General features: G+C 43.7%; 6 protein-coding genes, 1 non-coding gene and 1 pseudogene across 11 annotated transcripts; 3 read left to right on the forward strand and 5 right to left on the reverse strand.

Moving 5' to 3' along the window:
• Positions 1 to 8650: 8650 nt before the first annotated feature.
• On the reverse strand, positions 8651 to 12288 carry LOC123723796 (pepsin A-like; annotated as a pseudogene). Its single transcript, XR_006760722.1, has 9 exons — positions 12218 to 12288; positions 11037 to 11186; positions 10665 to 10782; positions 10445 to 10563; positions 10105 to 10301; positions 9692 to 9808; positions 9400 to 9541; positions 9082 to 9180; positions 8651 to 8970 (listed from the first exon to the last, which is right to left on the reverse strand). The product of XR_006760722.1 is annotated as a pepsin A-like (transcript).
• A 5958-nt stretch (positions 12289 to 18246) lies between these two features.
• Positions 18247 to 22065, reverse strand: LOC106598987 (pepsin A). Its single transcript, XM_045702370.1, has 9 exons — positions 21963 to 22065; positions 20726 to 20876; positions 20354 to 20471; positions 20140 to 20258; positions 19803 to 19999; positions 19397 to 19513; positions 19105 to 19246; positions 18789 to 18887; positions 18247 to 18566 (listed from the first exon to the last, which is right to left on the reverse strand). The coding sequence occupies exons 1-9, from the start codon at positions 22016 to 22018 to the stop codon at positions 18429 to 18431; spliced, it is 1137 nt and encodes a 378-aa protein (XP_045558326.1). The 5' UTR covers positions 22019 to 22065; the 3' UTR covers positions 18247 to 18428.
• Positions 22066 to 25992: 3927 nt separating this feature from the next.
• On the reverse strand, positions 25993 to 29614 carry LOC106578899 (pepsin A). Its single transcript, XM_014158142.2, has 9 exons — positions 29512 to 29614; positions 28397 to 28547; positions 28025 to 28142; positions 27809 to 27927; positions 27469 to 27665; positions 27059 to 27175; positions 26767 to 26908; positions 26451 to 26549; positions 25993 to 26312 (listed from the first exon to the last, which is right to left on the reverse strand). The coding sequence occupies exons 1-9, from the start codon at positions 29565 to 29567 to the stop codon at positions 26175 to 26177; spliced, it is 1137 nt and encodes a 378-aa protein (XP_014013617.2). The 5' UTR covers positions 29568 to 29614; the 3' UTR covers positions 25993 to 26174.
• Positions 29615 to 33951: 4337 nt separating this feature from the next.
• Positions 33952 to 39786, reverse strand: LOC106578904 (pepsin A-like). The gene is made up of 7 exons (XM_045701925.1): positions 39781 to 39786; positions 35638 to 35755; positions 35422 to 35540; positions 35081 to 35278; positions 34809 to 34883; positions 34493 to 34591; positions 33952 to 34357 (listed from the first exon to the last, which is right to left on the reverse strand). The coding sequence occupies exons 1-7, from the start codon at positions 39784 to 39786 to the stop codon at positions 34220 to 34222; spliced, it is 753 nt and encodes a 250-aa protein (XP_045557881.1). The 3' UTR covers positions 33952 to 34219.
• Positions 39787 to 42938: 3152 nt separating this feature from the next.
• trnaa-agc (transfer RNA alanine (anticodon AGC)) lies at positions 42939 to 43011 on the reverse strand. The gene has a single exon. It is a non-coding gene; the product is annotated as a tRNA-Ala (tRNA).
• Positions 43012 to 43465: 454 nt separating this feature from the next.
• On the forward strand, positions 43466 to 55708 carry galk1 (galactokinase 1). 3 transcript variants are annotated; one of them, XM_014158139.2, is made up of 9 exons: positions 43466 to 43891; positions 48325 to 48514; positions 48885 to 49004; positions 49087 to 49222; positions 49356 to 49537; positions 49619 to 49769; positions 49895 to 50057; positions 50815 to 51255; positions 51478 to 52489. In XM_014158139.2, exons 1-9 carry the CDS (start codon positions 43727 to 43729, stop codon positions 51952 to 51954), a joined length of 2025 nt encoding a protein of 674 aa, XP_014013614.1. In that variant the 5' UTR covers positions 43466 to 43726; the 3' UTR covers positions 51955 to 52489. The 3 variants fall into 3 exon arrangements, with proteins under 3 accessions (XP_014013614.1, XP_014013615.1, XP_014013616.1); XM_014158140.2 differs by lacking the exon at positions 50815 to 51255 and having other exon boundaries at positions 43468 to 43891; XM_014158141.2 differs by lacking the exons at positions 50815 to 51255; positions 51478 to 52489 and adding an exon at positions 55274 to 55708 and having other exon boundaries at positions 43472 to 43891.
• Positions 55709 to 55836: 128 nt separating this feature from the next.
• LOC106578897 (LLGL scribble cell polarity complex component 2) lies at positions 55837 to 87593 on the forward strand. Of its 2 annotated transcripts, XM_014158137.2 has the most exons (27): positions 55837 to 56146; positions 70355 to 70473; positions 71035 to 71132; positions 71688 to 71769; positions 73181 to 73296; positions 75798 to 75956; positions 76349 to 76511; positions 76593 to 76725; positions 76854 to 76908; positions 77019 to 77173; positions 77251 to 77462; positions 78718 to 78785; positions 78956 to 79109; positions 80292 to 80396; positions 80757 to 80852; positions 81008 to 81204; positions 81304 to 81451; positions 81575 to 81722; positions 81876 to 81992; positions 82109 to 82275; positions 82412 to 82676; positions 82757 to 82907; positions 83042 to 83070; positions 83307 to 83354; positions 83636 to 83678; positions 84183 to 84244; positions 85996 to 87593. In XM_014158137.2, the coding sequence occupies exons 2-27, from the start codon at positions 70399 to 70401 to the stop codon at positions 85998 to 86000; spliced, it is 3051 nt and encodes a 1016-aa protein (XP_014013612.1). In that variant the 5' UTR covers positions 55837 to 56146; positions 70355 to 70398; the 3' UTR covers positions 86001 to 87593. The 2 variants fall into 2 exon arrangements, with proteins under 2 accessions (XP_014013612.1, XP_045558327.1); XM_045702371.1 differs by lacking the exon at positions 55837 to 56146 and adding an exon at positions 60157 to 60676 and having other exon boundaries at positions 71035 to 71769.
• A 13304-nt stretch (positions 87594 to 100897) lies between these two features.
• myo15b (myosin XVB) lies at positions 100898 to 124102 on the forward strand. Its single transcript, XM_014158133.2, is given in 38 exon segments — positions 100898 to 101045; positions 103786 to 103860; positions 104193 to 104250; positions 104465 to 104685; positions 104867 to 105102; positions 105415 to 105584; positions 107309 to 107555; positions 107677 to 107842; positions 107968 to 108031; positions 109323 to 109355; positions 109488 to 109669; positions 110109 to 110354; positions 110536 to 110614; positions 110738 to 110889; positions 110891 to 111075; positions 111179 to 111269; positions 111406 to 111634; positions 113030 to 113136; positions 113242 to 113301; positions 113400 to 113475; positions 114639 to 114757; positions 114856 to 114974; positions 115124 to 115265; positions 116547 to 116658; positions 116737 to 117028; positions 117418 to 117554; positions 117642 to 117718; positions 117831 to 117907; positions 118006 to 118136; positions 118289 to 118383; positions 118462 to 118539; positions 118632 to 118728; positions 119568 to 119716; positions 119846 to 119970; positions 122266 to 122399; positions 122595 to 122728; positions 122946 to 123086; positions 123364 to 124102. Coding segments are annotated over 37 exon segments (4851 nt in total). The 5' UTR covers positions 100898 to 101045; positions 103786 to 103857; the 3' UTR covers positions 123451 to 124102.
• Positions 124103 to 129890: the final 5788 nt, after the last annotated feature.

Below are 129890 nucleotides of genomic sequence, written 5' to 3' on the forward strand. Positions count from 1 at the left end.
TTCATGCCCTGCCTCCAAATTGCAACAAGCGGTTCTGTGAAAATGTTATTTTATTTAACCAGAAGCCACTGCTAGATTACTGGATTGGGCTGCGCTCAGAGTTTCCTGCCTTGGCAAATCGCGCTTTTAAGACACTGTTGCCATTTGCAACCACGTACCTATGTGAGAGTGGATTCTCGGCCCTCACTAGCATGAAAACGAAATACAGGCACAGACTGTGTGTGGAAAATGATTTAAGACTGAGACTCTCTCCAATACAACCCAACATTGCAGAGTTATGTGCATACTTTCAAGCACACCCTTCTCATTAACCTGTGGTGAGTTATTCACAATTATATATGTAAGATAGTTAAATAAAGAGCAAAATTATTGGTTATTATATTATTATTTGTGCCTTGGTCCTATAAGAGCTCTTTGTCACTTCCCACGAGCCGGGTTGTGACAAAAAACTCACACTCATTCTTATGTTTAATAAATGTATTGTATAGTATGTGTGTGGCAAGCTTAAAATGATGTCAAAAACAACATTGAGAGTGCGCTGACCCTGGTGCTGGAGGGGGTAGGCAGCTGGAGGTTGAATGTTTGAAGGGGTACGGGACTATAAAATGTTGGGGAACCACTGATCTAGTGTATATTTAAATCATTGGCTGTGCGGCTTGTCACCTGTCAGGAGAGTGGTACTTAGCAGAGAGCTGGGCAAAGCGGCATTTTTTATTTTTTTCATGACGACCGTGTGCTTGAGAGTCTTAACATCCATAATCCAATGTGCCTTGTCATTGTCAAAGGACTGGCTGGCTCAGTGGAGTGGTTGCCTACTTTTGCTTGACACAGCAAGTCCAACTCTCCAACCAACTCTGCCAGTTTTGGCACAGAGTTTGGGGCCATAGAGTAGTCACATTTATTTATGTATTTATTTCACCTTTATTTATCCAGGTAGGCAAGTTGAGAACAAGATCTCATTTACAATTGCGACCTGGCCAAGATAAAGCAAAGCCGTTTGACACATATAACAACACAGAGTTACACATGGAGTAAAACAAACCTACAGTCAATAATATAGTAGAAAAAAAAGTATATTTTCAAAGTGAACAAATGAGATGAGAAAAGGGAGGTAAAGGCAGAAAAGGCCATGGTGGCGAAGTAAATACAATATAGCAAGTAAAAAACACTGGAATGGTAGATTTGCAGTGGAAGAAAGTGCAAAGTAGAAATAGAAATAATGGGGTGCAAAGGAGCAAAATAAATAAATAAATAAATACAGTAGGAGAAGAGGTAGTGGTTTCGGCTAAATTATAGATGGGCTATGTACAGGTGCAGTAATCTGTGAGCTGCTCTGACAGCTGGTGCTTAAAGCTAGTGAGGGAGATGAGTGTTTCCAGTTTTAGAGATTTTTGTAGTTCGTTCCAGTCATTGGCAGCAGAGAACTGGAAGGAGAGGTGGCCGAAGGAGGAATTGGCTTTGGGGGTGACCAGAGAGATATACCTGCTGGAGCGCGTGCTACGGGTGGGTGCTGCTATGGTGACCAGCGAGCTGAGATAAGGGGGAACTTTACCTAGCAGGGTTGTTACGTGTGACACGTTTTTCTTGCTCCCCATTTTCCCATGTTAGTTTGTTTGTGTCCTAGGCATTACAGGTGTACTGAGTTGCGGCTGACGATGGTGGGCGTGGCTTCGGTCGGGAGTCCTGGCAGCTGTAGCTGATTGACGAGAAGATATCTGTTTGCCGTGTGAGAAGAGAGAGAGAGAGAGAGAGAGAGAGAGGGGACACGTGTTTTTTGTTTGGCTAGTTGAGGATTTGATGATTTGTTGTTTTAATTTATCTTTGTTTGTGTTTCAGCCTGTCCTCTTGAGGTACTCCACCCTAACTAAGTCCTGGAGAAGGGAAAATGTAGATCTGCCCATGGGTGTACATTCCCACGGAGATAACCCATTGTTTTATACACTAGATTAGCCGGGTGGGTGTCACCCTTGTATTTTCTTGGAATCAGGTAGGACAGTGGGTTAGGGTTTAGAGTGTGTTAGGAAGGATTATATGTGTAGAAGAGGAGGGACCTTTTGTTTATTTTTATTAATTGGACCCCAAACATTCCCTTCTCTTACGTTCCCTGGTTGTTGTTTTTTTTGTTTTCTTACTGATTCTTTACGGGTGTTTTATATTGTTTGTTTATTTGCTTGTTTAATTGCTTAACTAAACATCCCCCGAGTGCTAACCTTGAGTTCTGGTTGTGGTCTGGTTATTTCCGCTCATTACACCCCACATTTCTTCCCCATCCATCTGGTTTACCTTGTGTGCGTAAGCACAGGCATTTACGTCTCCTCCTCAGGCGAGCTACACCCGAGGGGAGAACGTAAGAAGGGTCTTTTAGATGACCTGGAGCCAGTGGGTTTGGCGACAAGTATGAAGCAAGGGCCAGCCAACGAGAGTGTACAGGTCACAGTGGTGGGTAGTATATGGGGCTTTGGTGACAAAACGGATGGCACTGTGATAGACTGCATCCAATTTATTGAGTAGGGTATTGGAGGCTATTTTGTAAATGACGTCGCCGAAGTCGAGGATCGGTAGGGTGGTCAGTTTTACGAGGGTATGTTTGGCAGCATGCGTGAATGATACTTTGTTGCGAAATAGGAAGCCAATTCTAGATTTAACTTTGGATTGGAGATGTTTGTTGTGAGTCTGGAAGGAGAGTTTACAGTCTAACCAGACACCTAGGTATTTGTTGTTGTCCACATATTCTAAGTCAGAACCGCCCAGAGAGGCAGCTGCAGGCAGCGATCGGTTGAAGAGCATGCATTTAGTTTTACTTGTAATTTAGAGCAGTTGGAGGCCACGGAAGGAGAGTTGTATGCATTGAAGCTCGTCTGGAGGGTAGTTAACACAGTGTCCAAAGAAGGGCCAGAAGTATACAGAATGGTGTCGTCTGCGTAGAGGTGGATCAGCGACTCACCAGCAGCAAGAGTGACATCATTGATGTATACAGAGAAAAGAGTCGGCCCAAGAATTGAACCCTGTGGCACCCCCATAGAGACTGCCAGAGGCCCAGACAACAGGCCCTCCGGTTTGACACACTGAACTCTATCAGAGAAATAGTTGGTGAACCAGGCGAGGCAATCATTTGAGAAACCAAGGCTATTGAGTCTGTCGATGAGGATGTGGTGATTGACAGAGTTGAAAGCCTTGGCCAGGTCAATGAATACGGCTGCACAGCATTGTTTCTTATCGATGGCGGTTAAGATATCGTTTAGGACCTTGAGCGTGGCTGAGGTGCACCCATGACCAGCTCTGAAACCAGATTGCATACCGGAGAAGGTGCGGTGGGATTCGAAATGGTCGGTAATCTGTTTGTTGACTTGGATTTCGAAGACTTTAGAAAGGCAGGGTAGGATAGATATAGGTCTGTAGCAGTTTGGGTCAAGAGTGTCCCCCCCTTTGAAGAGGGGGATGACCGCAGCTGCTTTCCAATCTTTGGGAATCTCAGACGACACGAGAGGTTGAACAGGCTAGTAATAGGGGTTGCAACAATTTCGGCAGATCATTTTAGAAAGAAAGGGTCCAGATTGTCTAGCCCGGCTGATTTGTAGGGGTCCAGATTTTGCAGCTCTTTCAGAACATCAGCTGACTGGATTTGTGAGAAGGAGAAATGGGGAAGGCTTGGGCGAGTTGCTGACGAGGGTGCAGTGCTGTTGACCGGGGTAGGTGTAGCCAGGTGGAAAGAATGGCCAGCCGTAGAAAAATGCTTATTGAAATTCTCAATTATAGTGGATTTATCGGTGGTGACAGTTTCCTATCCTCAGTGCAGTGGGCAGCTGGGAGGAGGTGCTCTTATTCTCCAAGGACTTTACAGTGTCCCAGAACTTTTTTGAGTTTGTGTTGCAGGAAATACATTTCTGCTTGAAAAAGCTAGCCTTTGCTTTTCTAACTGCCTGTGTATATTGGTTTCTAACTTCCCTGAAAAGTTGCATATCACGGGGGCTGTTCGATGCTAATGCAGAACGCCACAGGATGTTTTTGTGTTGGTTAACTTCTCTAGGGCCAGTGGGACAATTTCGTCCCACCTACGTAACAGCCAGTGGAATCCCGTGGCGCGTTATTCAAATACCTTAGAAATGCTATTACTTCAATTTCTCAAACATATGACTATTTTACACCATTTTAAAGACAAGACTCTCGTTAATCTAACCACATTGTCCGATTTCAAAAAGGCTTTACAACGAAAGCAAAACATTAGATTATGTCAGCAGAGTACCCAGCCAGAAATAATCAGACACCCATTTTTCAAGCTAGCATATAATGTCACATAAACCCAAATCACAGCTAAATGCAGCACTAACCTTTGATGATCTTCATCAGATGACAATCTTAGGACATTATGTTATACAATACATGCATGTTTTGTTCAATCAAGTTCATATTTATATCAAAAAACAGCTTTTTACATTAGCATGTGACGTTCAGAACTAGCACACCCCCCGCAAACTTCCGGTGAATTTACAAAATTATTCACAATAAACGTACACAAAAAACATAACAATTATTTTAAGAATTATAGATACAGAACTCCTCTATGCACTCGCAATGTTCGATTTTAAAATAGCTTTTCGGTGAAAGCGCATTTTGCAATATTCTAAGTAGATAGCCCGGCATCACATGGCTAGCTATTTAGACACCCACCAAGTTTAGCCCTCACCAAAGTCAGATTTACTATAAGAAAAATGTTATTACCTTTGCTGTTCTTCGTCAGAATGCACTCCCAGGACTTCTACTTCAATAACAAATATTGGTTTGGTTCAAAATAATCCATAGTTATATCCAAAGTTATATCGTGCGTTCAAGACACTATCCGAAAGGGTAAAGAAGGGTGACGCGCCCGACGCGTTTCGTGCCAAAAAAATTCTAAATATTCCATTACCGTACTTCGAAGCATGTCAACCGCTGTTTAACCTCTCTAGGCTAGGCGGGACGAATTCGTCCCACCTACGTAACAGCCACTGCTATCCTGTGGCGCGATTTTCAAAACCTTAAAAATCCTATTACTTCAATTTCTCAAACATATGACTATTTTACAGCCATTTAAAGACAAGACTCTCGTTAATCTAACCACACTGTCCGATTTCAAAAAGGCTTTACAACGAAAGCAAAACATTAGATTATGTCAGCAGAGTACCAAGCCAGAAATAATCAGACACCCATTTTTCAAGCCAGCATATAATGTCACCAAAACCCAGAAGACAGCTAAATGCAGCACTCACCTTTGATGATCTTCATCAGATGACAACCCTAGGACATTATGTTATACAATACATGCATGTTTTGTTCAATCAAGTTCATATTTATATCAAAAACCAGCTTTTTACATTAGCATGTGACGTTCAGAACTAGCATACCCCCCGCAAACTTCCGGGGAATTCGCTAACATTTTACTAAATTACTCACGATAAACGTTCACAAAAAGCATAACAATTATTTTAAGAATTATAGATACAGACCTCCTCTATGCACTCGATATGTCCGATTTTAAAATAGCTTTTTGGTGAAAGCACATTTTGCAATATTCTAAGTACATAGCCCAGGCATCACGGGCTCGCTATTTAGACACCCGGCAAGTTTAGCACTCACCATAATCATATTTACTATTATAAAAGTTTCATTACCTTTTGTTGTCTTCGTCAGAATACACACCCAGGACTGCTACTTCAATAACAAATGTTGGTTTGGTCCAAAATAATCCATCGTTATATCCGAATAGCGGCGTTTTGTTCGTGCGTTCCAGACACTATCCGAAATAGTAAAGAAGTGTCACGCGCATGGCGCAATTCGTGACAATAAAATTCTAAGTATTCCATTACCGTACTTCGAAGCATGTCAACCGCTGTTTAAAATCAATTTTTACGACATTTTTCTCGTAGAAAAGCGATAATATTCCGACAGGGAATCTCCTTTTCGGCAAACAGAGGAAAAAATCCCAAAGGCGGGGGCGGTCGGGGTCACGCGCATAAGCTAGTGTCTCTTGATCGGCCACTTGAGAAAGGATATAATGTGTTTCAGCCTGGGGCTGGAATGACGACATTCTGTTTTTTCCCGGGCTCTGAGCGCCTATGGACGACGTGGGAAGTGTCACGTTAGAGCAGAGATCCTTAGTAAATGATAGAGATGGAAAAGAAGTTCAACAAATGGTCAGACAGGCCACTTCCTGTAAAGGAATCTCTCAGGTTTTGACCTGCCATTTGAGTTCTGTTATACTCACAGACACCATTCAAACAGTTTTAGAAAATTTAGGGTGTTTTCTATCCATATGTAATAAGTATATGCATATTCTAGTTACTGGGTAGGAGTGGTAACCAGATTAAATCGGGTATGTTTTTTATCCAGCCGTGTCAATGCTGCCCCCTAGCCCTAACAGGTTAAAATATTTTTTTATGCCATTTTCCTCGTAAAAAAGCGATAATATTCCGACCGGGAAAGCGTGTTTTAGTACAAAGAGAGAGAAAATAAAAACATGGTGTCGCCCCATGCACGCGCCTCAGTCTGATGGTCCTCTGATAGAGCACTTACCAAAGGCGCTAATTTTTTTCAGCCTGGGGCTGGAATTACATCATACAGCTTTTTCCCGGGTTCTGAGAGCCTATGGGAGCCGTAGGAAGTGTCACGTTACAGCAAAGATCCTAAGTTTTCAATAAACAGAGCCAAGAAGCCCAAGGAATGGTCAGAGAGGGTACTTCCTGTACAGAATCTTCTCAGGTTTTTGCCTGCCATATGAGTTCTGTTATACTCACAGACACCATTCAAACAGTTTTAGAAACTTTAGGGTGTTTTCTATCCAAAGCCAATAATTATATGCATATTCTAGTTTCTGGGCAGTAGTAATAACCAGATTAAATCGGGTACGTTTTTTATCCGGCCGTGTAAATACTGCCCCCTAGCCCTAACAGGTTAAGGGCAGTCAGGTCTGGAGAGAACAAAGGGCTATATCTGTTCCAGGTTCTAAATTTCTTGAATGGGGCATGCTTATTTAAGATGGTGAGGAAGGCATTTAAAAAAAATAACCAGGCATCCTATACTGAAAGGATGAGGTCAATATCCTTCCAGGATACCCGGGCCAGGTCGATTAGAAAGGCCTGCTCGCTGAAGTGTTTCAGGGAGCGTTTGACAGTGATGAGTGGAGGTCGTTTGACCGCTGACCCATTACGGATGCAGGCAATGAGGCAGTGATCGCTGAGATCTTGGTTGAAAACAGCAGAGGTCAAATTGGTTAGGATGATATCTATGAGGGTGCCCGTGTTTACGGCTTTGGGGTGGTACCTGGTAGGTTCATTGATACTTTGTGTGAGATTGAGGGCATCAAGCTTAGATTGTAGGGTGGCTGGGGTCTTAAGCATGTCCCAGTTTAGGTCACCTAGCAGCACGAGCGCTGAAGATAGATGGGGGCAATCAGTTCACATATGGTGTCCAGAGCACAGCTGGGGGCTGAGGGTGGTCTATAGCAGGCGGAAATGGTGAGAGACTTGTTTTTAGAGAGGTGGATTTTTAAAAGTAGAAGTTCTAATTGTTTGCGTACAGACCTAGATAGTAGGACAGAACTCTGCAGGCTATCTCTGCAGTAGATTGCAACACCGCCCCCTTTGCTCGTTCTATCTTGTCTGAAAATGTTGTAGTTAGGAATGGAGATTTCAGAGTTTTTGGTGGTCTTCCTAAGCCAGGATTCAGACACGGCTAGGACATCCAGGTTGGCAGAGTGTGCTAAAGCAGTGAATAAAACAAACTTAGGGAGGAGGCTTCTAATGTTAACATGCATGAATCCAAGGCTATTACAGTTACAGAAGTCATCAAAAGAGAGCGCCTGGGGAATAGGAGTGGAGCAAGGCACTGCAGGGCCTGGATTCACCTCTACATCGCCAGAGGAACAGAGGAGGAGTAGGATACGGGTACGGCTAAAAGCTATGAGAATTGGTCGTCAAGGACGTAGAGAGTAAAAGAGTAAAGAGAGCAGGTTTCTGGGGGCGATGAAATAGCTTCAAGGTATAATGTACAGACAAAGGTATGGTAGGATGTGAATACAGTGGAGGTAAACCTAGGCATTGAGTGATGATGAGAGAGATATTGTCTCTAGAAACATAATTGAAACCAGGTGATGTCATCACATGTGTGGGTGGTGGAACTGAGAGGTTGGATAAGGTATAATGAGCAGGGCTAGAGGCTCTACAGTGAAATAAGCCAATAAAAACTAACCAGAACAGCAATGGACAAGGCATATTGACATTAAGGAGAGGCATGCTTAGCCAAGTGATCAAAAGGGTCCAGTGAGTAGTGAGGTCGGTTGCGATTCAGACAGCTAGCCGGGCCATGGGTAGCAAGTTGGCAGAAGATTGTCAGTTTTTAGGCACCTCGTGCGTTTCCGTCGGTAGATTAGCGGGGTTCCGTGTGGTAGAGGGGACCAATCCAATTGGCAAAAATAGTTATAGTTATAGTTGCCCAAGAAAATTGGCCGATAGACCTATTCAGATAGCAGCCGATAAGACAGCATGATTGGCCACATGGTGGCACTACAGGAAAGGAAGTGAATAGATGCATAGACAACGTTTTCATGTTTTCAGATTGATTATGCAGTGCGTGCTTTATTCATAATCATAGCACGAATGAACCATCAGACAACTCATCACGCTAAGACTGCGTTTTATTATTTTGGATGAACTAATAACAGTTATAGACATAGAGCAGTATCACTTCCTATCACAAACTACTCAAATTAGCTTTAGAATAGATATGATTGCACTGGAGAGATACGCTCATTTTGTTGTTCATATGGCGTTACGGGATCCATTGTTGATCTGTGTTTGATTATCTAGCCAGGGCCAGACCCACCATGTTCTGGGCTCTGCTGAAGATGGAATAGTACTGTCGGATGAAGATGTCACCCAGAATCCACAGGTCAGAGTTACTAGACTGGAGACCGGTGCGGCAGCCATAGTAGGTGGACTGTATGGGTGGCAGAGAGAGAGAGAACTAGTCAAAACAATGTTACGGTCACTTCATGGCTACGTAAGATCTACACACACCACACACACACACACACACATGCACACACACCTGGCGGACGTAGGTGGAGGCTGGGAGAGTGAAGGCCTGTCCGTGGATGTGGAAGACCATCGCTGGCATGTTGTTGATGTTGTTACAGTTCACCACATTCTGAAAAGAGAGAGACACAAATAGAGGGAGGAGAGAGAGGTATGAGAGGAGAGAGAGAGACGATGATTTGAACAGCGTTTGCTTAGTGAGGTAGACTGTGTGACTTCTTTTCTGGATCTTGTTGAGTTATGTCAGTACTGGTGATGGGAACAAATCATTTACACAACATTATGCCTGGTTCTTAGTGACACATCACCAAAACAATATTATATGACTTACGTCTCCGTTGGCGGAGTAGGCTCCCACAGCACGGGCCATGCTGGAGATGTCGGCCTGAGGTCCCACAATATTAGAAGTGCCGGTGTCCACGATAGCCTGGCAGCCACCATTACAGGCCACAATCTGGCCGTTCACAGTCACACTGCAATGGACACACAGATATACACAGATCAGAAGGAGATGGCTGCTTGAGAACTGTTCTTAACCACTTCATCTACCAGTTTCATAGGATTATATAACCCATTAATAACCATTTATAAGCCTATAAAACGTTCTGTAACTGCAACAGTACCTGTCGACGGTGATCTGCCAGTACATCTGAGAGGACAGGGGGATCCATGCGATCTGGCCGTAGTAGTGGTTGGGGTCAATGCCTCCGAAGGTCACCATGCTACCTACCTCAGAGTTTCTGAAGATGGACGACACCAGAAAGAGAGAGGGAGAGAGAGTGTGGGAGTGTGAGGGGGAGAGAGATAGAGGGGGAGAGAGGGGGGAGAGAGAGAGAGAGGGGGGGAGAGAGAAAGAGGGGACAGAGAGAGAGAGAGAGAGAGAGAGAGAGAGGGTGCGTCAGTTCATTGTTCCATGTCTGCCAAGCCATGATGGTATGTGGGAGCCATGTGGCTCTGGTCAAAAGTAGTGCACTATATAGGGATTACGGTTCCATTTCAGACACAGCCCTGGTTGACCTCCACTCTGACCACTCACCGAGTCAGGTAGACAGAGAACATGTCCTGGTTGACGAGATGCTGGGTCATCATGTTGTCAAAGACTGGTGTGGCCTGAGAGGCTGCCAGGCGGGGGTAAGCCAGACCCAGGATACCATCAGCCTTCATATGAGCCATGAAGGGAGCCTCCGATTGACTCAGCCCAAAGATCTGGTTCTTCACAGGGATCCCACCCACCTACAGAGGACCAGGAGGAGTAGGAAGTGGAGGAGAAGAAGAGGGGAGAGGAAGAAGGAAGAAGAGGAGAATATTTGAGATAGTTCTGAAATCTACACAATGATTCCAGTCCTCATGTTGTTGTGTTGAATTCTGTTCCTTACCACAACGGTGTCGAAGCCCTCGAAGCCAGTCATACTGCCAGTGCCGTATTGGATGGACAGGCTCTTTCCAGCATTCTTGAAGGTAGAGGACAAACCGGGGTTGAACTTGTTGTGGTTGGCTGGAAAGAGGGGAGACACGATTAGTCTGGGAGTGTTTGTGTGTGTGTGTGTGTGTGTTTGTGCGTGTCTGTGTGTGTTTGTGCGTGTGTGCGTTACAAACCACAAGCTGCGCTGCTGCAGTAGATGGAGGGGATCCACAGGTTGGATGAGCCAGTGTCAAAGATGACAGTGAAGGACTGAGGTGGAGTTCCAATGGAGATCACTCCAAAGTAAGCCAACTAGAGAAGATCAAATAATGAAATAATTATTTGTATTAATAAATACCTCCCCCTACCCTATGATATTATAAGAATTAGCTGAATTACACCAGAATACCTATAGGTCATCAGTAATCGAATTGTTGATTTCAAACTAAAGTTCTCCTGGTGGATCAATAATTCATTTAGGAAGAAGACGCCAAAAGATGTGTTTCTGCCTTCTCTGCTGCCTTACATAGTGGAAAGTGTTAAGTGCTATCCATTCTCATGCTTACATCAGCGTCGTTGGTCATCTGCTCGCTGGAGACAGAGAGGCTCTGGTCGTCAAACCTGGTGGGGTTGAAAGGGAACTTCCTCTGTACTCATCCCACAGACCCTGCTCCTCCAGGCTCTCCCTGGCACTCTTCCCCTTGATCAGCGGCACCCTGTTGAGGAGGACAAAGTCTGGTTAGGCAAGTAGCTCAGTTCCAGCAAGTTTCTGGTCAAAGGTCCAAGACTTTCTGGTCAAACCATTGCAATAACCTTTATGGCAGCATAGGCTAAACAACTGTGTGTGACTATTCAAATCATTCACTCATTTTGGGGTATTATTCCTTTCACTGCCTTCTGATCTGTTGTGTAATGTAAATATAGGAGTATAGCAGGAGTATAGCAGGAGTATAGCAGGAGTATAGCAGGGGTATAGCAGGAGTATAGCAGGAGTATAGCAGGAGTATAGCAGGAGAATAGTATGAGTATAGCAGGAGAAGAGTAGGAGTATAGCAGGAGTATAGCACGAGTATAGGGGTATAGCAGGGGTATAGCAGGAGTATAGCAGGAGAATAGCAGGAGAATAGTAGGAGTATAGCAGGAGTGTAGCAGGAGTATAGCAGGAGTATAGCAGAGGTATAGCAGGAGTATAGCAGGAGTAGAGTTGGGGTATAGCAGGAGTGTAGCAAGAGTGTAGCAGGAGAATAGTAGGAGTATAGCAGGAGTATAGCGGGAGTATAGCAGGAGTATAGCAGGAATATAGCGGGAGAATAGCAGGAGTATAGTAGGAGTATTGCAGGGGTATGGCAGGAGAATAGCAGGAGAATAGTAGAAGTATAGCAGGAGTATAGCTTGAGTATAGCGGGAGTATAGTAGGAGTATAGCGGGAGTATAGCAGGAGAATAGTAGGAGTATAGCAGGCGAATAGTGGGTTTATTGAAAGAGTATAGCAGGAGAATAGCAGATGAATAGTAGCAGAACAGCAGGAGAATAGCGGGACCATAGCAGGAGTACAGCAGGAGTATAGCGGGAGTGTAGCAGGAGTATAGCAGGAGAATAGCAGAAGAATAGTAGTAGTATAGTAGCAGTATAGCAGGAGTATAGCGGGACCATAGCAGGAGTACAGCAGGAGTATAGCGGGAGTACAGCAGGAGTATAGCAGGAGTATTGCAGGAGTTATAGCAGGAGTATAGTAGGATTAACGTACTGGATGATGCATTCGGAGAGAGCCACCATGGCACACAGAACGATAGCCCACTTCATGATGCGATGGCTTGTCTGCTCAGCTGTCCCCTGTAGAACTCGTTCACCTGTGCAAAGAAGCAATTCGTCAATCAACCCATCAAACGCAATGTATCGCAGTTCTTTTGCTCAGCGCAAACCAAGCAAAGTAGAGACCTTGAAAGGAACCAGACTCACCTGTAGATGCCTGTGGATGAGTGATCTGAGACGTGTGTGTGTTGCCTTATATATAGACGGTCCACAGTTCTACCTCTGCATTCCTTTATCGCTACGATAAGAGCGTTTCCACCTGCCATGATAAGTACTGGTGAAATAATGGACGACCTCGAGACAATGTCAATCTAACGATTACCTCGGTAGTCCACAGTATGTTGGTTCCAATGGCTACATTACAGTAATATGTGTATACTGTTGAAAAGTGCCCGTTCTAATCATATAATGGCTAACCTGCCAGACTTCTCTCTAGGAGATGAGATGACTAGTGTTGACTCAGTGATATAAAGTAAAGGTCCCCACTTGCAAATACCCTCCTATCAGCACACTTTTCCCTCACACGGTTTACTTTTGGATTAGGCAGCCTTATTAAGATTACTGTATCTCTGTTAGAATACGATGCCTATCAGCCAGGGATTATTTCATTAACTAACATTGCACATTTATGAGAACATTCACAATGTTAACAAATATCTTGGTGATTATTTAAAGATAAATGTCACTATATGTTTCAAATAGCAAATATAAAGGACATTCAACACAAAACACAACGTTACTTCTGGGCCAAGTGGCCGTATGTCTTCATTGATCAGCAAGAAAAATATATATGCCATGGTCCTTTGAGATTAAAAAAATTATCCTCTATTTAAATCTTTTTTTATACAATAGATACACAAGAAGTAAAAGGTAAACAACCCCAGCCCCCCGAATATGTACAGTTGAAGTCAGAAGTTTACATGCACCTTAGCCAAATACATTTAACCTCAGTTTTTCACAATTCCTGACGTTTAATCCTAGTAAAAATTCCCTGTTTTAGGTCAGTTAGCATCACCACTTTATTTTAAGAATGTGAAATGTCAGAATAATAGTTGAGAGAATTATTTATTTCAGCTTTTATTTATTTCATCACATTCCCACTGGGTCAGAAGTTTACATACACTCAATTAGTATTTGGTAGCAAACGTTTCGGGTAGCCTTCCACAAGCTTCCCACAATAAGTTGGGTGAATTTTGGCCCATTCCTCCTGACAGAGCTGGTGTAACTGAGTTAGGTTTGTAGTTATCCTTGCTCGCACAAGCTTTTTCAGTTCTGCCCACAAATCTTCCATAGGATTGAGGTCAGGGCTTTGTGAAGGCCACTCCAATACCTTGACTTTGTTGTCCTTATTGCCACAACTTTGAAAGTAATTTGCCACAACTTTGGAAGTTTGCTTGGGGTCATTGTCCATTTGGAAGACCCATTTGCGACCAAGCTTCAACTTCCTGACTGATGTCTTGATATGTTGCTTCAAAAACTGATTGGATTTGCAACAAGTCGTCAACGTAAGGGAATTTTGTCTTTTTGTCACCCAACTTTTAACCTAAATCCAATGGGATGGTGAATTATTTTGTTGATTTCACGTTTTATTCACATTAGTTGACAACAGAACCAAATGTAAATAAAAACTAGACGTTGAACTGACGTCTGTCCCCAGTGGGAAGTCTTTTATCTCTAAACTGCAGAACACCGTAAAGCAGGGTTATTCAACCGGAGAGGTACTGCATGGGTCCTGAGAAAATATGTAAAACAAAACCCCAAAAAGTCAAACAAATACTAAATATATTTGTATGTTTTACGAATATCGCTAGCAACAACAGAATAAATATGTTGGATTTACCTACAGTAGAAAATATGACAATATATTATTTCTATTGATGTCAACTTTATTTCTCAACTCCTAACATTGAGTCAATTACACACATTGGAGTCAATTACACTCATTGGAGTCAATTACACTCATTGGAGTCAATTACACTCATTGGAGTCAATTACACACATTGGAGTCAATTACACACATAGGAGTCAATTACACTAATTGGCGCCAATTAAACAAATTGGAGTCAATTACACACATTGGAGCCAATTAAACTAATTGGAGTCAATTACACACATTGGAGCCAATTACACACATTGGATCCAATTACACTCATTGAAGCCAATTACACTTATTGGAGGCAATTACAGGCACTGGAGTCTTTGACATAGGCTTTGAAAAAGCACCTGTGTATGAATGGGGACAGTACCATTAGTAATTCCTAGAAATTAGACTTTAAGGATGCTTATTTTAATGTTAGCTCACATAATATAATTTTAAAGTTACAATTAGACTTTAAGGATGTTTATTTTAAGGCCCCTGAACTCTCGTGTATTTTCTGCACTATGCAACGTTTTTACAACATACAGAAATATGCTGCTTATCAAGGGGCAAAGTATTGACACATTTCTTTTTAATTGAGAGACGAGCTTAAGTTTTCTTTACTGACCATCATTTTCACTTGTCTGACCGCTTGCTTCTCTGTGACGTTCTGACCAGTAAAGGGGTTATTTGTTATTGTTGTTTGGTCAGGACGTGGCAGGGTTTTTTTTTATGTGGTTCGGGGTTTGTTGGGTTATGTTATTATGAAACAAACAACCCTCTTACGAGTGTTTCGGGGTTTGTCGGGCTATGTTCTATGTTAGTATATTTCTATGTTTATCTAGTATGTCTAGTTCTATGTTTAGTTAATGGGGTTGACCTTCAATTGGAAGCAGCTGCTCCTAGTTGCTTCTAATTGAAGGTCCTATTTAAGAGATGTGTTTTTCTGTGGGATTTTGTGGGTAGTTGTCTCCTGTTTTGTGTCTGTACACCTGACAGGACTGTTTAGTGTCGTTTATTGTTTTTGTATACGTGATTTGTTTGTTTTCCTTCTTCAACATTAAAAAGAAAATGAGTATACACGTTCCCGCTGCGTTTTGGTCTGATCTTTACGACACCCGTTACAGAACTACCCACCACCAAAGGACCAAGCAGCGGAGGAAGGAGCAGCAGGTTGACTACAGGGAGTCGTGGACATGGGAGGAAATTCTGGACGGGGCTGGACCATGGCACCAGGCTGTTGAATACCGTCGCCCACCGGAGGAGATAGAGGCAGCCAAGGCAGAGCGCGCCGTTATGAGGCTTTATACGCACCGATTGGGAAGCACAAGAGGCACCCCCAAGAAATTGTTTTGGGGGGGCATACGGGTAGTTTGGCTGGGCCAAGGGTTAGCCCTAAGCCAACTCCCCGTGCTTATTATGGGGGGCTTATGGAGTGGAGAGCGCCGGAGTATGCGGAAGTGCGCACGATCTCGCCCATGCGCATGCACAGTCCGGTGTGAGCAATCCCAGCCCCTCGCAAGTGCCGTGCTAGAGTGGGCATCCAGCCTGGAAGGAGGATGCCTGCGCAGCACATCTGGCCACCTGAGCACCTCCTAGGGTAAGGCTACCCTACGCCTGCTCTACACACGGCAACCATCAGGCCTCTGCACAGCCCAGTTCGCCCTGTGCCAGCACTCCACTTGTACAGGGCTACTATTACCATCCACCCAGGACGGGTTGTGCAGGAGGTGCGCTCCAGACCTCCAGTGCTTAACCATGGCCCGGTGAATCCTGTTCCCGCTCCTCGCACTAGCCTTGGGGTGCGTGTCTCCAGTCTGGTACCTCCACTACCAGCCCCATGCACCAGGCGTCCAGTGTGTCAGCCCAGTCCAGCTCGTCCTGCTCCTGCTCCTTGCACTAGCCCTGTGGTGCGTGTCCCTAGTCTGGCACGTCCTAAGACAGCCCCACGCATCAGGCCTTCAGTGTGCAGTCCCCGTCCAGAGCTTCCGACGACAGTGCCTCGTCCAGAGCTTCTGGCAACAGTGCCTCGTCCAGAGTTTCCGGCAACAGTGCCCCGTCCAGAGTGTCCGGCGACAGTGCCCCGTCCAGAGCTTCCGGCGACAGTGCCCCGTAGAGAGACGGCCCACAGTCCAGAGCCGAGAGAGACGGCCCACAGTCCGGAGCCGAGAGAGACGGCCCACAGTCCGGAGCCGAGAGAGACGGCCCACAGTCCGGAGCCGAGAGAGTCGCCCTACAGTCCGGAATCGGCGCAGCCAGAGTTGCACTACAGTCCGGAATCGGCGCAGCCAGAGTCGCCCTTCAACCCGAGGTCTCTAGCGACGCGCATCAGCCCGAGGTCTCCAGCGACGCACATCAGACCGAGGTCTTCAGCGATGGGCCATAGCCCAGAGACTTCGGGAGGGGAAACATTTAATAAGTATTTAGCGGGGGTGGACAGGTTAGGTTGGGGAGTAAGGCCGGAGCCTGAGCCACCTCCATAGTAGGTGGGTTGAAGAGGGGGCGTGTAGCACTAGAACCGTCGGTGACGGTGGCCACCCTCCCTTCCCTCCCTTTAGTTGGGGATTATTTTTTTGTTTATGTTTAGAATTATTGGATTAGGTTTTGCTTCGTTGTTTTAGGTGCAACCGGGGTCTGCACCTTTGGGGGGGGGGGAACTGTCACGCTCTGACCAGTAAAGGGGTTATTTGTAGTTTGGTCAGGACGTGGCAGGGGGTGTTTTTCTATGTGGTTCGGGATTTGTTGGGTTATGTTATTATGTAAGCTGGGTGAAAGTTTAGAGTGTTTCGGGGTTTGTTGGGCTATGTTCTATGTTAGTATATTTCTATGTTTATCTAGTATGTCTAGTTAATGGGGTTGACCTTCAATTGGAAGCAGCTGCTCCTAGTTGCTTCTAATTGAAGGTCCTATTTAAGAGATGTGTTTTTCTGTGGGATTTTGTGGGTAGTTGTCTCCTGTTTTGTGTCTGTACACCTGACAGGACTGTTTAGTGTCGTTTATTGTTTTTGTATACGTGATTTGTTTGTTTTCCTTCTTCAACATTAAAAAGAAGATGAGTATACACGTTCCCGCTGCGTTTTGGTCTGATCCTCAAGACACCCGTTACATTCTCTGTCTGCATTAACAAGGACAACACACAGGTCTTTCCATCATTGTATGATTTTTTGTGTGCAAATTAACTCAAGCTTACGGACAATGTCAAATGTGATATAGAGAAGCACCTGAGTGAGTTGGGTGCGCAATTACACAGGTACTTTCCCAAAACGGATGACACAAACCACTGGATTCGTTATGCCTTTCAGGCCCTGCCTCCAAATTGCAACAAGCGGTTCTGTGAATATTTTATTTAACCAGAAGCCACTGCTAGATTACTGGATTGGGCTGCGCTCAGAGTTTCCTGCCTTGGCAAATCGCGCTTTTAAGACACTGATGCCCTTTGCAACCACGTACCTATGTGAGAGTGGATTCTCGGCCCTCACTAGCATGAAAACTAAATACAGGCACAGACTGTGTGTGGAAAATAATTTAAGACTGAGACTCTCTCCAATAGAACCCAACATTGCAGAGTTATGTGCATACTTTCAAGCACACCCTTCTCGTTAACCTGTGGTGAGTTATTCACAATTTTATATGTAAGATGGTTTAATAAAGAGCAAAAGTATTGATTCTTATATTATTATTTGTGCCTTGGTCCTATAAAAGCTCTTTGTCACTTCCCACGAGTCGGGTTGTGATTAAAACTCACACTCATTCTCATGTTTAATAAATGTATCGTATAGTGTGTGTGTGGCAGGCTTAAAATGATGGCGAGTCTTAACCTCCATAATCCAATGTGCCTTGTCATTGTCAAAGGACTGGCTGGCTCAGTGGAGTGGTTGCCTACTTTTCTTGACACAGCAAGTCCAACTCTCCATCCAACTCTGCCAGTTTTGGCACAGAGTTTGGGGCCATAGAGCAGTCACATGATTGGCCACGTGGTGGCACTACAGGAAAGGAAGTGAATAGATGCATGGACATAGTTTTTATGTTTTCAGATTGATTATGCAGTGCGTGCTTTATTCATAATCATAGCACGAATGAACCAAAAAAGACCATCAGACCACTCATCACGCTAAGACTCCGTTTTATTATTTTGGATGAACTAATAACAATTATAGACATAGAGCTGTATCACTTCCTATCACAAACTACACAAATTAGCTTTAGAATATATACGATTGCACTGGAGAGATACGCTCATTTTGTTGTTCATATGGCGTTACGGGATCCATTGTTGATCTGTGTTTGATTATCTAGCCAGGGCCAGACCCACCATGTTCTGGGCTCTGCTGAAGATGGAATAGTACTGTCGGATGAAGATGTCACCCAGAATCCACAGGTCAGAGTTACTAGACTGGAGACCGGTGCGGCAGCCATAGTAGGTGGACTGTACGGGTGGCAGAGAGAGAGAGAACTAGTCAAAACAATGTTACAGTCACTTCATGGCTACGTAAGATCTACACACACACACACACACACACACACACACACACACACACACACACACACACACACACACACACACACACACACACACACACACACACACACACACACACAGACACACACACACACACAGACACAGACACACACACACACACACACACACCTGGCGGACATAGGTGGAGGCTGGGAGAGTGAAGGCCTGTCCGTGGATGTGGAAGACCATCGCTGGCATGTTGTTGATGTTGTTACAGTTCACCACATTCTGAAAAGAGAGAGAGACAAATAGAGGGAGGAGAGAGAGATATGAGAGGAGAGAGAGACGATGAATTAAACAGCGTTTGCTTTGTGAGGTAGACTGTGTGACTTCTTTTCTGGATCTTGTTGAGTTATGTCAGTAGTGGTGATGGGAACAAATCATTTACACAACATTATGCCTGGTTCTTCGTGACACATCACCAAAACAATATTATATGACTTACGTCTCCGTTGGCGGAGTAGGCTCCCACAGCACGGGCCATGCTGGAGATGTCGGCCTGAGGTCCCACAATATTAGAGGTGCCGGTGTCCACGATAGCCTGGCAGCCGCCGTTACAGGCCACAATCTGGCCGTTCACAGTCACACTGCAATGGACACACATATATACACTGATCAGGAGGAGATGGCTGCTTGAGAACTGCACTTAACCACTTCATCTACCAGTTTCATAGGATTATATAACCCATTAATAACCATTTATAACTCTATAAAACGTTCTGTAACTGCAACAGTACCTGTCGACGGTGATCTGCCAGTACATCTGAGAGGACAGGGGGATCCATGCGATCTGGCCGTAGTAGTGGTTGGGGTCAACGCCTCCGAAGGTCACCATGCTACCTACCGCAGAGTTACTGAAGATGGAAGACAACAGGGAGAGAGAGTGGAGGAGTGTGAGGGGGAGAGAGAGAGGGGGAGAGAGAGAGGGGGGATAAGAGAGAGAGAGAGAGAGAACGGAGAGAGAGAGAGAGAGAGAGAGCGAGAGAGAGAGAGAGAGAGGTTGCGTCAGTTCATAGTTCCATGTCTGCCAAGCCATGACGGTATGTGGGAGCCATGTGGCTCTGGTCAAAAGTAGTGCACTGTATAGGGATTCGGGTTCTATTTCAGACACAGCCCTGGTTGACCTCCACTCTGACCACTCACCGAGTCAGGTAGACAGAGAACATGTCCTGGTTGACGAGATGCTGGGTCATCATGTTGTCAAAGACTGGTGTGGCCTGAGAGGCTGCCAGGCGGGGGTAAGCCAGACCCAGGATACCATCAGCCTTCATATGAGCCATGAAGGGAGCCTCCGATTGACTCAGCCCAAAGATCTGGTTCTTCACAGGGATCCCACCCACCTACAGAGGACCAGGATGAGTAGGAAGTGGAGGAGAAGAGGGGAGAGGAAGAAGGAAGAAGAGGAGAATATTTGAGATAGTTCTGAAATCTACACAATGATTCCAGTCCTCATGTTGTTGTGTTGAATTCTGTTCCTTACCACAACGGTGTCGAAGCCCTCGAAGCCAGTCATACTGCCAGTGCCGTATTGGATGGACAGGCTCTTTCCAGCATTCTTGAAGGTAGAGGACAAACCGGGGTTGAACTTGTTGTGGTTGGCTGGAAAGAGGGGAGACACGATTAGTCTGGGAGTGTTTGTGTGTGTGTGTGTTTGTGCGTGTCTGTGTGTGTTTGTGCGTGTGTGCGTTACAAACCACAAGCTGCGCTGCTGCAGTAGATGGAGGGAATCCACAGGTTGGATGAGCCAGTGTCAAAGATGACAGTGAAGGACTGAGGTGGAGTTCCAATGGAGATCACTCCAAAGTAAGCCAACTAGAGAAGATCAAATAATGAAATAATTATTTGTATTAATAAATCCCTCCCCCTACCCTATGATATTATAAGAATTAGCTGAATTACACCAGAATACCTATAGGTCATCAGTAATCGAATTGTTGATTTCAAACTAAAGTTCTCCTGGTGGATCAATAATTCATTTAGGAAGAAGACGCCAAAAGATGTGTTTCTGCCTTCTCTGCTGCCTTACATAGTGGAAAGTGTTAAGTGCTATCCATTCTCATGCTTACATCAGCGTCGTTGGTCATCTGCTCGCTGGAGACAGAGAGGCTCTGGTCGTCAAACCTGGTGGGGTTGAAAGGGAACTTCCCTCTGTACTCATCCCACAGACCCTGCTCCTCCAGGCTCTCCCTGGCACTCTTCCCCTTGATCAGCGGCACCCTGTTGAGGAGGACAAAGTCTGGTTAGGCAAGTAGCTCAGTTCCAGCAAGTTTCTGGTCAAAGGTCCAAGACTTTCTGGTCAAACCATTGCAATAAACTTTATGGCAGCATAGGCTAAACAACTGTGTGTGACTATTCAAATCATTCACTCATTTTGGGGTATTATTCCTTTCACTGCCTTCTGATCTGTTGTGTAATGTAAATATAGGAGTATAGCAGGAGTATAGCAGGAGTATAGCAAGAGTATAGCAGGGGTATAGCAGGAGAATAGCAGGAGTATAGCAGGAGGATAGCAGGGGTATAGTAGGAGTATAGCAGGAGAATAGTAGGAGTATAGCAGGAGTATAGCAGGAGTATAGCAGGAGTATAGCAGGAGAATAGTATGAGTACAGCAGGAGAAGAGTAGGAGTATAGCAGGAGTATAGCACGAGTATAGGGGTATAGCAGGGGTATAGCAGGAGTATAGCAGGAGAATAGTAGGAGTATAGCAGGAGTGTAGCAGGAGTATAGCAGGAGTATAGCAGAGGTATAGCAGGAGTATAGCAGGAGTAGAGTTGGGGTATAGCAGGAGTGTAGCAAGAGTGTAGCAGGAGAATAGTAGGAGTATAGCAGGAGTATAGCGGGAGTATAGCAGGAGTATAGCAGGAATATAGCGGGAGAATAGCAGGAGTATAGTAGGAGTATTGCAGGGGTATGGCAGGAGAATAGCAGGAGAATAGTAGAAGTATAGCAGGAGTATAGCTTGAGTATAGCGGGAGTATAGTAGGAGTATAGCGGGAGTATAGCAGGAGAATAGTAGGAGTATAGCAGGCGAATAGTGGGTTTATTGAAAGAGTATAGCAGGAGAATAGCAGAAGAATAGTAGCAGAACAGCAGGAGTATAGCGGGACCATAGCAGGAGTACAGCAGGAGTATAGCAGGAGTATAGCAGGAGAATAGCAGAAGAATAGTAGTAGTATAGTAGCAGTATAGCAGGAGTATAGCGGGACCATAGCAGGAGTACAGCAGGAGTATAGCGGGAGTACAGCAGGAGTATAGCAGGAGTATTGCAGGAGTTATAGCAGGAGTATAGTAGGATTAACGTACTGGATGATGCATTCGGAGAGAGCCACCATGGCACACAGAACGATAGCCCACTTCATGATGTGATGGCTTGTCTGCTCAGCTGTCCCCTGTAGAACTCGTTCACCTGTGCAAAGAAGCAATTCGTCAATCAACCCATCAAACGCAATGTATCGCAGTTCTTTTGCTCAGCGCAAACCAAGCAAAGTAGAGACCTTGAAAGGAACCAGACTCACCTGTAGATGCCTGTGGATGAGTGATCTGAGACGTGTGTGTGTTGCCTTATATATAGACGGTCCACAGTTCTACCTCTGCATTCCTTTATCGCTACGATAAGAGCGTTTCCACCTGCCATGATAAGTACTGGTGAAATAATGGACGACCTCGAGACAATGTCAATCTAACGATTACCTCGGTAGTCCACAGTATGTTGGTTCCAATGGCTACATTACAGTAATATGTGTATACTGTTGAAAAGTGCCCGTTCTAATCATATAATGGCTAACCTGCCAGACTTCTCTCTAGGAGATGAGATGACTAGTGTTGACTCAGTGATATAAAGTAAAGGTCCCCACTTGCAAATACCCTCCTATCAGCACACTTTTCCCTCACACGGTTTACTTTTGGATTAGGCAGCCTTATTAAGATTACTGTATCTCTGTTAGAATACGATGCCTATCAGCCAGGGATTATTTCATTAACTAACATTGCACATTTATGAGAACATTCACAATGTTAACAAATATCTTGGTGATTATTTAAAGATAAATGTCACTATATGTTTCAAATAGCAAATATAAAGGACATTCAACACAAAACACAACGTTACTTCTGGGCCAAGTGGCCGTATGTCTTCATTGATCAGCAAGAAAAATATATATGCCATGGTCCTTTGAGATTAAAAAAATTATCCTCTATTTAAATCTTTTTTTATACAATAGATACACAAGAAGTAAAAGGTAAACAACCCCAGCCCCCCGAATATGTACAGTTGAAGTCAGAAGTTTACATGCACCTTAGCCAAATACATTTAACCTCAGTTTTTCACAATTCCTGACGTTTAATCCTAGTAAAAATTCCCTGTTTTAGGTCAGTTAGCATCACCACTTTATTTTAAGAATGTGAAATGTCAGAATAATAGTTGAGAGAATAATTTATTTCAGCTTTTATTTATTTCATCACATTCCCTGTGGGTCAGAAGTTTACATACACTCAATTAGTATTTGGTAGCAAACGCTTCGGGTAGCCTTCCACAAGCTTCCCACAATAAATTGGGTGAATTTTGGCCCATTCCTCCTGACAGAGCTGGTGTAACTGAGTTAGGTTTGTAGTTATCCTTGCTCGCACAAGCTTTTTCAGTTCTGCCCACAAATCTTCCAGAGGATTGAGGTCAGGGCTTTGTGAAGGCCACTCCAATACCTTGACTTTGTTGTCCTTATTGCCACAACTTTGAAAGGAATATGCCACAACTTTGGAAGTTTGCTTGGGGTCATTGTCCATTTGGAAGACCCATTTGCGACCAAGCTTCAACTTCCTGACTGATGTCTTGATATGTTGCTTCAAAAACTGATTGGATTTGCAACAAGTCGTCAACGTAAGGGAATTTTGTCTTTTTGTCACCCAACTTTTAACCTAAATCCAACGGTTGATTTCACGTTTTATTCACATTAGTTGACAACAGAACCAAATGTAAATAAAAACTAGACGTTGAACTGACGTCTGTCCCCAGTGGGAAGTCTTTTATCTCTAAACTGCAGAACACCGTAAAGCAGGGTTATTCAACCGGAGAGGTACTGCATGGGTCCTGAGAAAATATGTAAAACAAAACCCCAAAAAGTCAAACAAATACTAAATATATTTGTATGTTTTACGAATATCGCTAGCAACAACAGAATAAATATGTTGGATTTACCTACAGTAGAAAATATGACAATATATTATTTCTATTGATGTCAACTTTATTTCTCAACTCCTAACATTGAGTCAATTACACACATTGGAGTCAATTACACTCATTGGAGTCAATTACACTCATTGGAGTCAATTACACTCATTGGAGTCAATTACACACATTGGAGTCAATTACACACATAGGACTCAATTACACTAATTGGCGCCAATTAAAGAAATTGGAGTCAATTACACACATCGGAGCCAATTAAACTAATTGGAGTCAATTACTCAAATTGGAGCCAATTACACACATTGGATCCAATTACACTCATTGAAGCCAATTACACTCATTGGAGCCAATTACAGGCACTGGAGTGTTTGACATAGGCTTTGAAAAAGCACCTGTGTATGAATGGGGACAGTACCATTAGTAATTCCTAGAAATTAGACTTTAAGGATGCTTATTTTAATGTTAGCTCACATAATATAATTTTAAAGTTACAATTAGACTTTAAGGATGTTTATTTTAAGGCCCCTGAACTCTCGTGTATTTTCTGCACTATGCAACGTTTTTACAACATACAGAAATGTGCTGCTTATCAAGGGGCAAAGTATTCACACATTATTTTTAATTCAGAGACCAGCTTAAGTTTTCTTTACTAACCATCATTTTCACTTGTCTGACCGCTTGCTTCTCTGTGACGTTCTGACCAGTAAACGGGTTGTTTGTTATTGTTGTTTGGTCAGGACGTGGCAGGGTTTTTTTTTATGTGGTTCAGGGTTTGTTGGGTTATGTTATTATGAAACAAACACCCCTCTTACGAGTGTTTCGGGGTTTGTTGGGCTATGTTCTATGTTAGTATATTCTATGTTTATCTAGTATGTCTAGTTCTATGTTTAGTTAATGGGGTTGACCTTCAATTGGAAGCAGCTGCTCCTAGTTGCTTCTAATTGAAGGTCCTATTTAAGAGAGGTGTTTTTCTGTGGGATTTTGTGGGTAGTTGTCTCCTGTTTTGTGTCTGTACACCTGACAGGACTGTTTAGTGTCGTTTATTGTTTTTGTATACGTGATTTGTTTGTTTTCCTTCTTCAACATTAAAAAGAAGATGAGTATACACGTTCCCGCTGCGTTTTGGTCTGATCCTCAAGACACCCGTTACATTCTCTGTCTGCATTAACAAAGACAACACACAGGTCTTTCCATCATTGTATGATTTTTTGTGTGCAAATTAACTCAAGCTTACGGACAATGTCAAATGTGATATAGAGAAGCACTTGAGTTAGTTGGGTGCGCAATTACACAGGTACTTTCCCAAAACGGATGACACAAACCACTGGATTCGTTATGCCTTTCAGGCCCTGCCTCCAAATTGCAACAAGCGGTTCTGTGAATATTTTATTTAACCAGAAACCACTGCCAGATAACTGGATTGGGCTGCACTCAGAGTTTCCTGCCTTGGCAAATCGCGCTTTTAAGACACTGATGCCCTTTGCAACCATGTACCTATGTGAGTGTGGATTCTCGGGCCTCACTAGCATGAAAACTAAATACAGGCACAGACTGTGTGTGGAAAATGATTTAAGACTGGGACTCTCTCCAATACAACCCAACATTGCAGAGTAATGTGCATCCTTTAAAGCACACCCTTCTCATTAACCTGTGGTGAGTTATTCACAATTTTATATGTAAGATGGTTTAATAAAGAGCAAAAGTATTGATTATTATATTATTATTTGTGCCTTGATCCTATAAAAGCTCTTTGTCACTTCCCACGACCCGGGTTGTGATAAAAACTCACACTCATTCCTATGTTTAATAAATGTATCGTATAGTGTGTGTGTGGCAGGCTTAAAATGATGGCGAGTCTTAACCTCCATAATCCAATGTGCCTTGTCATTGTCAAAGGACTGGCTGGCTCAGTGGAGTGGTTGCCTACTTTTGCTTGACACAGCAAGTCCAACTCTCCATCCAACTCTGCCAGTTTTGGCACAGAGTTTGGGGCCATAGAGTAGTCACATGATTGGCCACGTGGTGGCATTACAGGAAAGGAAGTGAATAGATGCATGGACATAGTTTTTATGTTTTCAGATTGATTATGCAGTGCGTGCTTTATTCATAATCATAGCACGAATGAACCAAAAAAGACCATCAGACCACTCATCACGCTAAGACTCCGTTTTATTATTTTGGATGAACTAATAACAATTATAGACATAGAGCTGTATCACTTCCTATCACAAACTACACAAATTAGCTTTAGAATAGATATGATTGCACTGGAGAGATACGCTCATTTTGTTGTTCATATGGCGTTACGGGATCCATTGTTGATCTGTGTTTGATTATCTAGCCAGGGCCAGACCCACCATGTTCTGGGCTCTGCTGAAGATGGAATAATACTGTCGGATGAAGATGTCACCCAGAATCCACAGGTCAGAGTTACTAGACTGGAGACCGGTGCGGCAGCCATAGTAGGTGGACTGTATGGGTGGCAGAGAGAGAGAGAACTAGTCAAAACAATGTTACGGTCACTTCATGGCTACGTAAGATCTACACACACCATACACACACACACACACACACACACACACACACACACACACACACACACACACACCCTGGCGGACGTAGGTGGAGGCTGGGAGAGTGAAGGCCTGTCCGTGGATGTGGAAGACCATCGCTGGCATGTTGTTGATGTTGTTACAGTTCACCACATTCTGAAAAGAGAGAGAGACAAATAGAGGGAGGAGAGAGAGATATGAGAGGAGAGAGAGACGATGAATTAAACAGCGTTTGCTTTGTGAGGTAGACTGTGTGACTTCTTTTCTGGATCTTGTTGAGTTATGTCAGTAGTGGTGATGGGAACAAATCATTTACACAACATTATGCCTGGTTCTTAGTGACACATCACCAAAACAATATTATATGACTTACGTCTCCGTTGGCGGAGTAGGCTCCCACAGCACGGGCCATGCTGGAGATGTCGGCCTGAGGTCCCACAATATTAGAGGTGCCGGTGTCCACGATAGCCTGGCAGCCGCCGTTACAGGCCACAATCTGGCCGTTCACAGTCACACTGCAATGGACACACATATATACACAGATCAGGAGGAGATGGCTGCTTGAGAACTGCACTTAACCACTTAATCTACCAGTTTCATAGGATTATATAACCCATTAATAACCATTTATAACTCTATAAAACGTTCTGTAACTGCAACAGTACCTGTCGACCGTGATCTGCCAGTACATCTGAGAGGACAGGGGGATCCATGCGATCTGGCCGTAATAGTGGTTGGGGTCAACGCCTCCGAAGGTCACCATGCTACCTACCGCAGAGTTACTGAAGATGGACGACAACAGGGAGAGAGAGTGGAGGAGTGTGAGGGGGAGAGAGAGAGGGGTGAGAGAGAGAGGGGGGAGAGAGAGGGGGGGGGAGAGAGAGAGAAAGGAGAGAGAGAGAGAGAGAGAGAGAGAGAGAGCGAGAGAGAGGTTGCGTCAGTTCATTGTTCCATGTCTGCCAAGCCATGATGGTATGTGGGAGCCATGTGGCTCTGGTCAAAAGTAGTGCACTGTATAGAGATTAGGGTTCTATTTCAGACACAGCCCTGGTTGACCTCCACTCTGACCACTCACCGAGTCAGGTAGACAGAGAACATGTCCTGGTTGACGAGATGCTGGGTCATCATGTTGTCAAAGACTGGTGTGGCCTGAGAGGCTGCCAGGCGGGGGTAAGCCAGACCCAGGATACCATCAGCCTTCATATGAGCCATGAAGGGAGCCTCCGATTGACTCAGCCCAAAGATCTGGTTCTTCACAGGGATCCCACCCACCTACAGAGGACCAGGAGGAGTAGGAAGTGGAGGAGAAGAAGAGGGGAGAGGAAGAAGGAAGAAGAGGAGAATATTTGAGATAGTTCTGAAATCTACACAATGATTCCAGTCCTCATGTGGTTGTGTTGAATTCTGTTCCTTACCACAACGGTGTCGAAGCCCTCGAAGCCAGTCATACTGCCAGTGCCGTATTGGATGGACAGGCTCTTTCCAGCATTCTTGAAGGTAGAGGACAAACCGGGGTTGAACTTGTTGTGGTTGGCTGGAAAGAGGGGAGACACGATTAGTCTGGGAGTGTTTGTGTGTGTGTGTGTGTTTGTGCGTGTCTGTGTGTGTTTGTGCGTGTGTGCGTTACAAACCACAAGCTGCGCTGCTGCAGTAGATGGAGGGGATCCACAGGTTGGATGAGCCAGTGTCAAAGATGACAGTGAAGGACTGAGGTGGAGTTCCAATGGAGATCACTCCAAAGTAAGCCAACTAGAGAAGATCAAATAATGAAATAATTATTTGTATTAATAAATACCTCCCCCTACCCTATGATATTATAAGAATTAGCTGAATTACACCAGAATACCTATAGGTCATCAGTAATCGAATTGTTGATTTCAAACTAAAGTTCTCCTGGTGGATCAATAATTCATTTAGGAAGAAGACGCCAAAAGATGTGTTTCTGCCTTCTCTGCTGCCTTACATAGTGGAAAGTGTTAAGTGCTATCCATTCTCATGCTTACATCAGCGTCGTTGGTCATCTGCTCGCTGGAGACAGAGAGGCTCTGGTCGTCAAACCTGGTGGGGTTGAAAGGGAACTTCCCTCTGTACTCATCCCACAGACCCTGCTCCTCCAGGCTCTCCCTGGCACTCTTCCCCTTGATCAGCGGCACCCTGTTGAGGAGGACAAAGTCTGGTTAGGCAAGTAGCTCAGTTCCAGCAAGTTTCTGGTCAAAGGTCCAAGACTTTCTGGTCAAACCATTGCAATAAACTTTATGGCAGCATAGGCTAAACAACTGTGTGTGACTATTCAAATCATTCACTCATTTTGGGGTATTATTCCTTTCACTGCCTTCTGATCTGTTGTGTAATGTAAATATAGGAGTATAGCAGGAGTATAGCAGGAGTATAGCAGGAGTATAGCAGGGGTATAGCAGGAGAATAGCAGGAGTATAGCAGGAGGATAGCAGGGGTATAGTAGGAGTATAGCAGGAGAATAGTAGGAGTATAGCAGGAGTATAGCAGGAGTATAGCAGGAGTATAGCAGGAGAATAGTATGAGTATAGCAGGAGAAGAGTAGGAGTATAGCAGGAGTATAGCACGAGTATAGGGTTATAGCAGGGGTATAGCAGGAGTATAGCAGGAGAATAGCAGGAGAATAGTAGGAGTATAGCAGGAGTGTAGCAAGAGTATAGCAGGAGTATAGCAGAGGTATAGTAGGAGTATAGCAGGAGTAGAGTTGGGGTATAGCAGGAGTGTAGCAAGAGTGTAGCAGGAGAATAGAAGGAGTATAGCAGGAGTATAGCAGGAGTATAGCAGGAATATAGCGGGAGAATAGCGGGAGTATAGTAGGAGTATTGCAGGGGTATAGCAGGAGAATAGCAGGAGAATAGTAGAAGTATAGCAGGAGTATAGTAGGAGTATAGCGGGAGTATAGCAGGAGAATAGTAGGAGTATAGCAGGAGAATAGTGGGTTTATTGAAAGAGTATAGCAGGAGAATAGCAGAAGAATAGTAGCAGTATAGCAGGAGTATAGCAGGACCATAGCAGGAGTACAGCAGGAGTATAGCGGGAGTATAGCAGGAGTATAGCAGGAGTATTGCAGGAGTATAGCAGGAGTATAGTAGGATTAACGTACTGGATGATGCATTCGGAGAGTGCCACCATGGCACACAGAACGATAGCCCACTTCATGATGCGATGGCTGGTCTGCTCAGCTGTCCCCTGTAGAACTCGTTCACCTGTGCAAAGAAGCAATTCGTCAATCAACCCATCAAACGCAATGTATCGCAGTTCTTTTGCTCAGCGCAAACCAAGCAAAGTAGAGACCTTGAAAGGAACCAGACTCACCTGTAGATGCCTGTGGATGAGTGATCTGAGACGTGTGTGTGTTGCCTTATATATAGACGGTCCACAGTTCTACCTCTGCATTCCTTTATCGCTACGATAAGAGCGTTTCCACCTGCCATGATAAGTACTGGTGAAATAATGGACGACCTCGAGACAATGTCAATCTAACGATTACCTCGGTAGTCCACAGTATGTTGGTTCCAATGGCTACATTACAGTAATATGTGTATACTGTTGAAAAGTGCCAGTTCTAATCATATAATGGCTAACCTGCCAGACTTCTCTCTAGGAGATGAGATGTCTTGTGTTGACTCAGTGATATAAAGTAAAGGTCCCCACTTGCAAATACCCTCCAATCAGCACACTTTTCCCTCACACGGTTTACTTTTGGATTAGGCAGCCTTATTAAGATTACTGTATCTCTGTTAGAATACGATGCCTATCAGCAAGGGATTATTTCATTAACTAACATGGCACATTTATGAGAACATTCACAATGTTAACAAATATCTTGGTGATTATTTAAAGATAAATGTCACTATATGTTTCAAATAGAAAATATATAGGACATTCAACACAAAACACAACGTTACTTCTGGGCCAAGTGGCCGTATGTCTTCATTGATCAGCAAGAAAAATATATATGCCATGGTCCTTTGAGATGAAAGAAATTATCCTCCATTTAAATATTGTTTTATACAATAGATACACAAGAAGTAAAAGGTAAACAACCCCAGCCCCCCGAATATGTACAGTTGAAGTCAGAAGTTTACATGCACCTTAGCCAAATACATTTAAACTCAGTTTTTCACTATTCCTGACATTTAATCCTAGTAAAAATTCCCTGTATTAGGTCAGTTAGGATCACCACTTTATTTTAAGAATGTGAAATGTCAGAATAATAGTTGAGATAATTATTTATTTCAGCTTTTATTTATTTCATCACATTCCCTGTGGGTCAGAAGTTTACATACACTCAATTAGTATTTGGTAGCAAACGCTTCGGGTAGCCTTCCACAAGCTTCCCACAATAAATTGGGTGAATTTTGGCCCATTCCTCCTGACAGAGCTGGTGTAACTGAGTTAGGTTTGTAGTTATCCTTGCTCGCACAAGCTTTTTCAGTTCTGCCCACATATTTTCCATAGGATTGAGGTCAGGGCTTTGTGAAGGCCACTCCAATACCTTGACTTTGTTGTCCTTATTGCCGCAACTTTGAAAGTATTTTGGTCATTGTCCATTTGGAAGACCCATTTGCGACCAAGCTTCAACTTCCTGTCTGATGTCTTGAGATATTGCTTCAAAAACTGATTGGATTTGCAACAAGTCATCAACGTAAGGGAATTTTGTATTTTTGTCACCCAACTTTTAACCTAAATCCAACGGTTGATTTCACGTTTTATTCACATTAGTTGACAACAGAACCAAATGTAAATAAAAACTAGACGTTGAACTGACGTCTGTCCCCAGTGGGAAGTCTTTTATCTCTAAACTGCAGAACACCGTAAAGCAGGGTTATTCAACCGGAGAGGTACTGCATGGGTCCTGAGAAAATATGTAAAACAAAACCCCAAAAAGTCAAACAAATAGTAAATATATTTGTATGTTTCACGAATATCGCTAGCAACAACAGAATAAATATGTTGGATTTACCTACAGTAGAAAATATGAGAATATCTTCTTTCTATTGATGTCAACTTTATTTCTCAACTCCTAACATTGAGTCAATTACACACATTGGAGTCAATTACACTCATTGGAGTCAATTACACTCATTGGAGTCAATTACACTCATTGGAGTCAATTACACACATTGGATCCAATTAAACGAATTGGAGTCAATTACACTCATTGGAGCCAATTACAGTCAATAGAGTCAATTACACTCATTGATGTCAATTACACTCATTGGCACCAATTGCGCTCATTGGAGTCAATTACAGGCATTGGAGTCAATTACACTCATTGGCACCAATTAAACTAATTGGAGCCAATTAAACTAATTTGAGACAATTACACACATTGGATCCAATTAAACGAATTGGAGTAAATTACACTCATTGGAGCCAATTACAGTCAATAGAGTCAATTACACTCATTGATGTCAATTACACTCATTGGCACCAATTGCGCTCATTGGAGTCAATTACAGGCATTGGAGTCAATTACACTCATTGGAGCCAATTAAACTAATTGGAGCCAATTAAAGTCACTGGAGAATTTGACATAGGCTTTGTGTCATAATACGTTTATGTAGGTGGCAGGGAAGTCAGGTGCAGGAGAAACCAAAGTGGTTCAAAATGGAGTATTTATTAAAGAAAACAAACTCCCAAAACCAACGTACTAAATATTCCAGGTAAAAATAACCCGTCGCACACCGATACATAAACAACACGTACATAACATAACAAACAATCACCGACAGAGAAATGAAGGGAAACAGAAGGTTAAATACACAACATGTAATTACTGGGATAAGAAACAAGTGTGTAAGGACACCAGACAAAACCAATGGAAAATGAAAAACGGATCAATGGTGGCTAGAAGACCAGTGACATCGATTGCCGAGCACCACCCGAATAAGGAGGGGCATCGACTTCGGCAGAAGTCGTGACACTTTCAAAAAGCACCTGTGTATGAATGGGGACAGTACCATTAGTACTTCCTAGAAATTAGACTTTAAGGATGCTTATTTTAATGTTAGCTCACATAATATCATTTTAAAGTTACAATTAGACTTTAAGGATGTTTATTTTAAGGCCCCTGAACGCTCGTGTATTTTCTGCGCTATGCAACGCTTTTACAACATACAAAAGTCTGCAGGTTATCAAGGGGCAAAGTATTGACAAATTTCTTTTAAATTGAGAGATGATCTTAAGTTTTCTTTACTGACCATAATTTTCACTTGTCTGACCGCTTGCATGATGATGAGTTTCTCACACAACTGGCCTATCTGGGTGATGTTTTTTCTCACCTGAATGATCTGAATCTAGGATTACAGGGACTCTCCGCAACTATATCCAATGTGCGGAACAAAATTGAGGCTATGATTAAGAAGTTGGAGCTCTTCTCTGTCTGCATAAACAAGGACAACACACAGGTCTTTCCATCATTGTATGATTTTTTTGTGTGCATATTAACTCAAGCTTATGGACAATGTCAAATGTGATATAGCGAAGCACCAGAGTGAGTTGGGTGCGCAATTACGCAGGTACTTTCCAAAAAACGGATGACACAAACCACTGGATTCGTTATGCCTTTCATGCCCTGCCTCCAAATTGCAACAAGCAGTTCTGTGAAAATGTTACTTTATTTAACCAGATGCCACTGCTAGATTACTGGATTGGGCTGCGCTAAGAGTTTCCTGCCTTGGCAAATCGCGCTTTTAAGATACTGATGCACTTTGCAACCACTTTGCAAGTCCACTCTCACTGATGCCCTGTGAGAGTGGATTCTCGGCCCTCACTAGCATGAAAACTAAATACAGGCACAGACTGTGTGTGGAAAATGATTTAAGACTGAGACTCTCTCCAATACAACCCAACATTGCAGAGTTATGTGCATCCTTTCAAGCACACCCGTCTCATTAACCTGTGGTGAGTTATTCACAATTTTATACGTAAGATGGTTTAATAAAGAGCAAAATTATTGATTATTATATTATTAATTGTGCCTTGGTCCTATAAGAGCTCTTTGTCACTTCCCACGAGCCGGGTTGTGATAAAAAACTCACACTCATTCTTATGTTTAATAAATGTATCGTATAGTGTGTGTGTGGCAGGCTTAAAATGATGTCAACAACATTGAGAGTGCGCTGACCCTGGTGCTGGAGGGGGTAGGCAGCTGGAGGTTGAATGTTTGAAGGGGTACGGGACTATAAAGAGTTGGGGAACCACTGATCTAGTGTATATTTAAATCATTGGCTGTGCGGCTTGTCACCTCTCAGGAGAGTGGTACTTAGCAGAGAGCTGGGCAAAGCGGCATTTTTTATTTTTTTCATGACGACCATGTGCTTGAGAGTCTTAACCTCCATAATCCAATGTGCCTTGTCATTGTCAAAGGACTGGCTGGCTCAGTGAAGTGGTTGCCTACTTTTGCTTGACACAGCAAGTCCAACTCTCCAACCAACTCTGCCAGTTTTGGCACAGAGTTTGGGGCCATAGAGTAGTCACATGATTGGCCACATGGTGGCACTACAGGAAATGAAGTGAATAGATGCATGGACATAGGTTTTATGTTTTCAGATTGATTATGCAGTGCGTGCTTTATTCATAATCATAGCACGAATGAACCAAAAAAGACCATCAGACCACTCATCACGCTAAGACTCCATTTTATTATTTTGGATGAACTAGTAACAGTTATAGACATAGAGCAGTATCACTTCCTATCACAAACTACACAAATTAGCTTTAGAATATATACGATTGCACTGGAGAGATACGCTCATTTTGTTGTTCATATGGCGTTACGGGATCCATTGTTGATCTGTGTTTGATTATCTAGCCAGGGCCAGACCCACCATGTTCTGGGCTCTGCTGAAGATGGAATAATACTGTCGGATGAAGATGTCACCCAGAATCCACAGGTCAGAGTTACTAGAATGGAGACCGGTGCGGCAGCCATAGTAGGTGGACTGTATGGGTGGCAGAGAGAGAGAGAACTAGTCAAAACAATGTTACAGTCACTTCATGGCTACGTAAGATCTACACACACCACAGACACACACACACACACACACACACACACACACACACACACACACACACACCTGGCGGACGTAGGTGGAGGCTGGGAGAGTGAAGGCCTGTCCGTGGATGTGGAAGACCATCGCTGGCATGTTGTTGATGTTGTTACAGTTCACCACATTCTGAAAAGAGAGAGAGACAAATAGAGGGAGGAGAGAGAGATATGAGAGGAGAGAGAGACGATGAATTAAACAGCGTTTGCTTTGTGAGGTAGACTGTATGACTTCTTTTCTGGATCTTGTTGAGTTATGTCAGTAGTGGTAATGGGAACAAATCATTTACAAAACATTATGCCTGGTTCTTCGTGACACATCACCAAAACAATATTATATGACTTACGTCTCCGTTGGCGGAGTAGGCTCCCACAGCACGGGCCATGCTGGAGATGTTACTGAAGATGGACGACAACACAGACAGAGAGACAGAGAGAGAGACAGAGAGAGAGACAGAGAGAGAGACAGAGAGAGGTTGCATCAGTTCATAGTTCCATGTCCGCCAAGTCATGATGGTATTTGGGAGCCATGTGGCTCTGGTCAAAAGTAGTGCACTATATAGGGATTAGGGTTCCATTTCAGACACAGCCCTTGTTGACCTCCACTCTGACCACTCACCGAGTCAGGTAGACAGAGAACAACATGATGACCCAGAGAATGCTGGGTCATCATGTTATCAAAGACTGGTGTGGCCTGAGAGGCTGCCAGGCGGGGGTAAGCCAGACCCAGGATACCATCAGCCTTCATATGAGCCATGAAGGGAGCCTCCGACTGACTCAGCCCAAAGATCTGGTTCTTCACAGGGATCCCACCCACCTACAGAGGACCAGGAGGAGTAGGAAGTGGAGGAGAAGAAGAGGGGAGAGGAAGAAGGAAGAAGAGGATAATATTTGAGATAGTACTGAAATCTACACAATGTTTCCAGTCCTCATGTTGTTGTGTTGAATTCTGTTCCTTACCACAACGGTGTCGAAGCCCTCGAAGCCAGTCATACTGCCAGTGCCGTATTGGATGGACAGGCTCTTTCCAGCATTCTTGAAGGTAGAGGACAAACCGGGGTTGAACTTGTTGTGGTTGGCTGGAAAGAGGGGAGACACGATTAGTCTGGGAGTGTTTGTGTGTGTGTGTGTGTTTGTGCGTGTCTGTGTGTGTTTGTGCGTGTGTGCGTTACAAACCACAAGCTGCGCTGCTGCAGTAGATGGAGGGGATCCACAGGTTGGATGAGCCAGTGTCAAAGATGACAGTGAAGGACTGAGGTGGAGTTCCAATGGAGATCACTCCAAAGTAAGCCAACTAGAGAAGATCAAATAATGAAATAATTATTTGTATTAATAAATACCTCCCCCTACCCTATTGTCGTGTCTTTGGGGTACCATTAAACTGAAGACATGTTTATCAATTAACTCCCTGTAATTATTATCACCCGATCAAACTGATTAATCGTTTAATTGTAATTAACTAGGAGATCGGGGCACCAAGGAGAATATTCAGATTACAAAGTTATAATTTTCCTAATATAACTTTCCTATATTATAATATAGGCCGATTATCTTCTGATTTAAATGGTGTATTTTACCTCGCGTTCAGTCTCATTCCAAACGTCGTAAATTGTTGTATCTGCACGAACCCAGTCTTTACTAAAATCATCCATACATCAATTGTCTTAAAATCATTTATTTACTACACTAAGTAATTAACAGAAAACATACAAACAGTAATTATCGTCACAAATGATTGGTATAGTAATGTGCCCTAATGGCTAACAGGCATGGCTGGTCTGTTAGACAATGGGTCATAAACGGTCAGCTGAGAAGTTACACAGAGTTCATTAATATTAACAATTGACAATTGAAGGCTCACTCATTCGGGAACAATTGCAATCAATATATATTTACGCTCATGTGTCGTCGGGATCCTTGTTCGAGCGTCGTTCTGATGGAGAGTTCTCTCTCTCTCTCTCTCTCGGTTAGAATGGATCTTTCAAAGCGACATTCATTAATGTCGTTATAGAATGGATGTTTCGTTGGTCTTCGCATTCGATGATATAATTTACTTAGCTGCAGACTAATAATTAATATCAAAGACTTGTTCTTATTCTGTCGGTCTCGATAGTCTAAAAGTTAACCACGTGGTGTAGTTCACTTTCAGTAGAGGAATTGGATGGTAAAACCTATTGGCCATGGAGTGGAGGCCTGGTCTGGAGAAATGTAGCTCAGGGTATAGTTTTATAGTGACCCTTGAACAGGCTTGTCAAATGACGCCTGGTCCTGTCTGTGTCCCTTGGGGCGTGCCGATGGCTGAGTGAAGCTTGGTACAGAAATCCAATTCTATCACATTAACATCAGTACATAGCATCTCAATGTATTACAAATAGCTTTATCCTTATTAATACATTTTATACAACCATTATGATGCAAGTCTCAAGCTGAGGCTATTATATAAACAGTTTTATGGTAATATGGCTATATTGTCTCTTCTGAGTATCACAAAATTGTACCAAGCGGACCAGTTCGTAGCTGGATTCTTCACCAATCTTCCATACCTTCTCCAGAACACAAATGTCGCTTGGCTCCCCAATTCTGTGAGTTGGAAGAATTTCCTGTGTCTCTCTATGGGCCATGTGGCCAGAGACTCTCCTGGAATTTTACCACTCCTTCACACAGGGACTGGGTGGGGGAAGGTAGGTTGGGGGATGGTGCAAAAGGGGAGGGGGTCAACTGTCCTCCCTGTACCAAAAGAGGCCAACGTCATGACACTATGATATTATAGGAATTTGCTGAATTACACCAGAATACCTATAGGTCATCAGTAATCAAATTGTTTATTTCAAACTAAAGTTCTCCTGGTGGATCAATAATTAATTTAGGAAGAAGACGCCAAAATACATGTTTCTGCCTTCTCTGCTGCCTGACATAGTGGAAAGTGTTAAGTGCTATCCATTCTCATGCTTACATCAGCATCGTTGGTAAACAAGCACAATCTCCCACAATATCCCATGACAAACAAACTCCTAATTATAGGACTTTCAATCAGAGGCAACGATAACCAACTGCCTCCAATTGAAGGTCCAACTCCAATTAACTAAACATAGAACTACAATAGATTAGACAGAACATAGAAATACACTAACATAGAACAGACTAACAAACCCCGGACCACATAAACCAAACACCCCTCTACCTAAATACATAGCCCGAACCACATAAAACAAACACCCCCTGCCACGTCCTGACCAAACTACAATAACAAATAACCCCTATTACTGGTCAGGACATGACAGCAAGACTGTTTGTCGTCCATTTATCGGTTTCTTGTTTTGTTTATTAAGTGTTCACATTAAAAGTTAAATATGAGCACTCAACCTGCTGCGCCTTGGTCCATCCATTACGACGACCGTTAGTTATAATTGTCATAAGTTTTGTTACGGGTGTGTACTGGAGGCGAAGTCAGGTGCAGGAGAGCAGAGTGTAGTTAACAGGGACACTTTTAATTCCAGTCCAAACGAAAGCACAGAAGTACATAACAACGTGCCCAAAACATGGAACAATAAACAAAAGTCTGGCGCGTAACAATACACACATAACATCAAAACAATTTCACACAAAGACATGGAGGGAAACAGAGGACTAAATACATTCAGTGTGATTAGGGAATGAAAACAAATCGAAATATGTTTTGATGACAGCTTTGCAAACTCTTGGCATTCTCTCAACCAGCTTCATGAGGTAGTCACCTGGAATGCATTTCAATTAACAAGTGTGCCTTGTTAAAAGATAATTTGTGGAATTTCTTTCCTTCTTAATGCGTTTGAGCCAATCAGTTGTATTGTGACAAGGTAGGGGTGGTATACAGAAGATAGCCCTATTTGGTAAAAGACCAAGTCCATATTATGGCAAGAACAGCTCAAATAAGCAAAGAGAAACGACAGTCCATCATTACTGAAAGACATGAAGGTCAGTCAATACGGAAAATGTCAAGAACTTTTAAAGTTTCTTCAAGTGCAATCGCAAAACTATCAAGCGCTATGATGAAACTGGCTCTCATAAGGACCACCACAGGAAAGGAAGACCCAGAGTTACCTCTGCTGCAGAGGATAAGTTCATTAGAGTTAACTGCACCTCAGGTTGCAGCCCAAATAAACGCTTCAAAGTGTTCACAGACACTTCTCAACATCAACTGTTCAGAGGAGACTGCATGAATCAGGCCTTCATGGTTGAATTGCTGCAAAGAAACCACTACTAAAGGACACTAATAAGAAAAAGAGGCTTGCTTGGGTCAAGAAACACGAGCAATGGACATTAGACCGGTGGAAATCTGTCCGTTGATCTGATTAGTCCAAATTTGAGATTTTTGGTTCCAACCGCCGTGTCTTTGTGAGACGCAGAGTAGGTGAACGGATGATCTCTGTGTGTGTGGTTCCCACCATGAAGCATTGAGAAGGAGGTGTGATGGTGTGTGGGTGCTTTGCTGATGACACTGTCAGTGATTTATTTAGAATTCAAGGCACACTTAACCAGCATGGCTACCACAGCATTCTCCAGCGATACGCCATCCCATCTGGTGTGGGACTATCATCTGCACTTAGTGGGACTATCATTTGTTTTTCAACAGATCAATGATCCAACACACCTCTAGGCTGTGTAAGGGCTATTTTACCAAGAAGAAGAGTGATGGAGTGCTGCATCAGATGACCTGGCCCCCACAATCACCCGACCTCAACCCAAATGACATGGTTTGGGATGAGTTCAACCGCAGAGTGAAGGACAAGCAGCCAACAAGTGCTCAGCATATGTGGGAACTCCTTCAAGACTGTTGGAAAAGCATTCCAGGTGAAGCTGGTTGCGAGAATGCCAAGAGGGTGCAAAGCTGTCATCAAGGCTAAGGGTGGCTACTATTTGTTGAACACTTTTTTAGTTACTACATGATTCCATATGTGTAATTTCATGTTTTGATGTCTTCACTATTTTTCTACAATGTAGAAAATAGTACAAATAAAGAAAAAGCCTTGATTGATTAGGTGTGTCCATTTCTAACACAGAAGCACTAGTAAATAGGTAAAAAATCCCATCATACATAAGTTGAATTTCAAACGCAGAAGCGCTAATAAATAGGTAAACAACAGTGGGAAAACTTGTATCTTGAAGTATAGTACACACTTCATAGCTTAGTGGAACCTTAAAGGTTCATACACTATATACCCATAGTAGTAGGCACTTTTCTGTCAGTCTCTCTCTCTCCATTTCTCTCTCTCTCTCTCAATCTCTGTCTGTCTCAGGGCCCTCTGAAATCCAGGTTTGCCCTGCACCTCGCTCCAGGGCCTTCATGTTGATCTCTTCCACCTCCACTAGAAGCCTGGGGGGGCCTCTGAGCTGTATCAGCCGAGTGAGAGCTCCCTGAGTGTCTGCCTCGATGTCTAGGAAACTGGCTGGCTCCAGGACACCTGGAAGGCCTGGTGCCCAGGCCCAGGCCAGAGCTCCTGTGGGTGGGCTTTGTTGCCTCGGAGAGGTGGGTGTCTCTGGGTGGGTGTGGGTGAGGCTGGAGAAAGGCAGACTCGGAGTAGGAGCTGCAAATGCGAGGGAGGGAGGGATTGATTGATGGAGGGAGGGCAGGAGAGAGGGGTAATTGGGTTAAAAGAATGAGGAGATGAAGGGAGTTAGATGATAAATGTCAAGAATATAACCAGAAATATAAACAGTACAGCATATGTTCATTGCAGGAAATATGTTAGGAGCATATAGTCAGGGCAAGATACTGTATGTCTAGAACTTAGGTCTGGAGTGTACTGGTCAGGCAGGTCTTACGTGTGGGATTGAGAAGTGTTCCCTGGGAGTAGCAGCCACTGTCTGATTTTGAAGGACTGTTGGACACTGCTGTGTCTGATGTTGAGGCCTCAGCAGGTCCTCCTCTGAAACACCATGAGAGACAACAGAGCTGTTTAAGGTGTTTTCACACACACACCAGACAGGGTTAGGACATTGGCTTGCAGGTTGTGACTGTGGCTGTAGCTGGGGTCTGGAGGCAGGTCAGACAGGGATTGGGATGGACCCACACGTGCAGCGGAGAAGGGGAGGGAGTTGAGGGAAGGGGGGTTGGGGTGAGGAGGGTGAGGCAGGTAGAACAGGAGGTCTGACTGAGGGTCCTACACCACCGCATGCTGCACGTACTACGACCCAGGACACACACACACACAAATAGGTATTGTCGTGTTACCTATTTGAAATAGTACTACCTAAAGCCTCAATCTTCTGCTTTCCTTGTGTTCCAGTAGGCAAGTGAATATGAGACTATGAAGTCTGGCAATGTGAGACTACAGTATTTACCTGTGTTGTCGGTCTCCAGACGAAACAGGTCCAGACCACAGCGTTGGAACGTTCCCTCACCTTCCCTCTGCGGGTGGCGCAAGCTGTTTTTAGTCACCCCGCTCAGACTGCTCTTGCTTCTGCTCCCCTTCACTCCCACTCAGGGCTGTAAAGTGTGTGTGTGTGTGTGTGTGTGTGTGTGTGTGTGTGTGTGTGTGTGTGTGTGTGTGTGTGTGTGTGTGTGTGTGTGTGTGTGTGTGTGTCTTTAGCATTCTAGACCTCATTGCAATGGTGAGAGACATCTCCATAGCAACGGGACCTAATTTCAGCACTTCTCCACCCTTCCCTCTCCTTTTCTCCATTTCCTTGAATATATATTATTTTATTTATTTAGTGCAATAACTCTTCTTCCGACTTTAAATCATACATCTTTGAAGGGTTGGTCATGAACCAATTGTTTATTAAAAAAAAAATACACTTGATATTGGCCTGAATGATCAACACTGGTTGAAATTGCACAGGCTCTACAGTTGGCACCATTTTCTTGTTTTTTTATTCAAGGATAACCAGGGGCACACTCCAACACAGACAAACAAAGCATGTGTGTTTAGTGAGTCCGCCAGATCAGAGGCAATTGGGATGACCAGGGATGTTCTCTTGATACGAGCGTGAATTGGACTGTTTTCCTGTCATTGTAGCCATTCATAACGTAACGAGTACTTTTGAGTGTCAGGGAAAATGTATGAAGTAAAAAGTACATAAGTGTCTTTAGGAATGTAGTGAAGTAAAAATTGTAGTGAAGTAAAAATATAAATAGTAAAGTACAGATACCCCCAAAAACAACTTAAGTAGTACTTTAAAGTATGTTTACTTAAGTACTTTACACCACTGCTTGAACTCTATTTGAGGGATGCGACACCATTATATCACATTAAATTCCGTCATTTGGTGTTATATGTTGACGGTTGTGTCTCAGGCACCACTACATAATCTCCCATAAGTGTTCAATTGGGTTGAGATCTGGTGACTGAGATACAAGCACACACACACTCTTTAAACCCCCTGTGCTCCTTTGAGACCTCTCTTTCAAAGTCACTGAGATCGCTTCTTCTAGCAATTGTAGCCAAAATAATGGGCAACTGGGCAGTTTTATGCATGACCCTAAGCATGGTGTTGTTATGTTTTAATTACTTAATTAAGGAACCACACCTATGTGGAAGCACCTGCTTTCAATATTTATTTAATTGATTTATTTAACCTTTATTTAACTAGGCAAGTCAGCTAACAAATTCTTATTTACAATGACGGCTTACCAAAAGGCAAAAGGCCTCCTGCGGGGCCGGCCTGGGTTTAAAAAATATATAATAAATACAATATAAATATAGGACAAAACACACATCAAAACAAGAGAGACAACACAACACTACATAAAGAGAGACCTAAGACAAGAGAGACCTAAGACAACATAGCAAGGCAGCAACACATGACAACACAGCATGGTAGCAACACAACATAAACAACATGGTAGCAACACAACATGGTAGCAGCACAAAACATGGTACAAACATTATTGGGCACAGACAACAGCACAAAGGTCAAGAAGGTAGAGACAACAATACATCACACAAAGCAGCCACAACTGTCAGTAAGTGTCCATGATTGAGTATTTGAATGAAGAGATTGAGATTTAAAAAACTGTCCAGTTTGAGTGTTTATTGCAGCTCGTTCCAGTCGCTAGCTGCAGCGAACTGAAAAGAGGAGGACCAGGGATGTGTGTACTTTGGGGACCTTTAACAGAATGTGACTGGCAGAACGGGTGTTGTATGTGGAGGATGAGGGCTGCAGTAGATATCTCATATAGGGGGGAGTGAGGCCTAAGAGGGTTTAATAAATAAGTATCAACCAGTGGGTCTTGTGACGGGTATACAGAGATCACCAATTTACAGGGGAGTATAGAGTGCAGTGACAATATACTTTGTATCCCTCATTTACTCAAGTGTTTCCTTTATTTTGACAGTTATCTCTAGTTGGATGAGAACATACAGCCCTCTACTGAAAGAGATCGAGGGAAGGCATGGAAACGTGTTGAACATGCATTGTATTGGATAATAAATATTCACTTCACAAATACTAGACATCGTTGCCTTTAATATCTCGGGAGTTGCTGCGAAAAATAGTGGAGGATGCGGGCATCGATCCCGCTACCTCTCGCATGCTAAGCGAGCGCTCTACCATTTGAGCTAATCCCCCAGCTGATATCACAAAGGAAGTTTTGGGTACTAGACCCACACCATTGCAAAAGTTTGCAGTACTGTGCTAGTTAGTTATCAATGGCTAGATTTCATCCACTAGTTGAAAGATTTTTAAGCGAAAAGTATAACATTAGCACAAAAAGATATAAGCATTCTACCTAAAAAGAGATGGTTGTAGAGAGAACAACATAAAGTAGCATTACGTGAGACCAATGACTTCGACATGATGATTATTCATTACAATATTTGCACACAAAAAAAATATTTTCCATGCGCTATTTGTCACATAATCTATTTCACCGACAAAAAATCCACCCTTGTCCAATGTATTTTGGATTGTAGACTTTTACTAGTCATTTCAATGAAACGTTGTCTATTTCCTTGTACATTAGTTTTAGGGAAGGGACGCAGCTGACAGTGTCATGTGACCTTTCTAAGCCAATCGTAGGGAAAAAACAAACCAGCCCAATTCAGGAAGTGAGTCAGCTGACACATGTCATATTATCACAATCATATTGTAACGTTAATCCAACTCCAAGAAAGATTTATTCGTTTTTTTTTACTTGTAATACACTATTATTTATCGTGATTCAAACGGTATCTCAAACTTAGAACCTCACGTAAGATTTTAATGGTTGAAGTTTACAAAGTGCTGCGGCTGGATTTTGGACTCTGAGTTCGTGATTTGTCTCCTCTACTCGTCTGCTCCATTCATGGCTAGTCCAGTCCCGAGTGTGTCCGAGTTGGTTGCCGAGGCTCGACGTGTGTACGAGCAGAGCTTCGGGGGAGATGGTCCACAGGTGGCAGTGTGTGCCCCAGGCAGGGTCAACCTGATAGGGGAGCACATCGACTACAACCAAGGATTCGTCCTCCCTATGGTAATAATGTTATGAAAGTTGTGTTTATGATATCAATGGTTGTTTATTTAGGACTGAAAAGGGTCACTTTTATAGTCCAGTCCACACTGGGTGCACAGATTCATGAAATCCCTGCCGTTTGCATTGACAGCTGAAGTACAGTACCAGTCAAAAGTTTGGATACACCTAATCATTCATGGGTTTTTCTTTATTTTCTTCATTTTTTATTTTATTATTTTACATTGTAGACTATTAGTGAACACGTCAAAACAATGAAATAACACATAGGGAATCATATAGTAACCAAAAAAGTGTTAAACAAATCAAAATATATTTTATATTTGAGATTCTTCAAAGTAGCCTCCCTTTGTCTTGATGAAACTCTTGGCAGTCTCTCAACCAGCTTCATGAGGAATGCTTTTCCAACAGTCTTGAAGGAGTTCCCACATATGCTGAGCACTTTTTGGATGCATCGTCCCAAACCATCTCAAATGGGTTGAGGTCAGGTGATTGTGGAGTTCAGGTCATCTGATGCAGCACTCAATCACTCTCCTTGGTCAAATAGCTCTTACACAGCCTGGAGGTGTGTTTTGTGTCATTGTCCTGTTGAAAAACAAATGATAGTTTGTGCTGGGCAGGCAGGCTCAAGCGCAAACCAGATGGGATGGCATATCGCTGCAGAATGCTGTGGTAGCCATGCTGGTTAAGTGTGCCTTGAATTCTAAATAAATCACAGTGTCACCAGCAAAGCACCCCCAAATCATCACACCACCTCCTCCATGCATCACGGTGGTAACAACACATGAGATCATCCGTCTACCTACTCTCACAAAGACACTGTGGTTGGAACCAACCATCTCAAATTTGGACTCATCAGACCCAAGGACAGATTTCAACCGATTTAATGTCCATTGCTCGTGTTTCTTGGCCCAATCAAGTCTCTTCTTTGGTGTCCTATAGTAGTGGTTTCTTTGCATCAATTCGACCATGAAGGCCTGATTCATGCAGTCTCCTCTAAACAGTTTTGAGATGTTACTTGAACTCTGAAGCATTTATTTAGGTTGCAATCTGAGGTGCAGTTAACTCTAATGAACTTATCCTCTGCAGCAGAGGTAACTCCTGGTCTTTCTTTCCTGTGGTGGTCCTCATGAGAACCAGTTTCATCATAGCACTTGATGGTTTTTGCGACTGCACTTGAAGAAACTTTAAAAGATCTTGAAATGTTCCGGATTGACTGACCTTCATGTCTTTCAGTAATGATGGACTGTCGTTTCTCTTTGCTTATTTGAGCTGTTCTTGCCATAATATGGACTTGGTTTTTTACCAAAGGGGTATCTTCTGTATACCACCCCTACCTTGTCACAATACAACTGATTGGCTCAAACGCATTAAGACGGAAAGACATTTCACAAATTAACATTTAACAAGGCACACGTGTTAATTGACATTCATTCCAGGTGACTACCTCATGAAGGTGGTTGAGAGAATGCCAAGAGTTTGCAAAGCGGTCAAGGCAAAGGGTGGCTACTTTGAAGAATCTCAAATATAAAATATATTTTCATTAGTTTAGCACTTTTTTGGTTACTACATGATTCCATAATATGTGTTATTTCATAGTTTTGATGTCTTCACTATTATTCTACAATGTAGAAAAATGTAAAAATAAAGAAAAACCTTTAAATGAGGTGGTGTGTCCAAACTTTTGACTGGTAGTGTATGTGGTTATTATTTGATTAGTACAGGGTCATTGTATGTAGGTGAGGAGACATTGGAGATGTACATTACATGGCTGTACAGATCCCCAGCCCAGAAGCAAAGGAGACATTGGAGATGTACACTACCATTCAGAAGTTTGGGGTCACTAAGAAATGTCCTTGTTTTTAAAAGTAATGCACATTTATCCATTAAAATAACATCAAATTGATCAGAAATACAGTGTAGACATTGTTAATGTTGTAAATGACTATTGTAGCTGGAAACGGCAGATTTTTTTTTTAATGGAATATCTACATAGGCGTACAGAGGCCCATTATCAGCAACCAACATTCTTGTGTTCCAATGGCACGTTGTGTTAGCTAATTTATGTTTTATCATTTTAAAAGGCTAATTGATCATTAGAAACCCTTTTGCAATTATGTTAGCACAGCTGAAAACTTTTGTCCTGATTAAAGAAGCAATAAAACTGGCCTTTTTTAAACTAGTTGAGTATCTGGAGCATCAGCATTTGTGGGTTCGATTACAGGCTCAAAAATGGCCAGAAACAAAGAACTCTTCTGAAACGTGTCAGTCTATTCTTGTTCTGAGAAATGTAGGCTATTCCATGTGAGAAATTGCCAAGAAACTGAAGATCTCATACAACACTGTGTACTACTTCACAGAACAGCGCAAACTGGCTCTAACCAAAATAGAAAGAGGAGTGTGAGGCCCCGGTGCACAACTGAGCAAGAGGACAAGTACAGTGGGGAGAACAAGTATTTCATACACTGCCGATTTTGCAGGTTTTCCTACTTACAAAGCATGTAGAGGTCTGTAATTTATATCATAGGTACACTTCAACTGTGAGAGACGGAATCTAAAACAAAAATCCAGAAAATCACATTGTATGATTTAAGTAATTAATTTGCATTTTATTGCATGACATAAGTATTTGATACATCAGAAAAGCAGAACTTAATATTTGGTACAGAAACCTTTGTTTGCAATTACAGAGATCATACGTTTCCTGTAGTTCTTGACCAGATTTGCACACACTGCAGCAGGGATTTTGGCCCACTCCTCCATACAGACCTTCTCCAGATCCTTCAGGTTTCGGGGCTGTCGCTGGGCAATACGGACTTTCAGCTCCCTCCAAAGATTTTCTATTGGGTTCAGGTCTGGAGACTGGCTAGGACACTCCAGGACCTTGCGATGCTTCTTACGGAGCCACTCCTTAGTTGCCCTGGCTGTGTGTTTCGGGTCGTTGTCATGCTGGAAGACCCAGCCATGACCCATCTTCAATGCTCTTATTGAGGGAAGGAGGTTGTTGGCCAAGATCTCGCGATACATGGCCCCATCCATCCTCCCCTCAATACAGTGCAGTCGTCCTGTCCCCTTTGCAGAAAAGCATCCCCAAAGAATGATGTTTCCACCTCCATGCTTCACGGTTGGGATGGTGTTCTTGGGGTTGTACTCATCCTTCTACTTCCTCCAAACACAGTGAGTGGAGTTTAGACCAAAAAGCTATATTTTTGTCTCATCAGACCACATGACCTTCTCCCATTCCTCCTCTGGATCATCCAGATGGTCATTGGCAAACTTCAGACGGGCCTGGACATGCACTGGCTTGAGCAGGGGGACCTTGCGTGCGCTGCAGGATTTTAATCCATGACGGCGTAGTGTGTTACTAATGGTTTTCTTTGAGACTGTGGTCCCAGCTCTCTTCAGGTCATTGACCAGGTCTTGCCGTGTAGTCCTGGGCTGATCCCTCACCTTCCTCATGATCATTGATGCCCCACGAGGTGAGATCTTGCATGGAGCCCCAGACTGAGGGTGATTGACCGTCATCTTTAACTTCTTCCATTTTCTAAGAATTGTGCCAACAGTTGTTGCCTTCTCACCAAGCTGCTTGCCTATTGTCCTGTAGCCCATCCCAGCCTTGTGCAGGTCTACAATTTTATCCCTGATGTCCTTACACAGCTCTCTGGTCTTGGCCATTGTGGAGAGGTTGGAGTCTGTTTGATTGAGTGTGTGGACAGGTGTATTTTATACAGGTAACGAGTTCAAACAGGTGCAGCTAATACAGGTAATGAGTGGAGAACAGGAGGGCTTCTTAAAGATAAACTAACAGGTCTGTGAGAGCCGGAATTATTACTGGTTGGTAGGTGATCAAATACTTATGTCATGCAATAAAATGCAAATGAATTACTTAAAAATCATACAATGTGATTTTCTGGATTTTTGTTTTAGATTCCGTCTCTCACAGTTGAAGTGTACCTATGATAAAAATTGCAGACCTCTACATGGTTTGTAAGTAGGAAAACATGCAAAATCGACAGTGTATCAAATACTTGTTCTCCCCACTGTACATTAGAGTGTCTAGTTTGAGAAACAGATGCCTCACAAGTCCTCAACTGGCAGCTTCTTTAAATAGTACCTGCAAAACACCAGTCTCAACGTCAACAGAGAAGAGGCAACTCCGGAATGCTGGCCTTCTAGGCAGAGTTCCTCTGTCCAGTGTCTGTGTTCTTTCGCCCATCTTAATCTTTTATTTTTATTGGCCAGTCTGAGATATGACTTTTTCTTTGCAACTCTGCCTAGAAGGCCAGCATCTCAGAGTCGCCTCTTCACTGTTGACGTTGAGACGGGTGTTTTGCGGGTACTATTTAATGAACATGGTTTTACAGATCCCCAGCCCAGAAGCACTCATCAGTCAGTCACATATCTCCAATGCGGTATCTCTTTCATCCTTGTGCCAGGCTCTGCCCATGGTGACGGTGGTGGTTGGCAGTAGGACCTCTGGCCAGAGTGCCTCCATCATTACTGCTGCTAAAGATGTGGAGGAGCCCAGGAGAGTGGACTTTGACTTGCCCAATGACAAAGCTCTTCTGTCTCCTGGGAAACCCAGCTGGGCCAATTATGTCAAAGGAGTGGTGCAGCACTACAGAGGTGAATGGAAAACAATATCATGAGTCCTGTTGAAATGTGATGTGATGTGTCACTCTCTGTCTCTTTCTCTCACCCCCTTTCTCTCACTCTCCTCTCTCTCGCTCTCTGTCTCCCCCCTATATATATATTATAAAATCTCGCTGTCTCCCCCTCTCTATATCTCTCACTCTGTCTCCTCCTTCTCTCTGTCTCCCCCTCGTATATATCTCTCACTGTCTCTCCCTCTCTCTGTATCTCTCACTCTCTCCCCCCTCTTTCTCTTGCTCTCTCTCTCTCACTCTGTCTCCCCCCTCTCTCTATGTTTCCCCTCTCTATATCTCTATCTCTCTGCCTCTCTCTGTCCGCTCTCTCTCCCCATCCCTCCCTTCAGCTCCTCCAGTCCCAGGGTTCAGGGCAGTGATAGCCAGTAGTGTCCCTCTAGGAGGAGGTCTGTCCAGCTCAGCCTCTCTAGAGGTAGCCATGTACACATTCCTACAGCAGCTCAAGCCAGGTGAGTGGACTATATTTGGGTGACATCCAATAGTCTGTGAGTGAAGCTACATGTCATAATGCCATCCCACTACCCTCCTCAGATGACGGGGACAAGGTGGCGAAGGCGGTGGCGTGCCAGAAGGCAGAACACACCCATGCAGGTGTGCCCTGCGGCATCATGGACCAGTTTGTCTCTGTGCTGGGCAGGGAGGCTCATGCTCTACTCATAGACTGCAGGTAACAGGCCTGGTTATAGGCTCAAGTGTTATGGCTAATGCTAAAGTCTATAGGCTCATGGTAAAGTAACGCTGTACTTAAAAGGGTTGTTACTGTCTTTTTACTGTGTAATACGCTGCTGTTGTCCGCTCAGGTCTCTGGAGGCCACTCCTGTCCCTCTGTCAGACCCAGGCCTTGTCATCCTCATCAGTAACTCGAACGTGAAACATTCTCTGACGGGCAGCGAGTACCCTAGCAGACGACGACAGTGTGAGGAGGCAGCTGCCATCTTGGAAAAGGCCAGCCTGAGAGATGCCACACTGAAGGACCTGGAGGGTAAGAACGAGAGGATGTTCTAGTCTAATACAGTCAATCATTGTGTTCTGACATTTCTTGTGATTTCCCCCATTGTTCCAGATGCTAAGAGCCGATTGGACGATGAGACCTATCGAAGGGCTCGTCATGTAATTGAGGAGATAGAGCGGACGGCCCAGGCAGCAGAGGCCCTGAAGAAAGGGGCCTACAAAGAGTTTGGCAAACTCATGGTGGAAAGCCACAACTCACTCAGGTGAATAGAGAACACCCTCAAAGAAATCCTCAACGCAGTCAATGTATTAATGTCCTGAATACTTTTTTTATTAATGAAAACCATGATAGAAATGCATCCCTCGGTAATGTGTTCCCTACTGTCAGGGACTTGTATGAAGTGAGCTGCAAGGAGCTGGATGAGCTGGTGTCTGCAGCCGTGGAGGTGGAGGGTGTGTTTGGCAGCAGGATGACAGGGGGAGGGTTTGGAGGATGTACCGTCACACTACTGCAGGCTGAAGCCATAGACAGGACCATGCAGAACATGCAGGTGAGGAAGAACACACACACACAGCAGGTGAATTGTTAGATACTACTGCACTGTTGGAGCTAGGAACACAAGCATTTCGCTACACCCGCAATAACATCTGCTAAATATGAGTATGTGACCAATAAAATTTGATTTGAGACACACACACACTGTGTGAAAGGGACTTGGTGACAAGCTTGCGTAAACTAATCACTGTGGATAAAAGCGCTTTTAGAATCTCTTCTGTCACTTTAAGACAGAGAGAGAGAGAGAGAGAGAAGGCAGGAGAATAAAAACTAGCAGAGTCCCTTTATTAGCATTCGAGTCCGGTCGCCTCGCTGTCCTTCTCTCCCGTCTCCCACTGCCAGCAGCTCTGAAACAAACAGCCTTATGCAACTAGCCAGGCCTCAGCTCACTGACAGGAATCCTAAACAGCACAAGACGATGAAGAAACAAAACTACTGATAGATAAATCTACCTGCGCAGAACACCGGCTTTTTACAGATCCAGCTTCCAGACACACTGAGACTATTTTTTCGGATCTTTTTGTCTTCTCATCATTCTTGGGTCTTTTTGTGACTCGCTCATATCCCGGATACAGATTCGCCCTTCCACCTCTGAAACGAAAGTGTCTTCAGGATACAAAAGACACTTGAAACTTCTAACTTTGTTTGAACAGCACTGCATTCCATAGAAAGAGACAAAAACAGGAGTGTTCCACAAGAGTTCCACCACTTCCAATCCAGAGTGTTCTAATCTAGTGTTCTAACCTGAGCAGAGGTCGTCTCAGTGCCTGAGGATGCTAAACCTAAACTCCCCGGACAGCAACACTAACAGCAACAGTAACTCCCTGTCGGATCCCGTGTCTCTCAACGTTGGCGGTGAGATCTACACCACGACTCTGGACACACTGACACGCTACCAAGACTCCATGCTGGGGGCTATGTTCACCGGACAGATCTCCACGCTCCGGGACAAACGGGGAAACGTGTTCATCGACCGCGATGGGAAAGTTTTCCGCTATATCCTGAACTTCCTGCGTTCCAGCTCCCTGGACCTGCCGGAGGGGTTCTCTGAGATGAGGCTGCTGAGGAGGGAGGCAGATTTCTTCCAGATACGCCCCCTACTGGATGAGATACGGCGGCGTGTCGAGGCCGGACCGCTCAGCCTGAGAGACGCACCCAGAGGAGCCATGCTGCTGGTGGATGTGGACTGCCAGGTGTGTGTGTGTGTGTGTGTGTGTGTGTGTGTGTGTGTGTGTGTGTGTGTGTGTGTGTGTGTGTGTGTGTGTGTGTGTGTGTGTGTGTGTATTTTTTTGCGTGTTTGCTAGCGTTGTAGTCTAAGCATGCGTGTGTGCATATGGGTTGGTTAATGTGGAACGTGGGTGTGCCTCCACATTCCACATTAGCACTTTAGCATCAACCTGTCGTTCTCATTCCAGGTGCGTGTGCTACACTTCAACCTACGCCGTGCTCCCGAGAACTATGAACTCCGCACATGCTCAGTGCGCATCCTCACCGCCGAAATCTTCTGTACCTGGCGTGCCTTTCTGGTTCTCCTCTGTGAGCGTTTCTCCTACCGTACCACCCAGGGTCCTACCTCCCCCCTCCCCAGTGACCAGCGCCACAACCGGCTCAAACTGGAGTGGGTTCCCCGGCCAGACGAACTTCCCCAGGACCAGTATGAGAAACAGCAGTACCGAGGACTCGTCGTCTCGGACTCTTGGGCCACACAGACCCACTCTGGGGACCTCTGTGATGTCATCATGCCGCGCTGCAGCCCCTGTGAGGTCAAAGACACGCGCGGGTTTGTGGAGGAGCTGCTGACGGTGTCTCTGGCGGAGGGTTTTAGGGTCGACTCAGTGACCCCTGACCCCATGGACATTTTGAACTGCCGTACTCTGCAGCTTGTACGGTAGTGATATAGCTCATTCCAGCTCACCACTCAACCACCAGTCATAGACTTACTAAAATAACAAACGTCACCCTATATTGTTTCCAACCTACTGAAAATTACTGCTTATGAATGGTCTATAACTAACAGACTTTACTAACATTGGAGAGGTCGATCTATAATGTTTACAATCCTCTCTTTGATGTGAAGCTGAGACTGATCCTGCAATCTGAACCCTCTAACGAACTCTGACCTCAGTAGCCCTGCTGTGGAGTCTGTTCTAAACTGTAGGGTAGGTCTTCATCTGGATTTACAGAATAGACCCTGTCCCCAACAATAAGGAATGGTTGTCAGCTCATCCTGTTGATGATCAGTGCATTTCTTAAAGAGAGGGACGCAGACAGGGTGTGTTAGAGTTTGTGGATTGTCTGTGAGAGAGTGTGCTGCGTTGGTAGGAGGGGTGATCCGACCATTCCACAGAGCGGGTATGAGTACATTTGTTGGTACTGTTTTGTAAAACAGTGTTACAGTGTAATGTGTAATAAACTGACCAATCTGTAGATATGTTTTCAGCTCATCAATTTAATAAACACTACTAAATGAAAGGTATTTCTCCCTGAACCCCCTATCAGTCAGACTGATTGAAGTTACTTTCCTCAAATAAAATGTTATTGGTCACATACACATGTTTAGCAGATGTTATTGCGGGTGTAGCGAAATACTTGTGTTTCTAGCTCCAACAGTTCAGTAAGATCTAACAAGTAATATCTAAGAAATTCACAACAATAAACACAAATCTAAAGTAAAGGAATAAAGAATATATCAATATTTGGACGAGCAATGTCGGAGCGACAGACAGATACAGTAGAATAGAATACAGTATATACATATGAGATGAGTAATGCTAAATATTATTAAAGTGACAAGTGTTCCATTATTAAAGTGGCGAGTGATTTCAAGTCTATGTACAGTTGAAGTCGGAAGTTTACATACACTTAGGTTGGAGTCATTAAAACTCGTTTTCAACCACTCCACAAATTTCTTGTTAACAAACTATAGTTTTGGCAAGTCGGTTAGGACATCTACTTTGTGCATGATACAAGTCATTTTTCCAAACCCGCCATTAAAAAGCCAGACTACGGTTTGCAACTGCAAATAGGGACAAAGATTGTACTTTTGGAGAAATGTCCTCTGGTTTGATGAAACAAAAATATAACTGTTTGACCATCGTTATGTTTGGAGGAAAAAGGGGGAGGCTTGCAAGCCGAAGAACACCATCCCAACCGGGAAGCACGGGGGTGGCAGCATCATGTTGTGAGGGTGCTTTGCTGCAGGAGGGACAGGTGCACTTCACAAAATAGATGGCATCATGAGGCAGAAAAATTATATGGATATATTGAAGCAACATCTCAAGACATCAGCCAGGAAGTTAAAGCTTGGTCGCAAATGGGTTTTCCAAATGGACAATCACCCAAAGCATACTTCCGAAGTTGTGGCAAAATGGCTTAAGGACAACAAAGTCAAGGTATTAGAGTGGCCATCACAAAGCCCTGACCTCAATCCCATAGAAAATGTGTGGGCAGAACTGAAAAAGCGTGTGCAAGCAAGGAGGCCTACAAACCTGACTCAGTTACACCAGCTTTGTCAGGAGGAATGGGCCAAAATTGACCCAACTTATTGTGGGAAGCTTGTGGAAGGCTACCCAAAACATTTGACCCAAGTTAAACAATTTAAAGGCAATGCTACCAAATACCAATTGAGTGTATGTAAACTTCTGACCCACTGGGTCAGTGATGTGATGAAAGATATAAAAGCTGAAATAAATCATTCTCTCTACTATTATTCTGACATTTCACATTCTTAAAATAAAAGTGGTGATCCTAACTGACCTAAAACTGTTTTTTTTTTTTTTACATGGATTAAATGTCAGGAATTGGGAAAAAGTGCATATAAAGGTATTTGGCTAAGGTGTATGTAAACCTCCGACTTCAACTGTATAAAGGGCAGCAGCCTCTAATGTGCTAGTGATGGCTATTTAACAGTCTGATGGCCTTGAGATTGAAGCTGTTTTTCAGTCTGTTGGTCCCAGCTATGATGCACCTGTACTGACCTCGCCTTCTGGATGATAGTGGTGTGAACAGGCAGTGGCTCGGGTGGTTGGGCTCTCCAGAGGGAGGTGGTGGTCGGGCTCTCCCGAGGGAGGTGCGGTCTGCCCAACACATCACTAGGGGTAAACTACCTGCCCTCCAGGATCTTTTTGGCCTTCCTGTGACATCGGGTACAGCACCCGATGTCACAGGAAGGCCAAAAAGATCCTGGAGGGCAGGTAGTTTGCCCCTAGTGATGCGTTGGGCAGACCGCACCTCCCTCTGGAGAGCCCGACAGGTGCTATCAATTGCTATCATCTGTAAAACTTTGAGGATTTTAGGTGCCAAGCCACATTTCTTCAGCCTCCTGAGGTTGAAGAGGCGCTTTTGCCCCTTCTTCACCGCACTGGCTGTATGGGTGGATGATTTCAGTTTGTCCGTGATGTGTACGCCGAGGAACTTCAAGCTTTCCAACTTCTCCACTGCTGTCCCGTCGATGTGGATAGGGGGGTGCTCCCTCTGCTGTTTCCTGAAGTCCACGATCAGCTCCTTTGTTTTGTTGACGTTGAGTGAAATGTTATTTTCCTGGCACCACACACCCAGGGCCCTCACCTCCTCCCTGTAGGCTGTCTCGTCATTGTTGGTAATCAGGCCTACTACTGTTGTGTCGTCTGCAAACTTGATGATTGAGTTGGAGGCATGCATGCTGAGCACGCACCCTTGTGGGGCACCAGTGTTGAGGATCAGCGAAGTGGAGATGTTGTTTCCTACCTTCACCACCTGGGGGCGGCCCATCAGGAAGGTCAGGACCCAGTTACACAGGGCGGGGTTCAGACCTATAGGGCCTCGAGCTTGATGAGCTTGGAGGGTACTATGGTGTTGAATGCTGAGCTGTAGTCAATTAACAGAATTCTCAACTAGGTATTCCTCTTGTCCAGATGGGATAGGGCATCTGTACTGTAGGAGGAAGGGGGATGTGATGTGTAATTTTAGAATGGAGGAAGGAGGAAGTATGTGAGAGGAAAATATTAGTATGGAAGAGGAAAGATGCCTGGTTGGAAAACAGCTAGTCTCTTCCTCTTATCCATCTACTCAGTCCCCAATGCAGCTTTGTTTGCAGATCCTGAAGGAAACATCTATGTGCAAGCAATATGCTGATGATGGCTTCACTTTTATCCTTACATGACTGTTTTCAATATTTTGAATGAACTCAAAAGCAAATAAATTAACTTATTAGCTTTGGATTTCTCTCTACAGGAGCGATACAGTGGATCCCCAACTTTCTACATCACAACTCCCTCACAAGGAGCTAGGGTCATGAGTCTATGAAGAGCAAGCACTACATTTTCCCATTATGTACAACTTCATCGCAAAAAACGAACACATTCCTACTGATTTTTCAAGGATCTTTTGTTCGCTTATGTAGCAATGTTTAATCAATCCTGTGGGGGTGAAATGAGCAGGTAAAGCAATCTATTGTAAGACTACTTCAGAGTGTCTTAAACTATCATGATATTAATACAGTTAGTAATTGCCAAGCACTAAATCAAGTAAAGTATAATCTCTTGTGGTTGCATCTGAAAGACTGTAATAATGTTGTTTTGTACAATTAGAAAAGTGCCATAAATATGGGATGATTGTTCCACTATAAATAAGGCAATTCTACAAAAATAAACAATCTTCTAAACTTCAGAATGAGTTTGAGACCTTATACTTAATGCAACATCTGAAAATGTATTTGGGGAAATTCCTTTTTTTAATATATATTACATTCGGAGCCAAACCTATTTCTTTGCTCATGCCCCCCTCCCCTGCTGATTCGTATCCCGGAAGGGGAGGTGAAAGGAGGAGTTGCTCAGAAGAGGCTAGCCAGTCAAGTTGCGCTCTGTGGGTCAGGGGCATCATCAGGAAACATCGAGGCTGCCTTGGCTGGGCAAAGGAAAGAAAAGTGGAATAGCTACCAAACAAACACAGGATCTGAGTTAACGTATTTCAAGACAAGCCGACGACGTGCTTTGGATTCTGATTCGATTTTATATTGGTTAGTGAAGTTGAGACGTGGCCAAACTGGACGCCGACCAAGCGCTGTGAATTAGCGGGTGAAAGCATAGTGGACACGTTCGGAGTAAGGTGAGTTTCGAAGGGCCCGAGCAAAAGAGGAGTGTCGCTTCTACAGGTGCTGTAGACAGTCGTTAGCTAGCCAAATAACTAACTAGACAGCTAGTTATGTTATCAAATTATGATGGGCAAGATGACTTGCCAACTACTGTTTTGAGTTTAAGTCAACGTATGTATTGTAGTTAAGGGACTCGGGGATAACAACGGGTACATGCTAACTAGCTGGTTAAACTAGCTAACAAGTAGGTAACGTTCTCTTGATTTTCCAGCTAGCATCTTGTGGTTAACTAGCTGGCTAACTAACTGTAGCTAGGTTAGCTTGACTGTGTTGTTGGTTAACCGCTGCCAAGCCATTAATTCCATTCAACGTCCAGGAAGGAAAGGGTCTGTAAACCTTAAACGCATATGAAATCATAATCTTTACTTTTATATACAAGGGACTGAAACAAGTAGCTGTTGGCTAACTAGCAAATTGGCCATTAACTTATTTGCTGCACAAGTTGGTGAAATAACTAGTTAGTAGCCGACTAAACTCAACTCCACGGTTTACGATGGGCTAAATCGTGCCTTTGAGTTTAATTGGCTAGTGAAATAACTAAACAAACTCACCATGGCCATCATCACAAACAATTCACGTTTTTAGTCAGCTTGCTGATGGGAAGTTATTGACTTAATATATAGCTATATATACATACACACAAGTATGTGGACACCCCTTCAAAGTAGTGGATTTGTCTATTTCAGCCACACCCGTTGCTGACAGGTGTATACAATCAAGCACACATCCTTGCAATCTCAATATACGAACATTGGCAGTAGAATGGCCTTACTGAAGAGCTGTGACTTTCAATTTGACACTGTCATAGGATGCCACCTTTCCAACAAGTCAGTTCGTTAAATTTCTGCCCTGCTAGAGCTGCCCCAGTCAACTGTAAGTACTGTTATTGTGAAGTGGAAATGTCTAGGAGCAACAACAACTCAGCTGCGAAGTGGTATGCCACACAGGCTCACAGAACGGGACCGCCGAGTGCTGAAGCGTGTAAATATTGTCTGTCCTCGGTTGCAACACTCATGACCAAGTTCCAAACTGCCTCTAGAAGCAACATCCGCACAATAACTGTTCAGCAGGAGCTTCATGAAATGGGGTTCCATGGCCGAGCAGCTACACACAAGCTTAAGATCACCATGCGCAATTGCACTAAACCATCTGGCATTCCAACGGACAACTCTGGGTTTTGCGGATGCCAGGAGAACCCTACCTGCCCGAATGCAACTTGATTGGCCTGCACAGAGCGCTGACCTCAACCCCATCGAACACCTTTGGAATGAATTGGAACGCTGACTGTGATCCAGGCCTATTTTTGAAAGTTTCTTCTAATGCAGTCGCAAAAAACCATCCAGCGCTATGATGAAACTGGCTCTCATGAGGACCGCCACAGGAAAGGAAGCCAGAGTTAACTCTGCTGCAGAGGACAAGTTCATTAGTTACCAGCCTCAGATTTCAGCCCAAATAAATGCTTCACAGAGTTCAAGTAACAGACACATCACAACATCAACTGTTCAGAGGAGACTGCGTGAATCGGGCCTTCATGGTCGAATTGCTGCAAAGAAACCACTACTAAAGGACACCAATAAGAAGAGACTTGCTTGGACCAAGAAACATAAGCAATGGACATTAGACCGGTGGAAATCTGTCCTTTGGTCTGATGAGTCCAAATTTGAGATTTTGGGTTTCAACCGCCGTGTCTTTGTGAGATGCCGAGTAGGTGAACGGGTGATCACCGAATGTGTGGTTCCCACCATGAAGCGTGGAGGAGGTGTGATGGTTCTTTGCTGGTGACCACTGCCAGTGAATTATTTAGAATTTAAAGGCACACAACCAGGATTGCTCCCACAGTGACATGCCATCCCATCTGGTTTGTGTTTAGTGGGACTGTCATTTGTTTTTCGACAGGACAATGACCAACCAACACACTTCCAGGCTATTTTATGTTTTGTTTAACACTTTTTTTTGGGGTTACTACATGATTCCATATGTGTTAGTTCATAGATTTGATGTCTTCACTATTTTACAATATAGAAAATAGTAAAAATAAAACCCTTGAATGAGTAGGTGTGTCAACTTTTGACTGGTACTGTATATGTGAATGTGATGTAACTTACAATGTATGATATGAATCTAGTTTAAAAAGTAACAAGAAATTATGCTAATAACTGATTTTGTATCTCATGAGGGAGAAACTGACAAAGATATTTTTTAAGCTGATCTTGTTTTTTAAGTTTATTTTAAGGAAGGCGTAGGAGGTGGTAGGGACTAAGGAGCAAGGCGTGTCTCTCCAGCTCGCAGGTTGAGAGTTAAGTCGACGGTAGAGTAGGGTTTCATCAATGAGTAACTGTCTGTTTTTGGGGGGGGCATTGTTACACCGGTTTGGATTAATTCATGACCAAAATTACAACAATCTTGCCCTCAGGACCAATGTCAATAGCATAGGACTGTTTTGGGTCAAACATGACCGTCACTTTATTCTTGGCTCTGGTAACAGTGAGAATGCCTAAGATTGTATTCATATGACAGTGAGTCAGTCTGTCAACTGCCTGTCATCTGTTTGCAGTTCTATTAAACCTATGCAAATATGCAGTAATTAATTTGCACTCATTTCTTTTTTTTTTAATATGGCTTTTACAAGTGTCAACTCTTCACTCAATGAGTCGAGCTTGCTGTTCCTTTGGACATGCCAGTGTTTTCCTACCACTACGACATGGTGTACCTCACCTTGCACTATTGCCCCCCCCCGCCTAAAGAATTTGGCTTCTATAGGTTTATATGCATGGGGGAAAAAAGACTAGGACAGACAGTCCACTGGCACTGCCCACTCCTTCATTCCCACCTGCAGCTGTGCTAGCCAAACAACACCCCTTTGTTCCCAGCATACCACAGCTGTTGGGACATGATAAACTTCGACCTGAAACGAGGCTTACTCTCCCATCAAAACAACCGCCTGTCACAAAATGTAGATCAGTCTTGATAAGGAAAGCCAAGGAAACGTAGAGATCGAATCTCTATGGCTGTTTGTTTTCATTAGAGTAGCTCTAGAGACCATGATATGGGTGCTTACTACTTAGCCAAGTGTTGAATGACAGGAAAGCATAAAATGATGGACAGATACAGCAAGTTTACAAAACAATGATCAACTGACTAACCAGTGACCACTTTCATTCTCCAAATCTCACCTGTCTAACTTTCACTTTCAACCTGAGTTTCCCCAACTGTACAAGGGCAACAACAGGCCTTCATAGGTTTACAAGCTAAAACATGACCCTATCAAGCCTGTGTCGAGTGGCCTAGGTGCACTCCCTTACTAAACTGTCCTGTTGGTGGCTCGTTAAGCCCACATACCGTAGACTGTCCTAGTTAGGCTGACTCCTGTTTGCCAATGTGGAACCATTTACCTCGCAGGAGAAGTTGTCTGTGGTTAGCCAGTGAGACGTGAGAGGAAGTAGAGTCACTGTGAACATACCTCCCTTGTTTTACTAAAGCCTCTAGGTGCCATTCTAGGTAGCGAACTAAAGCGTCAGAAAGTAGGCCAACTGTAAAAGATGAGCAACTAGACAAGGTAGTGTATTCCCTTGCAGGTGGTTGGGAGGACTGTAATTCCTCTGTCTATAGTCAAGACTCTGTAGGCCTACGCTACCCAGTCCGTTGAAACGCTTCGCTTGATGCATTATACCACCATCAAACATCCCGCAAGGGGATGATAATGTCAGTGTGCACTCTACTCCACACACTTGGTTATGAGCAATAATACAGCTAGTAGCATTGTCACCATACCGCAACGTGGCCAATTTGTGAACTGTGATTACCGGAAAGAGGGGTTGAGCGGCGCTGTGTGACTTCCTGCCGACCACACCCAGACATTTATCTTGTTTCTGTCCTTAGACTGACACGGCGAGAAGAGCAGCCGCTCACTGCTGTGGTACAGAGGCCCAGTGAACACATTGTTCCTTGATCCAATTACCCTTGAAATAAAGGTTCTCATCGCGTTGTTGGTTTCACCTATTCAACCTCGTCAGATCAGTGATTAGGCCTACACTACCTCAACCAAGGCAATATGTTTCTACAGTATTGGAACATGCAGGCAACATCAGTTCATGCTGACTGAAATGAGTGAGTGGGAGTCGAGTCATCACTAAGAATAGCCCTGCAATGAGGGACTATGGTTCAGACTGTACTAGCTTTACACAGGCGGCTGCCTGCCCTTTCTCTCTCTGATGTTTGGATGTAATGCTCATGCAGGCCGACTAAACGTTCCGCCCTGCACTCTTCTTGCTTCTTAGGCCGACGGTTAAGAGTCTATTTGCAAATTCACCAAGAAGCGTGACTACATTTTTATAAGGGTCAGTGAAACTCGAAAAGCCCCCCCTTCCTTAGAGAAGAGGGATCAGGAGAGGGTAACTGACACTGAGGGAGAGCACCTCCTTTATGCTGTGAGCGAGGGAAGGGATTGGGAGGAGGACGGGAGAGGTGTTTTCTTGCCAACACAGGTAATTCACCTTGACTGTATTGTTGATTACTGCACTTGTCAGACAGGTTGTGTGTGTGTGTGAAGAGAGCGAATTAGGCTCATTTTAGTTTTCTAGCCACACTTCTAACAATGGACATCATTTCCCTCTTCTGGTTTGATCAACTATTTGTTTTGACTCTGTTCCATGGGAGTAACTTATTAGTAGTATATCTTAAATTTAAAGCCCTGACATAGCTGGCGATTGCATAAGAATGTAAGTAGAATACTTAAGATGGCAGGCATTTCCTGGCAACTTGGTCTGAAGCAGAATGCCAGCTATGTTGTTTTCAAGACGAGGCTCTAGTAGTAGTAGTAGTAGTATGTTATTTAGCCTAGTTTACCTGCAGTGTTGGTGCCCTGTCCAGACACGTTAGTGTATTTTTTTTCTCCCTCTGACATCTCTCTCACCTGTCTGATGGTTCAAGTTGACAGAATGCTGGGAATTTGATGTCACGTTTTGAGGGGTTGCGAACTAACCAAGAATGGGTGTGATTTCCCGTAACCAAGTATTTCAGAAGAATTTCATATTAATTTTGTCTTAGTCATTAGGCTTAGGCGGTGTACCGTGTATACCGTGGTATTCAGTACCATTGAATCAATTTATTTGACGTTTTTCAATATTTGAATATTTTGTTGCTACTTTAAGTAAATACCAGTAGTCAACTTGCGCAATATGTTAGGAGAGAAAGCAGATAGCGTTCTTCACTTCACCTGTCACTTTATTTGACATTAGGAAGCTAACCGTAGTTCCTCAGAACAGTTGAGTTAGTCAGGTGTTTGTAAATAGCACAATGGGAGAAAGCAGGAGCAGGTGAGTCCAGCTGTGTATTGATGAGTCGCATTTTATATTGAAAGTAAAGATTTTTTATTTTTTTTTGCTTCAATAGCGTGATCATGGACATCCAACTATAGTTTCCCTTCACAGAAAATTCATTAATGAGACGCATTTGGCAGAAAACGGCATTCATCCGTTAACAGAAGTGCAACACTATTTGGCTAGCAGCCACACAAGTAAATGAAAAAGCAAGTTATGTTTTTCAAAAACGATGCATTCCCATCCTATTTCATATGTTTACAATAGAAGGAATGTAGTGAACTATATTTCCTATTGTTTTGCTTCAAGTTAATCTTGCGTCTTGGCTACACCAAGAGAAAAGTAGCTACACATCAGTCAGCACTGTCTGCTGTTAGAATGCCCGTTTGTTAATTGTCATCCGATTGAAGTGAAACTGAAGCACAAAATGAGTGATGCCGAGCAGAAATTACCATAAGAACCATTTTAAATCTGCAAGATATGTCTTATACGTTCTTTGTTTCCTGCGTGGACAAATGTAGATTTCTGCGTTCCCTAAGTAAGCGGATGAATTAATAAGGTGACGGGGCATCTTATTGTTGGCTTTCTGCCGTGTTTGAGAAGTTCAAAGCCCTTCGGATGACTTGTCTTTACAGCTGCCAGTCCTATCTTGATCTTGAGTTTTTCTCTCTGTTCTCCGCCTGTCTGCTTCCTCCCCCCCCCCCCCCCCCCAAGCGGATAAGGCAGGCCCGTTGCCCTAGTAACTTGCAGACTCTACACATGCTGCTCCAATATGAAAATATGCATACTGCCCAACCCAAAGAGTCATAAGATGCAGCAATATCACCTGCATTTTGCCCCCACTCTTTCTTAAAGGGGGGATGAACTTCCTGATTTGACCTCGTTTTTGGGCTTGGTCATTAAGAAATACAGTGGCCATGACTGAAGCCAACTGAGTTGTCTTTGGAGGGTGGTTTAATGTGGTTGTCGCGTGGGTGTGTTCACAATCGTTTGAAAATACACTGCAAAAACAGTACACAGTCACCCACCCTTCTGGGTAACTTGTTAACAGCCTAACTAGGTCTTAAAGCGCACTTCTTTTGCCAATTAGCTTCAGCTGGCTGGTGTGGGACCATGGCAAAGTTGGTTTGAGAGTGGATAACCTCTCTGGGGCTAGTTAGGGACTGTCAATAAATTACTAATAAACTTTCTATGGCTTGTTTAAAAACTAGAGATATTTGAGATGATTTCATTTTCAAATAACCGAAAGTGAGAGGTTGTAATCTGAATAAAGGGAAAAGGGCCATTCTTGAACATGGGATGAGACATTATCACAGAAATTACACAAAAATGATCTCAATCCTCTGAGGCTGTGGCAGGATCTAAATTGTGGATTTAAAAGAACATTAATCATCAGCGTACAATGGCACCTTTTTTTGTTTTTATGCCCTGGATTTCTAGCCCCTTGATATTATTGTTGTATCAGATTTTTTTTTAATGGCTAACATTTTGATGGCCCTAATAAATAGATATGCCGATCGATAGTGGACCACCTTGTTTTACTCCTCTTGACAGTCTAATACTTTCTGAGAAGTAGCATTATTTACAATTTTACACCTAGGGTTGCTATACATAACTTGAACCCATTGTATAAATTCTCCAATTGAAATATTCCAGGCATTAATATATACATTTCAGACCTACTTTATCAAAAGTCTTTTCAAAGCCAGCTATGAAACCAGGCCTGGTTTCCCAGATATTTCAGTGTTCTATTTTTTCCAGTTATTGTCTTATCTCCATTGTATCGTCCATGTAAAAACTCAGATTTAGGATGAATAATATCCAACAATACCTTTTTATTATTATTCTATGGACTATGCATTTGCCAAAAAAAATTGAAAATATTAATCGCAACACTAAAGTTAAGGTGCCTCCAATATCTGGTAATCTACCATTTTTAGCAGAGTGGTTAAAACATCCTAATGGTCGTCTGAGTACACCAAAAAAGGTTTGATATACCTCAACTGGTAGGCCATCCAGCCCTGGAGTTTTCCTGGACTTAAGCTTTAATTGCGTCAAGAAGTTCCTCCTCTGTAATTTGGCCTTCACATGAGTCTTTCTGTACAGCTGTTCATTTTACATTGTTAATAGAAGAAAACAGATCTTAGAATTAACTTAGCCTCCTCCATTAGACAAAGGCAAAAACATATGCTTAAAGTACTTTGCTGCCTCTTTCAAACTATTGTTTGGTGAAGCATGGGTGACTCAGTCATTTGTAAAAAGTTTTAGTAAATTATTTTTGGAAGAATTTATGTTGAAGATGAAAAAGTTATTTATTTTGTGTATTTTCCCCATATTCCATCCAGTTCACTTAATTTTTGTTATAAGCTATTACACTTGATCTTGAATAAGTTCCTCAATTTCTTTTATTTTTTCCTCCTAATGTATTCTGTGCCTCCTGGTAGTTTTGTATTGCTATCTATCTGTACCATTAGTCCATCTATTTCCTTTGTTAATATGGACTCTTTTGACCTAAAATGGCTTTTGTTTTAAAAATTATTGGATTGTATGTTCTCTAGGCCCATATGATTAGGGGATCTGCTGTACCTATTATGTTGGGAAAAAGTCATTTATAAATTATTGTCCTGCTAAAAAACAAGTTATCGTCCAATAGGCTTCAATTTCCAATACCCTCGTCTACGTGGACATTCTGTAAGAGTAATGTATATGCCAATTATTTGATTGTCCGTCCACATTCGGTCCCCTATCAACACTTTTTTTTTTATTATTATTATTATTATTTTTTAAACTTTTGGTGCCAGTGAGAATGGCTTAAGAAAGTAGTCAAGATGACTAGCTTGATTGATCCTCCGCCATGTACAGTCGTGGCCAAAAATATTGGCACCCTTGCACTTTTTTCAAGTAACTCACAATTTTCCCTAAAAATAAGTTGAAATTGAACGATGTTTTTGGTCTCCACAATTCTTTATTTCACTGTTAATATTACAGAACCTTCTTTTGATTCAGAACTTAATATGTCCATTTTAAATCAGAAAATAAACATAGCATTGACACCCTAGACTTAATATTTGTTAGCACAGCCTTTGGTCAAAATAACTGCAATCAAGTGCTTCCTATAACCATCAATGAGCTTCCTGCACCTCTGGCAGTTTGGCCCTCTTCTGCTCTAGTTCTCCCAGATTAGAAGGGTGCCTTCTCCTAACTGCTGTTTTCAGATCTCTCCAAGTTTTCAATGGGATTTAGATCTGGACTCCTTGCTGAACAGTCCAGTGTTTTGTCTTGAACCATTCCTGGGAGCTTTTTGAAGTTTGTTTGGGGTCATTGTCCTGCTGGAAGACCCATGGCCTTTGATGTAGACCCAGCTTTCTGACACTGGGTCTGACATTGCGCTCCAAAATACCTTGGTATTGACCTGATTTCATGATGCCATGCACAAGTTCAAGGCACCCAGTGCCAAAGGCAGCAAAGCAACCCCAAAACATCACTGAACCTCCATGTTTGACAGTAGGGAAGGTATTTTCTTTGAAAGCTTAATTTTCTTTTCTGTAAACATAGATGGTGTGCTTTACCAAAAATCTCTAATTTGATCTGTCCACAGGACATTCTCCCAGAAGGATTTTGGCATGTTCAGCATGTCTGGCAAATTGCAGTTAGGACTTATGTCTCTGTCAGTAGTGCGGTCCTCCTGTGTCTTCTACCACAACTCCATTTCATTGAGTTGGCGATGGATAGTGCGATTTGAAACTGTCGTACTTTGTGTCTGAAGGTCAGCTTGAATCTGTGTGGCAGTTGACTGAGGTGCTTTCTCCACCATTCAAACAATCCTTCACTGCAATCTTCCATCAAGTTCTCTCTTTGGGCCACATCCAGTGAGGCTGGCTACAGTGGCATTGGCCTTAAACTTGTTGATAACATTACGTACGGTGGAAACAGGAACATCAAGGTCTCTGGAGATTGTCCATGCTTGGTACAATCTTGAGTCTGACCTCTTCAGATAACTAGAGAATTTTCTCCATGTTCATTGCGGTACACACAGTGACACAAAACAGGAGAATGAGTCCTTTTCTCTTTTCAAACTGGTTGAATGAGTGATTTAAAAAAAAAAAAAAATGTTTTTTATATTTCAGGCACCTGCAACTTACCACAGGTGAGTTCAATTCCAAAGTAAATGAGAATCACCTGCTTGAAATCGAATTATTTCTAACAACTTCTAGAAGATGGCGATTTAATATTGTCCGGGCCATTTTAGGATTTCTTTGTGGAATTAGCTAAGCTTTAGTAAATTATTCCGATTTTTTTGCTTTGTTCAACTGCATACCGAAGACATGCATATGTGCATACCAAAATATGTTTTAATTTCAATAGTTTTCTGGAAGCAATGGTGCATCATTTGAAAAAAGTGCAAGGGTGCCAATATTTTTGGCCACGACTGTATATTCAACTAGGTCAGGATATTTAAGCCTCCATATATTCCCTAGTTCCAATCTATTCATGATACTTGGGATTTCCTTAAGTTCATGAGGTGATGGTTTGTAGTGAGTTCATTTACGGTCCATTTAGGTATTTTAAAAGAAAGTCGATATAAAATATCCACGGATTTTGGCTTGGCTACTGTGAGATGGTGTTGATGTGGGGGGGTGAATGTAATAGTCCGGGTGGCCATTTGATTAATTAATTGTTCAGCAGTCTTATGGCTTGGGGGTAGAAGCTGCTAAGGAGCCTTTAGGTCCTAGACTGGGCGCTCTGGTACCGCTTGCCATGCGGTAGCAGAGAGAACAGTCTATGACTTGGGTGACTGGAGTCTTTGACAATTTTTTGGGCCTTCCTCTGACACCGCCTAGTATATAGGTCCTGGATGGCAGGAAGCTTGGCCCCAATTTTATAGTTGGTTTTTAAGTCAGTAATTTGGAGCAATTTTACTTAAAAAAAATATATATATATGTTGGGAATTGTCTCGTACATTGTGTAATTTACTGATGGTCCCTAACGAGCCCCATAGGGATATTGAATGTCAAACCAAATTGACCATGGGTATTACGATCGGGTCGCGTGCAGCTGCACTCCGAATTTATGGTGATTTCCGTGCTGCCAGCTGTGGGCAGGATTGAAATAAACTCAACCCAAGGAAAACTGTTGCGGTACCCTTCATTCCGTGGAACAATTATTTTCTTCTAATAATCTCGCAAATCTCGATTTATAGTTTTTTTTGGGTGGACGAGACTATGACCAAAATTATCCTATTTACACTTTGTAGTAAATTGTGACTCAAGAATAACATTTTCTGACTCATATCGATGCCCCCAGGCTGTTTTCAAAACATTGCTTGTTAGGGACAGTCACTCTTTAAAACAACGCTGCTCTCATTGTTGGTCAAGAATATGAAGCTTTATTGACATTGGTGTGAATTTATTACGAAAGTTTATTGGTCACGTACACATTTGCAAATGTTATTGTAGGTGCCACGCAGTAAAAACAGTGTACACACAATCCAGAAAAATACAAAAATAAGTTTATATAGGATGAGCCGTGACTAGAATACAGTATGTACATTGGATGAAATGGTATGTAAACAAGTGACCAGTGTTCAATAACTATGTACATAGGGCAAAGTAGCCTCTAAGGTGCAGGGTAGAGTACCAGCTGGTAGCTGGCTAGAACACTGACTGATGTTCAGGGCAGGGTAGTGGGCTGAGGCCAGCTAGAACACTGACTAATGTTCAGGGCAGGTAGTGGGCTGAGGCCGGCTAGTGGTGACTATTTAACAGTCTGATGGCCTGGAGATGGTACAGGTGCATCAAAACTGGGACCGAGAGACTTCAGCTTCTGTCTACCCTTCAAGATGGTAGCAGGTTGAACAGGTCGTAGCTGGGTGGCTGAGGTCCTTGATTGTCTTCTTGGCCTTCCTGTGACATTGAGTGCTGTAGATGTCCTGGAGGGTAGACAGTGTACCCTGCCTTGCTCTTCTACAATGCTGATGTCATTTCTGATGACACCAATCAAACAGTGGCTAAAGGCTTAGCAGCCCTGGCAGAGAGTTGCTCTGTGTGTGACGATGTGACACGCCTGTCTGTCTACCCATTCCTTAACGCATTTCCATTTGCACTGTCCATCAGGAATTCCTGGGGAAATCCATGTCTGATTTCACTGTTAGTCTAATAGAATGGCTTTGTTGTCCACTCTCACTAACAATGGGGATGTTTCCTACTTAGTTTCTGGCCCTGACCTTGTAACGAACAGATAAAATCCCTTCCCTATGGGGACTTCCCCCTAACTGCCAGAATACTGTCTACAGTGATATGACTGGAAATGTAGGCTAGGTCTGTTGGGAGATGTCATGTGTGACTTACGTGCACATGATTCCTGTATCTATACTGTAGCCTTGAATAAGTCACTCATTTTCAGTTTGCCACATTTTCCCACCCTACTGTACTCTGAAGAAAAGCTGCGGGAGAAAGAGGCAGAGTTGACAGTTCTGAACACTACTCTGTTCCAATGGATGCTCATCAGTGGAGGAAGGGGAGGACTCATTCTCAGTGAACTTCATAAAAAAATAGGGAAATGTTTAAAAGCTATCCCTTTTAGATAAAACTATACTCAACACGCTGTTTTGCAATGGTCTACAGTAGCCTCAACAGCAGGGTAGCACCATGGTGTAGCCGGAGGACAGCTAGCTTCCATCCTCCTCTGGGTACATTGACTATCCATAAACTTACACAGTAATTATGACAACTTTCGAAAGATGTCCTCCAAGCGATCAGAGCTCTTGCAGCATGAAGTGACATGATGTCCACCCAATCAAAGGATCAGAGAATGAATCTAGTACTGAAAGCATAAGCTACAGCTAGCTAGCACTGCATAAAATGTGCTGAGTAGTAGACTCTCTCGACCTGTGTTCACCTACATTGTAAACTTTCATTCATAGGCTTGGTTGTAGCTACCTCATCGTGGGTATAGGGAAAGTAGTAGCCTAAACCTATTAATGTTAAATGAATGGAATATGCAGTAATTTGCTGCCATGGTCATAAAAATAAGAATGGTCCTCCCTCATGTTAAACGGCACTGACTGCTCTGCTCCAACGGGAGCCTAGTGTTGAATTACTGGGTAGGCCTTGCTGTCACACTGGTTGAAAGCCTAAAGTTATTCACCATGTAGTCAGCGAGTGTTTTCTTCTGGTGACGTAGGGTATGTCCTCCCTTGAGTCTGTTCTCCTCAGCCTAAGTACCACTATAGGGGGTGACTGACCAAGGTGGTCGTCATATGCTGAAACCAAGGTCCTGCTTTTCCACCCAGCCTATGTTAGGAGATCCTTCTGCCCTGCTGCTCTACTGGAGAACACACTGAGGAACAGAATAGCTGGTACAACTAGAACACACGTGGTCCTTGCAAATTCTACACAAAATTTAACATGGAATCAGTCATTCCATGTTAAAGCATCGCCTCTCTTCTATTCAACTAAATCAATGTAGCCTAGCCTATTTCTTTGATACAGATCTAGGCTCAGTTTAGCCCACCCTCCCCAAATCCTTAAATGCACCACTTCTTCATCCCGCTGCGTCTACAGGATCCAAATGAGGAAGTTTACTTAGTGAGGGTGTGAGTGTGAGTCAGTCCTCCACTATCCCATAATCCCTCACATGCCTAATGACTAACAGCATTCTGTAGCTGATATCAGGGTGTTTAATAATATCAAAAGTATGTCTGTCTCGTCTCGACTCAAAATGAGACGACTGAGTTGGCCAGGCCTACAGTATTGTCATTTTTATGAAAGTCTAGTTTCCCCCTTTTTTCTTTTTTTTTAATATTTTTTTTAATATTTTTTTTTTACTTGATCATCATACAGACCTGAAACACTAGCCTGTTTTGTGTAGGTGTTTTTTGTGGGTCTTTTGAGGGGAACATTCTTGTCATCACCCAGGGAGACGCAGCTTTGAGGTTGAGTTCAGTCAGACCACTATACTCTGAGCCTTAGACCACTGGGTTGAGTTCAGTCAGACCACTAGACTCTGAGCCTTAGACCACTGGGTTGAGTTCAGTCAGACCACTAGACTCTGAGCCTTAGACCACTGGGTTGAGTTCAGTCAGACCACTAGACGAAGACCTTAGACCTCTGAAGTATGGTCTAACCAACCTGTGAGTATAGCCTCTCTCCTTCATGCGATGGGGCTTAGGAAATGTACTGGTATGTGTAGAGATGAAGAGAAAGCTGTCAATACTCTTCCTTCCTCTTCCCGGTAGAATGAGGTCCAGAGGTTTAAACTGTCTACAAGAGGAGAGATTTGTTTTCAAAGGGTTGTGATTGGGTCATGGTTCATTACGCCCTAAACGTTCTGCAAATGTTATTCATAAAGAAAATAATTACTCTTTCTCTTTCCCCTTTTCCTCTGTCTGAAACCTCTGGTCTGTGTGACAGGTGTTTTCGTCAACGTCTGTGTGTTGTAGAACAATGGTCTTTCCCTGACCCCTAGCTCCTGTCTGTGACTAGCCCTTCCCCCTCAGGCAGTTTAGGAGGCGGGGTGTGTGTGGACCACAGAGATCAGGAGAGTAGACCATGCTCTGCCTGTGGAATTCCTTTCTCTCATCTCTGTCAGTGGCCTACACACACCACCTGAGCCATGTTTTTCCAGGAGCCCCTGTTTAGTTTTCTGCCCCATCTGTTAGTCTTCACTTCCTCGTTGCTGTTTCCTTAGTTCCTTTTTCTTCCTCCAGGAAGTTTTATGGTCTCTTTATCTCTCGTCCATGTTCCTCAGATAGGGAGTGGAGACTGTTGTCTGCTAGGCTATTGTACTTCCCTTTATACCTCTTTAATCTCTGTCCCTCTCCCCTCTGTCCCTCTCCCTCTGTAGAGGTGTAGTGGTTGGGCCTGTGTGCTCCTCAGATTCCAGTGAGTATGAAGAGGTTTAGGAGACATGGACAGGAGTCCCACAGAGATCGGATCAAACAGGAGCTCTATGGGTTCAACAAGGTAAGAGTCGATCTGATCTCTAATCTCATCTCTAATCTCTACAATAAGGTTATGATCCCAATTCCAGACAATTGTCAGTTGATTTGTCCTGCCAGTTTCTATAACTTCTCTCAATTCAAAGGGCTTTATTCACATGGGAAACACATTAACATTGCCAAAGCAAGTGAAATAGATAATAAACAAAAGTGAAATAAACAATCCTAAATAATCAGTAAAGATTACACTCGCAAAAATGTAAAAGGAATAGACATTTCAAATGTCTTATGGCTATATACAGTGTTGTAACAATGTGCAAATAGTTGAAGTACAAATGGGAAAATAAATAAACATAAATATGGCTTGTATATAAAATGGTGGTTGCTCTTCTCTGGCAACAGGTCACATCTTTCTGCTGTGATGGTATTTCACCCAATAGATTTCTCTCTCCTCTCTCCTCTCTCTCCTATCTCTTTACCCTCTCTCCCCCTCTATTATCCTCTTTCTTGCTTTCTCCCCCTCATTTTTTTCTCTTTACTTTCTCTTCTCTCCTTTCTCTCCCTCTCCCTCCTCTCTCCCCCATAGACGGTGGAGCATGGTTTTCCCCACCAGCCCAGTGCTCTGGTCTTCAGTCCCACTCTACAGCTCCTGGCCATCGGCACACGCTCTGGAGCCATCAAACTGTATCCTTCAATAGACACTCAGAGGGAGAGAGGGCTGGATGGCTGTGTAAGAGTGCAACATTTAAGCATCAACATATTTGACCCAGTTGGTCTCAGTTACCCTCTGCTTTAGCTGTCTGTGGTTAGTGTGTATTTGTGTGGAGTTATTTTTCCAGGCTATTGCTCAGCCCTGACTGTACCAGACAGGCGTTGTGTGTGTGTGTGTGTTTTTGTATCTCTGTTTTTAGTGCGCTTTGATTCATCTGACACAATCGTGCTCATTGACCGTGTGGAACCAGTCGGCACACTATCCCCATTCATTCCCTACGATAACCCATCATTATAACTCTGTCACACAATGGGGCACATTGTTCGGTTCTAATACAAAACAAATTCTATGAATAAATGTAATATTAGCCAATGGCAGGGCAGTCAGATAAGACTGACAGAACAGACAATCTCTTTCTGTAGATGCATGTGGACCCTTTCAATACAGTGTAGTAAAAGAAACACGTGTGTAAGTCTATGAATGCTTCAGGTGTGTGTGTGTGTGTGTGTTCTTTAACCCGAGGTAAGTTATGGGGCTCCAGGTGTCGAGTTCATGGGTCTACATGATGAGAACGCTGCCGTAACACAGGTCCATTTCTTACCACAGCAGGTGAGTGGCTGCTCCACACACACGCCTACTGTACACGCCTACTGTACAGGCCTGAAGAGTGCTGTGGCAACCCCTTATCTCATGCTCCATTCACACCTGTTACTGAAAACCTATAACTTTCTGTGCGACCTGACATTTTATTTTAGGAGCACCAGTGTGACCAGAAAGATAACTCTCCCAGATAGTAATAGTCTTCACTGGGCCGTTGTTTCTGAGTGCCCTGGAGAGAAAAGCTTACATTTAAAGAAGGCATCTGTTATTGTTGTATTTCTTGTAACTTTATGAAGACGTGACGGCATGGGAATCCCTCTGTCTACCACTTACTGTAGCCAGCCAGTCATTGCTAAAGGCATTCCCAGAAAACTTTCCAAATTAGAAGTAGGCTTACCTGGCAGAATGATTATGATATCATGATGATTTGTTTCAATCGGGTGGTCTTTTGTTTCGCTAACTCTGCTATTGTACATGCAGTACAAATACCAGTTTCTTTAGGTGCCATGTTTTCTTTTTAATTATACCCTCCCCAAAAATCTTTTCTTCCCCAGACCTGAAAAGTATTTTCTTGCTGTACTTTAAGCATTGTTGTGGACTTAGAACATCCAATTTGGTTGTTTTTATCTATTAAAAAAATAAATAAAAAATGTTTAGATTGATTTTGAGTGAAAACCTGAAGGGGGATAAACTAGGTGAAATCACAAAAAGACAAGCTTACAAAGCCAAGAACTTTTTGTTTTGTTATTATCGCAAATAAATATATTGGCCACAGTGGCTGGTGGACCATAAAGGGAGTTCTTAGGCCCAGTTCATAAACCATGTCGCGGGTCGTCTCAAAATTACTCACAGGCATTTGTTTACACCTTGTTCAGTCGTGTTAGCTAGCTGAGATAACTTCCTGGTAACTTTACCAGTACTTCTAAACATCACAGAAAGAAAGAAAGGAAGGGGCATATCTTATTATAGGAGATCAATGATCATAGGTATGAATGACTGATCTCTTGCATGTCGTCACTCACTAACTTGAGGCTGTTAAAGAGACAGTGTAGAATGTTCAATGTCGTGCATGTCAATAGGTAGTACTGATGTAGAAACTGATATTGCACAGATGACTCATATCATTGACAGGTTTTTCTTTCAGCTTTTTCTAATAATCAAATGTCTTTATAGCACAACTTGCTTCAAAAGTAACTAGAATTCATATAGGCCTGATATGCTATATGTCAATCAATTACACAGATATTCTGGTGCTCCTAGGCTTTATATTGTGCTCCTAACTTTTTAAAGTTCTATAAAATATTCATGTAGAGCCCTGTATGTGATAGCTATGTGCTCCCATTACTGGTCCTATTGACATTGCTGGAAATGTTAGTAGTGAAGCTGTGGCCAACGTCCCTGGTTGGTCTGTGTTGAATAGGTTGACTTGGTGACTCTGTTGGATGACAACAGTCTCCACATGTGGACCCTCAGAGCTCACCAAGGAGTCTCTGAGCTGCTGGAGATAGGCCGCTTCACACTTACTGGACCACCGGGGTGAGACACACACTACATAACACCCCACCACTTCCTGACTTGATTTCTCTCACACACTCGTTGTATCGCCATGTAAGAGACGCACTGAGAGGCACAGAACTCGATTGAAAATGGTGACATGCACACGTTCAATGACAAACACGTATGCACCTTAAATAGTCTATTTTTAGTTTAACTAACCCATCCACCACCCCCGACCTATTTGGAGGACACACCTTTTTTAGTTTGTAATGCCTTTCTGCTACATATACATCCATTTTTACATACGTGGTACTTTTTATATACAGCAATCACATCACAATAATACTCTACCGAACATGAGCTCTTTAATCCCACCTCTCAGCCCATCCCACCTATCACCATAGACCTTGTTTGGTTTCCATGTGCCATATATTTCAATTGTTCCTTGATGTTTAGCATGAATTTTGATCCTTTCTAATTGTATAGTATCCACAGATTGTCAGCGAAACATGAAAACCTTTCCTACGAGTATTATATTATTGATTGATTTGACTATGGCATTCCAAATCGCCCGACACTGCTATTTGTGAGGTACATTTTAATTGAATGATTTTATTTTATTTTTATACCATTCCTGAACCTGTGACCAGAAACAAGCTACATAGGGGCAATACCAGAATAAATAATCTTGTGATTCTGTCTTTTATCAGGAAAATCTACAGAGCTGAGATTGTTGTATGCCCCTTACAGTGCATTCTAAAAATATTCAGACCCTTTGACTTTTTCCACATTTTGTTAGGTTACAGCCTTATTCTATAATTGATTACGTTTTTTCTCCTTATCAATCTACACACAATACCCCGTAATGACAAAGCAAACACGTTTTTTTGGGGGAGGGCAAATTTATTTAAAAAAATTAAAATGGAAATATTACATTTACATAAGTTTTCAGACCCTTTACTCAGTACTTTGTTGAAGCACCTTTGGCAGTGATTAAAACCTCGAGTCGTCTTGAGCATGATGCGGATCTCTGGATCCGATTGGCTATAAGCGCGTCAGCCTGACCTTCACAGTTCTCTGGATCCGATTGGCTATAAGCGCGTCAGCCTGACCTGCATAGTTCTCTGGATCCGATTTGTTCTAAAATATTAGAGAAGAGGAAAAAGATTAGTTCTTTGTCCATCACCTGCATGCTGCCTATCAACAGAGAGACATATTTCATATCCTTATTATATCCTGTTATATTCCGGCAAAAAGGAACATCCATTCTAACAGCCAATAATGATTCCCAGTAAAAATGTGTTACGCATCACACTACCCATAAAGGGATACAGCCGGGATCAAACCCGGGTCTGTAGTGGAGGCTTTAGCAACGCAGTGCCTTAGACCGCTGCACCACTCGGGATGCCTTATATTTATTACATTACATTATCTTAAATTCTTTTAGCTCCGATTCACATCTGCCAAAAATGGCCGTAATATAATCATAATATACCCGATCTCTACAATTAGGCCATATCAAACAAAAACTACCTTGGTATTTCTAATATACTGCCTGTGCAATCTACAAATGAAATTAATTTTAAAAAATCAGCCTTACCCTTCTTCGCATTCCCTGAATCAAAATCAAATTTAAGTCCATATAGTCCAAAGTTCCGTATTGCCTAAATAAGGTAAAAAAATGGATTAGTCCGCCATGCTCAATTGTTTTCCCACATGTCCAACCTCATGTAAAGTCCACGGTTCCGTAATGCATTAATAAAACTAGTCCATGCATAAAAATGTAAAACAATTGTAAAAATGAATCGATGATTGTAATGTGGTAGTGTTTTATGGGGGACTACTTCAGGAGGTAGGTATCTCTCACAGCTACGTTGGAATCTTCCAGTCCTTGAACATTTGGTTGTTTACCTACAGTTTATTGACCACTACGTGAACATTCTGCTTCTCTGCTCAGAGCCTTTTGAAAGTGGGGTACTGGGCATGTCGTCTCCACTATTTCATGGGGAAATTGTTCATTAATAGAGAAGGGGGTGTTCTTCAGCTCCCTACCCTGTTGTAACAAGGCTCTCTTCATTTGGTAGTGAGTTAGCATAGCTACTATGGGACTGGGCCTTCCCTCCCCTCTGCCACTGAAACGGTCAGCCAGTTGTATCCACCTGTCTTTCATCTTGAGATTGCCTTTCGTGAACACCTTGACTTTTTCCTCCGTTGACTGATTGTTTTAGTTTTCATCCTCCGTTATTCCCATTATATCTATTGTTCTTCATACTCCTTTATTCCCATTATAACAATATTGTTCTTCATACTCCTTTATTCCCATTATAACAATATTGTTCTTCATACTTCTGCACTTTAGAGCAGGTCATTTGGCTTTCATTGTAATATCATTCTGTAGCCTCTCCATAGTGTCTTTGAGCGAGTAGTTTTAAATATCTTATTTTACATTTACTATTTCTTCTTACTGTAATACCCTTTTTAACTTGGTCTTTGGCAGATTCAACCTCTTAACTGTACCCATTTCTCGTTCCCTCCGTCAGTGCTTCTCCCAGTGTGACTCGTGTGACGGCGGTGCTGACCCACTCCTCTGGGGACCTGTTGTTTCTGGGAACAGAGGGGGGACACGTGTTCGTAGTGGAGGTACCGGGCTTCAGAGAACTAGAGGAGAGGAACATTAGCCTGGAGAACGTCACCAACAGGTACACACACTAGTGTACTGCCTTTTATTGGCTCATTGAGTTGGAAATATTTTTCCCCTAAACAGATGGAATCTGTTATTGATTAATGTTAATACCTCCCAGACATTCTCTCACACACGTACACAAACAGTTGATCCATTTTATATTAAAAAAAATATATTGAACCTTTTATTTAACTAGACAAGTCAATTAAGAACAAATTCTTATTTACAATGACGGCCTACCGGGGAACAGTGGGTTACCTGCCTTGTTCAGGGGCAGAACGACAGAATTTTACCTTGTCAGCTTGGGGATTCGATCCAGCAACCTTTCGGTTACTGGCCCAACGCTCTAACCACTAGGCTATCCATAATGATGCTAAAACCCAACCCTGTCGTTTCCTCCCTCTGTAGTTTACCAGAGGACTATGGAGGTCGTAGGAGCTTGGAGCATGTCGAGTCCTTACAGGAGAATCCTGTCAACCCACGCCAGGTTCTGATTGGCTACGGACGAGGCATCATGGTCATCTGGGACCTGGAGCGCCAATCAGCCGTCAAACACATCCCCGCTACTCAGGTACAGTGTGAGTCTCTGTGTTGATGTCTGCGTCTCGAGGGCTCTGGACTTGACTTCCTGTTTGGCTGTGTGTCTCTCTAGCAACTAGAGAGCGTGTGGTGGACGGAGGACGGTGGCCATGTTCTCAGTTCCCATAGCGACGGGAGCTACTGTCGCTGGATGGTGGCCGGGGAGGGGACACAGAGCGAACAGGAGAAGTCTGAAGTACCGTACGGTGAGGGGGCATCACAAGTCAATGTCCTGTTCCTCTCTGTTGAACCTCACAGAACACAGTGACGGGTGAGGACGGTATTGATTGAATGGGTTAGTTGATTGATTGGACGGTTTGTCTCTCCTGTGTAGGCCACTTCCCCTGTAAGGCCATCTCTAAAATCATCCAGCTCCCTACAGAACAAGGGTGAGTTTCTTTCCTTTGTCTGTCTGTGTCCCCTTCCTCTCGCTGCGTCAACCTGTTCCACATGAATCCAACTGTAAAGATCTGGTCGTCTGTCTTCTCCGTGTGTCCAGGCCTCCTTTCCTGTTCCTCAGTGGCGGCATGCCCCGGGCCAGCTACGGAGACAGACACTGTATCAGTGTGATCCACAGTAAAACACACGTGGCTCTGGACTTCACCTCCAGAATCATCGACTTCTTTGTCATCAGAGACGGACCAGACCATACAGGTAGAAAGGCAAGGGGGATACACACACCCACACACACACCCACACACACCCAGTCTAACCCCTCTCCCTCTGTCCAGGCGACCCCAGTGCGTTGGTGGTCTTAGTAGAGGAGGAGTTGGTAGTGATAGATCTCCAGACTGAAGGGTGGCCAGTCATCCAGACTCCGTACCTGGTCCCTCTCCACTGCTCTGCCATCACCTGCTCCCACCATGTCTCTGCTATACCACTGAAGCTGTGGGAGAAGGTCCTGTCTGCCGGAGCACTGCAGAACACACACTACTCTAAGAAGGTAGGTGGCGCGCGCGCGTGCACACACACACACACTGCTCAAGCAAGTTCCTGCACCACACATACAGGCACCCATGCAAACACCTGAGCAGAAAGTCAGTCTGAATTGATGGAGCTCAAATTGACTAAACTCTCTCATCCGCTTTCTCCCCCCATCCCTTCTCTCATCCGCTTTCTCCCCCATCCCTTCTCTCTCTCCTTCTCTCATCCGCTTTCTCCCCCATCCCTTCTCTCATCCGCTTTCTCCCCCATCCCTTCTCTCATCCGCTTTCTCCCCCATCCCTTCTCTCATCCGCTTTCTCCCCCATCCCTTCTCTCATCCGCTTTCTCCCCATCCCTTCTCTCATCCGCTTTCTCCCCCATCCCTTCTCTCATCCGCTTTCTCCCCCATCCCTTCTCTCATCCGCTTTCTCCCCCATCCCTTCTCTCATCCGCTTTCTCCCCATCCCTTGTCTCATCCGCTTTCTCCCCCATCCCTTGTCTCATCCGCTTTCTCCCCCATCCCTTCTCTCTCTCCTTCTCTCATCCGCTTTCTCCCCTTCTCTCATCCGCTTTCTCCCCATCCCTTCTCTCATCCGCTTTCTCCCCCATCCCTTCTCTCATCCGCTTTCTCCCCCATCCCTTCTCTCATCCGCTTTCTCCCCATCCCTTCTCTCATCCGCTTTCTCCCCATCCCTTCTCTCATCCGCTTTCTCCCCCATCCCTTGTCTCATCCGCTTTCTCCCCCATCCCTTGTCTCATCCGCTTTCTCCCCCATCCCTTGTCTCATCCGCTTTCTCCCCCATCCCTTGTCTCATCCGCTTTCTCCCCCATCCCTTGTCTCATCCGCTTTCTCCCCCATCCCTTGTCTCATCCGCTTTCTCCCCCATCCCTTGTCTCATCCGCTTTCTCCCCCATCCCTTGTCTCATCCGCTTTCTCGCCCCATCCCTTCTCTCTCTCATCCGCTTTCTCGCCCCATCCCTTCTCTCTCTCATCCGCTTTCTCCCCCCATCCCTTCTCTCTCTCATCCGCCTTCTCCCCCATCCCTTCTCTCTCTCATCCGCCTTCTCCCCCATCCCTTCTCTCTCTCATCGGCCTTTTCTCCCCCATCCCTTCTCTCTCTCATCGGCCTTTTCTCCCCCCCATCCCTTCTCTCTCTCATCCGCCTTTTCTCCCCCCCATCCCTTCTCTCTCTCATCCGCCTTTTCTCCCCCCATCCCTTCTCTCTCTCATCCGCCTTTTCTCCCCCCCATCCCTTCTCTCTCCCTCTGTCTAGCCGTGGCCTATAACAGGAGGACAGAACCTGTCTCCCGACGCTCCTCAGCGAGACCTACTTCTCACAGGGTCAGTGGACATTCACAGCTCATCAGCTTCATTTCAAGTTTCATTACAAGTTAGCAACATTTAACACAGATACTATGTGGAGACCGTGAATAGGGTTTGAAAGGGTTAAAGTCAAGTTGTTTCTCCGGTTGTTAATTCTCACAAACGTGTCCTAATATCCTCTCTCCCAGGCACGAGGACGGTACGGTCCGTTTCTGGGATGCGTCGGGGGTCTGTCTGTACCCCATGTACAAGCTGAGCACGGCAGGGGTGTTCCTCACTGACGCAGAACCCAATGACAACATGAACCAGTGCACGGAGGGAGAGTGGCCACCTTTCAGAAAGGTGGGGGGGTATATATAAATAACCAAAGTTACCACCATTCTGATGTGTGTGTAATAACATAATGGTGTCCCTGTAGGAAGGTTTGTGTGTGTGTAATAACATAATGGTGTCCCTGTAGGAAGGTTTGTGTGTGTGTGTGTAATAACATAATGGTGTCCCTGTAGTAAGGTTTGTGTGTAATAACATAATGGTGTCCCTGTAGGAAGGTGTGTGTGTGTGTGTGTGTGTGTGTGTGTGTGTGTGTGTAATAACATAATGGTGTCCCTGTAGTAAGGTTTGTGTGTGTGTAATAACATAATGGTGTCCCTGTAGGAAGGTGTGTGTGTGTGTGTGTGTGTGTGTGTGTAATAACATAATGGTGTCCCTGTAGTAAGGTTTGTGTGTGTGTAATAACATAATGGTGTCCCTGTAGGAAGGTGTGTGTGTGTGTGTGTGTGTGTGTGTGTGTGTGTAATAACATAATGGTGTCCCTGTAGTAAGGTTTGTGTGTGTGTAATAACATAATGGTGTCCCTGTAGGAAGGTGTGTGTGTGTGTGTGTGTGTGTGTGTGTGTGTAATAACATAATGGTGTCCCTGTAGGAAGGTGTGTGTGTGTGTGTGTAATAACATAATGGTGTCCCTGTAGGAAGGTGTGTGTGTGTGTGTGTGTAATAACATAATGGTGTCCCTGTAGGAAGGTGTGTGTGTGTGTGTGTGTAATAACATAATGGTGTCCCTGTAGGAAGGTGTGTGTGTGTGTGTGTGTGTAATAACATAATGGTGTCCCTGTAGGAAGGTGTGTGTGTGTGTGTGTAATAACATAATGGTGTCCCTGTAGGAAGGTGTGTGTGTGTGTGTGTAATAACATAATGGTGTCCCTGTAGGAAGGTGTGTGTGTGTGTGTGTAATAACATAATGGTGTCCCTGTAGGAAGGTGTGTGTGTGTGTGTGTAATAACATAATGGTGTCCCTGGAGGAAGGTTTGTGTGTGTGTGTGTGTGTAATAACAAGGGTGTCCCTGGAGGAAGGTGTGTGTGTGTAATAACATAATGGTGTCCCTGGAGGAAGGTGTGTGTGTGTAATAACATAATGGTGTCCCTGGAGGAAGGTGTGTTTCTGTTAGAGGAAATGTTTGTACTGACTCAGGGTGTGATTCGGCTGGTTATTCATTCTGAGACGGTCCCTCTCCTCCCCCCCCCCAGGTGGGTTGTTTTGACCCGTACAGTGATGACCCTCGCCTGGGCGTTCAGAAGATCCATCTGTGTAAATACAGCGGTTACCTGACTGTAGCTGGCACCGCTGGACAGGTGAGTTGACCAGGGGAAACAACCACTGCTCCCTCTGGTGGCCAGGAGTCAAAGCGCAGCGGCGTACATATTTGGGCATTACTGCTGCTGTCTTCATTTCCAACATTCTTTGGCACTAGGTCTTCGCTCCCCATGCCAATCTTTTCCTGAGGCTATTTGGCTCACAGACAGTCACGCATTCAGTGAACGACCCATTTTCCAGACCCAGGCTGCATAGCTCTCCTATATTGTAATATGATAACTAATGAAACTGGTCTCCCATCCTTTTATAGAGCACTGGATCATCAGTGGGAAGTCTTCTCTATTATCTGTCATTAACAACAGAACAGCACACTGATCGTCTGACCTCTCCCTCTGTAGATCCTGGTGTTAGAGCTGAATGATGAGGCAGCGGAACAGACGGTGGAAGCCACGGTAGCTGACCTGTTACAGGGACAGGAGGGCTTCCGCTGGAAGGTAAACAACATTACGTTATAAAAATCTGCGTAAACACTGCAATGCAATTTTTTTATTTAATTGGATTTCATTGAGCATAAAGACTGAGTGATCAATACATTGTATAACGTTTCGGGTAACGTTCTATAACGTCTCTAACCATCTGTCCCTATCAGGGCCACACGCGTCTGGAGGTGAAGGAGGAGCCGGTGAGGTTCCCCCCAGGATTCCAGCCCTTTGCCCTGGTCCAGTGTCAGCCTCCTGCCGTTGTCACCGCCCTAACCCTGCACTCTGAGTGGAAGCTAGTGACCTTCGGGACCAGCCACGGCTTCGGACTCTACGACTACCAGCAGAAAAGCAACGTCCTCGTCAGGTAAGTGTGTTTCTGCATCTTTCTGCCTGTATGTCTTCAATATAACGACAGGTAGTCGAGATGGGATATAGACTACAGTGTGTTAACCCTCCCCTGTAGGTGTACTCTGAACCCCAGTGACCAGCTGGCTATGGAAGGTCCTCTGTCCAGAGTAAAGAGCATTAAGAAGTCTCTCCGCCAGTCCTTCAGGAGGATCAGACGCAGCCGAGTGTCTTTACGCAAACACCACGTCAACAGCGCTGCTAAGGTAAACAACAAAATAAAAATAAAACATGACTGCATATATCCTTATTGAACCAAGTTCCTAAAGATCACAGTTGTTGAAGACAGGAAGTGTCTCAAACAGGCTCCTCTGTCTCTGTGTGTCTAGGTGCAGGAGGCCAATGCTCGTCTGGAGGCTGAGCTAGCAGAGATGGAGTTGGCTCCTGTTCAGAGAAAGATAGAGGCTCGATCCTCAGACGACTCCTTCACTGGCCTCGTTCGCACGCTGTACTTCGCTGACACTTTCCTCTCAGACAGTAAGACAGACAGACAGACACACACACACACACACACACACACACACACACACACACACACACACACACACACACACACACACACACACACACAGACCCTGGGGTATTTAATGTTTGATGTCTCATATTTCTCATTCCTCTCTCGTCCAAAAGGCTCCCATCACACGCCCTCTCTCTGGGCAGGGACCAATGGGGGCTCGGTATTCGCCTACCAGCTCCGCCTACCGCCTGTGGAACGCAGAGCAGAGGACCCCGTCTCCGCCCACCCTGGTGAGAGCATGCCTTTTTCTCCTCTTGTTCATCTCTCTCCCTCGTGCCTCCATTGACCCTCTCCTCTCGTCAATCTCTCTCCGTCGACCCTCTCCTCTCGTCCATCTCTCTCTCAGCTAAGGAGATCCAGCTGATGCACCGTGCTCCAGTCGTGGGCATCGTGGTGTTGGACGGCCACGGTTCCCCTCTGCCTGAGCCCCTGGAGGTGGCCCACGACCTGGCCCGCTCAGCTGACATGCAGGGCTGCCACCAGCTACTGGTCATATCAGAGGAACAGTTCAAGGTGAGAACACGCACATCTTACCCACTCTCACTCATCTGATGGGGAGACTTTATTTGGCCACAGGTTGATAAAGAAACGCAGAATGTTTTGTCCTCCAAGACTTTTAAATGAATATGTAATGTTTGTCTGTTTCCAGGTGTTCACCCTGCCGAAGGTGAGCGCTAAGATGAAGTTAAAGCTCACCGCCATCGATGGTTCGCGCGTGCGCAGGGTGGGCGTGGCCTGGTTCGGCAGCAACCGCTCGGAGGACTACGGTGAGAGCGGCCTCACCGTCCTGACCAATCAGGGAGACCTCCACGTGGTGTCATTGCCGGGGGTGAAATTGCAGGTCCAGTACCCCTGTATCCGCAGAGAGGACGTCAGCGGCATCGCATCCTGTGTCTTCACCAAACACGGACAGGGTAGGGCGAGAGACAACCACACATTTGACCTCTCACAAGCATTTTCCATTTCATGTGTTCAGCTTCTTTCTCCTCTCCAGGTTTCTACCTGATCTCTCCGTCTGAGTTTGAGCGTTTCTCTCTGTCCGCTCGCTGTGTGGTGGAGCCCAGGTCTCTAGTGGAGGTGCCCTCCCAAACGCCCAGCACCACCCTGCCTCGGGCGCAGCCTGACGGGCCGTCTGTGAAGCACAGGTACACTCCCACTGCTTCTCTTTTAGTGGTATTCACTATCGACTTTGGAAGCACTGCTTTCTGACCGTTACTTTTTGATTCAACTAACCTTTTCACGTTTTACTGAAGTTTTTTTTTTTTCTCTGTCATTCCAGAAATTCCACGCGGGACACCGATGACATGGGTAAGATGTAAACAACTACAGTATAATGTTAGCTGTAGTTATGTCACTAGTACTACATCGTGTCTGTGCCTAACAGTAGGAAGGTTTCTGTTAGGCTGTCAGCCGGTCTGTGTGTTGATCAGCTTGCTGCATGTGTGTTTAAGATGACAGTTTGTACACACACACACACACTGGTTGTCGATCATGCTGCGTGTGTTGATGTGCTGACTGCATCCTGCCGTGCTGTTTGTTTACAGAGAGCTCTGCTAGACGTGTGATGGAGCATGCTTTGCTGAATGACGAGAGTGAGTAGCCCGCAGAACATAACCGTAACCAAAACAGCGTTTTAGGATGTGATCACTGTGGGGGATTGAACCAGCAACCTTGATGTTTGCTACTGCCATGATCTCACCAGCTGAGCCACATTGAAGTGTGTCTACTCTAACTGTCCTGTTGGCATCCAGCTCTGTCTGTTACATAGCAACCCACGACCACCTTACTGCATGTTTCATCATAACCAACTTAACTCATGGCAACTGTCAATCATCATTATGTGTCTGTTGTCTGACCTGTTCGTTCCTTACAGCTGTGCTTCAGGAGATCCAGAAGTCTCTAGAAGGATACCAGCCGTGAGTATTCGGCCCTAAAGCCAAGTGTTCATGACAAACCGTTACATTTTACATTGACAGTACCAGTCAAAAGTTTTACAACACCTACTCATTCCAGGGTTTTTCTTTATTTTGACTATTTTCTACATTGTAGAATAATAGTGAAGACATCAAAACTATGAAATAACACATGGAATCATGTAGTAACCAAAAAAGTGCTAAACAAATCAAAATATATTTGAGATTCTTTAAGGTAGCCACCGTTTGCCTCTGACAGCTTTGTAGGTGTGTCCAAACTTGACTGGTACTGTACATTTGAGTCATTTAGCAGACGCTCTGATCAGAGCGATTTACAGGAGCAATTAGGATTTAAGTGCCTTTCTCAAGGGCACAGACAGACTTTTCACCAAGTCAGCTCAGAGATTCGAACCAGCGACCTTTCGGTTACTGGCCCAATGCGCTAAAGCGCTAGGCTAGCTGCTCCTTCCAAGGTGTTTTGTTGGTACTCATTTGTGTTTGCTACAGGACGTTCCTGGAGAACAACGTGAAGAGTGCTCTCGCTGGAGGGAAGGTGCTGACCAATGGAGGTGAGTTTGATATGATCAGTGAAGAACTGGGTTCAAATATTATATTTTCTGCCCGTGTTAGAGACAGCTATATCAGTCCTCTAATACAGGACTAGTAAAGGCCCAGTGTTAGACAGCTATATCAGTCCTCTAATACAGGACTAGTAAAGGCCCAGTGTTAGACAGCTATATCAGTCCTCTAATACAGGACTAGTAAACGTCCAGTGTTACAGACAGCTATATCAGTCCTCTAATACAGGACTAGTAAAGGTCCAGTGTTACAGACAGCTATATCAGTCCTCTAATACAGGACTAGTAAAGGCCCAGTGTTACAGACGGCTATATCAGTCCTCTAATACAGGACGAGTAAAGGCCCAGTGTTACAGACAGCTATATCAGTCCTCTAATACAGGACTAGTAAAGGTCCAGTGCACTACTTTAGTGAGCATTTTGAATTCCTCTTTTATAGTGACCTCACTGTGAACCTGGCCTCGACTGTGACATACCCACTAGGATGACAGTCCATTTAAATGAATGTTGCCGGCCTACAGTGGGAGGGAGTTTACATTTTAATAATCTCTCGTTGACAGACACTACCTAAACATAACTAAGCATCTGACCATATTACGCAAGCTTTTAGTTCTGGGTTAACCGAGATGAATGAAAACGTGACCAGACAGAGATCACATGAAGCCGCAATACTTGTCCCAGTGAACCAATCAGGAGAAAGGAAGACCATCACACCTAGAACTATACCGAACCAAAATATCAACGCAACATGCAACAGTTAAGGTTTTACTGAGTTACAGTTCATATAAGGAAATCAGTCAATTGCAATAAATAAATTAGAACTTAATCTATGGATTTCACATGACTGGGCAGGGGCACAGCTATAGGTGGGCCTTGGTGGGCCCAGCCAATCAGAATGAGTTTTCCCCCACAAATCGGCTTTATTGCTTACAGAAATACTCCTCAGTTCCATCAGCTGTCTGGGTGGTTGGACTCATACAATCCCGCAGGGGAAGAACCCAGATGTGGAGGTCCTGAGCTGGTGTGGCTACACGTGGTTATGAGGCCGGTTAGACATGCTGCCAAATTCTCTAAAACGACTGAGGCTGCTCATGGTAGAGAAATGAACATTCAATTCTCTGGCAACAGCTCTGGTGGGCATTTCTGCAGTCAGCATGCCAATTGCATGTTCCCTCAAGACATCTGTGGCATTGTGTTGTGTGACAACTGCACATTTTATTTTTATTGTCCATCACAAGGTGCACCTGTGTAATGATCATGTTTAATCAGCTTGTTGATATGACACACCTGTCAGGTGGATGGATTATCTTGGCAAAGGAGAAATGCTCACTAACAGGGATGTAAACAAATTTGTGCACAGAATTTTAAAGAAAAGGGCTTTTTTTGCATATGGAACATTTCTGGGATATTTTATTTCTACTCATGAAACATGGGACCAACACTTTTTATATTGTGTTTATATTTCAGTATATTTTCAAATACCTAGGTTAAATGCTTGGGAGTGTATTTTAGTCAATATATTTTAGTTTTTTTCAAATATTTTCCAAGTGTATTTCCAAATGCACAAAAATATTCAGCCACTGAATGCCTACTATTTATGTCAAAGTAACAGATATTTGGACCCAGGTCTGAAATGGTATTATGAGTATCACAATGGTGGTGATGATGATGATTGCTATGACAATGGCATTGAGGCTGTTCATTTGTTTTGCTCATGTCTTTTTCTCTCTCTGTCTCTCAAGACTGAGCCAATCCTTCCTGGTCATGAGACGTCGTGGAGTCTGCCTAGCAAACTACGCCAACACTACTAATACTGCCACTACTGACCCCTGAACCATGACCCCTAGCCCCCAGAGACTGAAACCTCACCCCCTAACCCAAAAAGACTGACTCACTGTGTGTCCCAAATAGCACTCTTTTCCCCAAGTAGTGCACTGCTTTTTACCAAGCCCATATAGGGCGAGTAGTGTATGAGGACTAGGGTGTGATTTGTGCCCATCTAGAGAGGAGACAGGGTCCACCGGCTGTGCCTAGAGACCAACCACTGTACTGTAATACCATCCTACACTTGGTACCTCTACACCTGCAACACAGTGGTAATGATATGGTCATTCCGCTGACACGCTTGTCCAAAGCCACTAACAGTTCAAACACATTCACACACAAGCCATAATTGCATTTAACACACCCTACTCGCTCACCCACCCATTCTCTCCTCACCCCGACCCCAGTCACGGCCTTCCGACCTTCAGCCTTTCACCATTTGAACCCAAGCTGACCTGTGGAACTCTGTTTCGTCCAATCCCAACCCTGCCTCGGCACATCCTCGCTTGCCTTCGTCTCCGAGAGAGAGACAAGGTTGGAGACTGGGAGATACAGGGAGGAACAATGGACATGTTTTTATTCCCATTTTATTTGTAATTTAATTTGACATGTGATTTTAGTATTTTTGTTTTGATTCAACCTACAATCTAGATGGATTGGGGGGGGGGGGGAATTGTACAAGAATGTTTAGAAAGTGACCTGTTTGACATGGTAGTTTGTTGCTAATGCTGACAAGACATTGTTTGGGGCGAATCAGAACAGTTAATTCTAAACCAAACCTAATCCTAGAACATCAGCCTGGCAGCCAGAAAAATAACCCGTATCCACAAAGCCTCTGAGTAGGAGTGATGATCTAGGATCAGTTTAGGTTTATAAGATTATATGGACAGATCCTAGATCAGCATTCCTTGTGTATACATGCCCTGTTCCTGCTTTAGCCAACCTCAGAAACTGATCTAACTACCAGACTAGTCGTGCAAGACCACTGTGCCGTAAATATCTCCCCAAGCGGTTTTTGCTAACTAACCTCCCTCTTTGCCTCCCCTACCGTCCGCTCGTTAAGGTGTAATAACCAGTTATAAGTTATAACCTGTCGTAGGTACTTGTCCACTACCGTGTAGCACACAATGTCTAGGGGAACAACTTTCTATGGGGGTTTTGCATTTTTATCATGTTAAACGTCTTTTGTTTTGAACACCGCATTGAATAATGTAATTTAGGAATGTAATTTTAAGATATTGTAGTCAAATGTTTAATATATATATGTACTATATGATGATTCTAGGCCTGCAGTTGGGCCTGTTTTGTTAATGGGGGTTGGCTGCTATAGTCGGATCTTACAAGGAAATATTTTGGTACTGTTTCTCCGAAATGCTGGGTATTTTAGCATTTTATGGTCTCTAGAATATATTTTTGTAGTGAATGGTCGAGTATGAGAACCCTAATTTTTGGATTGCTAACTTTCACACTACATAATGTCCTGCTGGAAAATGAATACAAGTTTTTTTTCACAAGAGTTCATGTCTGTTCCTTTCTATGAAGTTGGACTTTATTGACTGCTTGATTGAACATTAGGGTTCCTGATTCAAGCCTTGCTCTGACTCTCCTCCCCTTTAATCGGCACATTCACAACAAGGTATGTTCATCCGAGGGTATACCCTGAGCCTGGTGAGTTTGGTGCTGGCCGGTCAAGTGGATAAAGTAGGGATCGGTTGTCATACAAGCACAGCCAAGCGTTTTAATTATCTATTATTGAGCAGCACTAATTGGCTGGTCCACCATCGCTTTGCTGAAACGTAACATCTCCTATAAGATTGCTCTCAAAGACCAGACCGTTCACTCTGTAATGGTGGTGAAAGGGAGAATGTATTTATTGTCAGCTCAAACATGACACAAAGCACCTTGGCCCATATGGACTATAATGATCTCTGCCAGAATGTTCTGTTTAGAGCATATTTGTTTACTCATGTAGCCAATCAAATGCCATTTTATATTGCTGACAGTTACCTGGTCCATAAGTAAAACATTTTCAGTTGCATGTTTTGTAGATGAGATATAATGCTCTTGAACTGATAAAAGGTGATATGAATTTACTGTGAAGAAGAGGGGGAGGAAAATGAAGCAAGAAATAGGAGAGCTTAGCCTGTGCATTCCAGAGCACAGATGGTATCTCTATCCAAGAGAAGGCACTGCTCTTTCATTCTATCCATCCCTCCGTCTCTCCCTTGTCTGTCATCAGCTATTGTCAATCTCTACACACCTGCTCTCACCGTTCCACTCCCTCGTTCACCAGCGACACCTGAATACCTATAGAGGTGGCACATCATTTAGACCCATCTACCGCTGGTGTTACTTCAAGCGGAGATCAAACAATTATAACCACGTAGGATGTTTTTATTTTTTTGCAATGTAATAAATTATTATTAAAATGTTTAACATTAACCAAAAAACAAAAATCTGAAATTATTTTTGTCTTTGTGGTAGTTAATCGTAGCAAGTCCTATGTGGTGTGCTAATACACTTCACTACACAGTACAGGAACTATGATGGTACTTTTGTGATCCTGTAGCTAATGGGGTCAGTAGCTAAACTTGATCTAACCTATGGCCTGTGTGTCAAGTGGGGATCAGGGTGTAAAACATCAAACTGTGTCCTAATGCTGACTGACTCTGGTTGACAAGCTCGTTACATGACCTGGTGTACTTGTCTATTAAGATATCTGCATTTATGTAATAAAGACATTTTGTGGGTTAATTCATTCAGATTGGCTGGGCCTGGCTCCCCACTCAGTTTGACAACCAGCGTCCCTGACCCAGCTGGGGTCTGAAATCCAAGATGGCTGACAAACCCGTAACAATAGAAACCCATTAAAGCAGAGGAAGGAGCTCAGACTCTGAAAGGTGATGACAACAAAGACAACGATGCTTCTTCCCCAGTGGAGACGCAGGAGGATGAAGCTACCTCAGCTACATCAAAAAACCCTAAAGGCCCATCATTGATGATGCTGTTGAAAGCAAAAAGAAAAGTCCTCAAAGCCCATCTGACAAAGGAGAACAGGAACGAGCGAAAGAGGAACAACAAGATGGCGAAGAAAACATTGGCCTCAACAGGAAAAACATTGGCCTGGTCCTGGGCAGAGTCAAGATGGCGTCTATTCGATACAGGACCAGTAAGCTGCTGGCAAAGCCTGGAGAGGAAGCAGCTACAGCCAGGTCTACAGATGCAGTCTCAGCCAAACCCACGGACCGTCTCATCGCTTGTAGGAATGGCGTGATGACTCTACGACATGTCTCGGGCTGGATCAGGGGGAAGATGCCCAAAGGGTTCAAACTGAGCAGTGACCCAGGTTATTGGTGTCTCCCACTGGCTCACTCTCCAAGCCATCAAGCAGAGGGAGGGAGCCACCTGCTCAAACACAGGATGACCGTGTGTGGCTAGTAATACCAGCTTGGCCAGCAAGAGCAGAGTCTCTGGATCCCCACTCCACCTTCCCTCCAGCCACCATCGTGCTCCCCAGAATAAACAAGCTGGGCAAGGCCAATGGAATCCTGCCAACACAACCAGGCCAGCCAGTACAGCCTGCTGGAACCAGACCTCACCCTCCTCAAGTGTTAAAGGTTACAGATGATTAATGAATTTAATTGTTTAATTTTTATCATGATAATAGCTCACAGTCCCCCCTCACAGCCTGGTTATGTATACGGCTCACTCAGTTATCAAGAGAGCCATTATCACAATGTAGCAATTATCGTGATCATAGCCGATGTATTATCATGAATTATTATCATGATACAAAACCCCACTACCGCCCCAATCTGCCCTACCCTCAGGATACCCTCCTGCCCTAGCAGATAGTGGAGAAGCTGACCAAGTGGACAGTGTATGAGGATGGGGAGCAGGCCAGGATGGGAGAGGAGTCTGGGGGAACCTGCTCAGGACATGCTGGAGAGCTGCCTCAACAACACAAAGGGATTAGAAACAACTGCCACCCATTGATTAACACCCAATATATACAAACAAATGCTTGCTTACCCTGACAAAGACACTATTGTTGAATGATGTGAGGAAAATTCATAATTTGAAAAGCCTTTATTTTCGTAGCATTTCCATGTAAATAACTGGAGGAGCAAACCGTAACTCCTAATGTTACGAACCTACCAGATGAGCTAAATTACTTCTATGCTTGCTACGAGGCAAGCAACACTGAAGCATGCATCAGAGCATCAGCTGTTCCGGACGACTGTGTGATCACGCTCTCTGTAGCCGATGTGAGGAAGACCTTTAAACAGGTCAACATTCACAAGACTGCAGGGCCAGACATATTACCAGGATGTGTACTCCGAGCATGCGCTGACCAACTGGCAAGTGTCTTCACTGACATTTTCGTCCCTGACCGAGTCTGTAATACCAACTTGTTTCAAGCAGACCACCATAGTCCCTGTGCCCAAGAACACTAAGGTAACCTGCCTAAATGACTACCAACCCGTAGCACTCATGTCTGTAGCTATGAAGTGCTTTGAAAGGCTGGTCATGGCTCAACTCAATACCATTATTCCAGAAACCCTAGACACACTCCAATTTGTATACCGCCCTAGGAGATCCACAGATTATGCAATCTCTATTGCACTCCACACTACCCTTTCCCACCTGGACAAAAGGAACACCTACGTGAGAATGCTATTAATTGACTACAGCTAAGCGTTCAACACCATAGTGCCCTCAAAGCTCATCACTAAGCTAAGGACCCTGGGACTAAACACCTCCCTCTGCAACTGGATCCTGGACTTCCTGACGAGCCGCCCCCCAGTTGGTAAGGGTAGGTAACAACACATCTGCCATGCTGATCCTCAACACAGAGGTGCGTGCTCAGTCCCCTCCTGTACTCCCTGTTCACCCATGACTGCATGGCCAAGCACGACTCCTATTTTGTTGCATTACGACCTGTAATTTAAATGGATTTGTATTTCATGTAATGGACATACACAAAATTGTCCAAATTGGTGAAGTGAAATGAAAAAAATGACAAAAGTCTGGATAGCCATTTGATCAGCTGTTCAGGAGTCATGGCTTGGGTGTAGAAGCTCTTTAGAAGTCTCTTGGACCTAGACTTGGCACTCCGGTACTGCTTGCCGTGCGGTAGCAGAGAGAACAGTCTATGACTAGGGTGGCTGGAGTCTTTGACAATTTTTAGGGCCTTCCTCTGACACCGCCTGGTATAGAGGTCCTGGATGGCAGGAAGCTTGGTCCCGGTGATGTACTGGGCCGTACACACTACCCTCTGTAGTGCCTTGCGGTCGGAGGCTGAGCAGTTGCCATACCAGGCAGTGACGCAATCCATCAGGATGCTCTCGATGGTGTAGCTGTAAAACCTTTTGAGGATCTGAGGACCCATATCAAATCTTTTCAGTCTCCTGAGGGGGAATAGGTTTTGTCGTGCCCTCTTCACGACTGTCTTGGTGTGCTTAGACTGTTAGTTTACCTCTACCTATATGTATATATTACCTCGACTAACCTGTGCCCCCGCACATTGACTCTGTACCCCCTGTATATAGCCTCGCTACTGTTATTTTATTGTTGCTCTTTAATTATTTATTTTTCTATTATTTTGTTTATTTATACTTCAATTTATTTTAGTAAATACTTTCTTAACCAACAATGCAGTTTATAGAAATATAAGTGTTAAGGGCTTGTAAGTAAGCATTTCACCGTAAGGTACCGGAGTTTTGTATTCGGCTCATCTGACAAATAGAATTTGATTTAATGCTGGTTCAATATGTAACACAGAACCTATTCGCTGTCAGTCAGTGTTTACTGACTAAAACCCATCAGAGACCTCTACTAGTCGATTTGTTTGCCAGTCAGTGCCAATACAACAGAGCAGAGCACAAATAAATGCTGATTCAGACCTACCGTATGTCAGCTATCACAGTCAGACCTTTCCATAAATACAGGTGTATTTGTTTGCCTGTAGTCGAGTGGCTACGAGGGGGAGATGAGGCTGGGGGATAGGGTTAGAGGATAATGCAAAGAGAGTAACTACAGTTACAGAGTAGCACAAGAAGATAGCAAAATAATGAAGGTAAGTGGGTTAGAAGAGATGAGACATCCATTGTGCCTGGTTCTGTAAGGGGGCCGTGTGGCTGACGCATACCCGTTCTGGGCTCACCTTTCCCAAGTAGTGATGGCAGGGACTGACCTGGCTGTGGAGGTGGAGGAACTGTCCCAGCTACACTACAAGTGAGAGCTAATGCAATGCACAGCCAACACAAACACGCACACCTCTGTGTTAACTGGTGTTTGTCTTTAGGGAGGTGTGTGAGAGCTTTCTGCTGCTGAATCTGAAGATGAGGTTTTACCGTGACGCCATCTACGTAGGTAACCCTACAACTGAAACTGCTGCCCTGGCAGGAACTAATGGTAATCCTTAATAAACTCCAGGAAGAGTAGCTGCTGCTTTGACAGGAACAAATGGGGACCCCTAATAAACCCCAGGAAGAGTCGCTGCTGCCTTGACAGGAACTAATGGGGACCCCTAATAAACCCCAGGAAGAGTAGCTGCAGCCTTGACAGGAACTAATGGGGACCCCTAATAAACCCCAGGAAGACTAACTGCTGCCTTGACAGGAACTAATGGTGACCCATAATAAATACAAATACAAAAGAGTGACACAACGATTACTATTACTATGCCACCAACCTGAGTAACGGCAAAGTAACAAGCAGAGACTAGTGCCAAGGGAACCCTCCTGTTGCTAATGCAAGTCTGTGGAAGTTTCTGTATTGATGCAATCATGTCTATGCCATCGCTGATGCTGCCTTCAGCCAATCTCAGAGCTCACCAAAAGAACAGTTGATCGTCATAAAGTACGTCAGAGGCACCAGTTTATTTCTTTCTCTCTTTAGAGTACGGTATTGGTCTGTCCTCTAGTCTACAGTCTGTTGCGTCTTTCTATAGCGGCCAGAGTGGATCAGGTAAGACTGAGGCCACCAAGCGGATAGTCCAAGTCTCGGCTTTATGTACCAGGGCAGGAACAATAACCTCAGAGAGCCCATGGAGGTGCTGACGATCTTTCAGAGTTTTGGTAATGCCAAGACCGTCCTCAACAATAACTCTAGTCGCTTTGGCAAATACCTTCACCGCCACATTCTCCACTAAGTCCTCCTCTGGTAACTTCTTCTCTTTCACCCATTAGATAAACAAGGTTGTGTTCAATTGGCATAAAATAGGAGAAAACATTTATTTCTATCATGTTATAGGTCGACATTGGTGTGGTGGTGGGGACTTCAATGTCAAAGTTCTTCCTTGAAAAGTCACGAGTTGTCTTCCAGGTGAGACGATTGGGTGCGTATTACTCCTAGCCTCAGTCTGTACTGAATCAGAGACTTGGTTCACCAGACTTTTACTGTATTGTCATCAGGCCAACGAGGAGAGGAACTACCATGTGTTCTATGAGCTGCTGGCAACGATGAACGACTGGGATAAACAGGAGCTGCAGGGAGCAGAGACATACTACTACCTCAATTAGCAGAGTCAGGTTTATACTGGGCTGAAGAAAAACCCTGCACATTCCAGCCCTCTGGGCGCAGACATAGAGTCCAGGTACTGACCCAGCCATGCACTGCCGTGTGTCTGAGTGAAATCCTCCACTGTATATTTGGAGTTAATGATACTGTGAAGAACAGCACAGAGTGATAGTGAGCTATCCTCTATCTCTCTCTCTCCTCCAACACACGCCATAGCCAAGGCCCTGTGCTGTTTGATTGGCTGTTGGAGCCATACAGAGATGGACAGCACCGTGGGCATAGCGGAGCTCTACGGTAATGCGCTAAATAAAATACATCCGTCAAATTCATAAGGGGAAAAAAATACATTTCGATGGGAGCCAATAGTTCACAATGATAGAGCCTCTTTCTGTCCACAACATCAATCCATTGCTGTTGTAGCCTTGTTATCATGCAATAATGAATACCCATATTTAGTTATTTATTAAAATTCATTAGATTTAGTAACTGTCCCTTCTGATCAGGCTACAGGTAATAAAACAAACACTTGCATTTTTTTTATCAAGCTGTTAGGGATACAGGTATCCTGTGTGTGTATTTGTTTTCTTTCCTTCTGCCCTAGTCACAGGTGTCACTCATCGGTCGCCAATCAGAAGACACACCTGCTCCTTTTCCCTTACCCAATCACATCCCCTTTCTCTTGGTTTAAAATAATCCCAATCAGTTGTCTCTGGAGGGATCTCGCTTTTGTTTTTGCACCTACATGTCACATTTGTCCGTTATTATGTATTGTTATGGTGTATGACTGTTTGTTTGTTGGTAGGAAAAGGGGATAGCAAGACAAGTCGCCCATGGGCATACATTACCCGTAGGAAAACATTGTCTAAGAAACCTAGTTAGAACTGGGCGGACCACCCTCTGTATTTTATTGGTTAGTTAGCTAGCGGTTATTGAAGCAAGTAATACTAGCTTAGGGGTTTTGGGATATTTATTATTTCTTTCCATGGGTCCAGCTCAGCCCCCTCACCCCCCATTACCGTGTGTTTAACAAATAAACCGTAAGTGTTTGAAGGTAGGTTTAGGTTGTCTGTGGATTTATTTTAGTTCTCACTGTTCCTTTTCACTGTTATGATTTGCATGAGATATGTTACGGGTCTTGTTTCCATCGCCCCTAGACTGCAGGGCAAAATGGGTTCGTAACACAAGCATAGATTCAGTTCATATCCATATCATTAATATTATCAGGTGATTAAAGGGTCGTTCAAAATTGAACTAAGCAAGCTGCAAAATCGTCCAGTTTATATCTTAAAACAAATCAATGGCTGCTATAACTTTCTAAGAAAAAAAACATGACAATAGTTGAAATCACAATCAGAAACAGTCAGTAACATAGACCCAATGCTATTGAAATGACAATCAAATCCCGCAGGTCATCCAATTATAACGGTCTGTAGTTTTAATTTTAACATCTGACATATAATACGGACACAATTTACCAGAAAATAGCCTTAAAGTCCAGTCAAGTGTTTCTTCACAGAGATTTCCACATGCGCAAAAGGGATCTATCATAGCAGCCAAACAAATTAAATTGACATCCATTGACTCAAAACCAGATCTTGCGCCTTGTAATAAAAGCAGATTATCTTTTCTCATGCAACATATTTAAATTACTTTACTACATCACAGTAGCTCCGCAAAGATAATTTGTTTGACGCTAACCCTAATTTGGCTTTGTATGACGTATAAATTACGTCGAGATTCCATCTTAATTCACTGTACCTGTATGGGAAAAGGATCTATTCAATAAATATAGCAACTCATCTCTTACTGGAAAAAAATACATTTTTTTCAGGCATTAAGGGCAGTTTCTCTAAATGTATTACCTGGACGGAAAATATCCCATAAGTATTTAGACAGTCATATAATGCTTCAACCTTATATCAAATGATCCATGAAGGAGACCAAGTCAGAAAAAACTCGTATTAACTATTTTCCCACCAGACATACGTCTATGTCTGGGTGCGCAAGTTAGTATATTATTCATCATTTAGTTCCATCATTACTTCATCAAATCTCTAGTAATCGATTATACACACATACAATTTGTCGCATTTTCACAGAATCCATACATAACGTTAGAATCCTAGGTACTCACATTAATGAACCACTCCATGTGCATTTCCAACGACTCCCGGTTGCTACACGGCAGCTCTGCAAACACTCCCAGCAGAATCCATAAACTCTAGACTTCCACAATTATAGACTTGCCCTTACCCCGTGATATTCTATGATGGGCAGTGATGGACGGAACCCCAAGATAACGCTATATATCGAAACGTATTAAACACATTTAAATCACACATTTCAATATATTATTATGATAATTTCTGTATGTTATTTATCCAAACTTCAGATGAACACTTATTTCTACTCTCATATCACATTCACACACACACACAGGAACACGAACACACAGGGGAATGAGGCAGACGAGGAAAACCGGTTAGCGCTGTTTTTAGATTTCAAAATCTTGGTCACTTGTAAAGGGTTTCCAATATTACCCTCAGAGCATTGCCTAATCAATAGCCCCAGAATGGGATGTTGTCTCCACACGGGAATGTTACCTATTGCAACAACTGTGATACAACTCCTTTTATGTTTACCCAAATATGCAAAATTGTTTCCTATCTAATTATGTAACACAGTCCCAAAAATCCAATTGTACCTTGTATTCCCTAAACTCTACTTCAGGTGAAGTTTCATAAAGATCTAAATTCTCACGACATCTACCAATAGTAACCCAGGGCATGCATGTTTACCTTATTTACAACAAAACATTTTATTCATTACATTCATAAATTGAGCTTCACCGAGCCAAATGTTTAGCACTCTGTCATTTGTACACTGGTCCCTTGCTCCACATAATACATTGAACTTCACCAAGCCAAATGTTTAGCACTCTGTCATCTGTACTCTGTTCCCTCGTTCAATGAGCTTCGCCAAGCCGAGTGCACTCGCGCTCTGGTCCTTCACTCCACACCACCACACCACATCCTACTGTGATCAAATCAGTACCACGGAGCTGGAATCTTGGTTTCCTGCAACTGGCTAATTAACAATTATGTCCAAGGATACCTCACTTAAACACTCTCATCAATTCAACTCAGTCTTTCCAGTTACGTCAACTGTGGCCCTCCTAAGGAAGACCTCGCTCCGAGTGTACCCTCAACAGGGGATTCAAATTATTTTTTTGATACTATGTTCGGAGGTGGTATCCACCCGCCCAGTCTTCCTGTTGGATCCTTAGGCAGATCTTAATCTGCTCCTCCTCAGGAGTGCGACTTCCCTGTGGTCTCAATTTGGAGCCCCCTGTGCACAGTTTTACCCAGGTCCTCAGGAACGGTCAGCGGGTGGAGTTACACCTCCTGGCAAGCTCGCCAAGAATGTGGTGGAAATTCTACCCTTAATCAATAATGAGAGGCAAAATGAACAATCAATCAAGGTATTACTTTTATTAAAAGACTTATGAGGAGGCTGGTTATAACAAGGAGGCTGGTCGCCCCTCCCCCGCAGGTGGTGGAGTGAGAGCCCCCTGAGTGGAGTTAGCTTCTGGGTTTTATACTATCTCAGGTGCAACTTCAGTTATGACGTACAATGGTTCCAAACACTAACCCCACACATCCTGTGCCAGACCTTGGCCCAAAATACAAATAACTTGTTTTGTTCAGTACTAAGAAGTTAGGACATTTGTTGTTACTTAGTTTCCACCTTGAACTAGGGGAGAGAACAATCTCCCCCTAGGAGGAGGTGACTGACGCACAGACACTGTGGAGACAAGTGATTGGTTCCCCATTACTCACGTCATCCCTTCACATGGTTATCAATAAAGACACACAGTTCACATATGGAAACAATGATTCCTTCTGACCTCCTTTGCCATACTCCTTGCTGATATTCTGCATAGCAACAGGGACATGTGATAGATAAGACTGACTTCTCCCCTCTGGACCCAAGATGACTGAGGCCCATATGAGGGCGGAAGTGCAGCTGCCAACACCAGAGTCCGAAAGGAGTCTTCTAATAACAAGAGTTTCAACAGTTCAATCATATAAGCATTTTCTGCAGATAACATTTACATTTAAGTCATTTAGCAGACGCTCTTATCCAGAGCGACTTACAAATTGGGATGTAAATGTAAATGTATGTAAATGTAAATGTTCTGCAGATAAGACATCTTAATTATCTTTGTTACTTAGCTTATATGAGTTAGTTAAAGAAACTCAAGCCCAAAGAAGGATATTTTAGTACACAAGCATTAGTAGGGTTTAACAGAAAATTTCCCTCACAGTACCTTTGCCATAGATAAATAGCGTAAACTTTTATTTATATTTACTGACACCCTGCAGTCAAATTTTGGCACCAGTAGAGTAGCTATCTAGCGATATTGTCACGTCCTGACCAGTTTAGGTATTATTTGTATTGTAGTTTGGTCAGGACGTGGCAGAGGGAATTTGTTTAAGTGGTTTATGTGTATTGTGGGTTATGTGTATTGTAGAGGGGTGTTTTATTTATGTATGTTCTGGGTTTTGTGTTCTAGGTTGTATTTTCTACGTTCTGTCTAGTTTAGTTTTTCTATGTTTAGGATTGGGTGTTGGACTCTCAATTGGAGGCAGGTGTTTGTAGTTGCCTTTGATTGAGAGTCCTATATATAGGTATGGGTTTTGTTTGTATTTTGTGGGTAGTTGTATTTCGCACTGCTAGTTGTCGTAGCCTGTGAAACTGTCGTCTGTCGTTCTCTTTGTTTATTGTTTTTTCCGTGATCACATTTATTTAATTAATAATAATGATGAACATGCAACCCGCTGCGCCTTGGTCCTCTCTTCACGAAGATAGCCGTTACAGATATAAACCACACCTCTCTGCAAACACGCCATGTTACCATTGGTGTATTAAAATTAGAGTTAAGGTGATGTCACCTTGTCCCTTAATAATGAATCAGTGTTTGTCATGGGGGAGGGGACCAGTAACTTTATGATCAAACTTTATCAATGTAGAAGCAACAGTCATTTTACATACCTGGGCAGCTGCCACTATCCAGTGGAACATCAGAGGGTTCATCTGCAGACACAACTGTCCTTCACTCAGTTCTGGGCTGCTCTGATGATCACCAGGAACACTAGCAAGAGATAACAGTGAAGGGTAAGATACACACGCACGTGTACACACACACACCCGTACACACACATACACACCCGTACACACACATACAGGAAATAATCGTCTGATTTATAACAAAGTCAATGACCGTGTTTCTTGGCCACCATATTATGTTAATTATATACAGACTTTATACATAGGGCTATACATTATTTCCTCAATCCATTCTGTTTCACAACACCAGTAGGTAAGCAACCCCATCACAGGTGTAATGGAGGAATGTGTACCCCTCCCCTCTCTCTCCCACCCTGATGTCGTTTCATCATGACCTTCCATGTTTTACCTGAATGCGTATTGAATGCATCTTGATACTGTTGTGGTACCATAATATAATATCTCACATAACCTACTGCTGTAGTTTTATCCTATGGACCAGTGAGGAAGCCTGACTTTTTTAAGTTCAACAATGCTATACTGTATGAACGTGGCTTCGGTATTACCTGTTGGTGTTCATTACTCATGTTAATATTCACTTCAGTCATGGCTGACTCAATAGGCCTGGTTAATTTTCATCCCAAAGAGACTTTGAATTCTGAAGAATTTGGATGATTGTGTGAGAACTTCAGTAATAGAAGTTCAAGTCTTTGTGTTGACAGAGTAAGTGTTTGTGGTTTTGAAATTCATATCTTTGTGTTTGAAGAGAGCCGGGGTGTCCCTAACGTTGATCCGTAGGTTACGTGAGGTACTGTTTAGAGAGAATCTATGTTTAGAGAGAATCCTGTAAATTAAATTGGAGTGTTCTATTTTCCATGGTTATTAAACTAGCATGTTATGAGGTTGGGAGTGACTTTATGTGTAATTACATTTATATTAGGGTGAATCCCTACTGTTTTAGAGAATATTTATGGACTAAGTTGTGATGGGTGACTGTTTATGAATGTAGTTATAGGAAATGTGTGTTTTTCATCCTATAATTGATCTTTGAGAAGAAAGGCATCAGGAGTGAATTGAAGTGAATGTGTAACCAGGTAGCCTGCTGTTCCCTCTCTGTCAGAGTCTAGGTGATGTGGGTAAGGCGGAGTCAGGCGCAGGACAGAGATTAGTAATAATAGTAACTTTACGCAAAAATAATCCTCCAACAAGGAGAACGAAAATCCAGAATCACATAAACGAGACAACTGACAACAATAAACACGCACAAAACCATGATGGCTCCAGAGGGTTAAATAGGGAAATAATTAAAACAAAATGGGAACCAGGTGTGTACAATACAGACAAAAGAAATGGAAAAAGAAATGTAGATCGAGTGGCTAGAAAGCCGGTGACGTTGACCGCCGAACGCCGCCCAAACAAGGAGAGGCACCAACTTCGGCGGAAGTCGTGACTCTCTATGCATCACTGCCAGGTACATTCTAAAAAACGATGGGTTAAAAACAAACCAATTTGGGTTATTTGATAACCCAGCGTTGGGTAAATATTAGATAGAACACACTCTGTTTTTTTTTTAGTCTGGGTTGCATGAATAATTCAACATGTTTGGTTGTTGGAATCAGTTCGGGGGTTTTATTCCCTTTCATGCTGGGTTGACTTACCCTATTCATCATGTTACGTTTGTACACTTCTTTTTCAAGTTTGTACACTGCAAATTAAAATGTTCCTTGAATATTTTTGCACATTACATATTCTTAAACTAAATTAATAACGTTATTATTTACATATTGTAACAAAGTGGCATCTATCCCAAAATTACGATATGCTCTAAAGCTCTTAAGGGACTTATACACTAGTGTAAACCTCATTTAAGCCACAAACGTGATAACAATAGAACAGAACAGATTAACCAGAATTATATTTACTATCACGGGTGGCCAAAAATAATGTCCTAAAATCCACGCCCCTTCTAAACTACGGCTCCAGTCTTCTGATCTGACCTGCTGAGTTATATCTAAATAACCCATCATCAACAACCCAACCCGGTTATTTTTTAAGAAAACAACCCTAAGTGGCACAATGCCTGCAACATTTTTTTTTATAGTGTAATGTGATGTAAACAAGTCGTGGTCACCTAAATATTTCAGTCACCTCCTGTCCTCGTCCAATTTACCTACACTTACCACCTATCTTCTTTCCATACCCATTCTCTCTCTGTTTCGTGTTTCTCATACACACGCACAAACGCACACACTCACACACACACACTTCCTGTCTTGGACTTTAACCCATATTACTGAAATAAGAGGCTGTGGCATCTCTCCTTCTGCTTGCCAGTTCTGCCTCCCTTTCTGGACTAATACAGGATTATTAACAGGTAGGTATTGATTCTTTTATCAATAGGCTTTTTAATACTTGATAATACTGTATCTTCAGTTCAGGGCTGTATTGACATTTTGAGAGTTTAGAGGAAGAAGAGAGAGATGGAGGGAGAGGTTGAAAGCGAGAAAGAGGGAGGAAGAGTGACAAGAAGTAAGAGAGGATACTATTGCCAATGTATAGGTGGATGATTTGTTGGTCATCTCGTCTTCTCCCTTTATTTTTCTCTAATCTATTGTTGTTCATTTCATTTTTCTCCATGTTCATTAGAGCGGATTAGTTTACTTTCTTTTCGCTTCCCCTTTGGGTGCTGGTTATTGAATTACTCTCATTGGGTGTTATTGTTTTATGGGACTTGGACTATGGACACTGTTGTCATGATGACAGGCCAGGGAGAAAGAGAGGCTATCGATCACCTGGTAGAGCTGGTGTGAACACTTTGTACCATGTACAGCACCTTCAGAAAGTATTCATATACCTTGACTTATTTCACATTTTATTGTTACAGCCTGAATTGAAAATGTTTTATTGTTACAGCCTGAATTGAAAATGTTTTATTGTTACAGCCTGAATTGAATATGTTTTTTTCTTACCCATCTACACACAATACCCCATAATGGCAAAGTGAAAATGTGTTTTTATAATTTTTTTGCCAGCGACTTTTTCCAGTCGATTTAAGTCAAAACTGTAACTAGGCCACTCAGAAACATTCAATGTCGTCTTGCTAAGCAACTCCAGTGTATATTTGTCAATGAACGATTACCCTGCCCACACCCCAATGGACATTCATTTTGATCATTGTCACAGTTGTAAATATGTATATATTATTATAATTCTGTATCTATTTTATTGTTTAACTCACGCCTGTATTGTTGATGCTTGGAGCTTAAGTATTTTACTGCATCTGTGACCCTGTGCATGTCACTAAATAAACATCCAAACTAATCTACCCATAATGATGACAAGCATACCCATAACATGATGCAGCCACCACCATACTTGAAAATATGAAGAGTGGTAGTCAGTGATGTGTTGTGTTGGATTTGCCGCAAACATAACACTTTGTATTCAGGACATAAAGTTAAATTTCTTTCCCAAATTTTTTGTTGTTTCAGTTTTACTTTAGTGCCTTATTGTAAACAGGATGCATGTTTTGGGATATTTTTAGTCTGTACAGACTTCCTTCTTTTCACTCTGTCAATTAGGTTAGTATTGTGGAGTAAGTTCAGCGTTGTTGATCCATCCTCAGTTTTCTCCTATCACAGCCATTCAAATCTATAACTGTTTTAAAGTCAACATTGGCCTCATGGTGAAATCCATATGAGCGGTTTCCTTCCTTCCCGGCAACTGAGTTAGGAAGGACGCCTGTATCTTTGTAGTGACTGGGTGTATTGATACACTATCCAGAGTGTAATTAATAACTTCACCATGCTCAAAGGAATATTCAATGTCAGCTTTTTTTTTTACCCATCTACCAAAAGGTGCCCTTCTTTGCGAGGCACTGGGAAGCCTCCCTGGTCTTTGTGGTTGAATCTGTGTTTGAAATTCACTCCTCAACTGAGGGACCTTACAGATAATTGTATGTGTGGAGTACAGAGATGAGGTAGTCTTTCAAAAATCCACGATAAGCACATTTTTACTCCAGAACTTATTTTGGCTTGTATAGTTACTGTCATTTCAGCTTTTCATTTTCGACTTTGACATTATGGGGCATTGTGTGGAAGCCATTGACACAAAATCTCAATAACATTTTTTTTTAAATGTCAAGGCGTGGGAATACTTTCTGAAGGCACTGTATATTTCTTGATAAGTAATGTTGAATTCAAACTCTGTGGAATGGATGTATAGATATTGTCCCCATTATACCAAATATGGTGGATTAATGAAATGATTACGATACAGATACTCTAGTGGACTATCACTTTTTAATTACAACAGATGGAGCTGACACACGTTTATTAAACTGACAGCACCCATTAACCAGCACCCAGCAATCACATCAGCAAATCTCTTAATCAGGAAACTACGTTGTGTGTGTGTGTATGTGTGCACCCATGCACCTCAGCATAAAGCTACATTTTGTGTGTGTGTTTGTTTGTGTACTGTGTAACCCACACACACCCATCAATACACCTCAGTAAATCAATTAACAAGGGATCTATATACATCATATCAGAAGAGTACTGGATGAGACATTCACAGTGATATGAGGGAACACCTTTAGCTGTATGGAGCTCAGGCTGTAAACCATAAGATAAAGGATTGCATTCTGGACTCTAGTATCCGTGTGGCTTGTATTGTGGGCGGAGGGAAGGCAGCTGGAATATATAGCAGGTTGTGTTACTGAGAATAGGACTGGAATCTCTCTCTGTCCATAGTCTGTTTACCTGACAGACCTCTTCACGCCTCTCCTGAGCAGGTAGAACAAGTACACCTGATGACAGGTACAGGAGAAACACCTGGAGAAAAATATTGGAAGGTTTATTCACAAGCTGGGAAATAATTGAGAAAAGGCCGGATATAATTGAATGGATGAAATTAATTGCTGATTCCTGTTTGTGTAAAGGTTTGACAGCTGTGTGTTCATGGATTGTCCATTTGGTTTCTGTGTTATAGAAAGGAGGGGTCCTCGCTGCCTATCAGTGCTCAGCCTCTCCTGATTGGATAAAAACTAGTTAACATGATATAGATAGCTTGGGGCTCAACTCAGTCGAAGCAGTGTGTGTGTTTGCTCTCAGGAACAAGACAGGAATGACAGGAGCACGGTGAAAGCCACCACCACAAAGACCCAGGACTTGTACTCCACAGGAATGGTAGGAGCTAACTACAGTTTGTTTCTTAACACCTGTACAAAATCTATTCCAATTGAATCAATTCCCTGTGGCTCAGTTGGTAGAGCATGGTGTGTGCAACCCCAGGGTTGTGGGTTCGATTCCCACGGGGGGCCAGTACAAAAAATATATATAATAATAAAATAAAAATGCATGAAATGTATGCATTCACTACTGTAAGTCGCTCTGGATAAGAGCATCTGCTAAATGACTAAAATGTAAGTATGTTATTAGCTATAGAATTCAGAGCTGTATATTTAAAAAGGAGCCTCTGGTCTAATAAAGTATTCCTTCCTCATAATTCCCTTTTCCAGGATGTGGGAATGTTGGAGATTCCGGCTGAGCTATCGGCCAGACTACGCAGCGCAGCAGGTGAGTGAGAGCAGCGCTGGGAAAGGAGAAGATGGGTTGAGGAGGGCTGGGATTGGCTAAACATTTATGTAGAACTTAACGCTTTTATCTGACTTCTTCTGGTCTGTAAACAGAACAGGTAAATGGCAGGTTGTTGCTGGACTGGACCCAAAGCTGCCATTGCCTCTGTCGCCTTTTCTCTGTGTGTGATTCTAGTTCTGTGTCTCTCCACCAGGGCGGCAGCATGTATCAGGGGTGACAGAGGTGGCGCCTCCACAGGTGAAAGCACAAAACACCCTAATCCTGCCCCTCGATATTGACAGTTACCCCTTCTCACGATACGCCAACGCCACACTGAAGGATGGCTGGTGTCAGCCACAGGGCTACTCCCTCCAGCGACCTCTGACCTCTCTGGAGCCTGAAGACGCTCGAACCGCTCTGGAGATCCATAAACTGGTCAGTACTGGACACACACACACACACACACACACACACACACACACACACACACACAGATATAGGGACAAGAACACAGATGTGTACAGTATGGTGCTATCTTAACTTAGTATGGTGCTGTCTTAGCTGTTATCTTAACTTGATGTCACCTCCCTCTATATCCCCATCATTCCCTCCTCAGATATTGCGTTTTGCAGGGGACAGTGATCTGAGTGGCTGGCAGGAGCAGATGTTGGGGAACTACATTGTGGAGCAGGGCCAGACCAGACCCCCCCTGAGGGATGAGATCCTAGCCCAGTTGGCCCACACCACCTGGGGCAGGGAGTCAGAGGAGGTGGCGCTGCGGGGCTGGTTGTTACTGGCCTACTGCCTTAGCACATTCACCCCCTCCCCAGCCCTGGACAAACCCCTGCTCAAGTAAGCAGCCCAGTGAGCAAAATAATTTGTAAAGATGTATTTTTTGGAGTGATTAAAAATGTGCTTTGTGTAGTACTAGAAGAAAAGCATAAAAATATGTAATCTCTTTGTTAACCATTATTATTGGTTCTTTGGTTTTGTGTTACATGAGAACAGGTATGTAAGTCTGTGTTTCTCTGTCTCGCCTGAGAACAGGTATGTAAGTCTGTGTTTCTCTGTCTCCCCTGAGAACAGGTATGTAAGTCTGTGTTTCTCTGTCTCTCCTGAGAACAGGTATGTAAGTCTGTGTTTCTCTGTCTCCCCTGTGAACAGGTATGTATCTGATAATGGTCCAGGTGAATATCGTTCTCTGTGCCAGCACAAACTCCTCACCTCCCTCAAGTTACCCTCCCCTGCCTCCCGCCTCCACCCCCCATCCCAGCTGGAGTGGACAACCAATCAGAGGAGAGGAAATATGGTGATGGACATACACACCTTCAACGGTAAGCGAGAGAGGGGTTATAACATGTACAGTCGTGGCCAAAAGTTTTGAGAATGACACAAATATTAATTTCCACAAAGTTTTCTGCTTCAGTGTCTAGATATTTTTGTCAGATGTTACTATGGAATACTGAAGTATAATTACATGCATTTCATAAGTGTCTAAGGCTTTTATTGACAATTACATGAAGTTGATGCAAAGAGGTCTTTTTCAAGACCTCTGCAATCTGCCCTGGCATGCTGTCAATTAACTTCTGGGCCACATCCTGACTGATAGCAGCCCATTCTTGCATAATCAATGCTTGGAGTTTGTCAGAATTTGTGGGTTTTTGTTTGTCAACCCGCCTCTTGAGAATGGGATTAAGGTCTGGGGAGTTTCCTGCCATGGACCCAAAATATTGATGTTTTGTTCCCCGAGCCACTTAGTTATCACTTTTGTCTTATGGAAAGGTGGTCCATCATGCTGGATAAGGCGTTGTTTGTCACCAAACTGTTCCTGGATGGTTGGGAGAAGTTGCTCTCGGAGGATGTGTTGGTACCATTCTTTATTCACGGCTGTGTTCTTAGGCAAAATTGTGAGTGAGCCCACTCCCTTGGCTGAGAAGCAACCCCACACATGAATGGTCTCAGGATGCTTTACTGTTGGCATGACACAGGACTGATGGTAGCGCTCACCTTGTCTTCTCCAGACAAGCTTTTTTCTGGATGCCCCAAACAATCGGAAAGGGGATTCATCAGAGAAAATGACTTTACCCCAGTCCTCAGCAGTCCAATCCCTGTACCTTTTGCAGAATATCAGTCTGTCCTTGATGTTTTTCCTGGAGAGAAGTGGCTTCTTTGCTGCCCTTCTTGACACCAGGCCACCCTCCAAAAGTCTTCGCCTCACTGTGCGTGCAGATGCACTCACACCTGCCTGCTGCCATTCCTGAGCAAGCTCTGTACTGGTGGTGCCCCGATCCTGCAGCTGAATCAACTTTAGGAGACGGTCCTGGCGCTTGCTGGACTTGCTGGACTCTTGAGCGCCCTGAAGCCTTCTTCACAACAATTGAACCGCTCTCCTTGAAGTTCTTGATGATCCGATAAATGGTTGATTTAGGTGCAATCTTACTGGCAGCAATACTGGCAACAATATGCCTGTGAAGCCCTTTTTGTGCAAAGCAATGATGACGGCACGTGTTTCCTTGCAGTTAACCATGATTGACAGAGGAAGAACAATGACTCCAAGCACCACCCTCCTTTTGAAGCTTCCAGTCTGTTATTCGAACTCAATCAGCATGACAGAGTGATCTCCAGCCTTGTCCTCGTCAACACTCACACCTGTGTTAACGAGAGAATCACTGACATGATGTCAGCTGGTCCTTTTGTGGCAGGGCTGTAATGCATTGGAAATGTTTTTTGGGGGATTCGGTTCATTTGCATGGCAAAGAGGGACTTTGCAATTAATTGCAATTCATCTGATCACTCTTCATAACATTCTGGAGTATATGCAAATTTCCATCATACAAACAGAGGCAGCAGACTGTGAAAATTAATATTTGTGTCATTCTCAAAACTTTTGGCCATGACTGTATATGTAATGTCTATAGAATATCTATGTCGCTTTTTCTGTCTTGTGTTGTGGTTCCATTTGCTCAGTGGGATTCTGGTGGTTCACTTGGCTGGAGTGTTGGTGTTTCCAGCACCAGGGTAGTATGCTTCATTCCCTCTCTCTCTCCATCTCTTCCAGAGGAGAAGATGACAGCTGAGGTAGAGTCCTGGACCACAGGGGAGCAGCTGGCCTCGTGGCTGCTCCACTTCAGAGGGTTACCCGAGGCTCCACGGGGCTGGTCCGTGTCTCTGCTAACTGATGAGGGCTGGTCTGATCTGGCTGGATGTGACTTTGTCTTGGACCTGTTGGCTGGAGCAGAGACTGATGCTACACTGGAGACCGCACACACAGAACCTGACTACCTGTTCAACAACGAGGGAGACGGGTGAGACTGGGAGGCACACAGACCCTGACTATTTGCTCAACAGCGAGGGAGAATGGTGAGGTTGGGGGAACACAGGACCCCAACTTCACTCACTCTCTCTCTGTCTCTCTCTCTCCATTAGGATGATCACAACAGATCTAGATGGCTTCATCCCCCCGGCCCCCTCCATTCCGGCCCCTTGTCTCCCACAGCAGGGCCGCAGAGACTACCAGCAGTCAGAGGGTTCTGGTCAGATGGACTGCTACCTGGATGACCTCTTTGACCCAATGATGGACCAGGAACCAGGGGTCAGTATTTTACCTGAGACGCTTTTCACTACACCATTCATTGTTATATATAATAGGTGTCTGTTTTACCTGTGTTTACCTGTGATTACATGTGTTTACCTGTGTTTACATGTGATTACCTGGAGGACCAGGAGCGTATGGCCATGTTGAACAGGAGGATGAGAGGAGGAGGAGGGATGTATAGACCAGGTACTGCATCTCTCTCAATTCAATTCAAAGGGCTTTATGGGCATAGGAAACATATGTTCACATTGCTAAAGCAAGTGAAATAGATAATAAACAAAAGTTAAATAAACAGCAGAAACACTATTACAATGTTGTAACGATATGCAAATAGTGAAAGTACAAAAGGCAAAATAAATTAACATAAATATGGGTTGTATTTGTAATGGTGTTTGTTTTCACTGCCCTTTTCTTGTGGCAACAGGTCATAAATCTTTCTGCTGTGATGGCACACTGTGGTATTTCACCCAATAGATATGGGAGTTTATCAAAATTGGATTTGTTTTCGAATTCTTTGTGGGTCTGTGTAATCTGAGGGAAATATGAGTCTCTAATATGGTCATACATTTGGCAGGAGGTTAGGAAGTGCAGCTCAGTTTCCATCTCATTTTGTGGGCAGTGTGCACATAGCCTGTCTTCTCTTTCGAGCCAAGTCTGCCTACGGCAGCCTCTCTCAATAGCAAGGCAATGCCCACTGAGTCTGTACATAGTCAAAGCTTTCCTTAAGTTTGGGTCAGTCACAGTGGTCAGGTATTCTGCCACTGTGTATTCTCTGTTTAGGGCCAAATAGCATTCTAGTTTGCTCAGTTTTTTTGTTAATTCTTTCCAATGTGTCAAGTAATTATCTTTTTGTTTTCTCATGATTTAGTTGGGTCTAATTGTGGACCAGCTTGCTCAGGGGACTCTTCTTCAGGTTCCTCTCTCTGTAGGTGATGGCTTTGTTATGGAAGGTTTGGGAATTGCTTCCTTTTAGGTGGTTGTAGAAATTAATGCCTCATTTCTGGATTTTGATAATTAGCGGGTACCGGCCTAATTCTGCTCTGTATGCATTATTTGGTGTTTTACGTTGTACACAGAGGATATTTTTGAATAATTTTTCACCACCATAAACGGAAAAGGATTCTACAACTGATTGAAGTATTTTTTTAGCCATATACTAATTGGTATGTCGAATTTTATGTTTCTTTTGATGGCATGGAAGGCCCTTCTTGCCTTGCCTCTCAGATTGTTCACAGCTTTGTGGAAGTTACCTGTGGCGCTGATGTTTAGGCCGAGGTATGTATCGTTTTTTGTGTGCTCTAGGGCAACAGTGTATAGATGGAATTTGTATTTGTGGTCTTGGTCAATTAGGGTGTGCAGGGTGAATACGCGGTCTGTCATATGATATTTTGGTAAAACACCAATTTGACTCTCTCTCTCTCTGTCAGTTTCTCTCATTATTTTAATTGCAATGTTAAATACAATACCTGTGTTGCAGGTGTTCCAATGACAATGCCAGGCTATTCTATGGGTGAGTGAGGGGAGTAATTTAATTACACAAACATTCTAATCATGATTTAAATAAGTCATCTATTTTCTCTATCCTGCATTATTCTAACAATCACCCCCCCCCCCGCCCCCCGAAAAAAAATGTGTCTCCCAGGAATGCCAGTGAACCCTGCCATGCAAGACTACAGGGCTCCAATGATGCCAAGTATGATGCCAGCTGCCCCCATGCCTATGATGCCAACCATGATGTCACCCCAGCCAGCTGCACCAGGCCTGGACCCCCAGCAGATGGTAGCACAGCAGCAGGCTTTCATCAACCAACAGGCCCTGTTCATGGTAAGGACTTGGAGACACTGGTGGAAAACTGGGACAAACATGCCATGAAAACAAATAAACCATAATCCTCCTCCTATCCTTAACTCATGTTCTTATGATATCACCATTTCTATTCTAACATGACTACACTTTCTCTCTCTCTCGCTCTCCATCGCTCTTTTTCTCTCTCTCTCTCTCTCCATCGCTCTTTCTCTCGCTCTCTCTTTCTCTCTCTCTCTCATCACTCTTTCTCTCCATCGCTCTCTCTCTCTTTCTCTCTCTCTCATCACTCTTTCTCTCCATCGCTCTCTCTCTCCATCACACTCACTCACTCACTCACTCACTCACTCACTCACTCACTCACTCACTCACTCACTCACTCACTCACACACTCACACACTCACACACTCTCTCACTCTCTCTCTCATGTCTCCTTCTCTCCTCCTCCCTCCCTCTCTAGGCTCAGCAGATGACAATGCAGGCGATGACCATGTCCCAGCAGCAGACTCAGGAGCAGCAGAGACAGCAGCTGCGGCGCCAGGCTAACCTTCGACCCGTCACACCCCCCCTCGCCCCCTCACCCCCGGCCCAGACACACCCCCCTGCCCTCTCACCCCCGGCCCAGACACAAACACTCCCCCGCGCCCCTCCGCCGCTAACTACACCCAGCCAGAGGAAACCACAGTTACAGCACTACATACCTGAGGTATGTGTGACAGGGGAGGGGTGTGATGCTAGTGTGTTTGTGCTCAATTCTGCTTGATTCTTTTTATCTTTCATGTACTTAGCCATTGCAAAAATGTGTAATTTCATTACAAAAGAAACACATTAACAACAACATTAACTTGTAAGCAAACTGAGATGTAAAGTGTCTTTGTTTTTATCAGCCTGAGAGAGATGTGGACTTTGTCAGTCCAGACCAGCTGGACTCTTTCAAGGACAAGAGAGAGTTCTTCCAGAAGATTGGTGAGTAGAGTTGGACACACCCACCTATTCAACTTCAGATAATCTGTAGTTTTCACAGGATAAAATGACTACCACTTGTCTTACCTTACACCCAGCTGTCTGTGCTGTCATTCGCTCTGTCAGGTTCTCAGCCAAAGCCAGCAGCCAAACCGCCAAAGCCTCGCCCTGCTCCCAGTAGCCCCCCCAAACAGACCCGTCCCCCTCCCCTCCCCACCCCCAGAACCCAGGACTTGGCAACGTCCCGGAGGGAGCCCCCACAAACAGACCCTTCCCCGCTCTCCCTCTCCCTCCCCACCTCCAGCACCCAGGACTTGGCAACGTCCCCCGTCTCCTCCTGCCAGAGAACCAGACCGCCCCAGCCCTCCTGCCTCCCCGCCCCCTCCCAGCACCAGAATCCGTGACATCATTAAACAGTACCAAAACCGCCCTGTCAACGATCCAAAACCCTTCAAACCAATCAGGTAAGTGGGACTGTGGATCCATCCTATATGTTTGAAGTCCACGTCATCTGTTGTGTAGATCCCGCTGCATTAGCGGAAATCTAACTCCCTCGCTCCTCTCCAGGGTTCCAGCACAGTCGTTTGTGAAGAAGAATGATCCTAAAGAGGAGGCCCTTTCTATCCTTAGAAATAACGGACCTGTACAACAGCAGAAGGTTAGAGCTGTGTGTACATCCGTGCATGCATTGTTGCCTAGCCCGAGACATGTTGGTGAGGAGTGTTGGAGCTAACATATCCATTCAGTTATCTTACCTAGCCTATGGTAATACTCTTCTCCCCTCCCCCCGTCAGAGACAGCCTCCCCCCGCACGGCAGCCCTCTCCTCCCTCCACCAGAGGGCCTCACTCCATTTCCAACAACATGATGCAGAAACAGCGCTCCCTCGCCGACCTGTTTGGCACTCAGGGACGCGCCGAGAACCCTCCGCCTGCTCCCCCCGGGTTCGCCCCTCCTCCTCCCCCAGTCCAACACATCTATGAGAGCTTGCCAGACCCCCCCACCAAGGCTGCCCCCACACTCAGTAAGTTAAACTACTTCAGAGGTACAGTACAGGCAGGTGTGGACAGTAGTACAGTGTTTGTGTTTGCACTGTTGTGTCTGCACCACCTGACCAGCCATAGCCTCAGATACTGCAGTCACAAATCCACAGAGAAGTAAAGTAACTCACATTCTTTGTGTTTGGTGAGGAGATTTGTGTTTCATTGTTGTGAATTGTTAAGATACTACTGCGCTGTTAGAGCTAGGAACACAAGCATTTCACTACACCCGCAATAACATCTGCTAAATATGGGTATGTGACCAGTAACATTTGATTTGATTTATTTGCTTGAATCCTTCTATTGCTCCATCTGGTGTTTGTTAAATGGAGGGAGAAGGGACTGGCCACAATTTAAGACTTATACATAGATAAGCAATTGGCATCATTCATCCAATTAAATAATACATTCAAACTATCCCATTCACATTTTTTCCATTATTTACAAATCAGACACTATATCAAAGGGAAAATTCAAACTGTTGACATCCTCCCTTTACAACATGTGTTTTATGATTTGCCACAGCGCCCTCCCAATTCAAAACACCTCATCTCACAGTGTGTCTCCTTTTTCTCCAGCTACATAGAGGCCTCTACTGGTCATCTCAAGGAGTCTTGGGGTAAAGAGTTAAATATTGAGCTCTCAGATGATCTATGGGGAGAAGCCCTGTCTAGAATTCACTCCTGTTCCATCATTGCCAGATATCAATGGATACAATACAAAGTCATGCATAGACTTCATTACTCCAAAACCAAATGACATATCATTTACCCTCAGGTCTCCCCACTGTGTGACAAGTGTAAAGCCTCAGAAGGTTCATTATCTCATCTTTTTAGGCTCTGCCCCCTACTTAATCATTTCTGGAGGAACATATTTGATTGGTTGTCAAAGGTATATGAGAGGGCCATTGAACCTGAAGTGGAACTTGCTCTCTTTGTCTGCTCAGAGTCTGTTCTAAGATCGTCCTATGAGGAACAACAGGCTCTGATGTTTGGAATGGTGGCTGCAAAAACAATGATCCTCACAGAATGGAAGTCACCCACCCTCCTTTGCTTCCGTAGACGGCTAGCAGAAATGATTAACACCATTAACTTGGAAAATATAATTTTCTTTCAGGATTAACTCCTCCAGCAGATTTCTCAAGATTTGGGGTCCGTTTCTGGATCATCTGGACAGAGACTGACTGTGAACACTGACTAGGAACACTTACTGTTGTTGTAACTGTCACTGTTGCTCTCTTCTTGTCCCATGTCTTGCTTAAGCAATACTTTATTTCATATGTCTGGCAGCTGTGTTATTCCTTTGTTTGTACTAAATTGCTAAATATATACAAAATATACAACAACAAAAAAACAACTGATTTGAATTGTCCTCCATAGATCTGCTGTCTGGGGAGGAGAGTGTCCGCACCCAGCTCCACAGGTTCTCTGCCAGCGTCTACTTCTCCTACTCGGCTATGCCTGGCAAACTGTTCCTACGCAAAGAGGTGAGCTGGAACTGCAGGCGAGAACATAAAATTGTCTGTATTGTTCTACAATGTGTTTGCATTATACTGTATGTGAATCACAATCATTTCCCTGTGTGTGTTCAGGTGTTTTACCCCAGAGAGAAGTTCAACCACCCCTACATCCTCAATCTCCTCTGTGAGCAGGTCAGTGTTGATTATTTCCCTGTGACCCTTTTTATTCACTACCTCCTACATATCACACCTTATATTCATATAAATCCGGGTTTTTCTTTCCCTTTCAGATCATGAGAGACACGTACTGTGACACCTGTGTGAGGATCTCCAGAGAGGAGAGGAGGAAAATGAAGGACCTACTGGGTGAGTCTAGTTGTTATTTTAGCAGTGGAGTCTAGTTGTTTTTTTAACCAGGTGAGTCTAGTTGTTTTTTTAACCAGGTGAGTCTAGTTGTTTTTTTAACCAGGTGAGTCTAGTTGTTTTTTAACCAGGTGAGTCTAGTTGTTTTTTTAACCAGGTGAGTCTAGTTGTTTTTTTAACCAGGTGAGTCTAGTTGTTTTTTAACCAGGTGAGTCTAGTTGTTTTTTTAACCAGGTGAGTCTAGTTGTTTTTTTAACCAGGTGAGTCTAGTTGTTTTTTAACCAGGTGAGTCTAGTTGTTTTTTTAACCAGGTGAGTCTAGTTGTTTTTTAACCAGGTGAGTCTAGTTGTTTTTTAACCAGGTGAGTCTAGTTGTTTCTTTACCAGGTGAGTCTAGTTGTTTTTTTTAACCAGGTGAGTCTAGTTGTTTTTTTAACCAGGTGAGTCTAGTTGTTTTTTAACCAGGTGAGTCTAGTTGTTTTTTTAACCAGGTGAGTCTAGTTGTTTTTTTAACCAGGTGAGTCTAGTTTTTTTTTAACCAGGTGAGTCTAGTTGTTTTTTTAACCAGGTGAGTCTAGTTGTTTTTTAACCAGGTGAGTCTAGTTGTTTCTTTACCAGGTGAGTCTAGTTGTTTCTTTACCAGGTGAGTCTAGTTGTTTTTTTTAACCAGGTGAGTCTAGTTGTTTTTTTAACCAGGTGAGTCTAGTTGTTTTTTTAACCAGGTGAGTCTAGTTGTTTCTTTACCAGGTGAGTCTAGTTGTTTTTTTAACCAGGTGATTCTAGTTGTTTCTTTACCAGGTGAGTCTAGTTGTTTTTTAACCAGGTGAGTCTAGTTGTTTCTTTACCAGGTGAGTCTAGTTGTTTCTTTACCAGGTGAGTCTAGTTGTTTCTTTACCAGGTGAGTCTAGTTGTTTCTTTACCAGGTGAGTCTAGTTGTTTTCTTTACCAGGTTAGTCTAGTTGTTTTCTTTACCAGGTTAGTCTAGTTGTTTTTTTTACCAGGTGAGTGTGGTTGGTGATTCCAGGTAAATATTACTGTTCTGAACCTTCATCCCACTGTATCTTCTTACGTTCTCTCCCCCCTTCCTTCTCTCTCTATTCTCCCTCTATTCTCCCTCCTTCTCTCTCTATTCTCTGTCCTTTTCTCTCTATTCTCCCTCTATTCCAGCCAGTTTCCATGTGGGTACAAGTGTCAGCTTGGTCCAGGACGACACCATGAAGAAGAGGATAGTGATGGCTGCCAGAGACAACTGGGAAAACTACTTCACAAGACTGTTCCCTGTCAAAGTGAGTTAGTTTTCTCCCTCTCTCTCTCTCTCTCTCCTGTGTGTGAGAGCCTGGAGTGTGTATAAACCTGTGTGTGTGTGTGTGTGTGTGTGTTGTAGGGTGATACCAGCGGGGACACCCAGATATTGGGTGTGTCTCATCGTGGGCTTCGTCTGCTGAAGGTGGCCAGAGCATCAGGCATCAACCCCAAACACCTGATACTGCTACGCAGCTACAGGTACTCCTATCCTTCAATCACAACAACATGGAAAAGATGTATGAACTCTGAACTATGAATGATTAAGTGAGAGTATACATCTAGTATGTGATGTCGGTGTATGGTCTCCCTGTGTGTGTACAGTAAGTGCTGTGGTTTTCTCTGTGTAGCTATGCGGAGCTGCTGTCGGTGAAGCTGCGGTCTGCAGACATGGTAGAATTCAGTCTGAAAGAAGAACAGCTGCAGTTGCAGAGCAACAGAGCTGTTCAGATCACTGCTATGGTCAGGCTGTTCCACCAAGAACTCGTCGAGGTAACCACCCTCCTCTTCCTCATCTTATATCATACAAATAGTTGCTTATATATGTTACATGACCAAAAGGATGTGGACACCTGCTCGTCGAACATCTCAATCCAAAATCATGGACATTAATATGGAGTTGGTCCCCCCTTTGCTGCTATAACAGCCTCCACTCTTCTGGATGTTGGAACATTGCCCGCAGGGACTTGCTTCCATTCAGCCACAAGAACATTAGTGAGGTTGAGCACTGATGTTGGGCGAATTGGCCTGGCTCGCAGTCTGCGTTCCAATGTAACCCAAAAGTGTTAGATGGGGTTGAGGTCAGGGCTCTGTGCAGGCCAGTCAAGTTCTTTCACACTGATCTCGACAAACCATTTCTGTATGGACCTCGCTTTGTGCACGGGGGCATTGTCATGCTGAAACAGGAAACTGTTACCACAATGTAGGAAGCACAGAATCATTTCGATTGTAATTTTATGCTATAGCGTTAAGATTTCCCTTCACTGGAACTAAGGGGCCTAGCCCAAACCATTATTCCTCCTCCACCAAACTTTACAGTTGGCACTATGCATTCAGGCAGGTAGCGTTCTCCTGGCATCTGCCAAACCCAGACTTGTTCGTCGAACTACCAAATGGTGAAGCAATTCATCACTCCAGAGAACGTGTTTCCACTGCTCCAGAGTCCAATGGCGGCGAGCTTTACACCACTCCAGCTAACGCTTGGCATTGTGAATGGTGATCTTAGGCTTGTGTGCAGCTGCTCGGCCATGGAAACCCATTTCATGAAGCTTGTGGCGAACAGTTCTTGTGCTGCTCGTTGCTTCCAGAGACAGTTTGGAACTTGGTAGTGAGTGTTGCAACTGAGGACAGACAATTTTTATGTAATACGTGCTTTAGCCCTCGGCGGTCCTACTCGGTGAGCCTGTGTGGCCTACTACTACGTGGCTGAGCTGTTGTTGCTCCTAGACCTTTCCACTTCACAATAACATCCCGTACAGTTAACCATGGCAGCTCTAGCAGGGCAGAGATTTGACAAACTGACTTGTTGGAATAGTGGCATGCTATGACGGTGGCACGTTGAAAGTCACTGAGCTCTTTAGTTCTACCGCCAATGTTTGTCTATGGCGATTGCATGGCTGTGTGTTCAGTTTTATACAACTGTCAGCAATGGGTGTGGCTGAAATAGCCAAATCCACAAATTTGAAGGGGTGTCCACATACTTGTGTATATTTCCTGGTACATCTTACTGTATAGAATCTTTGTTGTGTATAATCTCCCACCAAACCTTCTCAGGGCTCGGATCATGTGATCGCCCTGAAGAGCTTTGAGACGGTCGACAAGAGCCTGCTCAACTTCCGCAAGGGTGACATCATCAAACTCATGCCCATAGATGGCCTCAAACCAGGTGAGGTCATCACAGTGACCTTTGACCTCTGTCTCTCTCTCTGTGACAGTCCTAACCTGCTCTCTCCCTCTCTCTCAGGTTGGTGTTTCGGTTCAATTGGGGGGCGCTCGGGTCTCTTCCCCACGGACATCACTCAGCCGTCTGCCCCTCCTGACTACCAGCATGTCCACCTTGACCGCCGCAACGAGAGGAGGAAGAGCATGAGAGCTCCAGCCCCCAGACCCACCTCCCACAACGGCTCAGCACAGCCCAGCCGAGATGGCTCCATCCTGGGGTCGGCTCGGTCGGTTCAGGGTAGTGAGATGAATGACGTACAGACGTTCCTGATGACAGAGTTTGCCATGAAATACTTCAGAGATGCTGCCATGAGGTAAGAGGGGTCATTTTAATCGAACCTTTATTTGACTAGGCAAGTCAGTTAATATCAAATTCTTATTTACAATGACGGCCTACACCGGCCAAACCCAGACAACACTGGGCCAGTTGTGCGCCACCCTATGGGACTCTCAATTACGTCCGGTTGTGATACTGCCTGAAATCAAACCAGGGTCTCTTGCACTGAGATGCAGTGCCTTAGACCGCTGCGCCACTCCGGAGCCCAATTACAACCCTGGTAATAGGCTTGTACAATGTACAGTGTGTAATCCTATGTTTAGTGTTACAACTGTCTTCCATAACTACACAATCACCTCTTCTTTTTCTCTTTAATCATCACCCCTGCTTCCTCTTTCCCCTACTCCATTTGTCTCTCTATCACAGCATGGAGGATAGAGGTCTTCTTGATGGAGGTAGAAACTTCTCGGAGATGGTTCAGTACACAGAGGTTCCCGTTCAGGAATCTCTCATCCTGTACTCTGATCCTGATCTTAATAACCTGGCTGTCCAGGCCTTCATGAGTGAGTCCACACACACACACCTGCACGGACACTGTTTAAGTGTACATTGCTTATCAATTTTTCGCTTTGATACTACGCTCTCTGAAGGTGTGATGCAGTTCATGGGAGACCAGCCTCTGGGGAAACACAAGTCTGAGGAAGACTGTGTCAGCCATGTCTTGATGGTGAGACATACATATATCTTACACACACGCACACTATCGCTCACTGTACACTCCTAATGAGGATACAACTGCTTGAATAAAAACAATCTGTCCATTGTGTTTGTGTGTTCAGCTGGGGAAGGAGAAGGAGTTCCTGAGAGATGAGATCTACTGCCAGGTCATCAAACAGACCACTAACAACACACACAGGTGAGAGGCTGGCAGTGTGTGTATAAACCTTTACCTGTGAATAGTGTACAGAGGGTCAATTCCTTACGTGTGTGTGTGTGTGTGTGTGTGGTATACAGGCAGAGCTGTACCCGAGGTTGGCGTTTATTGAACCTGGTAACAGGGTTCTTCCCCTGTTCTGGCACTCTCAATCCCTACGTCACACAACTCTTACAAAACATCAGCCAAGACCCCTCACACCCATACCAAGGTACACACACACACAGCCCTGCCCCCCTCACACACTCACGATGCCTCCAAAGATATCCCTTTAAAAATCTGCAGCTGTTTGCTACCCCAGTGCTCTTCTGTATCCAATGCAGATATATGTGTGTGTGTGTGTGTTTTTCCTCTCCATCTCAGAGCTGTCTCAATATTGTAAGGAGAACCTGTTCCGGTCTCTGATCCACGGAGGTCGCAGACACGTCCCCTCTCACGTAGAGATGGAAGCCATACTGGTGAGACATGAGTGTGGATATTATTTTATTTTGTGACGATCAGTACCGTCATCGCTTGGTGTGTGTTGTTCTCTGTAGGCTGGCAGAAGCTCTCGCCGGTTCCCCATCAAGCTGCCAGGTGGAGTGGACTTCCCCTGTAAGATACGCAGCTTTAGCGTAAGTCAAGACTCCTTTTTCCTTCTCTCCTTTCCCCTGCCTCCCTTTAATTATCATCATGAGAAAAATAAAGATTGACTCTGTGTACCTAGGTGGCTCTGGAGGTGGTGGAAGAGCTGTGTACAGAGATGGGCATTCAGGACCTGTCAGAAGTCAACGAGTTCTCTATCCATGCCAACTGCGACCAGGGTAGGAGGACAAACAGACATCATATAGCTAACATGCTATAGCTTATTAAACCCAAATTACTCCCCAAAACTCTTCACCTGCAACTGACAAAAGATTGTTAGACATTAATTTTGTGACCGCAAAACTACGAGAATCGTAGAGGCTTCCCTGACAGAAAAAGAATCCACATGATTTCACATTCTAATTCATTCTGATTCTAATTGTTACATGATGCCCCGCAAACAAAAATGAGTCATTGGGATGTCACGAAATACATTGTGTGTTTATTTCTACAGTAATTATTATTCAACATGTCCTCACCTGGCATTTGAACTCAGAACCTCTTGGTTCACAGCATTCCGATCTTCCTGTTACGCCTCCATGTCTCTGTCAATAACTGATTTCATCTGTATTTCACCTGCAAAGTAAATCTCAGCTTTGTTAAAAATAAAATAAAACAATAAAAATGATTATATTTATCATAGTGATTCAGTAGTAACATTAAAACAGAATAATATCCTGCCAACATTAGTCAGAATAACAGCAGTCAGATGGTATTATTTTGCTAAGTGTAGAGATGTATTATAGGTAATGAATGTGTAGAGATGTATTATAGGTAATGAATGTGTAGAGATGTATTATAGGTAATGAGTGTGTAGAGATGTATTATAGGTAATGAGTGTGTAGAGATGTATTATAGGTAATGAATGTGTAGAGATGTATTATAGGTAATGAGTGTGTAGGGGACTTCTAAGAATGCTACAGACTTTGTGGAGCAGCAGAAAGATCTCTCTTCTTCCCTCTTCATCCTGCCTTATCACAACCTCCTTCCTGGCTCTCTTCTTCCTCTCCTCCGTCAGAGGGGATGGTGCGGCCAATCCACCCTGATGAGTACCTGTTTGACTTCCTTTTGGATGACGGCTCCATCTTCCTGTCCTTCCACCGCGTCATGTGGACACACCCCCTTCACTTCGACAATGACCTGTACCTGGAGTTCCACTTCCAACAGGTACCGTAGTAATGACCCCTAGTTCTGTTATTACCATAGAAAACACCTCCAGTTATGTCAGGCCCTGGTGACAACCCTTCTGTCCCTGTAGTTCAATGAACTCCTTCTGTCCCTGTCTGTTGCCTGCAGGTCCTGGGTGATTACCTGGATGACAAACTGCTGCTGCCAAGCGGTGGTGCCAATGTTGTCCAGCAGATGGCAGAGCTGGCTGTCCTGCAGCATATGGCACAGGGTCTTACTCAAGAGCCCTCTGTGTGAGTACTAGCCTTAACCTTTAGCTCAGTGTTACTCACAATTTTTTGTAAGGGGGCCACTTTGGGTTGAGACAATCATTCAGAGAGCCGCACACAGATCTTTGTTATTTGTTAATACTTTTTCTTCCAATATTATCTAATTATGAATTTGAGAGCAATAGAGCACCTGTAATTGATTTGATGTACAGCACATCACAAATATATACATACACACATCACATAAGACCCATATTAAGGGTTACCTCAGTTGTTGGATGAGCGAAAATGTCCCTTCTGCTCCTTGACTGAATTCATTCTAAATGTATAGTCTGTTGTTGCTATCCTTGTGAGGCAATCCAGGTGTGCATTGGTCAGTCTGTTTCTCTGTTTTTGTTTCACAATGTTCATTGTTGAAAATGTCGGTTCACGTGAATAAGTGCTGACAAAAAAAATGATGTCTCCTTTTTGCACACACTGCTTCAGAAGTGGATACTCTGTGTCTGACACAAGGTTCCAGAAATGGGTAACACCTGATCTTAGCTCACCTTGCAATGTGTCATTTTCCTGTAGCTTCACTATCTCTCTATTCCAGCATGGTCAGGACAGAGGGCTGTGATGACTGGGGTCAGAGATGACACTGGCACATGAAAGGGATTCTCAATGAAGTTGAAAAACTCCTTGTACTCATTGATATCCTTGAATCTTGACTCAAACTCCAACTCTTTCAACACACGCACACATACATCATAGCTAAAATGTTGCAGTATGTCTGGGTTGGATGTGGTGACAGCTCTGAGTTTTGGGAAATGAACAATCTGTCTGTCAGGTATGAACAGTGCGGTGATTTTATTTTGAAATGCTGTGACCACATGCAACATTTTGCCCGGAGTTTTAGCTTGGAGCTGGAGATTCACCGTGTTCAGGTGACGTCAGTAAAAAAAAAACTGCTTTAATATCCACTGTGGATCATCCAGCTCTGGCTCCTCTCTCCCTTTGCTTCCAACAAATTCATGGATTTGAGGGAGGAGAGAGAGAAATCTTTCCAAAACTCTGCCACGAGACAGACATCTCACCTCATTGTGAAATATCAAGTTGCTGTATTCTTTCTGGTATTCCTCCAGCAACTCGCGAAACTGTCGGTGATTCAGTGCCCTCGCAATAATAATGTTCACCACGCTCACGACTTCCTGGATCAAATTCAGTCAGTCTTTGAGTTTAGGCACAAGTGCTTTCTGATGAATGATACAATGAAACGTAACAAATTCGGGAATAACCTCTCTTTCTCATCAGGCCCTTCTCCTTCTCTCGCATGTTTGGGGCGCCGTCAGTGCACACAGATGCCAGATTTGACCTGTCAATATTATTGTCAGCAAAAAATGTAACAAAGGCTTTCAGAATATCAGCATACAATATTTTGGCTAAGGCCAAAAAACATTATTTGACAATCTCCGCGTCTGTGAAGGCCTTGTTTCTCGCAAGTATCTAAGCAATCTCATATGTTGCCTCTGTCGTTTGTCATTTGTTGTCCTTTGAGCTGTCCTTAGAGTTGCGCTATTTTGTTGTTTCTGAGGTTGCTTTGTGGATGTGTTTTGTCAAAGTGGACATGGTGTGACTGGAAATGTCGCTCGAAATGTTCTTGTTGAAAACAATTGACTGCCTTCTGGCAAATAAGACAAAGTAAGCTAGGCCCATCATGCAGTACAAAAAAAGACTTATCTGTCCACTTCTCTTGAAACTGTCGGTGTTCTTGACTCGACCGTATCCTTCTCTTTGCCACCGGAGCCACGTTAGCTAGGTTAGCTATATTAGCTAACTGCATTTCCCCGCCGTCATCTTCCTGATTTTCCTGGTTCTCCGGTGGTTGTTCGTTCATAGCTGTCACGTTGTTCTCCAGCTCCTCCCCCTCATTTTAATTGTCAATAGATTTACATGTTTTTTTTTTTTACAATAAATCGATCCATGTCGACCAGACTGCAAAATTAGCTAGTCGCAAACTGATATGTGTCAGTTACTGTAGCTGAGCAGTTTCGTTCTATTTCGGCAAACGTTCTATTGCGGCCTTTCTGTTCAACAGCTGCGCTTTACTGCCTTCTGTCTTCTGTCCAGGGAACAATAGATATATTCAATGAAGTGATTCAGGCCTGCATTAAACACATTGCATTGAAATTGTATCATTGTGTGTTATGAATGGAAAATCACCGTGAGCCTCGCAATGAGTACCACTGCTTTTGCCTCTACACATAAGTGATTGTTCCCTCTGTACTGTGTTAAGAGTGATAGAGTTACTGATAGTTCTCTCTCTTCTGTCCCTGTCAGGCCTGAACTGAAGGAGTACCTCCCCCGACAGGAAGGGGGCAGCACCAACCTGGAGCAGATCCACTCGATCTCCCTCAGAGAGAGAACCACCATGCTGTCCCTCAGCCCCCACGACGCCAAAGCACGCTTCCTCGGTGAGGCACCAACACACACACACACACACACACACACACACACACACACACACGTGCACACTTTTATTTTGGCCTTGGTTGTGTAAAGCACTTTGTGATAAAGGTATTTGTAAATATATTTAGATTCACTATATCTATAGTATAATGCTGTATAAATATAATTATATTGATTGATTTTGCTGCCTCTATCCCCAGAGTGCCTGAGCTCCCTACCTCTGTTCGGCTCAAATATCTTCCTGGCTCAGAAGGTCAGCCATCGCAGCTGCCCCTCGCCCTGCCTGGTGGCTGTCAACCAAGACGAAGTGTTGTTCTGCCACCCCAATACACAGGTAATGAATTTACACCCCAGAAACACTGTTGTGTATGGAGGGACACCCCAAACGTACGTAATGTAGGCATAGTGTTTTGGGAATTATGAGTGAACTGATCGATCATGATGGATTTTATGGATCTATGGCTTTGAAAGATGTCTGCTATTATTAATGTTTTAATCATTTCTAGTTCACATCTACTAATGCTTTCTAATAATTTTCCTGTGTTATTCAGGAGCGGGCGTTTGTGATCCCGCTGGTGGAAGTGCAGTCACTGAACTTGGTCAAGCCCAAGCAAGACAAGAAGGTGCCAGGAGTGGAGATCAAATACGGCAACCCAGGACGCCCAAAAACCATCACCGTCCACCTCAAACAGGTGAAGTACAACTCAGTACACAGTAGGCTATGACAGTGCGGTGGTCACCAACCCCCGATCTCGTGTAGAGATACATGGAGTGCAGAATTTAGTTGGAGTGTTCCAGGACCCCAGGTTGGTGACCAGTGGTGTATGGGTTAGTTGTGTAAGCTGTGCGGTTAGACAGTGGAAGGGATATGGGCACTAAGGGCAGCGCACGTTAGAGATGCAACCTAGAGATGCAACACCTCAATTTGTGTGTGTGTGTGTGTGTGTGTGCGTGTTCTCTGCCCTACAGGCCAAGGAGTTGTGCCACATCATTGCTGTCATTATGGAGAAGTTGGTACAACCACCCATCAATAGTTCTGTCTCTAGCCGCAACTAGTAGACACACACACACACACACACACTCTCTCTCTGAGACGGAGCCTGCTGATACCCTCAGCCTAGATGTCTCAGGATCAGCCTATTGATAAACGGGCCTGCGCTGATGATTATCAAAACAGATGTCTTCATATTTTTATCTACAACATTTAGTTATAAAAAATTGACATATTACAGCTATGAGTACCAATGAATGTCCACATTTTTAAATTCCTTTGTACGTGTTTATATAACCAATGTATCAATGTGAAGATTTATTTGCAATAAATGTTTGTGTAATTTAAGTCCAGGCACCACACCCTCACGGTAATTTTTTCCCCTTAATCAATATAACAATTCACTTTTACAAGTTGAATGCAGACAAAATTATGTTTTTTTTTTTATTACAATTTTTCTGAAATATTTTGTTTAAATATGCAAATGACTCAATATCTATTTTTTTTTTACATATCAATCAAATCAATTTTTCTGGACACTGGATGAAATCAGTCTAAATATTTTGGTTTCATTTTGTTAAGACACTCCAGGACCGGACTTGTCCAGAGCAGATTGTGGATAAATACTTGTTATCTTTCTATCTGTGAAATACTAGACACGCACATAAAATGCATTTTGTCGCATTTTTCCAATGAAAATAAAAAATGTACAACATACAATATATGTACAAAAGTTTGTGGAGACCCCTTCAAATTAGGGGATTCGGCTATTTCAGCCACACCCGTTGCTGACAGGTGTATAAAATCGAGCACACAGCCATGCAATCTCCATAGGGAACATTGGCAGTGGAATGGCTCAGTGACTTTCAACGTGGCACGGTCATAGCATGCCAACATTCCAACAAGTCAGTTCATCAAATGTCTGCACTGCTAGGGCTGCCCTGGTCAACTGTAAGTGCTTTTATTGTGAAGTGGAAACATCTAGGAGCAAAATCGGCTCATCCACGAAGTGGTAGGCCACACAAGCTCACAGAATGGGACTGCAAATGGGTTTCCATGGCCGAGCAGCTGCACACAAGCCTAAGATCACCATACGCAATGCCAAGTGTCGGCTGGAGTGGTGTAAAGCTCAGCTCCATTGGACTCTGGAGCAGTGGAAACTCGTTCTCTGGAGTGATGAATCACGCTTCACCATCTGGCAGTCCGACGGACGAATCTGGGTTGGCGGATTCCAGGAGAACGCTACCTGCCTGAATGCATAGTGCCAACTGTAAAGTTTGGTGGAGGAGGAATAATGGTTTGGGGGTCTTTATCATCTTTCGGGCTAGGCTCCTTAGTTCCAGTGAAGGGAATTCTTAATGCTACAGCATACAATCATCAAATCAAATCAAATGTATTTATATAGCCCTTCTTAAATCAGCTGATATCTCAAAGTGCTGTACAGAAACCCAGCCTAAAACCCCAAACGGCAAGCAATGCAGGTGTAGAAGCACGGTGGCTAGGAAAAACTCCCTAGAAAGGCCAAAACCTAGGAAGAAACCTAGAGAGGAACCAGGCTATGAGGGGTGGGCAGTCCTCTTCTGGCTGTGCCGGATGGAGATTATAACAGCACATGGCCAAGATGTTCAAATGTTCATAAATTACCAGCATGGTGAAATAATAACAATCATAGTAGTTGTCGAGGGTGCAACAAGTCAGCAACACAAGAGTAAGTGTCAGTAGGCTTTTTCATAGCCGATCTTTGAGAGTATCTCTACCGCTCCTGCTGTCTCTAGAGAGTTGAAAACAGCAGGTCTGGGACAGGTAGCACGTCCGGTGAACAGGTCAGGGTTCCAGCAGGTCTGAGACAGCAGGTCTGGGACAGGTAGCATGTCCGGTGAACAGGTTAGGGTTCCATAGCCGCAGGCAGAACAGTTGGAACTGGAGCAGCAGCACGGCCAGGTTGGACTAGGGACAGCAAGGAGTCATCATGCCAGGTAGTCCTGAGGCATGGTCCTAGGGCTCAGGTCCTCCGAGAGAGAGAGAAAGAGACAATTAGAGAGAGCATATTTAAATTCACACAGGACACCGGATAAGACAAGAGAAATACTCCAGATGTGACAGACTGACCCTAGCCCCCCGACACATAAACTACTGCAGCATAAATACTGGAGGCTGAGACAGGAGGGGTCAGGAGACACTATGGCCCCATCCGATGAAACCCCCGGACAGGGCCAAACAGGTAGGATATAACCCCACCCACTTTGCCAAAGCACAGCCCCCACACCACTGGAGGGATATCTCCAACCACCAACTTACCATCCCGAGACAAGGCCGAGTATAGCCCACAAAGATCTCCGCCACGGCACAACCCAAGGGGGGGCGCCAACCCAGACAGGAAGACCACGTCAGTGACTCAACCCACTCAAGTGACGTACCCCACCCAGGGACGGCATGGAAGAACACCAGTAAGCCAGTGACTCAGCCCCTGTAATAGGGTTAGAGGCAGAGAATCCCAGTGGAGAGAGGGGAACCGGCCAGGCAGAGACAGCAAGGGCGGTTCGTTGCTCCAGCCTTTCCGTTCACCTTCACACCCCTGGGCCAGACTACACTTAATCATAGGACCTACTGAAGAGATGAGTCTTCAGTAAAGACTTAAAGGTTGATACTGAGTGTGTCTCTCACATGGGTAGGCAGACCCTTCCATAAAAATGGAGCTCTATAGGAGAAAGCCCTGCCTCCAGCTGTTTGCTTAGAAATTCTAGGGACAATTAGGAGGCCCGCGTCTTGTGACCGTAGCGTACGTGTAGGTATGTACGGCAGGACCAAATCGGAAAGACAGGTAGGAGCAAGCCCATGTAATGCTTTGTAGGTTAGCAGTAAAACCTTGAAATCAGCCCTTGCCTTAACAGGAAGCCAGTGTAGGGAGGCTAGCACTGGAGTAATATGATCAAATTTTTGGGTTCTAGTCAGGATTCTAGCAGCCGTATTTAGCACTAACTGAAGTTTATTTAGTGCTTTATCCGGGTAGCCGGAAAGTAGAGCATTGCAGTAGTCCAACCTAGAAGTAACAAAGGCATGGATTAATTTTTCTGCGTCATTTTTGGACTGAAAGTTTCTGATTTTTGCAATGTTACGTAGATGGAAAAAAGCTGTCCTTGAAACAGTCTTCTAATGTTCTTCAAAAGAGAGATCAGGGTCCAGAGTAACACCGAGGTCCTTCATAGTTTTATTTGAGACGACTGTACAACCATCCAGATTAATTGTCAGATTCAACAGAAGATCTCTTTGTTTCTTGGGACCTAGAACAAGCATCTCTGTTTTGTCCGAGTTTAAAAGTAGAAAGTTTGCAGCCATCCACTTCCTTATGTCTGAGACACAGGCTTCTAGCGAGGGCAATTTTGGGGCTTCACCATGTTTCATTGAAATGTACAGCTGTGTGTCATCCGCATAGCAGTGAAATTTAACATTATGTTTTCGAATGACATCCCCAAGAGGTAAAATATATAGTGAAAACAATAGTGGTCCTAAAACGGAACCTTGAGGAACACCAAAATGTACAGTTGATTTGTCAGAGGACAAACCATTCACAGAGAGAAACTGATATCTTTCCGACAGATAAGATCTAAACCAGGCCAGAACTTGTCCATGTAGACCAATTTGAGTTTCCAATCTCTCCAAAAGAATGTGGTGATCGATGGTATCAAAAGCAGCACTAAGATCTAGGAGCACGAGGACAGATGCAGAGCCTCGGTCTGACGTCATTAAAAGGTCATTTACCACCTTCACAAGTGCAGTCTCAGTGCTATGATGGGGTCTAAAACCAGACTGAAGAGTTTCGTATACATTGTTTGTCTTCAGAAAGGCAGTCAGTTGCTGCGCAACAGCTTTTTCTAACATTTTTGAGAGGAATGGAAGATTCGATATAGGCCGATAGTTTTTTTTATAATTTCTGGGTCAAGATTTGGCTTTTTCAAGAGAGGCTTTATTACTGCCACTTTTAGTGAGTTTGGTACACATCCGGTGGATAGAGAGCCGTTTATTATGTTCAACATAGGAGGGCCAAGCACAGGAAGCAGCTCTTTCAGTAGTTTAGTTGGAATAGGGTCCAGTATGCAGCTTGAAGGTTTAGAGGCCATGATTATTTTCATCATTGTGTCAAGAGATATAGTACTAAAACACTTTAGTGTCTCCCTTGATCTTAAGTCCTGGCAGAGTTGTGCAGACTCAGGACAACGGATCTTTGGAGGAATACGCAGATTTAAAGAGGAGTCCGTAATTTGCTTTCTAATGATCATGATCTTTTCCTCAAAGAAGTTCATGAATTCATTACTGCTGAAGTGAAAGCCATCCTCTCTTGGGGAATGCTGCTTTTTAGTTAGCTTTGTGACGGTATCAATAAATTTCAGATTGTTCTTATTTTCCTCAATTAAGTTGGAAAAATAGGATGATCGAGCAGCAGTGAGGGCTCTTCGATACTGCACGGTACTGTCTTTCCAAGCTAGTCGGAAGACTTCCAGTTTGGTGTGGCGCCATTTCCATTCCAATTTTCTGGAAGCTTGCTTCAGAGCTAGTGTATTTTCTGTATACCAGGGAGCTAGTTTCTTATGACAAATGTTTTTAGTTTTTAGGGGTGCAACTGCATCTAGGGTATTGCGCAAGGTTAAATTGAGTTCCTCAGTTAGGTGGTTAACTGATTTTTGTCCTCTGACGTCCTTGGGCCGGCAGAGGGAGTCTGGAAGGGCATCAAGGAATCTTTTGTTTGTCTGAGAATTTATAGCACGACTTTTAATGCTCCTTGGTTGGGGTCTGAGCAGATTATTTGTTGCGATTGCAAACGTAATAAAATGGTGGTCCGATAGTCCAGGATTATGAGGAAAAACATTAAGATCCACAACATTTATTCCAGCTAGTGGCAGACTCCACTAAGCTGGCAGGCTGGCTAACAATGCCATTCTAGACGATTCTGTGCCTCCAACTTTGTGGCAACAGTTTGGGGAAGGCCCTTTCCTGTTTCAGCATGACATTTCCCCCATGCACAAAGCGAGGTCCATACAGAAATGGTTTGTAGAGATCGGTGTGGAAGATAATTTGGAATGCCGACTGTGTGCCAGGCCTAATCGCACAACATCACTGCCCGACCTCACTAATGCTTTTGTGGCTGAATGGAAGCAAGTCCTCTAACCCCGTTCCGCATGCGGAACCCCTAGCCAACAGCCAATGGCATCGCACGGCGCGAAATACAAAACCAACTAAAATACTACAATTCAATTTTCTCAAACAATCAACTATTTTACACCATTTTAAAGACAAGACTCTCGTTAATCTAACCACATTGTCCGATTTCAAAAAGGCTTTACAGTGAAAGCAAAACATAAGATTATGTCAGGAGAGTACCCTGCCAAAAATAATCACACAGCCATTTTCAAAGCAAGCATATATGTCACAAAAACCAAAACCACAGCTAAATGCAGCACTAACCTTTGATGATCTTCATCAGATGACACTCCTAGGACATTATGTTATACAATACATGCATGTTTTGTTCAATAAAGTTCATATTTATATCAAAAAACAGCTTTTTACATTAGCATGTGATGTTCAGAACTAGCATACCCACCGCAAACTTCCGGTGAATTTACTAAATTACTCACGATAAACGTTTACAAAAAAACATAACAATTATTTTAAGAATTATAGATACAGAACTCCTTTATGCAATCGCGGTGCCAGATTTTAAAATAACTTTTCGGAGAAAGCACATTTTGCAATATTCTGAGTACATAGCTCGGCCATCACAGGCTAGCTAATTTGACACCCACCAAGTTTGGTGCTCACTAAACTCAGAATTATTTTAAGAAAAATTGGATTACCTTTGCTGTTCTTCGTCAGAATGCACTCCCAGGACTTCTACTTCAACAACAAATGTTGTTTTGGTTGGAAATAATCCATAGTTATATTGAAATAGCTCCGTTTTGTTCGTGCGTTGAGGTCACTATCCGAAGGGTGACGCGCGGGCGCATTTCATGACAAAAAATTTAAAAATATTCCATTACCGTACTTTGAAGCATGTCAAACGCTGTTTAAAATCAATTTTTATGCTATTTTTCTCGTAAAATAGCGATAATATTCCAAGACTGAAAGAACAAAATGGAGTAGTCTCGTGGACGCGCATCTCCAGTGTCACTGTCCCCAGGCAGGCCAGTAACAAACAGAGCTGCTGTACTTAGCCCAGAGACTGCAGAGCTCTCATTCCACTTTCTGGCGCCTTCTGAGAGCCAATGGAAGCCTTAGAAAATGTCACGTTACAGCCCAGACGCTGTATTTTCGATAGAGAGGCTACAGAAGGACAATACATTTTCAGACAGGGCACTTCCTGTATGGAACCTTCTCAGGTTTTGGCCTGCCATATGAGTTCTGTTATACTCACAGACACCATTCAAACAGTTTTAGAAACTTTAGAGTGTTTTCTATCCAAATCTACCAATTATATGCATATTCTAGTTTCTGGGCAGGAATATAACCA

This window comes from Salmo salar, chromosome ssa19 (genome assembly GCF_905237065.1).
Source record: "Salmo salar chromosome ssa19, Ssal_v3.1, whole genome shotgun sequence".
In the NCBI taxonomy this organism is placed as follows: Eukaryota; Metazoa; Chordata; class Actinopteri; order Salmoniformes; family Salmonidae; genus Salmo; species Salmo salar.

Excerpts from the sequence above, each read along its gene's own strand:
- LOC106598987 (XM_045702370.1), bottom strand. The coding sequence starts at position 22,018 with ATGAAGTGGGCTATCGTTCTGTGTGCCATGGTGGCTCTCTCCGAATGC. Across the intron at positions 20,877-21,962 it reads CTCTCCGAATGCATCATCCA|GGTGCCGCTGATCAAGGGGA; the intron begins GTACGTTAATCC and ends CCTCCTCAACAG. Across the intron at positions 19,514-19,802 it reads TTCTCTGTCTACCTGACTCG|TAACTCTGCGGTAGGTAGCA; the intron begins GTGAGTGGTCAG and ends TTCCATCTTCAG.
- LOC106578899 (XM_014158142.2), bottom strand. The coding sequence starts at position 29,567 with ATGAAGTGGGCTATCGTTCTGTGTGCCATGGTGGCACTCTCCGAATGC. Across the intron at positions 27,928-28,024 it reads CTGCAGCAGCGCAGCTTGTG|CCAACCACAACAAGTTCAAC; the intron begins GTTTGTAACGCA and ends CCCTCTTTCCAG. Across the intron at positions 26,909-27,058 it reads TGGCAGATCACGGTCGACAG|TGTGACTGTGAACGGCCAGA; the intron begins GTACTGTTGCAG and ends TGTCCATTGCAG.
- LOC106578904 (XM_045701925.1), bottom strand. Across the intron at positions 34,884-35,080 it reads TTCTCTGTCTACCTGACTCG|TCTGTGTTGTCGTCCATCTT; the intron begins GTGAGTGGTCAG and ends TCTGTCTCTCTG. Across the intron at positions 34,592-34,808 it reads CCTACTCCGCCAACGGAGAC|AATGTGGTGAACTGTAACAA; the intron begins GTAAGTCATATA and ends CTCTCTTTTCAG.
- galk1 (XM_014158139.2), top strand. The coding sequence starts at position 43,727 with ATGGCTAGTCCAGTCCCGAGTGTGTCCGAGTTGGTTGCCGAGGCTCGA. Across the intron at positions 48,515-48,884 it reads AGTGGTGCAGCACTACAGAG|CTCCTCCAGTCCCAGGGTTC; the intron begins GTGAATGGAAAA and ends CCCTCCCTTCAG. Across the intron at positions 50,058-50,814 it reads GGACCATGCAGAACATGCAG|AGGTCGTCTCAGTGCCTGAG; the intron begins GTGAGGAAGAAC and ends TAACCTGAGCAG.
- LOC106578897 (XM_014158137.2), top strand. The coding sequence starts at position 70,399 with ATGAAGAGGTTTAGGAGACATGGACAGGAGTCCCACAGAGATCGGATC. Across the intron at positions 75,957-76,348 it reads CTGGAGAACGTCACCAACAG|TTTACCAGAGGACTATGGAG; the intron begins GTACACACACTA and ends CTCCCTCTGTAG. Across the intron at positions 82,908-83,041 it reads GGGCCGTCTGTGAAGCACAG|AAATTCCACGCGGGACACCG; the intron begins GTACACTCCCAC and ends CTGTCATTCCAG.